The sequence below is a fragment of the Jaculus jaculus genome, chromosome 11 (assembly GCF_020740685.1).
Source record: "Jaculus jaculus isolate mJacJac1 chromosome 11, mJacJac1.mat.Y.cur, whole genome shotgun sequence".
Taxonomy (NCBI): domain Eukaryota; kingdom Metazoa; phylum Chordata; class Mammalia; order Rodentia; family Dipodidae; genus Jaculus; species Jaculus jaculus.
Genome location: NC_059112.1, coordinates 96,538,242 through 96,682,420, shown reverse-complemented (window position 1 = coordinate 96,682,420; position 144,179 = coordinate 96,538,242). Strand labels below are relative to the sequence as shown.

Genomic DNA, 144,179 nt, shown 5'->3' with positions numbered 1-144,179 from the left:
GATAAAAATTACTTCAATTTTTTTTTTTTTTGTGTTTTTTGTTTTTCGAGGCAGGGTCTCACTCTGGCTCAGGCTGACCTGGAATTCACTATGGAGTCTCAGGGTGGCCTCGAACTCATGGCGATTCTCCTACCTCTGCCTCCCGAGTGCTGGGATTAAAGGCGTGCGCCACCACACCTGGCTACTTTAATTTTTTTTTAAAGAAAACGATATCAAGGAATTATTTTCCTATAGGAAAAAATTTGAAAGACATGACAAATTTCTGGTAATCTTATGACAGGTTTAACCTTTGACTAGGGCCGGGATGTTGGCTTTTCAGATTGAGACCCTTGCTAGGTGATGAGAGTCAGCATAGCAAAGTAGATGACAACATGGATATTGAGTTCATACTTAGTGTTGCATGGCCCTGGGCAAATTTCTCAGCCTGTCTGGATTTCAGTTTGCTAATCTGAAAAGAGGGAGGGGGCCTTACTCACAGTTATGGACATAATGTTTGTTTCCCCTCAAATTCCCATTTTGAATTCCTAACTCCTAATGTAAGTATATTGGGACATGGGCCTTAAATAAGTAATTAAAGCAAATTGAGTCACTAAGAGTAAGGCCCCGATGCTATAGGATTATTGTACACATAAGAAGAGATGCCAGTGAGCTCGCCGAAACTCCCAGGAGCACAGAGGATGGGCCGGGTGAGCGCACAGCGAGAAGGTGGCCATCTGACATCCAAGAGGAAAGCCCGCCCCAGGCAGCAAACTCCCGGCTGCCTGGATTTTGGACTTTTGAGTCCAGGGCTGCGAGAAAACAAGCATCTGCTCTTTGAGCTATTGCTGGTGATTTGTCAGGGCAGCCCACGATTATGAAGAGACAGACCTACCCCTTGTGAACGGCTTAAGGATGAATGGAATCGATACTGTTATGGTTTGGGTCTTAAATGACCTCCACAAGCCTGCGTGCGTAAGGCCTGAGTGCCATCCTGCCGTGCTGTTGGGATGTGTTGGAACCTTAGAGATGAGTTCCAATGGAAGGAAGTTAGGGCATTAAGGGCATGACCTTGAAAGGAATATCGTGGCCTCAGCCCCTCCCTCCGTCCTGCCACTCTTCCGTCTCTCCTTCCCTTCCTTTCCTTTCTTCCTTTCTTTATTTCCTGGCTGCCATGATGCGCCACCACACACTGCTCACCATCATGTTCTTCCTCTCCACAACCAAAAGTAACGCAGCCACCAGCCATAGGCTGAAACCCCGGCACGTGGGAAGTTCTACAGGTTACCTGGTGTTGCTGACTTTGGATCGGTGGGCTTGTGATGTTGTGCATAGAGTGGCATACGCAATTGCACAAGGGGACACTGAATTTTGAAAAGCACATTAAAAAAATTAATTTTTAATTGATTTAGTTTTTTAAATTTATTTTTATTTTACTTTTTTGAGATAGGGTCTCACTCTAGCTCAGGCCGACCTGAAATTCACTCCTATCAGGGTGGCCTCGAACTCAAAGCGATCCTCCTACCTCTGCCTCCTGAGTGCTGGGATTAAAGGCATGCGCCACTACGCCTGGCTTAAAAAAACTAATTTTTAAAAATATTTTATTTTTATTTATTTATTTGAGAGAGGGAAAGAGGAGAGAGAGGGAGAGAGAATCGGCACACCAGGGCTCCAGCCACTGCAAATGAACTCCAAATGCATGTGCCACCTTGTGCATCTAGCTTATGTGGGTACTGAAGAAGTGAACCAAAGTCCTTTGGCTTTGCAGGCAAGTGTCTTAACTGCTAAGCCACCTCTCCAGTCCCTAAAAAAAAAAAAAAAAAAAAAAAAAAGAATTTTAAGTTAAATAAGTAGGGAGTTATTTTCATTCTAAAGTCAGTCAGACAAAAGCAACCATGCCATCTTGTTTAGGACTAACATCTCATGACTCCCTCCCTTTCTCCATCTCTCCCCAAATATTTGCATTTATGTTAAAGAAAAAGGCACTTCCCTCTTTTTTCTCCCTAATAAGGCCTCAAAGCGACAATAAGCACTTTGTAATGGGTCCTGAAGAAAAAAGCCGACAGAACAGGAAGCATCTGTACAGATAAAAGGAGCCTGTAAAACACTGGCAGCCGTTATATTTTAGGAATTCCCAACATACGTGGCATTAAGTTAAACTCTAATTTTAAAATGGCAGAAATCAAAGCTATTTTTTCTTCTTAATATATTCCATGTACACATATCTGGATCCTTTATTCTTCACTTAATTATTACAAAAAGTTAATTTAGGATGCGGGAATCCTTTTCCATAAAGGCCATAGAATAATGAAAACAGAAACAAATGCTTCTCACAAATATTGAAATATATATTGCCTTTACAGGAAAGGAGGAAGAGATTAGGGAGCTGGAGAGAAAGCAGAAGAAACACAAACAAATAGAGAAAAGGGAAAAAAGAAATAAGAAGAACAAAGGAAGAAAAGCAAGAAGTGGAAACAAGGGAATTAAAAAGTTGTAAAGAAAAAATTGGTTCTATCGGCTTTGAGGAGCTTTCGTCTGGCCATTAGTAAAATTCCTCTAGGAGGAGAGAGAGAAACAATATTCTCCATCGTCTTAAAATTTTAATGGGCTCATCATCGGTGTTTGACACTTCTGCCCAGAGCCTGGGCACATGGTCTCATTTTAGCAGTAAGATTTAGACTGGTAAATAATAGTTGTGTTACAAAAACCTTCCTCTAAGCATGGGTGAAAAAAGGCCATGGCAAAACTGGGTGACTCAGTCTGTGTACTTCTTGTCCTGCTGGTTGACATCAGAGTCTGCAGGGTCCCCCGTTTATTCATTCTCTTGGTGACCATTGTCCTCCAGTGGCTCCCATAGAGCTCTCCAGTACTATGAGGGCCAGCCAGGAGGAGCTAGTTTCCCTTGGGGTTCCAGATGATGTTATAAAGTCCTGTGACCACAGCCCGTGGTGTCATTTGAAATAGGGTCTTACCTTTTAGCTCTAGCACGTAATCTAGTGTTTTAGCAATAGCTTCTGTTATTTTGGGACCTCATGGGTCCCCCAGGCTAACAGCTCACTGTAGGGGATAACCCAATTCTGGGCCTGGGATTTACAGGCCAGAGTCCATAGTTTCAAAGTTAAGCTTTTCCCACTTTCTACCTGGACTGTCCACCCTTCCTTTATTGGTGGTTATATCTTGTGCAATGCTAGTCAGAATGAGGGTCTGAGTTTGTTAGTAGAGAAAACTTAAATTAATTCAATTAGTATGTATTAATTATGTACTTTGTGACTGGCATTGAGACACTGGGGAAGAGATAAGAGACTCTGCCTCCTCGAATATACAGTAAATATCCCTTGCCTTACCATATTTTATATGCCTCAGTCCTTTACCACATGTGATCATATTTTCCAATATATATATGAAAGATAACTGTTGCATTTTCTTACTTAAAAGTATTTTTTTTAATTAGCCAGGTATGGTGGTATATATCTGTAACCTCAACACTTGAGACATTGATATTGAAGGATCAGGAGTTCAAGGTCAACCTCAGCTATATAGTGAGTTTGGGGCCAACCTAGGCTATGTGATAAGAGACCTTGACTCAAAATTCTTTTTTATTAAGCAATAACTATTACTTCACTTTAATTCATCCCTTTTGTCATGTAAATCAAAATAAAACAAAAACTTGCTTGTCTTTAACCCTAGGACAGGATCATTTATAATGGAGAGAGCCCTGTTGCTTGTTGGGCTGGGTCTGTACTACATCTGGGTTTTAGCTAGAGTAGTCTTTCTGTCTTGTACCCCAAATGAGTCAGTTTTCAAGCTGGCCTCACAGACTGGACCATCATCCTCCAGTGTGTGATAAGGAACAGCCTATCAAATGTCTCCTTTCTAATTCAGGCTACTTTATGCCTATTCCTTTTTTTTTTTTTTTGTAACTTTTATTGTTGTTGTTTATTTTTATTTATTCATTTGAGAGTGACAGACAGACAGGGAGAGAGAAAGAGGCAGATAGATAGACAGAGAATGGGTGCACCAGGGCCTCCAACAACTATAAATGAACTCCAGATGCATGTGCCACTTTGTGCATCTGGCTTACGTGAGTCCTGGGGAATCAAGGTCCTTAGGTTTCACAGGCAAGTGTTTAACCACTAAGTCATCTCTCCAGATCCCCTTTTTAAATCACCCAAGTAAGCCTGAAACTTGCCCATGAATCCTAGGTTAATGGTCTGCCTAAGTATCCCCTGATTTTGTTCTTACCGGTAGAGCATTGAATTTCCCCTATCCTCTTCCATGTATAACCATCTTCCTAACCAGAGACTCCATTTAAGTTCAGTGGCAATCTCTGGCTATGGGGCCACTTAGGGAGATGCTTGTAACTTGACTTCGGTCAAATAAATAAATAAATAAATAAATAAATAAATAACTGTGTAAGAAGCATAGCAGAAAGATTAGGAAGAAGATAGACAGGCAAGTAGAGAGACTACAGTGGGTAGAAAGGGCCAAGTGAGGGTTGGGGAATGGGAGGGAGGAGAGGAGGAGAGAAAGGATAAACAAAACCAAAGATGCTAAGAATAAGTCACACAGAACCTACTTGTCAATTAATTTAAAAATATAACTAAAGAGAGAGAGAAAGACAAAAAGAGAGAGGTGGGGGAGGGGTTGGGCAGGAGTATCCCGCTGGGTTGGAGAAAGTTTTACCCCAAAGCCATAAGTCATTGCAGGCAAATTCAGAGCAAGGGATGGGCCACCCCTGGCAATGAACTGTTGGTCAGAGAGGTCCATGAGACCCCCAAATCCGTACAGTTCTGGTTACCTCCAAAACTAGATGATAAGATGCTATGGCTGAAGACCCCACCTGCTGCAGTCACAGGACACTGAAACATCAAGCTGAAGCTGAGCTGGAAGCCACCTCCCTGCTGGATAGCTGCTGTAATGCTGGAAATGGGAAAGTGCTACGCAAGCTCCTGGGGAGAAGGTACCCAGCTGCCCTAACAAGCGATCGATCCTGAAAGCCACACAATCAATCAGCAGACACAATGTGCCTACGGAGGCAAGGGCGGTATTTAAGTTACGGGGGTAACCGACGGCTCTGGGACTGAATTTGAGATCCATGTCATGGTTGAGAATTCATGCCTGGTACAGAAAACCAAGCAAAATGCTTAAAGCTTGGAAGGACATAGGCCTTCGAGGGAAGCTCCCACAGATCTTTGCCTAAATAGATATGTCGAGACCAGAAAATTGCCTCCTAATTGTATGTTTCTGTCCATTGATTAATGCTCTTCTCGCTTTTGGTTGGAGTGGCTTCTTTTTGCAGATAGCAATAAATACTGGGAGGACCCAGGATTCTTCAAGGGAATGAAGGAAGAGAAAGTGTAGTGCTTGGCACTAGATGAGTCACCTCTGTTACACTCATGAGGGCTCAGTGAACATTGAAGAGGAAGGCGCAGAAAATATATGAATGAGACTTTCACTGCCTGGAGCAGCTTCTCTATGGAAATGGTGATAGATACTGAGGAGACTCAAAATACATCAAAGGTGAAAAAAAAAAAAAAAACAAGAGGCTTTTGAGAGCTCAACAGTAAAGGAGACATCTCCATCATGCCCTCCCATGTTTAGGGAACATTGTGGATGAGGGAGCAGGGAGAATGTAAAAGCCATAGGATGGGAAGGAGTACTTTGGAGCACTGTTTTCTAACCATGAGTCTACGGTGCGTTCATGACTTCACAAGGGTTGTCATTGGCCCCACAAGACCTTCTTGGACACAGAAAGCAGAAGAGGACAAAAGTGACTGAGCTATCAATATAGAAGGACTACTTGCAAAGAGGAGGGTGCTCAGGGGAATGGGGTGGGGGAGGTGGGGGAGAGAACAAGGGGGCCAAACAAAGGTAACGGGATGGAAATAGGATCAAATTACAGTGCATTGATGTGTTAAAACTCTCAATATGAATTATTTTTTTCTTTTTTTTTTTTAAACTTTTTTATTTATTTATTTGAGAGTGACAGACACAGAGAGAAAGACAGGTAGAGGGAGAGAGAGAGAATGGGCGTGCCAGGGCTTCCAGCCACTGCAAACGAACTCCAGACGCGTGCGCCCCCTTGTGCATCTGGCTAACGTGGGACCTGGGGAACCGAGCCTCAAACCAGGGTCCTTAGGCTTCACAGGCAAGCGCTTAACCGCTAAGCCATCTCTCCAGCCCGAATTATTTTTTTCTTAACAGCAGAAAGACCTGCAAATATTTCTTTGCTCTCAAAATAAGACTTAGGAAGAGATTCTGTTTGCAGATCCATGTGGAACATAATACCATCGCCATAGCACCAAGCTGCCTTGGGAACAAAAGTGACGTGTTGAGCATGGCAAGGAAGAAAGTTGGGGAGCATATCTGTTCTCCATTATAAACGTTGAGCTGCTGAATCAACTGGCCTCGGGCTAGCATAGTCAAACCTTCTTTGTTGACTGTGTACCATATTTTCCTTTGCTAAGTCTGTTGAGAGAGCATCTTTGCTGTACCTGCAAGGCCTCCTGATAGACTGGCCTATGTTCACGCATAGGTTAAGCCCAAGAATCTCAGCTGGTGGTCCTGGATGGGTTCTTGCTTGTTGGTTACCCTGTAATTTCAGGAGGAAGAAAATGACAGGATAGAAAATTCATGCTATAGAGTTATTTATTTTTAGTCCGGCTTTTGTTTTCAGGTAATTGTGGTTTTACCTGTAGTTCTAAGAAACTAGAAGGGAGATTTTTGTGTGCCCTTCCCTTACCTTCCCCCAGTGGCAATATTTGGCAAAAATACAGGACATGGTGCTCAGCACCAATTGTACAATAAAGTTTGTGATTTTTGGGAGGAATTCCACAAAAATCTCATGGGCTTTATTGGGAAACTTTTACAAAGCCAAAGTAAGCAAGAAGAAAAAAAAAGAACACATGGCTTTGCTGGACCCTTGGTGTGTGAATACTCCAGGAAAAAGATTGTTTTTCCTTGCTGCTTTTCCTTTTTTTGTTTTTGGAGGGGGATTCTTTTTCAAGGTAGGGGCCTGCTCTAGCCCAGGCTGACCTGGAATTCACTATGTAGTCTCAAAACTCACAGCCATCCTCCTATCTCTGCCTCCTGCGTGCTGGGATTAAAGGCATGTGCCTGGTACTTTCCTAATTTAAAAAAAAAATATATTTTTAAAAAGTTTTTTCTTTTCAAGGTAGGGTCTCACTCTAGTCCAGGCTGACCTGGAATTCACCATGTAGTCTCAGGGTGGCTTCGAACTCATAAGAGATCCTTCTCCCTTTGCCTCCTGAGCGCTGGGATTAAAGGCGAGAGTCACCAGGCCTGGCTAGGAGCAAGTGCTTGTCACCACTGGACCATCCTTCTAGCTCCTGCTTTCCTTCTTATAGGGTGTCGATGAGAACTGCCTAGTGGGTCAGAGGTTAATCTGATTTTTTTGGATAGTATCCATTCTGGGGTTCAATGCCAGCTCTTTGTTGTAATTAATTGAGGAAGTTAGCACCTAAAGACATTTTGGGGTCTCTGGAAGTGACATGCTGGTGCTCTCCAGGAAGCCCGGATGAGCACCCTAGGTCAGTTGGTGACAAGCCTGGCTGTGGCACCTTCAGCCTCAGTCATCTTGGTAGTCGCAAAACTTGGCACATAATAAATATATGAACAGTGTTTGGTGACTTAATGAATGAATACCATTTCATGCCATGGGAAACACTTTTCTTGAATCCGTGGGAGTCCATGCACTCTGCCTCTGTGAAGGGCCCGCAGTGCTGTGCGGAGCTCCCGGCTCCAGGAGGAGCTCCTTACGAGCAATTCCAGTCATTTCCTCACAGCAGCTCTGGCGCTGCCCGGGAAAGGAACGCTCCCCAGCAGCAGCTCTGGAAGCGCCCAGTCATTGCTAGAATATTCTTTGTAAACCATCAGTACTTTGGATTAGATAAGGAGTATAAGGGGAAGCTAGCCACTGTTCGTAAGTTTTTATGAAAGCATTTTGAAAAATGACCTATCTTACACAGTTTTCTTAGGACAATGTTTCTAATTTCATCTCCACTGGACATGTTGAAGACCCTCTCCCTCACCCATAGAAGGATTTTGTTTGCACATATCTTGTTAAATAATAATGAATTTATCTTCTCAAAAGAAAACTAAAAAAAAATTGATGTATATATATATTTTTCTAATTAGATGGCATCCTTGAGCCTTGTACAATGGTTCACTCTTGTGATAACCTCACTTTGGAAGTAGAGCCAGGAGGGCGGGAGTTTAAAGCCTTCCTCCACTACTTATCATGTTCAAGGCCAGCCTGGGCAATATGAGATCCCCTCAGTCAATCAAACAAATAACTATACAAAACAAATGGCTGGGTTTTGAATACCCAATTGTTTTAAGTTTCCTGAGAAACTAAAGGAATGCTTGGGATGTGTCTGCTCCATTCCATCAGACCCTGGTCAGCATTACTCTTCCCAACGGCCAGGGCTCTGAGTGTTCTAGATTTGAACAGCAGGGATGGCTCCTCATGCCTGGAATTCCAGCTCTTGTGAATCTGAGGCAGGAGTATCGCCATGATTTTGAGAGCAGCCAGAGCTCCACAGTGAGTTCCAGGCTATACTGAGCTTCAGAGTGAGAACCTGTCTCAAAAACACACAAATAACCTAAAAATAAGTTTTAAAAATACAAAAATACTAAACCAGGCATGGGGACACACACCTTTAATCCCAGAACTTGGGAGGCAGAAGTAGGAGGATCACCATGAGTTTGAGGCCAGCCTGAGACTACACAGTGAATTCCAGGTCATCATGGTCTAGAGCAAAGCCTTACCTCAGAAAAAAGAACCCCCCCCCCAAAAAAAAAATACTTTAAAAAGTTAACTAAACTGGGGCTGGAGAGATGGCTTAGCGGTTAAGGCATTTTCCTACAAAGCTGAAGGACCCAGGTTCAATTCCCCAGGACCCACGTCAGCCAGATGCACAAAGGGGGACACACATCTGGAGTTCATTTGCACTGGTTAGAGGCCCTGGCGTTTCTGTTCTCTCTCTCTCTCTCAGATAAATAAATAAGAATAAAAATATTTTAAAAAGTTAAACTCACAGTCCTGGAGGCACCAGGTGGAGAATAGGTTTAGTGAAGAGCCTGTGATTTCTGCTACATCTGCCCTCATCTGCTTTCCTTAGTGGTAATGGGTGTTCAACTATAGTAACTACTCTGGCCTTAAACTCTCTTCTCTAAAGAGTCACGAGTCCCAGCTCTGTCAAGAAGACATGAAAAGATGAAACAAGCATGCCGCCATTGCCAAAACCTTCACCTTCAAGGTTGCTCCCTAGAGATGGGGATTAAATCCTGGGCCTCCTCTAGATCCCTTTCTTGCTTGATTTGTGGTATAGTTGTCACTTTAGGTTGGGAAAGATTCTCAAGCAAGATGATAACAAAGTAATAACTTTTAATATTAATGTTCTAAAACAAAAGGGGAATTTTTATTACCTTCACACACTGCACAGCCCTTTCCGGGGGAAGGTTTCAAATAAACAGGAGCCTGGAAATCTGACCTTGGCTGCTGTGAGAGAGGGGAGAATCTGGTACTTCTTAATTTCTCATTCAGGATCTCAGTGTTCCAGGAAATGGCTTGCTCAAGTTTCTTTTCTCCATTTAGTTCTCCTGAATGCCAGCTTCAGAGCCTGGGCATTGTTGCCAAGGATCCTGCTGGCGCATTCAGCTGCCATTCAGGGAAACCGCCCTCCACGCCACCTGGCACTCAGGAGCCTGTCTCACGACACCAAACAGGTGGAGGGGACATTCTGCCTGCAGAGCTCTTCTGGCTTTTCGTTCTGCTTGCGCTGCTCCGCGCTAAGAATGACAAAAATCCTTTGTGTATATTTTGGGGTGGGAAAAACAAGATATTACTGTGAGCAGCAGTTAACTTGGTGTCCAGACAAAATTCCCGGGGCAGCTGTTTTAACTCAGGCTGCACTAACTCTACCAGGGGGCTCTGTTGCTAAGATAGATTACTAAAACACTCGGGATGCATCATTGAAAATTAGGCTCTTATCATATGTTGACGGTGCTATAGGTCAACTTATAGATAAATGACTACTTGTTGCTCTCATACCAAAGAAGTACAAGACGCTAACCAATCAGGCTTGCGTTTGCATGCTCAACATCTGTTTTCAGTCAAGTCCATACATTTCCTGTTGGCAAAAAGATTTGAAATGACACAAGATTTGAAATCTCTAGCTACAGTCCAGACAGGCTTAACTTTTTATTGGCGGATACAATCTTATTTAAACGAGCAAACTTAACGATGGAATTATACATTCTAATTGTGAACTTGCCAGTTATTTGCTAGCTGTTTTAATGCTTTTGTCTTGACATCTACATGTGCACACACACATTTTAAAATTTTTGAGGGAAGCAAATATTGTGTTCACATTCAAACAGTAGTTGTTTACATGACAGTCATTTCATACTCTAGAAGATAAAACTGTAACTAGTTGAAATAAAAGATTCCTAGAAAGTGTGTATTCAACACAAAGTTATTTGAATCTCAACATTTCCAGCTAAATTCCCTCAAGACATCTTAGACCTTATTCATGTGTATTTGTTAAAAAAAAAATAGTTTGAGGGCTGGAGAGATGGCTTAGCAGAGAAGGTGCTTGCATGCAAAGCCAAAGGACCCAGGTTTGATTCCCCAGGACCCATGTAAGCCAGACACATAAGGTGGTACATGTATCTGGAGTTTGATTGCAGCAGCTGAAGGCTCTTGCAACTCATTTTCTCTCTCTCTCTAATTTTAAAATACAATTCAAAACAGCATTAAAAATAGTTGGATAGTTTTTGTCATAAACATGCCCAGATCAAAATTAAGAGAGAGTTATTCCTATTCCAGAATAAGCAAAGGTAATTTTTATGATGAAACTGATTTTGCAAGACAGGGTTTTGCTCTATCCCAAGCGGAGCTGAAATTCACTATGCAGTCCCAGGTTGGCCTGGAACTCACGGCTATCCTCCTGCTTTAGCCTCCTGAGTGCTTGGATTAAAGGCGTGCCCCACCATACCTGGCTTATAATGATTTTGTATCACAAGTAAAGCACAGAATTAAAAGGGTCTTTGGCTGTCCATGGGGGTGCACACCTGTAATCTTAGCACCGGAGAGACAGTAGCAAGAGGATCACTGTGAATCTGAGGCCATCCTGGTCTACATGGGAAATTCCAGGACAGCCAAGGCCACATAGTGACACCTTGTGTTAAAAACAAAACAAAACTTGACTATGGTTTATACAGACTTCTCTTTGAGGTGGTTTATTTGCTTGCTGCTGGGAAGTCGGACGCACCAACACAGCCATCTGGCTTGCCCTGTCTTTGATCTCCCTGGCATCTCCTACTTACTTATTGCCTCCGCCTTCCTGAGTCAAAGTCCAGCATGGACTCTCTGTTGTACTGGCTTATCTGGTCCATCCTGCCCAGCAACTGCCAGTCGCCTGCTAGCTTCCTCTGTCATTCATGGTGTCCAAAGAGGCAGTGTAGCCTCTGCCAGTTCTGCCACCTCCTATCTAATCAATTCCCCAATCCTGGTGATATCCTCTCCTGCCGTGACATTTTACTTCTGTCAGAGCTCCGATTTCTAATACTTGAGTTTTCTGAGTCTCTTGACAGCCATCTCCTCGCTCATTTGCTGGCACCAGCACATATTGCTAAAACCAAACCACAAGGTAACCTCTCGACCTCGTCACACTGATATTGCCCCTTTGTCCTTCTAGACCTGGCGCTGGTGCTTGATCTTCCTGGGGTTCTGATCTTGGCTTCCCCTTCTGGGAAAAATCCCAGTTCGAGTTTGAGGCCACCCTGAGACTACATAGTGAATTCCAGGTCAGCCTGGGCTAGAATGAGACCCTACCTTGAAAAACCAAAAATACAAAAAACAAAAAACAACAACAACAACAAAAAAATTAAGGTCAAAAGCTCTGAGAAATATGGAAATAGTCTTGACCTCACTGGCAGTTGAGTACCCAGAAGTTCACTTTTTATTAATGATTTTTGGTGTCCTTGGAACACTTCAGGATTAAAAAAAAATTGTAGAATAAAGTTGTTATTAGGAAGGAACTATTTTCTAGGCAAGCACTGACCATTGAACTTTACCTTAGATCTAAGATTTAGCCTCATTCAAGACTTACGATAACCCCATGCAAGTGATTTCCTATGGGCTCCAGCCACCATATAGAATCTGACTTAAAAAAAAAAATCATAAAACATGTCTGACCCAGAAGTCTTTGGAAATAATACAGTGATAGGTTAGGTGTGGCTGCTGAGATAATCTGGCAATATCCTTGCTTTCTGACAGGAGTTTAGCACTATTGACATATATGATAGTTAGAAAAGGAATGAAACTCACCTCCAGGCTATATGTGACTAAGTTGTAGGGTAATGTGTGTATTTATCCTCTTTTGGTAGAATGGTGGCTGAGACTTAGTCTCTTCATGTTCAGATTACCAAATTCCTTGATCCTTCTGCACCGATATCTGATTTAAATGTTATTAAATATCCCCAATCTTGGCATTCAAGATCCTATATTACTTTTTCCTCATCTATTTGAGTATATTTAAAATCACATTTTTTTCCACTCAAAACTACGTCTTTTCCTGAGAAGATGAACTTGATCTTTAAATTCCAGGTTCACACTTGGAATTCTGTCATCAACACCATATTGTGAGCTTAGGTATTTTTAGTTTGTAGAATGAAAACTATGTTCTGTCTCTAATTTCACTGCTGTTTGAATTCAAATTCCTTTCATCAGATTCTATTACTCACTGATTTTCCCAAGCAGACAAGTAAATCAGCTATATAGCCAATATCAAATCCTAGTGAGTTCTAGTGCAAGTATTCAACTGTACTCATATTTAGGAGCACTTTAAATGCTGGTGCATTTATGTCACATGTGGGATTCCTTTTTTTTCTAATGGAATGACTGAAAGATACAGTAGAACTATTTTATTTTTTATTTTCTTATATTTTTAATTTTTTAAATTTTTAATTTTTTTAAATTTTTAAAAATTTGTTTATTTATTTATTTGAGAGCAACAGACACAGAGAGAAAGAGAGATAGAGGGAGAGAGAGAGAATGGGCGCACTAGGGCTTCCAGCCTCTGCAAACGAACTCCAGACGTGTGTTCCCCCTTGTGCATCTGGCTAACATGGGTCCTGGGGAACTGAGCCTCGAACCGGGGTCCTTAGGCTTCACAGGCAAGCGCTTAACTGCTAAACCATCTCTCCAGCCCATATTTTTAATTTTTTATGTACTTGAGGGAAAGACAGAGGGCAGGGAGAGAGAGAGAAAGAGAGAAGGTGGGGGGAAGAATGGGCACAACAGGGTCTCCAGCTACTGTAAATGAACTCCAGATGCATGCACCACTTTGTGCATATGGCTTATGTATGTACTGGGGAATTGAACCTAGGTCCTTTGGCTTTGGAGGCAAGCACCTTAACTGCTGAGCCATCACTCCAGCCCACAACATAAAATTACTTTAAACAATGATTTTCATTCAAATATTGCTCAACTTAGCAAATGAAAAGTGACAGTAGAGAAAAGATAAAAATAGGAACGTGAGTCAGACATGGTAACATATACCGGTAGTCTCAGAACTTGGAAAGTAGAGGCGAGGACCAGAAGTTCACAGGGAGTTTGAGTCCAACCTGGGATACTGTGTGGTCCTGTCTCAAATAAAGGTGTGGGAAGGGAGAGGAAGGCAATGAAAGATTGCAAAAGAAACTAAGGCTACCAAGAAGAGAGAGTGTAGGTTTAGTGGAAATGTCAAAATGAAAGAAGGAAGGCTATAGAAAAATTTATCCTGGGCTGGAGAGATGGCTTGGCGTTTAAGCGCTTGCCTGTGAAGCCTAAGGACCCTGGTTCGAGGCTCGATTCCCCAGGACCCATGTTAGCCAGATGCACAAGGGGGCACACACGTCTGGAGTTTGTTTGCAGTGGCTGGAGGCCCTGGCGTGCACATTCTCTCTCTCTCTCTCTCTCTCTCTCGCTCTCTCTCTCTCTCTCTCTCTCTGCCTCCCTCTCTCTCTGTCACTCCCAAATAAATAAAAATGAACAAAAAAATTTAATAAAAAAAGAAAAATTTATCCTAACAAATGGCACTTAATGGCACCTGGAAATGTAACTAAGGCTGTTTCTAAATTGTAAGTCCCAAGGTTTAGGTCTGTGGTCCCAGGAAGAACTGCCTCTCAAGATTCCTTACCCAGAGCCCAGCTGTCCCTCTTTGTAGGTGACACTTTTTCTTCTATGCATGAGCTCTTCCCAGACATAATGATTATTTTTAAGTGACATTTACTGCTCGAGCCAATGCAATTTTCTACTTTTCCAAAAGAATATTCTGTATCCTGGTCTGATAGTAACTCTGAAAATAGTAGTCATTAAAATAAACGAGTCCTGACCCAGGTGTGGTGGTGCATGCCTTTAATCCCAGCACTTGGGAGGCAGAGGTAGGAGGATTGCCATGAGTTCGAGGCCACCCTGAGACTACATAGTGAATTTCAGGTCAGCCTGGGCTAGAGGGAGGCCCTACCTTGAAAAAACAAAAACAAGTAGGATGCAGACACCTGGCATTGCTCTCTGCCCTCCACATGTGCACTGTGCATGTGCTCACTCTCATGCAATGAATGAATGAATGAATGAATGAATGAATGAATGAATGAATGAATACAGACTTTGAAAACTGTAGATGAGACATTTGGGGATGGTAAGAATAGACTAAAATTTCATCCCCTTGGCAAATCAAATGATAAGTCATCAAAGGATACAAGAGAGTATCACACGCATGGGAAGAACTGTTTCTCAAATGTAAATGCTGCATTCATTGATTCCAAATGAAGCTTTCTGCAACTCTTGGCTCTCCATCTCGGGACGTGGTGAACCAGTGGGGACACCCAGCGGCCAGTGTGAACACAGCACATGGAAACAAGCATTTTGTTCTCTTTTTTTAAAAAAAAAAAAAAAAACTATTTTATTTATATATTTATTTGACTGAGGAAGAGGGAGAGAGAGAGGCGGGGGGGGGGGGGAAATGAGCACCATAGGGCCTCCAGCCACTGCAAACGAATTCCAGACGCGTGCGCTCCCTTGTGCTTGTAGCTAACGTGGGTCCTGAGAAATCGAACCTGGGTCCCTCCGCTTTTCAGGCAAACGCCTTAACCACTAAGCAATCCCTCCAGCCCTCTTTTTTTTTTTTTTAATATTATTTATTTATTTGGCGGCGGGGCGGGGAGATAGAAAGAGAGAATGGGTGCGCCATGGTCTCCGGCCACTGCAAACGAACTCCAGATGCATGTGCCCTCATATGCATCTGGCTTACATGGGTTCTGGAGAATCAAACGGGGATCCTTTGGCTTTGCAGGCAAATGCCTTAACCTCTAAGCCATCTCTCCAGCCTCTGTTTCCTGTTTTCTATTTGAATATTTCATCTTGAAAATACAACACTAAGTATAACTAAGTAGAAATTTAATGATTTAGTCACAAATACAAAACCCATGACTTGAATGCTACTCAAAGAGTACACCTTTATCTGCCAGATGAAAGAATTTGCAGATAGCATTTTAGGATAGACTAAAAGAAGAGTATTATTCAACCCTGTCTTGTTAATTTTAAAAATGTATAGTTTTCTTAAACATTACTTTTTCAATAATTAGTGTTTATTTAGGAAAGAATTCTTTATAGAGAATAATACTTAAAACTGGAAAACGTTCTAACTCTACTGAAAGTTTGAAATTTGTAGGAAAATGGGTGGAAATGGAAACCACCACACTGAGTGAGGAGAGCCCGTGCATACCGCATACTTGAAGAGCTCAGTCATCGCTCCTCTTCATCATGCAGACCTTACAGCGGGAGCCACACTTGCCGAATTAGAAGATTTATATACAATGGCCTTAACTGCATCCCAGAGTAACAAGGGCCAAGTGACAGCCCCGAATGGTCAACGACGAGGTGAGCATGCCTACTATAAAGGACAGCACAGGCAAAGCGACGGTCCTGAGAGCAGGACTAGTGGAGGTCTTTGGTACTGGCTGATCAATCGTGGTATTCCCAAAAGTGAAACAGATAGGGACTTGTTTAAGGTTTTGTTCCATCTACACAAGCAAAAGTTTCCTTTGGATCACAGGAATAGAGAATCATGGGTCCTTAACCAATATCCAAACTTGAGCTGGTTTATATACTCAGAATCCCTTGAATAAAGGGGAGGCCAAGTCCCCTTGAAGGACTTGCAGTCAGCTTTGTGGCACTGTCAGAAAACACCCGACCAAGAGCAGATTGTGGGGGGGGGGGAAGGGTTTTTTTCTTTGGTTTATAGACTTGAGGGGAAGCTCCATGATGGCAGGGGAAATGATGGCATGAGCAGAGGGTGGACATCACCTTGCCAACATCAGGTGGACAACAGCAGCAGGAGAGTGTGTCCAACACTGGCAAAGGGAAACTGGCTATAACACCCATAAGCCCCCCCACAACAACACCTCACCTCCAGGAAGGTCTAATTCCCAGACTGCCACCAACTGGGGAAGTAGCACTCAGAACACGTGAGTTTATAGGGGACACCTGAATCAAACTACCACAAAGACCCCACTACAGTTCCAAACTGTGTTGACATTAATCTTTCTCTCATCCATCCCCAAACAGACTTATGGCCTTTTACTAGGGTAACTGTGCATTGAAAACAACAACAACAAAAACAATATAATCAGATCTTTTAGTCTTTTAGGACCTACTAGACACCGGCTCTGAATTGACATTGATTCCAGCAGATACCAAACAGCATTATGGCTGTCTAGTTACAGCAGACGTTTATGGATGTCAGATGATCAATGGAGCTTTTTTGTTTGTTTTTTTTGTTTTTCGAGGTAGAGTCTTGCTCTAGCCCAGGCTGACCTGGAATTCACTATGTAGTCTCAGGGTGGCCTTAAACTCATAGTGATCTTCCTACCTCAGCCTCCTGAGTGCTGAGATTAAAGGCATACACCACCATGCCTGGCAATAGATGGAAAAAAAAAAAATATATATATATATATATATATTTTATATATATATATATTTTATTTTTTATATATATATTTTATTATATATATATATATATATTTTTTGTTTGTTTGTTTGTTTTTTCAAGGTAGAGTCTCACTTTAGCACAGACTGACCTGAAATTCACTTGGTAGTCTCAGGCTGGCCTTGAACTCATGGCAATCCTCCTACCTTTGCCTCCCAAGTGCTGGGACTAGAGGTATGCACCACCATACCCCACTCATAAATGGAGTGTTAACCAAAGTCCAACTCACTGTGGGTCCTGTGTGTCCCCAGATTATCTTGTGGTTATTTCCTTAGTCCCCAAATGCATAATTGGGAATAGATATACATAAAAATTGGAAGAATCCCCACATAGGTTTGCTGACCTGTGGAGTGAGTGAGAGCTATTATGGTTGGAAAGGCCAAATGGTAGCCATTAGAGTTGCCTCTACCAGGGGAAATAGTGACCAAAAATGGTATTACATTTCTGGGGGATTACAGAGGTTAGTGCCATCATCAAGGACTTGAATGATATGTGTATTGGGTGGGGGGGGATGACTCCAAGCCCATCTCACTTTAACTCTTTTTGGCCTGTTTAGAAGACAGATTGTGGGGAATGATAGTTGGTTATTGGAAACTTAATCAAGTAGTGATTCCACTTGAAGCTGCTGTTCCAGATGTGGTTTACTTACTAGAGCAAATTCACACACCTCCTGGTACCTGGTATGCAGCTATTGAACTTGCAAATGCTTTCTTCTCCATTCCTGTCCATTACGAACACTGGAGGCAACTTGCTTTCATCTGGCAAGGCCAAGAGTACACATTGACGTTTTTGTCTCAAGATTATATTAATTCTTGGGCTGGAGGGATGGCTTAGCTATTAAGGTATTTGCCTACAAAACCAAAGAACCAAGGTTCGATTCCACAGGATCCACATTAGCCAGATGCACAAGAAGGAGTATGCGTCTGGAGTTTGGTTGCAGTGGCTGGAGTCCCTGACATGCCCATTATTTTCTCTCTCTCTCTCTCTCTCCCTCTTTCTCTGTCAAATAAATAAATTAATAAATAATTTTTAAATGATCAAAAAGATTATATTAGTTCTTCAGCCCTGAGTCATATTAGTTCACAGGGATCCTTTTCTTTTCTTTTTTCTTTTTTTCCGGGATAGGGTCTCACTCTAGCCCAGGCTGACCTGGAATTCACTATGTAGTCTCAGCGTGGCCTTGAACTCATGGTGACCCTCCTACCTCTGCCTCCCAAATGCTGGGATTAAATGCGTGCGCCACCATGCCTGGTGAGTTCACAGGGATATTGATTGACTGTCTCTTCCACAAGTTATCACAGTGATTCATTATATTGGAGTTTATATATATATAATCTCCAAGTAAGCAGGTTGGAGGCATCAGCCAGGATGGAATACCTGGCACAGTATATGTGTACCAGGGCTTGTGAAACAAATCCAACCAAAATTCAATGGGCACAGGGTCAGGTGGTTACTGAACTCATGTGAGCAGTTCTTGCAGCATAGGCCAAAGGAGCTATGGGGTGTAGTCATAGGGTTGGTTGGCACCTAGACTCATGGAGTGAGTCAAAAAAATGTTTACAGGGCTGGAGAGATGGCTTAGCAGTTGAGCGCTTGCCTGTGAAGCCTAAGGACCCTGGTTCAAGGCTCGATTCCCCAGGACCCACGTTAGCCAGATGTACAAGGGGGCGCACGCGTCTGGAGTTCGTATGCAGTGGCTGGAAGCCCTGGCGTGCCCACTCTCCTCTCTCTCTCTCTGCCTCTTTCTCTTACTGTCTGTCACTCTCAAATAAATAAATAAAAAATAAAAAAAAAAGTTTTCATATCAAAGAAAATAATACCTGACACAAAATCTCATGAAATAACTGGGTGTGGTGGCACAAACCTTTAATCCCAGCATTTGGGAGCTGCATCGCCATTAGTTCAAGGCCAGCCTGAGACTGCATAGTGAATTCCAGGTTAGCCTGTGCTAGAGTGAGACTCTACCTTGAAAAACCAACCAACCAACCAAACAACAACAACAAAAACCCCATAAAATACCTCATGAAATAATTTAAAAATCACTTTTGCTGATAAATCAACAAAAGAACATGCCTCCAAAATGAATATTAAAAAAACGATTTTTGAAAATAACTTGAAAGATTAAATATATAAATTCTAAGCATTGAAGAATAGCACCTCATGTGAATCTGAGCTTTGGTGAGCTGATTTGCTAATATGGGTTCTTTGGCATTCTTACAAAAGCAGGTGGTTTATAAAATACATTTCTCAAAATTTCCACCTTCCTGAAGTATTATGTTGTGAGCTACAGTTTTGGTCAAAGAAAATAAAAGATGATGTGTGATCTAAAAAACAACATCCTTAGACACAAAAGCGCATAATGGGGCTGGAGAGATGGCTTAGCCATTAAGGTGTTTGCTGGCAAAGCCAAAGGATCCAGGTTTGATTCCCCAGGGCCCATGTAGCCAGATGGACAAGGTGGTGCTTGCATTGTGCTTGTTTGTAGTGGATAGAGGCCCTGGCACACCCCTTTCTTTTTATCTCTTTCAAATATATAAATAAAATATGTCTTTAAAAAAATCACATAACAATTATAGACACATATATAATAATGACAAAATTACAATACCAAGTTCGGCAGAGAAGGAGCAACAGAAAAATGGCTGATCGTTAAATGAGAATATATATGTGTGTGCATATATATGATATATATTATATATGTGTATGGAATAAGATATAGGTACAGTGCTGGATCTTGGACCTTTTTTAAATTTTGCTGGGTGGATATGTAACATGGTTGTTATTTAGCAATGTTACTTTCAGCTGCATGAGATTCAGCTGCACCCCCATGTCTGAAGAGTGCTGGGTCCACCCTGCTTCTGAACTTTGTTCTTGTGGCAGTTTTGTGGGTTTCCTGCTTAACTCTTTTGATAAGTCTCCTCAACATGGCACAGGTGTTCTTGTATGCTCTGTGGCTTGTTATCACATGCAAGATAGAGGACGTGAGATGGTTATGCAAAAACCTCTATATATGTGTGTGTGTGTATATATATATATATATATATATATATATATATATATATATATATATATATATATGTATGTATGTGTGTGTGTCTAGAAATGATGTAAACTATAAACAATTGAAACAATACTATAAAATTATAAGGCTCTTGTGTCAACAGCTGTATTAATTACTAACTGGGTGTCCTCAAGCAAAATAATTTCTCTACTGCTTATTTCCCTGTGAAATAAATACTGTAATTTAATTGATACTATTTATCTTTACTATGCAAAAAAGTATCATGTGAGCTCAATGGTAATATAAAAATTTGGCTAAAGTATAATATGTGACCAATTTCTTGTAAGGGACAGACATATGGAGAAGAAATTATCACATGATAAGTGCAATATTCTATTTTATATGGAATAACTGAGAACGCCTCTAAGGCTGGGGCACAGTAAGTCTGAAAATAGGCCTCAGGATTTATCTTGAATGGATTCAAAGAGGTCCTTATATAATAAAGGAAGGGCCAGCATACTTCACTTTTTTTTTTTTTTTTTTTTTGGTTTTTCGAGGTAGGGTCTCACTCTAGCCCAGGCTGACCTGGAATTCACTATGGAGTCTCAGGGTGGCCTTGAACTCATAGCAGTCCTCCTACCTCTGCCTCCTGAGTGCTGGGATTAAAGGCGTGCGCCACCATGCCCGGCTGCTTCACATTTCTAAGAGTCTCTGCTCGTGTTAAGTTGCCTAGTCTTCATCTTAGTTACAAAGTGTGAGATAAAAATCTTTTAAGGGAGATAAACTGCATTTATTTATTTGCAAGAGGAAAGATAGAGATAGATAGGTAGAGAGACAGAGAGAGAGAGAGAGAGAGAGAGTAAAGACAGACAGTGAGAATGGGCGCATTATGGCATCTAACCACTGCAAATGAACTCCAGATACCACCTTGTGCATCTGGCTTCACCTGGGCACTGGGGAATCAAATCTGGGTTGGCATGCTTTGTAGGCAAACACCTTAACTGCTAAGTAATCTCTCCAGCCCTAAACTGCATTTTAAAAAATTAATTAATTAATTAATTTGAAAGCGACAGACACAAAGAGAAAGACAGATAGAGGGAGAGAGAGAGAATGGGCGTGCCAGGGCTTCCAGCCTTGCAAACGAACTCCAGACATGTACGCCCCCTTGTGCATCTGGCTAACGTGGGACCTGGGGAACCGAGCCTCGAACTGGGGTCCTTAGGCTTCACAGGCAAGCACTTAACCGCTAAGCCATCTCTCCAGCCCCTAAACTGCATTTTTAAGAATGACTATCATAAAGGCTATGGTCAAAAGCTGTTCTAGTACCGTATGACATTTGGAATTTAGCAAGCTGTCTTAGAGCTAGCTTGCCTTTTCAAAGATTTATCTAGTTTATAAACCATAGGGAACCATGAAGAACAATACACAAAGAATGAAACTAAAACAGGGGAAAATGTGAATTCACCTAAGTTAATGAATTTTTCACTTTCCCTTGACTGGTTATGCAACTATTTAAGAATGATATTGGGAATTTTTTTTTAAATAAGATGAAAAAAAAATCCTCTGCATGTTTGAATTATTTTTATAAATATTTTAAATTTTTTATTGTTATTTATTTATTTAAGAGTGACAGACAGACAGAGAGAGAAAAAGGCAGATAGAGAGAGAGAGAGAGAATGGGCACGCCAGGGCCTCTAGCCACTGCAAACTAACTCCAGGCACATGCATCTGGCTTACGTGGGTCCTGAGGAATCAAGACTCAAACCATGGTCCTTAGGCTTCACAGGCAAGCGCTTAACTGCTAAGCCATCTCTCCAGCCCATGTTTGGATTATTAAATGCTTAGAGTAGGTTCCTCATATATAGCATTTGAAATTCTTAACTATCACCTCCCCTCATTACTCTTGTTAGTCTCAGTTACAATGGAAGGAAGCATCCTGGTCTTCCGTACTATGACTAAAGCTGGTCGTTGAACAGATAGGATCTTGTCATTTTCTTTGTAGAATTGCTCAAGAACACACATATAAGAATCTGTGCCATGTCATGCCACCGACCTTACAGCCATCGCATTGGCCATAAAGGTCAAGTGCAGCACTCGCTCAGGCAACCGCCTGCTTTAGCTGTCACACCATCACAATTAGAAGAAACTTTGAATGTAACACCCGTCAATGTCAACGGTTTCAGTATTTCATTTCTCACTGGGAAGAAGCTCGGGTCAAAGGGCATGACTAGACCGATTCTCCAGTGTGTCCATCTTCTGTGATCTAGGTCCAGTCCAAAGACAAATGAGGGGGCTGGGGGAATGGCTTCATGCTTAAGGCGCTTGCCTGTGAAGACTCAGGACCCAGGTTTAATTTTCCAGGTCCCATGTAAGCCAGGTACACATGGCGGCACATGCATCTGGAGTTTGTTTGCAGTGGCTAGAGGGCCTGGTGTGCCCATTCTCTCTCTCTCTCTCTCTCTAATAAATAAACAAATAAAAATAAAATCTTTAAAAAAAAAAGACAAATCAGTGGCTGGAGAGATGGCTCAGCAATTGAAGGCATTGGCTTGCAAAATCTGAGGGCCTGGGTTCAGTTTCCCAGTACACATATAAAGCCAGCTGCACAAAGTAGAGCATGCATGTGGAATTCATTTACAATGGGGAGAGACCCTAGTGTGACTGTTCGCCCCCGCTTCATTGTAAATAAATAAAAACATTTAAAATAGACAAATCACACTGTATTTTTGAACACAGAAGGTAAGTATAAATAATTATTACAGGAAATTTGAGTAACAGGGATAGCTAGAAAGGAACAAAGAAAATTCTAAGGAATATAGGAATAACAGGAGCAGGCATTGGCCACTGTCCTTAGAGTTAAGATAAACTGTCACCAATCAAGTCTACTAATAAGGCACATTGGATGTCAGAAGTTCTTTGAGGGAGAAAAGCCACCCAAACAGCATGAAGGGGTGCTCTTCAGAGAGGGCGTTGCATTCGTGGTATTTCACTGGTATAGGATCTGCTTGCAAATTTGCCTAAGAGAGTGTTTGGATATGCTGTTCATGAAAGGAGTGCCATATTACTGGCCACTGACCACTGGTGGAGCAGGGTACTGCAAACATGAAGAAGACTTCTCAAACTTAAGAGTTGCAGGAATGGAGGGATGGCTTAGCGGTTAAGGAGTTTACCTGCAAAGCCAAAGGACACAGGTTCAATTCCCCAGGACCCACGTTAGCTAGATGAACAAGGGGACGCACGTGTCTGGAGTTCCTTTGCAGTGGCTGGAGGCCCTGGCGCGCCCATTCTCTCACTCTGTTCCTCTTTCTCTGTCAAATAAATAAATAACAATTTTTTTTTTAAAGAGTTGCAGATGCCACATGCATTGTAAGAGCCTGTCTAAAGAAATACACTGCATATGCCGGGAATGGTGGCGCATGCCTTTAATCCCAGCACTCGGGAGGCAGAGGTAGGAGGATCACTGTGAGTTCGAGGCCACCCTGAGATTACATAGTGAATTCCACGTCAGCCTGGGCTAGAGTGAGACCCTACCTCGAAAAACCAAAAAAAAAACCCAAACCAAAAACAAACAAACAAACAAAAAGAAATACACTGCATAGGTACTGAAATCTGGGCCACTGTCCCTCCAGCGCCCTCTACTGACAGTTTAATTCCATTATGCAAGCAAACAAGTGTATATGGAGCTTAAATAATCATAATTAGTTGATTTCCCTTAATTGAAAAGAAAATCTCACAATGAGAACTGGATTTATTTTTTTCTCAATTTTATTAAACATTTTCCATGATTATAAAAAATATCCCATGGTAATACTCCCCTCCCCCCCTTTTCCCCTCTGAAATTCCCTTCTCCATCACATCCACTCCCCATCTCAGTAAGTCTCTTCTCTATTTGGATGCCATGATCCTTCCCTCCTCTTATGATGGTCTTATGTAGGTAGTGTCAGGCAGTTTGAGGCCATGTATATCAAGGCCAACTTTTTGTCTGGAGGGAGCACGTTGTAAGGAGTCCAACCCTTCCTTTGGCTCTTACATTCTTTCCACCACCTCTTCCGCATTAGACCCTGAGCCTTGGAAGGTGAGATCAAGATGTTACTCGGTACTCTAGTTACTTCTTTCCAGCACCATGATACCTTCTGAGTTGTCCCAAGGCCACTGCCATCTGAAAAGAGAAGATTCTCTATCCAAAGTGAGAGTAGCATTAATATAAAGGAATGAATATTAAGAGAAGTGCATACTGGGCAGTTTGATAAGTATAAGAACTGGATTTATTGAGCCTCTTGAAAGGCATTAAAATGATCCATTCACTCTCCCTCTAGACGAATACATGCACACAAGAACACCATCCTACACAGTTCAGGGTCATTTGCACCCTGTGTGTCTAGCTATGAAGGCAGATTAAGAGTCTTCCTCCAGCTAAATCGATGACCGTTCTTTAGGCTTCTTCAGAGTTAGTGACATATTCTTAACTTTATTTGAATGTAAGGTAACATATGCACTACCGCTAAACTCTATTAAGTTAAACTTGCTATGTAGCAACAAAGATAACAAGTATTTGAGAGATTTAGTCCATAATTCTCATTAAGGGGTAGGACCTAAAAACCTATCAGCCGAGGGCACGCAGTTGGGAGGCAGTTGGACATAGAAGGAAAAGACGATCTATTATGACCTGCTATGCTTTAGTGACATACTTAGTGGTAGAATGGCCTGGAAATGAAACCAGTAGTCCCTTCTTCCTGGTATTCATGTTCATCCTTACTCAGCTCCCACACTATCTCAGAACTGGTTAATGTGACCAATAAACCAAAACACAGGTGGCAGTATGGGATTTCCAAGATTAAATCACACACACACAAAACCCACAATAAAAAATATTGTGACTTCTGCATTGATTTCTTGGATATCCTATCCTGGGGAAAATCCGTCTGCCATGTTAAGGGACACTCAAGCAGGGCTGTAAAGAGTCCTGCAGTGGAGAACACAGGCATCACACCAATTTGCTGACTTTAGGAGGGCGGCACCTGGACAGCTGGTCCTTCAGTCCTCGCTGAGCCGACACATGACTGACCATCTGATCAGATCGTGACTGCAGAGTCATCAGAGACTCAAGCCAGAAACACAAGTCCCCCAAGCTTCTGGCTCACCGTGGTTTGAAGGTAATTGACTTTGAAACTAATAAACATACTTGTCAAAATTCTCAGAGGATGGAAGAAAAGGGATTTGCATACTCACACCCTGACTCCCCAACTTCTCTGCTCATCTAGAGAAGCATCAATGAGATAATATTTAGCTTTAAGAGTCTCCAAGTATTACATCCCAACACTGAATCATCAGAGAAATTAGAGACTTCTGTCTTGACGAAAAGGTCGCTCTGAGTACCGACTAGAAATATTGCTCCCCAAAAGCCAGAAATCCAAACACTAACCCAGACTATGCATGTTTCTGTTAATACAGATACTAAAAGAAATACCGATGTGCCCTTATGGGGACAAGTCTATGTAATCACAATATACACGTGAGCTTCTGTGCTCACTGTAATCACCAAAGTTCATGCCAGACGTTGTAAATGAGTGTGTTCAAAGTTGAGTCACTATTCTGAGAGCTCTGGAAATTGTTACTCTCCCACATGTATTTTCACAATGCATTTTAAGCCCATTTTCCCTAGTTAGCTTCCCTCTACCCCGCCCCCACCCGCCATGAGAATTCTTTATAATCCAGGCTGGAGAGATGGCTTAGTGGTTAAGCGCTTGCCAGTGAAGCCTAAGTACCTGGGTTCAAGGCTCGACTCCCCAGGACCCACGTTAGCCAGATGCACAAGGGGGCACACACATCTGGAGTTCGTTTGCAGTGGCTGGAGGCCCTGGCGCGCCCATTCTCTCTCTGCCTCTGTCTCTCTCTGTGTCTGTCACTTTCAAAAATAAATAAATAAAAATAAATATGATGGGGGGCTGGAGAGATGGCTTAGCGGTTAAGCGCTTGCCTGTGAAGCCTAAGGACCCCGGTTCAAGGCTCGGTTTCCCAGGTCCCACGTTAGCCAGATGCACAAGGGGGCGCACGCATCTGGAGTTCGTTTGCAGAGGCTGGAAGCCCTGGCGCGCCCATTCTCTCTCTCTCCGTCCCTCTGTCTTTCTCTCTGTGTCTGTCGCTCTCAAATAAATAAATAAAAAATTAAAAAAAAAATAAATATGATGGAGAATGGAATTTCAAAGGGGAAAGTGTCAGGGGGGAGGGAGGGAATTACCATGGGATATGTTTTTTATAATCATGGAAAATGTTAATAAAAATTTAAAAATTAGGGCTGGAGAGATGGCTTAGTGGTTAAGCGCTTGCCTGTGAAGCCTAAGGACCCGGGTTCCAGGCTCGGTTCCCAGGTCCCACGTTAGCCAGATGCACAAGGGGGCGCACACGTCTGGAGTTCGTTTGCAGAGGGTGGAGGCCCTGGCGCGCCCATTCTCTCTCTCTCCCTCTATCTGTCTTTCTCTCTGTGTCTGTCGCTCTCAAATAAATAAATAAAAATAAAAATAAATAAAAAAATTTAAAAATTAAAAAAAAACAATAAAAATTTAAAAAAATCAAGTGGTTGTTGCTACATGGATGGATATCTGGGTTCTCCATCCCATCCCATCCCATTGACTATGTGTCTGTTTTTTTTTAAATTTATTTTTTATTTAATTTAATTTATTTATTTAGAGCGACACAGAGAGAAAGACAGATAGAGGAAGAGAGAGAGAATCGGCGCGCCAGGGCTTCCAGCCTCTGCAAACGAACTCCAGAAGTTACAAACAACTCAACACTGAATCAGACTGCTAACAGACCTGCCATGGCTCAGGGAACACTGCTGAAGAGGAGGTGGAAAGATGGTAAGAGCCAAAGAGTGGGTAAGAATACCCTGAGGCATGGTCCCTCTCCCTCCCTCACAGGGACTGACTGAAGCCTTCATCCCCACAGTGAATACCATGATTGCACTAAGGATGGCCCCAGGGAAACAGGAGCAGGTAAGAAAAGAGTATAACTTGTTATAATACATACAAAATAAAAAATAAACTAAAAACTGTGTATTTCCACCTTGAGAAGCATGTGGCCTTCGAACAATGTTCTTATTTACCCTTTCTTAGCTTCAGTGTCCTCACTGCCTCTCGGGGTGGTTCTTAGAATTCATGCCTGACACATCACTGAAATACTTTGTATTTAATGTGTGTGGTTGTCTTCCTTTCTTGTTTTTTTTCATTTTTTTTTTGTTGTTTGTTTGTTTGAGTTAGGGTCTTCTTATGTTACCTAGATTGGTATTTGTCTCCTGAGCTCAAGTGATCCTCCTGTTTTAGCCTCTTGATTATCTGGGATTAAAAGCCTGTACCACAGTACCAGCTCTCCCTTCCATTTTATATATGATGATTTATAATAAAATATCTTAAAACAATCAAGAATTTAGGGCTGTACCTTTTTGTTGTTGTTTTTATTGACAACTTCCATAATTATAGACAATAACCCATGGTAATTCCCTCCCCCCCCCCACTTTCCCCTTTGTAACTCCATTCTCCATCATATCCCCTCCCCATCTCAATCAGTCTCTCTTTTATTTTGATGTCATGATCTTTCCCTCCTATTATGATGGTCTTGTGTAGGTAGTGTCAGGAACTGTGAGGTCATGGATATCCAGGCCATTATGTATCTGGAGGAGCACGTTGTAAGGAGTCCTACCCTTCCTTTGGCTCTTACATTCTTTTCCGCCACCTCTTCCACAATGGACCCTGAGCCTTGGAAGGTGTGATAGTGCACGCGTCTGGAGTTCGTTTGCAGAGGCTGGAGGCCCTGGCGCGCCCATTCTCTCTCTCTCCCTCTCTCTGTCTTTCTCTCTGTGTCTGTCGCTCTCAAATAAATAAATAAGTATTCCTTTCTAATTTGATTATTAAGAGGCTTGGAAGTAAGCATTCCACAAATGCTTTTACTTAAAAAAATTTTGTTCATTATTTATTTATTTATTTGAGAGCGACAGACACAGAGAGAAAGGGAGAGAGAGAGAGAGAGAGAGAGAGAGAGAGAGGGAGGGAGGGAGAGAATGGGCGCACCAGGGCCTCTAGCCACTGCAAACGAACTCCAGATGCATGTGCCCCCTTGTGCATCTGACTAACGTGGGTCCTGGGGAATTGAGCCTCAAACCGGGGTCCTTAAGCTTCACAGGCAAGCCCTTAACTGCTAAGCTATCTCTCCAGCCCTGCTTTTACTTTTTACATTTATTTACTTATGAGAGAGAGACACACACCGAGAGGAAAGAGAGGCAGATATATAGAGAGAATGGGCATGTAGGGTCTCCAGCCACTGCAAGCAAACTCCATACATATGCGCCACCTTGAGTTTATAGCTTATGTGAGTACTGGGAAATCAAACTTACGATCTTAGGCTTCAAAGGCAAGTGCCTTAAAGCTAAACCATCTTTCCAATCCCTAATTTTACTTTTTATTTTTTACAAATAATTTTATTTAAATTTCTCTTTTACTTTGTTCACAGAGTGTCACCTTGTGAGCAGAAATCACACAAAATTACTAATTTATGTGTACTGAGTTGTCATTTTTTTTTTTTTTCGAGGTAGGGTCTTACTCTAGCCCAGGCTGACTTGGAATTCACTATGGAGTCTCAGGGTAGCCTCGAACTCACAGTGATCCTCCTACCTCTGCCTCCTGAGTGCTGGGATTAAAGGTGTGTGCCACCATGCCCAGCTGAGTTTCTATTTTTGTCTCAACAATCATAAACATTGTGTTATCTGTTACCACTCTGCTCTTAAAAGTTCTTTAGAGAGAGTGTAGCAGACAGCTTCAGGTTTGCTGAGATGAACTTCCAGACCAGGCACAGTTATGGAGGATATTTATTTATTGAAGGGATATTTATTGAAGCTTACAGATCTAAGGGAAGTTCTTAATGGCAGAAGAAGCTGACCTGCTTTCTTCACAGGACCAATCACAGAGAGAAGCACAAGCATAAAAGCCAAAAGCCACAGCACACTTCAGGAACTCCAGCTAGGCACACTTTGCATATCTTTAGATTGAAATCTGAAACCCAGCACCACACCTTAAGATCCACCCAGTGACACTGCCTCCAGCCAGGTGGCTGCAGACGCAAACTACAAACAAAAGACTGAATATATTGGCGGCCATCTATTCTATTCAAACCACCAGACAGTGGAGGTGGAAGGAGAACAATAGCAAACAACAGCAACAAAGTTCCCAAAATAAACCAAAGCTGGACATGGTGGCACAAGCCTTGTAATGCCAGCATTTGGGAGGCAGAAATAGGAGAGCCACTGAGTTTGAGTCCAGCCTGGGGCTACAGAGTAAGACCTTACCTCAAAACAGACAGACAGACAGACAGACAAAAACCAAAAGAGTTTTCATTAGAATGGCTTCAGGAACACTTTATAACCGACATCTGCACCTGCCCTTCCACATTTAGGATTTTTATCTGCACATGTTCTGTGATTTAGACAGATATATCAATGCTCCTGACAGTCTTCCATGAACTGATATCATCTTGAATTCTCCCAATGGTGATTATTTTTCAATCTCCAAATCTAAGTTAAGCATCACCAATATTCTGTGGATCAACTTTTCATATACTATTCTATATACACATAGACATATTCTAATAAAAATGGGATATTTACATCATGTCGTTATTGTGGCCCAGTTCAACAGCATCAGAACTATTTTTAGGTACCTGTTTAATACAAGAGCCTACAAAGTTTAAACCATCTTTGATATTTACATTGCAGTGTAATACTTTACACTGAAACGTATATTCTATCTTATAATCACTGTCAAAGCACAAACACTTCACGGATAATATCCATTTTTCTAGTGCTCAGTGAGATGGCTACATCAAGTCTAAATGAGTCCTGGAAGCCTGAGCCACTGGCTTCCCTGACAGGAGCTGCAGGGCGGGGTACTGGGGATTGTGGAGGCTTCCTGGCCGAAACTGGAATTTGATATAAAACAAGTCTTATGGAAGACAGCTTACATTGGTGTCATTAATGACCCAGCCTCCTTCAAAAAAAATTTTTTTTTTCCATTCTGCCACCCTTTTGTTTGTTTTCCTGTTTGTTGCTTCATGTCTCTCATGAAGACATAGGGCAACCATGAGCTTTGGGAATGCTAGCCACAACTTCCAATTTCATGTCATTGGAACAGTGTCAGTCTTTAGCTTTCAAGGGAGTCTGAAGAAGTGTTTTTAGCTAGAATTAAAGTTCCACTAGGGTGCCTGAATAAGCAAACACGAATGCTGCAGAAAACTTAAGAGTCAGGCCGGAGAGGTGGCTCAGCAGTTAAGGTGCTTGCCAGCAAAGCCTAACGACCTGGGTTCAATTCCCCAGTACCCACATAAAGCCAGATGAACAAAGTGGCACATGCATCTGGAGTTTGTTTGCAGCAGCTGGAGGCCCTGTCATGCCCATTCTCTCTCTGTCTCTTTTCTATCTCCCTCTGCTTACAAGTAAATAAATAAAAATTTAAAAACTGAAAACCTGGAGTCACAGGGAGCTGTGGTCATGGTGACTGGAAATAAAGGGGAGTTTCACTCTTATTTCAGAGCAGCATTTGAGAGGGGCAGCTAAGATATGCAAGGTGTCCTACCGTAATAAGGTGATGATCAGCTGGAAGGTGTAGGAATCTTGTTGCGTTAGCTGTTGAGTACAGTTTCCCTTTGATCACTAATCCAGTGGTAGCTTTAAAGCCCTTTTAAATGTGAGAGGGAACGAGATCAGTTTGTATCCCTCCCTGTTTAGTGGAAGCCTGGAACTGTGAAAATGCACATCTAACATACATTAATGAATTATGTGCACGCTTTACTGTAAAAAAAAGTTGAGTAAGTCTGCGTGGGCCAGTGAACTCAAGCACTCAAACGGAACTGGTTATCACCTATGGCCATGCCCCACTCTACTGAACACACTGTTGGTAGTGAATAAGTATGCGCCAACCTTTTTGAAGAGTAAGAGGAACTAACTTACATTTGAGGGGTTGTCATACTCCAGAACTGGCTTTACATTGACAGCTTATTTACCATGCATTCAGATAGGCAGTATGGTTCCCTAAACTGGGGTCCGGAAAGGTTAAAAGACCCACAAAGACGAGGTAAATTTCAGGCTTAAATGAGTGTGTGCTCCTTGCTTGACATACCTAAGCCTTCCTCCAAACCAGAGGCCCTGACATTTTTATCTTTTATTTATTTATATATATTTTTTTATTTGCAAGAAGCGATAGAGAGGGACACAGAGAACACACGCGCTCCAGGGCCTGTAAGCCACTGCAAACCAACTGCAGACGCATGAACCAAACAAAATGTGCATCTGGCTTACATGTGTTGCAACTAGTGAACACTCAAGGAATTCTGGGCACAAGCTTGAGTACATGTCAGGAGGGACATTCCCTGTTTTGTTTTGTTTTTCTAATTTGCATCTTCAGGACGCAGGGATGCCAGGATCTGGGACCGCCGGCTATCCTGGGAGGGGGGGCGGGGCGGAGCTGGGGGGTCCCAAAGGGCTCCCACGACGGGCAACGACCAGCCTTCTGGCAGCGGCCACGCTCCTTCTCCGCGGCCGCCCCTAGGGCCACGCGAAAGGGGCGTGCCGAGCGTGACGCACTTCCGCCGCTCGCCTTCCGGCTTAAAGGGGACGCAGCCCCCCGAGGTCCGGCCCCGCTCGGCGTCGGGCCCCTCGCCCCTCGCCGCTCCGCCGCCGGCCCCCGTGCCTCGCCGCGCCCTGCCGGGGAGCTGCCCCGGGCCGGCCACCTGCGTCTCCCTGCGGTCGGGAGCCGCTCCTCGCGAGAGCGGGCGGAGCGGGAAGGGCGAGGGGCGCCCGGGGAGCCGGCCCGCGGCCTTCGCAGCCAGTCAGCCCCGACTGCACGCCGCGGCGCGGGGCAGGGCCTTGTTGCGTGTCAGCGTGGGTCGCCGCGGGGCGGGGCGGGGCGGCCGGGCGGGGCGGAGGTCGTGCCCGCGCCGCTCACCTTTCCCCATCCCTCCCTCCCCGGCCGTCTCCCCCCGAGCCTGCGGAGCCCCGACCTGGGCGGGCACGGGCTGCACCGCACGGGCCCGGCGTCAGATCCTGCCGCCGCCGCCGCCGCCGCCACCATCATCACCATCACCATCACCATCATCGCCGCCGCGTCCATCGTCGGTGGGGGCGATGGCCTTCGTCTTGCCTGATGCGCTTGGGACTGCTTTGGACACCGAATACTGATCGAGCAACTCCACCTCCGTGCCGAGGACCACCTCCCCTTCCTCCATCCACCCGCCTCCCCCCCCCCACCAAAGAAAAGTAGGGCTTAATCTGACTTGTCTTGACTTTTGAGAGAGAGCACCATGGACCAAAATGGGATGGAGATTCCCGTGACTCTCGTCATTAAAGCACCGAATCAGAAATACAGTGACCAGACTATTAACTGCTTCTTGAACTGGACCGTGGGGAAACTAAAATCGCATCTGTCTAACGTGTACCCTAGCAAACCAGTAAGTGTTTGGGCCTGCGGCTCTGGGCCCTGCCTTGCCTCCCTTTGCTTCCAGCTCACCTGCTCCTCTCAAGTTGGTTTAGACCGCCACGTACTTGCGGTTCTTGAGGTCGTGTCTCCTGAGCGTTCCTAATGAGGTGCAGTTAATTAGTATGCAGAAATACCAAGAGGCATGTGAATTTGCAGTTACGAGGAAAAGGACCATTTTCCTTGGAATTGAAAGCCAACATCCCAATATGAGAATATGGCAGATGCGTTCTTGTTTGTTGTTGTTTCTGAGTTAAAAGAAGCACGGGCTGTATTAGAGCTTTCATTGCCTTCTACGCCAGAATTCCACTTTCCTTTCAGTACCTAGCTCAGGAATTTGTTCGTTGTGAAGAGACTTTTTTTTAATAAGTATGTGACTTAGGAAAACTTACACTTTCATAATTACTGTGTTTGCTTTAAGGAGTAAAGAGTTGTACGTTCACTTTCTTTTCCTTCCTCCCCTCATTTTTCTCCTGAAGAGGTCACAAGAAGTTTTCACAAGACCAGTCCTTCCACGCGCAACCCCCAAATCATTTGTTGCATATATTTTTTTCTCCCTTTTGTTGTATCCTCTGTTTAGCCCACATCAGTGTGGCTTTGTTTTCCATTCTAAACAAGATCTTGACATTGCAAACATAAGTAGAATAATTCCATTTGTTCTCAAAGTCAGATTTGGAGGGACATAGAAAAAGAAGTATGTCATGTAGAGTATATTAAAGAGAGGCTTTCACATTCTCTACTGCATAATTTTCTAATTTGAACACTGCTCAGTTACTGGACATGTTTACTAACGAGGCTTCGACTTTAGGGTGGGAAATATTTTTGACATGAGGCAAATTTAAACTTGGGCCTGCTGGGAGGCAGCTATGCTTTTTAGGATCATTTTATGTACCTTAAATAAGGATGATACTTCATTTATATGAATTAGAACTGTGCCTGTTGCAGTGTTAAGTTTGATAGGTTTTCAGACTTCTAGAATAACCATAGAATTATAATGGTTGTTGCAAAAACAGGAAGTTTCGAAAAACAACCGACTTGGCACTCACTGTGTTTGCCAGTTCCTTGCATTACAAATATTTTTAGTGGGTGAGGAGAGGGAACCTCCATAGTCTTCTAAGTAGTTGGAACAAACTCGTTGGCACTGTTGATTTTTCAAAGCTTATGTTTGGAAGTCAAGGTGAGAATCACAGTTTACTGAAAATGCGTCTAACTTGCAAGTTTTGCTCTTGTATGTGATTTGTTCCACACAGCTTTGAAGTAGGAAGTAGCTTTTGAGGGGTAAGAGATGGCTCCAAGGATAAAGGTCTTGTGCTCAAGCTGGAGTACCCAGGTTCGATCTAGACTGCGTGGAAAACTCTGAGGAAGGCGTGGTACTTGAAATTGAAGTACTTCGGAGGGCCTCTGTAGTCCAGCATGCTGATGCTGCTGGCAGGTTGGGAGATGGAGACAGTGGAATTTCCCAGAAGCCTGAGGTGAGCGCAGCAAAGGGTGCAGAGGGAGAAACCCTGCCTCAAAGGAGGTGGACAGCTGAGGACCAACCTCAAAGCTGTCCTCTGACCTCCACATGTGCACATTGGCGCACACACCCTCACTCAACAAGCATGTGCATGCCTACACACACACTGTCTAAATAAAATTAAAAAGTAGCTCTTGAGGGGCTGGAGAGATGGCTTAGTGGTTAAGGCATTTGCCTGCAAAGCCAAAGGACCCTTGTTTGATTCCGCAGAACCCACATAAGCCAGATACGCAAGGTGGCACATGCTTTCTGGAGTTCACTGGCCCACCGATCTTCTCCCTTTCTCTCTCTCATTCACTTTTTCTATCTCAAATAAATAAATAATAAAATATTTTTCAAAAGCAGATTGTGAGAACAGTCATAACTGAAAGGCACAGATATCCATAATACTTACTTGATCATGTATAGCCGTAGAGATATCTGTAAGTACATTCATGAGCATACATACATACATACACACATGTAAGATATGCCCTTAAGTGTGGTGTGTATGCTATACTGTTAACCCGAAAGGGGCCATGTCTGTTGTATGATGGACGAGGAGTTAGTATTAAACCAGGTGTGGCTTAATCGCAGCACTTGGAAGGTGGAGGCAGCAGGGGTCATTTAAATCTGCATAGCCAGTTCCAGATGAGCCTGGGCTACTTGAAGTCTCAACTCAAAAACAAAACAAAACACATTTAGCCCTGTTCTAAAGCTTTTCCTTTTAGATAGTGTTAGAGAGAGGAATGTGGAGCCTATTTTCCTTACCTGCCCTGGGATAAGCCTGTTTGGGGCTGGCGTCTTGCCCTTGCACCATTGGTGACTATCAGTGCTCCTGTTTATCACCTGGCTGCTTGAAGAGATCAGTTGGAACACTATCTCCTTTCCAGCTTCCTGCCTCTTGTCTGGTGGCTATGCCATGTATTCTACATGTTACTAGTGACTTAGCCTTGTGGCAAAATTAGTAGTTTCTCTCCTCTGTGAGGTTTTCTCTAGGTGGGTTGTGTTGTGAAGTTCATTCTATACCACTATTGTTACAAAATTTTACTGAAAACTTTACATTTGATAGGTACTACTCTGATTTACTTATCACTTAACATTAGTTATGGTCCACATCAAAATAAAAAAGAGAGGCTAGGGCTGGAGAGATGACTTAGTAGTTAAGGTGTGTGTGCCTGTGAAGCCTATGCATGTTCGAATCTCTAGGTCCCATGTAAGCCAGACACACAGTGATGCAAGTGTGCAACAACTCCCATGGGCATAGGTGGACATACATGTCTGGAGTTTGCAGCAGCTGAAGGTCCTGGTACACCTATTCATTCTCTCTCCCGCTCTTTCTCTGTCCCCCCCCTCTCAAATATATAAAGAGATACTAATTGAGAGGGAAAGGGGATATGATAGAGAGTGGATTTGTGAAGAAGAAAGTGGGAGAGGGGAGGGAATTATGGTTTATTGTCTATAGTTATGGAAGTTGTTAATTAAAAAAAGCTAACAAAATAAATTACCGGCTGAAGAGTTGGCTCAGTGGTTAAGACACTTGCCTACAAAGACTTAACACCCCAGGTTCAATTCCCCAGTACCCATGTAAACCAAGCTGCACAAAGAGGCGCACGTGTCTGGAGTTCATTTGTAGTGGCTGGAGGCCATGGCATGCCCATTCTCTTTGTCTCTCTTCTTTCCATCTGCCTCTGCTTGCAAATAACTAACTAAATAAATAAATAATTTCAAGTGTAACAGTTGTTAGGCTTCTGTTCATCGGTGTCCCATGGCCATACTTCTCATCAACCTGGGGGTCAGAGTCATAAAAGTTTTTCTGTAAGGTTCTTTAGAATTTATAACATTTTGTAACTAAGCAACAGTATAAGAAAAGTTTAGGTTCTTGGGACTGTCTGCAGTGACTGTATATCAATGATGAATGTTTCAAGTGCTGCTTTTCCCTCCCTTCTTCCTCCCCCTCTTTTTCTTGACAAGGTTTTGCTGTGTTGCAACAGAAAGTTTCAAATTCCTGGGCTCAGGTGATTGCAGCCTTCCAAGTGTTGAGACTGTGATGCTCAGCTTCCTTTTTGTTTGTTTTTAAAAGAAGTATTATTTCAGGGCTAATGTTGTGCCAATGACTAATGCTTTGTATTTCTATGCCACTTACTAATACAGTTCTAAGTACAAAAGACTACAGGCATTTAATAGGCTGTGGAGGGGAAAGGTATTTTTGTTGTTGTTGTTAAGAACTTGGGCAGGTGCCATATTTGTGAGAAATGTTTATGAATTATTACGTGGAGTTGAATGCTTGGAATTCACTTAGCTTCCAGTGGTTTTGGTAATTGGTTTAGGAACTGGAAGCTGCATTAGTTCGTGCTGATAGTATGTATAGGTAGTTGTGAATCATGTTAGTAAAACATTTTTCATTACTTGACGGGCTTTAGTTTCTTGGGGTCTGAAATTGGCCTGAAGTGTGAAATAATTACTTTGAAATTTCAGTTGCTGGATGGTGAAGGTAATTGTTAAAAAGACCTTTTTGGGGGGTTGGAGAGATGCCTTTGCGATTAAGGCATTTGCCTGCAAAGCCAAAGGACCTAGATTCAATTCTCCAGGACACATGTAAGCCAGATGCACAAGGTGGCATATGTGTCTGGAGTTCCTTTGCAGTGGCTGGAGACCCTGTTGCACCCATTCTCTCTCTATCTGCCTCTCTCTCTCTCTCTCTCACACACACACACACACACAAACAAATAATTGGAAAAAAAAATTAGGGAAACAAAGACCTCTTTTACTTGAGCTTTGGACACTGATCTGAGTTTTAAAAGGCTTAGTTATTAGAGGTACACATACCAAAATGATTGAACTTAACATTATTCATTCAGTATAATAAAGTAAGAGAAACTTACAAAATACAAATCTCTAGGTCCAATTAGGCATCATTCTCTCTTCTTACTTTCTGTTCTTACACACAAACAGTTACTAAAGATTGACCTGACTTACCCTGAATGTGATTTTGAAGATAAACCTTTCTGGGGCTTGCTCCTTATATTCCACTTGTGGGGTAAAAATAAAATTGCCTCTGTCTCATGTCCCTTTGTTCTGGGTACATGTCCTAAAGCAGTCAGTCACCTTCCGTATTGAGGTCTCAACAGCTTAGATAGGTTTATCAAGTCTTACTTTTACTCTAAGATGCTATTAGAATTAAAGAAACAACAATAGTGCAGAGGAAGCCTTCCTTTCATCATCAGTGTAAATAGTGTAGGCTTTATTACGTGGCACTTGTATCTCTGTGATTTAATAATGCTCTCCTGCCTTACTTAGGCCGGCCATTTTTAAAACATGCCAGCTTAACCACTTTACAAATGTTGATTTAAAGGCACTAGAATCCATATACATGAATTAATTTTTCTTTCATAAGACATATACAATTTTAATAAGTTTAATCGAGCTTTATGTTACCTGGTAATATGGCTCAATTTTTTTTAAAGTCTTAGCGAACAAAAGGTATTATCAAAATGGATGTGAAGGTTGATGAAAATTAGACCAAGTTTGGAGTTTTTAATGATTGGTGATTAACATTTCTTCTGGTACTTTATGTCATTTGTAGCCTTATTCTTTTTTTAAATTTTTATTTATTTATATGAGAGAGACAGAGAGAAAGAGGCACAGAGAGATAGAATGGACGTGCCAAGGCCTCCAGCCTCTGCAAACGAACTCTAGATGTGTGTGCTCCCTTGTGCATCTAGCTGATGTGGCTCCTGAGGAATCCAGCCTTGAACCAGGGTCCTTAGGCTTCACAGGCAAGCATTCAACTGCTAAGCCATCTCTCCAGACCCCCTTTTTTTAAAAAATAAAAGTGCTACCTGGTAATTTAGTTTAATCATGTATTAATGCTTTTTAAAGTAAGGGTTTTCTAGAATCTTTAGTTTAAGTTTCTTTCCTTTTGTAGTACTGATTTGATTATCCCAGCATTGTACTAAGCACTTGTGCTTTGTCTTCGTTATTCGTGGCAGTCACCTTGTGCTGAGAGGTTTATTATTAGCTCATTTTATAGATGAGAAAACTGAGGCTTTATAACTTTTTACCCATGGTCATAGTCATAGAGCTTTAAATTGAGCTGACATTTGAATTCAAGTTGGTATGACTTGAAAGCCAACACTCTTAAACCATTCCTGTTCAACATTATTTATGACGGCTGTATATGATAAGAGGAAAAAAGGCATGTAGACTTGGCTATCTCAGGTACATACCCGTAAACTGAAGAGAATGAGCTGAGCTGTAAAAGATGCATAGGTGTGCACGGTCTGCTGCCTGAAGGCTGCGCGTGAGCAGTCGCTTAGTCTTGCTCTGATGCCAACTATGGTGGAAATATGGGACCATAACATCCTAAGAGTGCAAAGCATGTTGCTGTGGCCTGTCTTTGCAGAATGCGTCAGTTTCTATCCTTTGGTGTTCTCTTTCATACACACATTTGGAATAGCCTGTGAGTGGACACTGTAATGAGGGAATGTCTTTTTGGAGTTCCAGAGAATAGTATTTTTTATTTATTTATTTATTTTTGTATTCCGTATGTTGGTGGTTGCTGCAAGTAGATAGGGGTCACTTGGTCACTTGCTTCTACTTGTGGGCTTCTGGACTTCCTGAGTATTGAGATAGGTTGAATTTAGAGGGAGACAGGAGGGAGATGTGTTTCAGTTCAAATTAACAAAATTCACTTTTCACAGAATACATCTTTGACACTTGTGACTGAACTAACCATAAGTACTGAAATATTAACAGTTATTGCTTTCAATATTTTGTTTATTTTATTTTATTTTGAAAGAGATGTGAGGAGGCAGCCGTTAGAGAGAATGGGTGTGCTAGGGCCTTTAGCCATAACAAACAAACTCCAGATGCATGTGCCACCTTGTGCATCTGGCTTATGTGGGCACTGGGGAATCAAACCTGGGACCTTTGGCTTTATAGGCAAGTGCCTTAACTAAGCCATCTCTCTAGCCCTTAGTAGTTATTACTTTCTAGGGACTTGTATTATAGTCCTTTGAATTTTCTTGTTAAAGATTACTTTTTAAATATATATATTTTTAATTTTTTGTCCATTTTTTATTTATTTATTTGAGAGTGACAGACACAGAGTGAAAGACAGATAGAGGGAGAGAGAGAGAATGGGCGCGCCAGGGCTTCCAGCCTCTGCAAGCGAACTCCAGACGCGTGCGCCCCCTTGTGCATCTGGCTAACGTGGGACCTGGGGAACCGAGCCTCGAACCGGGGTCCTTAGGCTTCATAGGCAAGCGCTTAACAGCTAAGCCATCTATCCAGCCCTTAAAGATTACTTTTTAAAAATATTTATTTGCAAGCAGAGAGAGAGAGAGAGAAAAGCAGAGAGGGAGAGAGAGGATAAATATAGGTGCATGCCAGGTCTTCCAGCCACTGTAAATGAGCTCCAGATACATGTGTCACTTTGAGCATCTGGCCTTACGTGAGTTCTGGGGAACTGAACCCCAAGGTCGGTAGGCTTTGCGGGCAAGCACTTCAATCACTGAGCCATCTCTCCAGCCCAGAGATTACTTTTATTGAGTCATTAGCATGTTACGCACTTAAAATCAATGTTTTGTAATTATCATGTGGAGTTTAATTATGCTGAAGCTGATATATTCTGGACATAATTATGAGAAAGTCATTTAGTCTTTTTGTTTTGTTTTGTTTTTTGAAGCTGGTCTCACTCTAGCCCACGCTGGCCTTGAATTCATGGGGAGTCTCATACCTCAGCCTTTTAACTGCTGAATGCTAGAATTATAGACATGAACAACCAGACCTGCCTCATTATTCGTTGATGTAAAAAAAATTAATTCTTTACACTAAGTACATTTTTTGAAATATTTGTAAACTTACCAGATTCCTGTATTTTAAACGTATTAGGTGTGTCTTTTTTTTTTTTTTGAGTGATGGTGTCATGTAACCCAGGCTGGTCTGGGACTTGATATGTAACTGATCCACCTGCCTCCACCTTCCTAGTGCTGGGAGTATGAGTATTGCCAGCTGTCTGTTTTTGATATCTAGTTAAGTATTAAAGTTCCAAGGACTTTAGACGATGGTACATATGAAACATTTTCTTTTCTAAATCGTGCCTCATGTAGCTCAGGCTAGCATTTGTAGCCGAGGATGACCTTTACTGCTGATCCTGTGGTCTCTACCTCCTAAGTGTGCCACTGCACCTGTGTACACATCTTGGAAAGAAAAAGTCTTTATCAACAGTAGGATTTATTTTTGAATATTTTACCGGCAAGTGAGCTTCCTTGCCTCACTTATTTGTAATGTCTTATTAAATGGGTAGCAGAGCTTTTTTGGGGCTGCTTTTTAAGTAACAAGTTCTGCCTGTAGCTTTCTCAAAGTGCCATGAGGGTGTTTCCAGCAAGGGTTACTCAGCGCACTCTGCTTTGCATGCTTGACCAGGCTTTGTCCAGGGCAGATCGGGAAAGGGTTGTTAACGCTCACAGAAGTAGTTTTATTTACATCATGCAGCAGAGGCAGCATCCTAGCAGTAGAACCTTTTAATTGACAGTTTAATTAGTACTTTTTGATTTGCTAATCTTGAGTTCTCCGGATTCTTACATTTATTCTTACGTATTTCTTTGTGTGTTGGTGTGTGTTATGCATACGTGTGCCCTTGTGCATGCATATGGAGACCAAAGGAAGATGTTGGCTGTCTTCCTCAATGGCTCTTCCGCCTTACTTCCTGAGGTCACCGAATCTTGAGTGCCCTGGTTTTTTTTTTTTTTTTTTGGCTAGACTGGCTGACAGGTCCTGTCTCTGCCTCCCTTAGCACTTAGGTCACAGGCATGTGCAGTCAACCGTACCCGGCTTCTTACATGGGTGCTGGGGATAAAATGCAGGTCTTTGTGTCTGTGCAGCAAGCCCTCTTTACTTCTTGTGCCATTGTTACAGCCCCTGGCTTCTACATTTAAAGGGTAACTTGTAATTTTTTTTTTTAATCAAGAGAAAAATTGGTATGTGTGTGTGTGTTTTGCTACTGAGTTCTTAGAGTATGTTATAGACGCTATCATCACTTATCCTAACTAATAGAGAAATGAATTTTCACTCAGGGAAAAGGATAGGGTTACTAGGTTTGGAGAAACAAACTTATATCACATGTGCAAGTTAAATTTTGACTGAGAGCTCAAAATCTGTGCTTTTTCTAATGTAGCTTGTAATACCAAGTAGTCAGTCTAGCAATGCAGCTGGTTATTTTCATGCTCTGTCTAACACCTTGTTTTGTTTCGTAATTAAATTTGTTGATGTTTACATGGAACAGGCATTTTTTTTTTCTCCCAAGGTAGAGTCTTGCTCTATCTAGCCCATGCTAATAACCTGGAACTTTATAGTTCTAGACTGGCCTCAAACTCACAGCGATTCTCCTACCTTAGCCTCTTGTGGTTTGAATCAGATGCCCTCCATAAACTCGTGTGTTTTGAATACTTGAGCCCAGCAATTTGTGAGGTGGAGCCTTCCTGGAGGAGGTACGCTTCTGGGAGTAGCTTAGGGTTGTTTATTGCCGCCTTTCCTTGCCAGAACCTTGCTGACTATCCTGCTGCTGTTTTCCACCTGCTGTGGCAGAGGTGATGTTCAGTCTGCTCATGCCATACCATTCTTCCATCATGAAGCTTCCCCTAGAGACCGTAAGCCAGAATACAAACTTTCCTCCCATCAGCTGCTTTTGGTCAGGTGCTTTGTCCCAGCAACAAGAAGGTGACCACAAGACCTGAGTGCTGGGGTTAAAGACATGTGCCACCACACCCTGAGCAATTTTTTTTTTTTTTGGTAAGAAAAAAATTTCCAAATTTCATTTCTTACCAGGTCCAGTTGTGTGAAAAACTTACTTTGTTTTCAGTCACAGTAAAACCAAATAATTCTTTCTCCTTTTTAAAACTCTTAGGATTATCTGAATGGATTTGATTATATAGTGGAGAGCAACATTTTACTGTCCTAATTCTCATACGATAAAATTTGTCATTTAAAGTGTACAACTCTGACTTTTCATAGCTATGCAGCCGTTACCACTGTCTTAAGTTTAGTACATTTTCACTATATCCCAATATACCTCATCCATTCAGCAGTCACTGCTCATCTTTTGTTCCCCTAGCTGTTGGTAGCCACTAATCTACTCTGTTTCCATGTTTGCCTGTTCTGGGCATTTCGTATAAATGGGAACACTATATATAATCTTTTATCTGATGTCTTTTGTTTACAATACCGCTTTTAACATTCTGTGTTTTAATACGTAACATGTATCAGTACTTCATTTCTTTATATGACTGAATAACATTTCATTGTATGTATATACCATATTTTATGATTCCATTCAGTAGTTGATAGAAATTTAGATAGTTTCTACTTTTTGGCTGTTATCAATAATTTTTTTGTGTGAATTTTTTTTCCAGTTCTTTTTGACATACAATTAGGAATATAATTTGGTATATACTGTGTCTTAGTAAAGCTCCTTTCTCTTTTAAAAATATTTTTAAAAATTTTATTTATTTGAGAGAGAGAGAGAAAGATACAGATAGAGAATGTGTGCGTCAGCGCCTCTAGTCATTACAAAGGAACTCCAGATGCGTGTGCCACCTCCTGCATCTGGCTTTATGTGGGTACTGGGCAATCAATCCTGGGTCCTTTGTTTTCTCTGTCTTCTGTAAAACAAAACATTCTGCCAGAGTGAAAGCACCTTGGGTTAAAGGGGGTTTGTAAGTTATTTGAAAGACTTTGTGTGCAAGCCCATTCTTGTTCTCCAGAGGTCAGTGGGGGGCTTCTCTCTGAAGTCTATGAGTTTCCTGTGGTTTCCAGTACCAGCTATGAGATCTCGCCCACTGAGCAGGCCTCATGTCCAAGCACAGAACAGTTGGTTAGCCAAGAGGCTGTGTGCCACTGTTGTACAAGTGTGTCCTCCTTGTCTGGCTGGGTGAGTCTGCAGGGCCTCCTGCTTAGGTATGCTATTGGTGATCATTGTCTTCCAGCAGCCCCCGTAGGGTTTTCCAGTACCTTGAGGGCTAGCCAGGAGGGAGCTAGTTTCCCCTGTGGTTCCAGCATCGTATCCCAAAGTCCTGTGGTGGCTGAGGTCATTTTAAAGCCAAAGTCAAGATGATCAGGAGCCAGCCAAGCAGGAGCTGGATGAAAACACTGCAAATAGGATGTCTGTGTTGGGAAAGAACCTGGGAATCTAAGCGAATGCCAGTGTGGCGAGAGAGTGAGACTACCAGTGGAGTAAGGAATTAAACTTCAATCTCGCAGAGTGGGAATGCATCGCAGAGTGATAGGATTGATTTGTGTGTTTTACAAGATCGCTCTAGTTCCTGACTTCAGACTGGAAGCATGAAAACAAGCTAAGAAAATGTTCTGTTTGTACATGTACCAGTTTGGCATGATATGAACTATAAATCTTGTATATGTGTATTACGATGTGTAAATTAGAACCAAAAAATTAGAAAGCAAAAAGAGAAAAAACATCAGCTAGGAGGTTGTTACAGATGCAAAGGCCAGAGATGGTGACTTAGATGAGAGGGATGGGCAGTAAAGATGGGAGAAGGTAGGTGGATCTGAGGGCTTTCTGGAGATAACCCATAGGACTTGCTGCAAGAGGGGAGAAAGGAGTCAGTGATGGCCCAAGTGTTTGGCTTACACAGCCTGAGGCAGGTTGCTTTAGGATAAGGAAGAAATAGAAGACATGACCAGGTGAACTAGCAGTTGGGACTGCTTATAGGTGTTTTCACTTTGAGTTGCCCATTAAGACATCAGAAAGTCTTATAACCAGCAGTTGGTTATATGGGTTGTGGTCATAGGGAGACAGTAGACTTGGGTGAAGAGACAAAAGAAACCTGGAATTGGATGGGAAATTGAGCAAAAGGCAAGTGATATGAATGAAGTGTGTGATGGGCCTCCTAATCCTTTTTGTATACTTTGTATTATTAGAAAAGTTGAGGTCTTCTTTTTATTATTCCATTTCTTAGTTGACGAAGGATCAGAGGCTGGTGTATTCGGGTAGACTGCTTCCTGATCATCTGCAGCTGAAAGACATTCTCAGAAAAGTAAGTTTTTCTTCTTTCTTTCTTTTTTTGTTTTTTGAAATCAGATACATCAGATAAATCAGAATATAAGAGGAGCTCTGTTTCTGAAAATTTAAGCAGTTTAGTTTTTCTTTCAAATCAACTCCCGTGGGTAAAGATGAAAACAAATGAGATAGGAGACAGTGTGATTGAGTACAGAGACAAGAGCTGAACAGTCTGTGTGCCCGCCTGAAGCCAAGGCTGGAGCAGGACGACAGGTTTGTGGTCAGGCATCTGCCTTCTGTTAGAAGAAAACATTCTTGGTGTGTCTTGAGTGCAGGAGCAGACTGTTCATAGCGGTGAAACATTGGTAACATGATAGCAACCTTTCCTCTAAGCCCCCTTTCACCAAGCTGTGTGACATTTTAACTTGAAAAATTGTTTGAGCTGGGAGTTTAATTTCAAGGGAGGAAACAGAATTGGTGTATCTGTTGTCCGACTTTAAATGTGACACACAGAGCTAAAATATATCAAAGTATAGCTTTTTGACAGCTTGAATGCTAGCTATTTTAATGGAAGCTTTTGGTGCATTGTCCTTTGTGAAATTTATACTTTTAGAACTTTTAAGCATTCGAAATGTTGCTCTTTTGTTTGTTAAGTCTAGCAGGATTTGTATGTGGAGGTTGACCTTTGCCCTTCACTCTTGCTGCTATCCTAGATATTCCTGCTAGGAAATGCTTTAGCCTATGCTTGTGGTCCCCTGCAGGAAACTTACCTGTGTCCTTGTGTCCCATCTGCGTAGCCGATGCCAGCCCTTCCTTTTGCTTCAGTCACATGGTGTCAAATGGCTGACATGCTTTAATATCTGCCCTCTTCTAAATACTGCAGTTTTGCAGTAGATTCTTTCTTTCTCTCTCTCTCTCTCTCTCTCTTGACTTTATTTTTATTTTATTTATTTATTTTGGTTTTTCGAGGTAGTGTCTCACTCTAGCTCATGCTGACCCAGAATTCACTATATAGTCTCAGAGTGGCCTCGAACTCACAGCAATCCTCCTACCTCTGCTTCCTGAGTGCTTGGATTAAAAAGGCGTGTGCCACCATGCCCAGGTTGACTTTATTTATTTATTTTTTAAGACAGTTTTAGGTGGATAGCCAAACTGAATGGAGAATAGAAGGATTTCTCATCCATTCCTTTGGACCCCCATTATGAATAGCCCATCCCAGTATCCTTATGATCAAGGAATCCACACAAACAGACCATCACTCAAGTCTAAAGTGTATGTTAAGTGTCATTCTAGGTTTGCACATTCTGCAGGTTTTGAAAAGTGTGTATATATAATGACATGTCTCTAACCCATTATAGTTTCATAAAGAATAGTCCTGAAATCATCTGTTTACTCATTTATGTGCAGGGGCTGAACCAGAGATTTGCACATGCTAGGCAACAGCTCTACCATGGAGCTCATTGTTTTTAATGTTTAAAGGGTATCTTCTTCATGTAATACAGCTGCGTTTATTATTTTATTTATTTTCTCAAGGACAGCCTAGTCCTGCATCTGAATACTTGTTAAAAGGCATTTGCTGCTAGAAGTGGTTGCAGAAAAAATTACTTAAAACAACTATTTTAGTGAAAAGTACTGTTATTATTTTCCTTATGTCAAGCACCTTGTGTATTATGTTTGTGCTGTGAAAGCTGTTTGTGTTAGAGTCAGTGTACCTGTTTCCTTTGAGTTAAATGTTGCAATTGGCTTTGCTTATTTAGTTATAGAATGTCTTATAGACACATTTCTTCTACTTCCTTGCTCATAATTTCTCACTCTGAGAGAGCCTGTTCCTAAATATTACACTTTGACTTCTTTCTCTCTCTCTCTCCCTCTCTCTTTTTTCCAGGGTAGGGTCTTGCTTTACCCCAGGCTGACCTGGAACTCACTATGTAGTCTTCCTGGCTGGTCTAGAACTCACAGCGATCCTCCTACCTCTGTGTCTCAAGTGCTGGGATTAAAGGTGTGTGCCACCACACCCGGCTTCCCTAACTCTTAAAGCTCTTTTAGTTTGTTCTTGTTTATGTACAAGACTTTTCAGTATTTCTCTTAATTATGCTGTAATGCCCTGGTCTGCTTTATTGACAACACACTGAGCCTTTTTAAGGCTGACTTTGCCTTTCTTGGATTCATCTGAGAATTAAGCAAAAGTTTAGGTTCATGGTTGGCAATTGATACTTGAGCCTCAGTTTCTAGTTTTGCTTCCCTTTCTCACCCCACAGACACCCCCCACCCACTGCTCCCTTGTGGCTCTTCCTTTTGTTTTTAATGCTGTCTCATCTGCGTATAAATGTACACGTGATCTCACTAGGCCCAAAGGTCATTCTAATTACTATGTAGAATGTTTTCTTTCAGTCATAGTCATAGGGTTGTGTAAGTACATGGGTATTCACAGAATACAGCTGAGGTATATGCTCTATCTCTCTGATAAATGTTACTACCAACAAGGAGTTTTGACCTAACTAAGAAAGCAGCAAAAGACTGTGTGCAACACCTTGCTAAAATTAAGGCATTTAAGACTGAGGTGGTGTTTTTTTTTGTACTTTTAAAATATTTACTTATTTATTTGAGAGTGACAGACAGAGGCAGACAGAGTGAGAGGGAGGGAGGGAGAGAATGGGCACGCCAGAGCCTCCAGCCATCGCAAACGAACTCCAGACACGTGCATCCCCTTGTGCATCTGGCTAACATGGGTCCTGGGGAATTGAGCCTTGAACTGGGGTCCTTAGGCTTCACAGGCAAGTGCTTAACCGCTAAGCCATCTCTCCAGCCCAAGACTGAGTTTTCTTTATTAGTGCTCTCAAGTAATCAAAATTTTTCACTGTTCAAAGTCTCCACAGACGAACCACAAGGTCACTCTTACATTCTCTTGGTACAGTGCTAAATGTATTTATGTTGAAATAATAGATTGTGTTTGTACAATATTTTAGCACTGCTTGCTTAAGGATTGATTGACATGTAAGGTGGTCACTGTTAATATAATACTTACTGAGTATTTAAACCACTCTTAGAGCAGAGAAAGTGTTGAATACGAAAGACCCCAGAATATTAAAGTGGAAAACCTATCTCCAAATGTTGACAGCTTACTAATAAAGTGGCTAGGCCAAAAAAGAAAGGAATGTAAGTTTTGAGTTAAGTACTTAGCTTAGTGACTAACTTTAAAAACTGCACATTTACCCAGTACTACCCTTTAACTGTAATCTTCTTTAATTTTAGCAAGATGAATATCATATGGTTCATCTAGTATGTACTTCTCGGAGTCCTCCCAGTTCTCCAAATTCCAGCACCAATAGAGAAAGTCACGAAGCACTGGCATCCAGCAGCAATTCTGTGAGTTGTTTTGGGAGGAGTGAACCTTGCAGCTTTCTCCTTCTCCTTTCTTCCCTGTGAAAACTAAGTGGTGGGTGGGGTGTCGCACGCATGAGGCTCTTGCGTTAAATCCCCAGCAATTAGAAAACAAACAAACAAATGAAACCATGAAACCAAATCAAACCAAATGGAATACAGAACAATTTGAGTTTGTGGGGTTTGAGATAATAGATTTTTTTTATGATTTATCTGTTTATTTTTTATTGTTTTTGAGATAGCATCTCATCTAACACAGGTTTGTCCTGAACTCACTTTGTGATTGAGGATAGCCTTGAACTCCAGATCCTTCTGCCTCTGCTTCTCAGCTGCTGGGATCACAGGCGTATGCCAGCCACCATACCCAGTGAGGCATTTAAAGTTTGTTTCAGATACCTAATGCACACTATCATTTTGAAGCCTGTCCACTGTGAGTTATAATTTGCTGAATGGCAGGTCACTGATGGGTGACAGAGCCAATCTCCACAAATAGTTACTGAAATACTCAGAATGGAACCATGATGTGGTTATATAACATTCTCAGGCTAGTAAAGTTTTAGAATATTAAGGTATTTAATGCCTATTTTATTCAAGATACATTAAATTATTTAAATTCAAAATATCCTAAATTTTCCTGAAGTAGCTTACTTGGCTAAGACGTGTGTGTGTGTGTTTGTTTTATCACTGAATTCAGACATACATTTAGACAGATTCAACCTGCAAGAGGAAGAATTGAAGTAGTCACTTGTACTCACTTTCATAATTAAGTCTCCGTTTCTCTTTCCCTATTTTTCCATCTGCATATATGTTTTGGAATTTTTTTAAGTGTTAAACTTTTTTAACTTAGACATTCTATACACAATTTAAAGACATTGGCCCAAATCCTTTTATGTTAAATGATTTTTTTTGTTTGTTTGTTTTTTCAAGGTAGGGTCTCACTCTAACTCAGGCTGACCTAGAATTCACTATGTAGTCTCAGGGTGGCCTTGAACTCATAACAATCCTCCTACCTCTGCCTAAATGATTTTTATTTTACATTAAAGTCATATATTTGAGGGTGAGAGGATTGATATAATGGCCACATATTTTAAAATTCTTGAATAGGCAGAGGACTTTGATTCACTGATTATGCTTCCCTTCTTGTTAGGAATCTAACCCAACATTAAGAAGGACATGCAAGGCAGGGCTGATAACTAATTAAAAGATCTTTCAATAGATAACTGCTAAGTGCTTCTTTAAGAACTAGCTCCTGCACTTACCATATTTAATCAGTATCTCTTCCATAGAAAGTAGTTTCCAGCAGCAACCATGGAAATTAGCTTATATTCAGCTGGAATGCATTTTGTGAATGCTGAAGGATCTTTCTTTATTTCTGCCTTGGTATGAGAGGGGACAAATAATGGATTGACATGGAGGTTTGTGCATAGTGTTGGGCCACAGTGACATTGTTCCAGTTTTTGTTGACTGATCCAGTGATTCCTTGGCCATGAGTTTATGCCATCAGCATACATAATATTTTCTACAGTGTTTTTAAAATCTAAACAATTTCAAAGGAAAGATAAGTTGAATTCCACAGGCGGGGGGCACGTATGTCTGGAGTTCGTCTGTAATGGCTGGAAGCCCTGGAACTCCCATGCTTTCTTTAGATCTTCCTGGTCCCCTTCCTCCTCTCTCTCACATAAATTAAAAAAAAAAAGTTTTAAAAATTGGGGTGGTTGACGCATGGCTAGGCATTTCTTCTATTAATTATGATACTTTATCATAATGCTCTACTTAATGAGAAATTTTGACCCCGTCCAAAGTCTTTCTCAGTTATGCCCTTGTAGAACCAGATTCCTTAATGATGTTTAGTATCTATTTTTAAAAAATTTTTTCATTTTTATTTATTTTATTTGAGTGTGACAGAGAGAGAGAGAGAGAGGCAGATAGAGAGCAAGAGAGAGAATGATTGCGCCGGGGCTTCCGGCCACTGCAAACGAACTCCAGACGCGCGCGCCCCCTTGTGTGTCTGGCTAATGTGGGTCCTGGGGAACCGAGCCTCGAACCGGGGTCCTTAGGCTTCACAGGCACGCGCTTAACTGCTAAGCCATCTCTCCAGCCCTTGGTATCTATTTTTTGGTGAAGCAATAGCTTTGAGAAAAAAAAATTTTTTTTTTTTTTGAGGTAGTGTTTTGCTCTAGTTCAGGCTGATCTGGAATTTACTATTTTCTAACTTCTGTATATTGGGCAGGTCATCCAAGAGTCACATTAAGATTATTGAATCCAGTTACAGATAACATTTGAACATGAGCATTAAAAACCTGATTAAGTGTCTAGGTCACTTTGTTAAAAAATGTTGATGATATTATAAAACTAAAATATTTTAGAACTGAATTTTGAAAATCTAGTTCAATCTCTTTTTCTCTCAGAAAGTGCAGATTGAGAGGTTAAGTGAATCTTAAAGTTAGATTCTTTGTTAATGTCAGAGGTAACATGAAATTATAGAACTTTTATTTCTGTTATATTCCTCATTATGTTAAACCAGCATGTTGCTAGTGCATATTATACAGTGCCTGGCACATAGTGACTGTTTGATTCAGTAATTAATAACATTTGAAAACAGTACTTTTATGTGTGTTAGACGTTGTGAAAGGGACTTTGTATGCTGTGACTTAATCTGCACAATTTAGTATGTAATCTTTTATGTTGTTCAGTACTTCATCTCTGTCTAGTTGATAACTCTGATACTGCTTAATGAAGGAGTTTTGGTTTTCTGACCTTTTAGGTGTGTGTGTATGTATATACATATACATATACATATATACATACATATATATATACATATATATATATATATATATATATATATATATATATATATATGAAGTGAATTTGTAAATTTTATTTCACAGAGATATTTTGTGAACACATGCTAAACAAAAGATAACTGTATTTTTCTGTGTAGGATTCAGATTATTCAGAATCAACAACTCTGTCATCCAGTCAAGAATCCTTGCCTTTAGCCTCAGGTTCTTCGGAAGGACTGAGGCAACGTGTCCTTCCGCAAGCACAAGGTGACCCAGCGCAGAGTCATCAGTTTCCATATGTAATGCAAGGGTAAGTGAAGTTATGTTGCTTGCAAGTCACAATTGGGGCCCTATAAAATCATTAAAAGTCATTTACCTTTGATTTTCACAATAGTCTCCTTGCAGTAATTAAAGTACATTTGGAATTTATCTGTGACTCTGCCTTTATAGTTTGAGAACTACTAGAGGGTTAAACTTTTAGAAAGTTTGCCATACACCTGTATCAATTCTTAGACATCCATTTGGGACCTCAGTTTTCCTAATAGTCACCTAAAGATCTTGTTAAGATGTAGGTTTAGAGTTAGTAGGTCTTGATGTGGCCTGAGATTGGGCATCTTATTTACAAGGGTCCAGGGGTTGCTGACTCCAGGTACTTGGATTAGCGATCATTTAGGTAACTAAATTTTTATTTTTTCTTTTATTTTTCTTCTGTTTTTAAAATTTTATTCTCACATAAGCTACTTAATTTAGTCTTCTGAGGAGTGAGTAGGTGAGGAACAGTGTACTTTCAAGAGCATAGGGCTTAGTGATCTGATTTTCACAGGCTCACATATGGGTTTGAAAGCACCTGTCTTTATCCAAGGAACTGTTTCCCAGCCTATCCACTGGTGTTTTTGGTCAGCTAGACTCAGTAACAACTGAGATAGAATAAAATAGGTTGTGGTGCAGGATACGCCAAGCACTGTACATTACTGAAAACCTGTGGAAGCAATTTCTCAAGAAGCTTGCTGTGGTTACTCTTGTTTAACATAGTTTTCAGGCTTCTTGAGTTAGGCAGTTCCATAGGCAATGCAGCTGACAATTACAGCTAAAGCACATCTTTCAGGTATTTCGGAGAATGGGATCTCCAAGAATATGGTTTGTACATGAAAGCAGAATATATTGGTGTGTTATTTTTATTTTTCTTTAATTAAAAGATAAGGCTAAGAAATGATGATACTTTTTCTGCATTGCACAACCAGCCGTGTGGCCTAGGCCAAATCTGTGATTTGTTCTGGAAATGAAAAAGTGGCTAGGATCCCAAGATGGTAATGTAGGTGATATAACCATTGATTTCTTTACTAACTAGGATTGAAGAAAGATTCAAGTACTTTTTACTTAGAGCTTTTTTAATCATAATTCATTTTTTAAACTTTAATTCACAACTTCTATACATAGCCACAATATATGATGGTCGTAATCCCTACTCATCCTCTCTTCTGCAATGGTCCCTGAGCCCGGGAGGGTGTTAGACATGTCTCATATAGTGCTGAACACTCCACTGTCACTTCTTCTCAGCACTTTGATGAGGTGTTTCTTTTTTTTTTTTGTAATATTTTTATGAGAGAGAGAGAGAGAGAGAGACAGAGAATATCAGTTGGCCAGGGCCTCCAACCACTGCAGTAGAACTCCAGAAGTGTGTGCCACATTGCCTTCATGTGCAACCTTCTGTGCTTGTGTGTTTGGCTTACATGGGGCCTGGAGAGTTGAACATAGGTCCTTAGGCTTTGTAGGCCAAGTGCCTTAGCTGCTAAGTCATCTCTTCAGCCCTTTGCTGAGTTTTGAGTCTTTCCAGTGGTTATCACCATCTGAAACAAAAAGCTTCTGTGAACCAAAATTCAGAGTAGTATTAATGTATAGGCATAAAATAAAGTGCTTAGAGGGCAGCCTGATGGGTATAATATATTCATTTAGCCAAACAACTATAGTAGTTTCCCCCCCTAGGGCTTTTTACCTCCCCAGCCATTATGATTAGGTTTTCAGTACTAGGCAGGAATTTTCTACCATGGGAAGGGCCCCAATCCAATCAGAGAGCAGTGATTTTCCCCATAGCAGGCATGTCATCATTGTACCAGTTGGCCTGGCTAGCCAGCCATGTAGCTTGCAGAGTCCTCTGCTGGTGGACATTGATGACTTTTCTCCCCCAGTAGACTTCATAGATCTTCCTAGCATATGGCAGCTAGTCAGCAGGGAGGAAGCTTCCAGCAGCTAGCTGCAGCTTGACTTCTCATTGTCCTGTAGCACTTGCATGTGGAGTCTTCAGCATCAGGGTCTTACCATCTAGTTCTGGTGGGCAGTGAAGAGCAGAGAGTAGTGAATGCTGGTGCTCAGTCAGCCCTCTCCTTTTTATACCCAGGACCCTTACGGGCATGCTCAGAGGCTAGTTTCCTAAGCGATTCTAGGTCTTATCAAGTTGACATTATTCACCATTACAAGCATCCAAGGAATCATCAAAACTTGTTTTAAGTAAATGATTACTTTATGTAAATGATTAAATGATTACTATAAATCAAAAGATTTATTTGTAAAAAAGGAACATTCTTAAATGATCAAGTTACGGTATGCTGTCCTTTTTTTGTCCCTTCTGCCCTCCCACCAATTCACTGAAGACCCTCCTCTTTCTAGGTTGTCTTTCTTCTGTTTTGTTGTTTCATTCCTTCTGTACCCTTCTACCCTCTATATCCGATGTTGATGGGCTCCGTGTACCACCAGAGTCAGAGCTCTGCTCTCCTTTTCAGACGTCAGTTCAGCTTAAGTTTAATTAAGGCTGCATGTGTTTTCCGTCATGTAGGCAGTCTTCATCTCCACTGAGCTTGCTAAAATGCTGATTGCTGTTCCTTACTCCTTGAGGATTTGAATGGCCGCTTTTGGGATGTTTCTATGGAATCTGCCAACCTAACCATTCCATGGGAACTTCGCTTGGAGAAATACTAATATTGGCATTCCCTGCTTTGGGGGGAAACATGAGAAGGATACAGAAGGAAATATGCTCATCAAAATGGCAGTTCACTTACAAAGTCACATTTATGATTCCTGACTGACCACTTTTAGAATTATCCTATTTGTAATGTCATTTATTTAACTCTCCAAATTGCTGACTGATTTATAATAACCCAGTTTTATACATACAGTTTTTTTCTGTCTGAATTAGTAGCATCTTTATTTTACATTCAAACTGAAAACCTATTTATGTTCTATATTAATTTTTAAAAGTAAAATTTGCTTATAACCCACCACTTAGAAATAACCCTTGTTGAAGTTATAATTATTCTTCCATACTTTTCTACATATACTGTTAAAATAGAAATACTATACTTTTATCCTGCCTTAGAAACCTCTTTGTAAAACAGATTGGACATGGGCTTAGATCAAATATAAACCCATAATATTTAAAGTCTAGATCTTCATTTTTGGTTGTACTAATTTGATTACTCTATAGAATTTATCCTTTGGTTTTGCTGCATATTCACAATGTCAGTGATATTCACTAAGGCACTTTATTTTTCATACCTACAGGTCTGTCTTTCTGTCTACTTCAGGCTGTATATTGAGTTTAAGTGTTGTATCAATGGTCACAATCCTTGTGTAAACCAGTTCCAAAAGATTGTTAGAACCACATCGTTAGGTTTATCACAGTAATGGCTCCATTCCTAGGTACTAGTTTTTTGTATCATTTACTTTCTCAGCTGTGAACAGATGCCCAACCAGAAGCAACTTATAGAAAGCAAGTGTTTGATTTGGCTTACAGTCTTGGGAAGTGTCATCATGGTGGGGAAGTCATGATAAGACTGCATGCACGCTGGAGTGAGAAGCTGGTGTCACATCGGAAGGCAGGAAGCCAAGGATGGACAGGATGTGGGAGCCTGTCCCCAGTGACCCACGTCCTCCAACAATGCTCCACCTCCTAAAAGTTCCCTAACTTTCCCAAATGCCATCACCAGTTGGGGACCAGGTGTTCAAAACTATGATCCTGTGGGGTCATTTTGACATTTCAAATCAAAATAGGTGTATTTCATGTTTCTTATATGTGAGTCAGTGATTCCTTAGCATGTAAGAGGCCAAGCTGAGCCCTAAACATACTTAAAAGTCTTATACATGTCACACTTGCATTGATTGGCCAAAATAAAATACAAAAACCCTCAGCAGCATTGAGTTGGTAACTATTGCAAAATTATAACCAGTGCTATGCTGAAAAATGCTTAACAGTTGACTGTTCAGGGTAGAAACAAAAGAGTCCTGAATTTGCTGATTCCAGTGGTATGAATACCAAGTGTTAGGTCACAAAATTCCTGAACTTTAGCAGCCATCTCTTGTGAAACCAGTATGTGCCAGTTCTTGCCATCTTTGCCACTGAGTAGCAGAGTATGTACGCATAATGTCGCTGAAGATGAATGAACAACATTTGGGTTGACAGCTTTTCCTACTTTCAGTATATAGTGGTACAGAGTAAAGATTTATATTCCAAAAGGGAGGGATGGGGATGTATCATGGAAATACAAGCACAGTGAAACCAAGACCTTGCAGGGGAAGCACCGGGCCCTGCAGTTACACAGGCAGAATGTAGCCAGATCCATTATCGGAACATGACACAAACGGCCTCCAGCTCAGTTCCCAATAGAATTCTTACTTTTCTCTGAGTCTTCTCTGTCTGCACATTTCTTTTGCCAGTATCGTCTTCTGAACTCACTAGAATGATCTCTGCTTATAGCATTTTTCTCTAGCTGCATGCAGTTCCAAAATCCCACATTCCTCCTACAGAGTAGTTCCAAAGGTCTGCAAACCACATGATGAGGTTTATGACAGAAATGGCCTCCTTCTAGGTATCAATTTATGCAATGTATTACATTTATCAATTTCCATTTATTGAACCATCACAGCATCCATGGGATGGCAACTAATTGATCAAGATAGAATATACCTTTGATAGTTTTTAAAATTCAATTTTCAAGAATTTTATTGAGAATTTTTGCATACAAGTTCATCAAGGATATTGGTCTGTAGTGTTCTTCTTGTGTTTCTGTCTGATTGTGGTATTAGTGTAATTCTGGCTTCATATAAGGACTCAGAGAGCATTACCTACTATACAGTTTCGTGAAATAACTTGAAGTGATTTTAGTTTCTCTATAAGGCTTGGTAGAACTTAGCAGAGAAACCATCTGGGTCTGGACATTTATGGTTAGGAGGTTTTTTTATTATTCCTTCAATCTCATGAGATGTTATAGTTCTGTTCAGGTGATTAATCTCTTCTGCTTTTAGTTTTGGTAGGTCATATGACTCAAGAAATCCATTTCTTTCAGATTTTCTAATTTTGTGGAATGTGAGTTTTTAAAATATGTCCTAATTATTCTCCTAATTTGATTGCTATCTGCTATATCATCTCCTTTTTAATATTTTAATTTTGATATTTCTTTCCATCTGGTATTTTTGGATTTGAATAGCTCTTTTTTTCCCCCAAAGCCTTCAGAGGGTTCATTGTTTATTTGGGATCTCTCTATTTTGTAATGTTGTCATTTAGAGCTATCAACTTCCCTCTTAAGGCTGTCATCATTGTGTGTCGTAAGTTTTGGTATGTTAATGGTTTTATCATCATTTAGTGCTAAGAGTTTTGTGATTTTCTTTCTGATTTTATTTATTTGCAAGGGGGTGGGGAGAGAGAGGGAGAGAGAGAGAGGGAGGGAGAGAATGAATGGGCATGCCACGGCCTCTAGCCACTGCAAATGAACTCCAGATGCATGTGCCCCTTACGTGGGTCCTGGGGAATCGAACCTGGATCCTTTGGCTTCACAGGCAAACACCTTAACTGCTAAACCATTTCTCCAGCCCCACCTTTCTGATTTTTTTAGTGACCCATTCATTGCTCAATCTCTAGTAGTTGGTGTGTTTTCTATTGTTTCTCTTGTTGATTTCTAGCTTTATAGCAGTGTGGTGCATGCATCTGGAGTTTGTTCGCAGTGGCTGGTGGTCCTGGTGCGCCCATTCTCTCTTTCTCTCTCTGCCTCTTTCTCTTTGTCTATTGCTCTCAAATAAATAAAAAATTAAATAATACAAATTTTATTTATTTATTTGTGTGTGTGTGTGTGTGAGAGAGAGAGAGGGAGAGGGAGAGGGAGGGCAGGCACGCCAGGGTCTGTAGCCACTGCAAACACATTCCAGACACATTCACCACCATGTACATCTGGTTTATGTAGGTTCTAGGGAACCGAATCTGGGTCCTTAGGCTTTGTAGGCAAGTGCCTTAACCACTAAGCCATCTCTCCAGTGCAGACTTCATCTAGTGTCTCACTTTGTTATTAATACAAGATTTAGGGAGTTTCCAGATCTGTGCAAAGATATGTCAGCTTCCTGGGATAAATGCTAAGATGTTGATATGCATGCATTTCTACAAACCTTACACTATATATTTTGGGATCACATTGTAATTTAGGGACCAGGCGGATAAAAATAAAACCAGGCCAGCCTGGGCTAGTAAGACCTGAGTTTAAAAACAAAGAAACCAAGCCAAACCAAACAATAACAAAAGTAGGTAACTGTGTTAATTACTTTTATTTTTCTATGATGAATACTTTGTAGGAAGCAACTTAAAGGAGGAAGGGTTCATTTTGGCCTACATTGAAGGGCACATCATACTGGGGGGAGGCAAGGAAGCAAGAAGTCTGTGGCCGCTGGTTACACTAGGTATGTAGTCAGCAAGCTGAGGGAGGGCAGGAAGTGTGGCTGTGCTATCAAACTTCAGGATCTTCCCCTGTAACCTACTTTCTCAAGCAATACTCTACTTCTTTTTTCTTCCCTAAGTTTTATTTTTATTTATTTATTTATTAGAGACGGGGGGGGGGGGGGAGAGAGAGAGAGAGAGAGAAAGAAAGAGAATGGGTGCACCAGGGCATCTAGTCACTACAAATGAACTCCTGACACATGCGCCATCATGTGCATCTGTCTTACATGAGACCTGGAGAATCAAACCTGGGTCCTTAGGCTTTGCAGGCAAGTCCCTTAACCTCTAAGCCATCTTTCCAGCCCAAGACTCTACTTCTTAAAGGTTCTACAATTTTTCCAAAACAGCACTCCCAGCTGGCAGCCAAACTGAGTTAACAGAATTTCAACTGACTTTAAAATGTATGCATAAGCATGTTCTGCCACTTTTGGTCCTTTAGAAAATAGCTTACATTTTAAACATTCATTTTTGTATTTTAAATTGTTTAGCTGATATATATATTTTTTCCCAGTATGGTCTTTCTGTAGCCAGGCTGACCTGGAATTCACTATGAAGTCACAGGCTGGCCTTTTACTCCCGACAGCCCTCCTACCTTTGCCTCCTGAGTGCCGGGACTAAAGGTCACCATGCCTGGCTAGCTGCTACATTTTATTTTATTATTTTAACCTTTTTTATTGACAGCTTCTTTAATTACACACAATAAACCATGATAATTCCTTCTTCTTCCCTCCTCACAAATGCACCCACCATTATATCCCTTCCTCCTGTCAATCAGACTGTCTTTAATTTTAATGTCATGATCTTTTCCTCCTATTACGATGGTCTTGTGGAGGTAGTGTCAGGCACTGTGAGGTCATGGATATCCTGGCCATTTTGTGTCTGGAAGAGCGCGTTGTAAGGAGTCCTACCCTTCCTTTGGCTCTTACGCTCGTTCCACCACCTCTTCAGCAATGGACCCTGAGCCTTAGAAGGTGTGATGGAGATGCTCAGTGCTGAAATCTCCACTGTCATTTCTTCTCAGCATTATGGTGCCTTTTGAGTCATCCCAGTGGTTACTGCCATCTGAGAAGCTTCTCTAATAAAAAATGAGAGTAGTATTGATAAATGGGTATAAACATTAAGAGAAGTTCTTACAGGGCAGATACTGAGCATCATATATGCATTTAGCCAGATACCAGCAGGCGTTACACCCCTAGGGCTCATGACCTCCTCATCATAGGCTTTTGACTAGGTTTTCAGTACCAGGCATGTACTCCCTCCTGTGGAGCGGGCCTCCAGTCCAGTAAGAGAGCAGTTGGTTTCCTCCATGACAGACATGACACTGGTGCACCAGTTGTCACATTTGGCCGGGTTGGCCAGTCTTAAGGCTTGCAATGTGCCCTGCTGATTTGTCACCGATGATGATTTCTGTCTCCCATAGGGCTGCAAACAGTGTAGCTTTTTGTAGTTTTCTGTCAGCTGGTGTACAGGGAGGAGGTTTTCAGTTAAGCTTGATTTCCTCAGTGACCTGTAGTCCCGGCATGTGGAGTCCTCATCAATAGGGTGTTACCATCTCCTGGTGAGAAACCAAGAGCCTTGGTAATGGCCTGTAATGCTTGAGGGGCATCATCAGGGACCTCCCTGGCCATCAACTCACTGAAAGGTGTCCTATCCCTGGCACTGAAATTTTCCTGGTAACAATCTATGGCTTCTGGGTGCACCATTATCCAAAGAGGTAGGTTTCCATATGGCTTATTCATAACATCTTAAATTTTGATGGACCCTCTCCACCCTTCCTTCCTTTACTCAATTCTTTCCCATGACCCCATTCAGTCCAAACAGTCCCAGTCATCTGTTCATCTACTTGCATGTATACCATACCCTCCCCTTAAGTCCTTTCCCTTCCTCCCTCCCTAACAGCCCCTTTCTAGCTTACTGGCTTCTGCTACCAACTTTTACTCCAACTGACATAAAAATCTGCACATTTGTAGCTAGAATGTACTATTTTAAATTATACTTTATTACTAATGCATTAGTTGGCTAGTTCCCCTATTCCTCAAAATATTTTGTCATTAAAATTATTTCAGGCTTTTGGCTCTTCTTTTTGAGTACTGCTTTTGGGTGTGTGTGCATGTACTGTGTGTGCGTGTTTATGTATGTGTGTGAAGGGTGGGGGCTGCATGTGCCACGGAATGCATGTGGACGCTAGAGAACTTCAGGGTTTGTCCCTCCTCTTGTGTCTCGTTTGAAGCAGGGTCTCTTGTTGGCCACTGTGTTCTCCGAGCTAGTGGGCTCCAAAGCCTCGGCATGATTCTCCTGCCCCTGCCTCTGTTCTTGTCACAGGTGTGACATGAATAGAGAAGCTGGTGCTGCCATGTCTGGCTTTAGGGGCTGTAGGGATGTGGACTTGGGTCCTCACGCTTGCACAGCAAGGGCTTCGTCTACTGAGCCATTCCCCAGGCCTAGGCTTTGGTGCGTAAGGAGAATGTACTTAAAATGAAAGTGTTTTTGGTTGTCTGTGCTGAAGTGAGAAGATAACAAATGTTCAGTCTTGCTACAAATTTTATGGATAACTTGTTTGGTCTGAATACTTGGGCTCAGAGCCAACTTAAGTAAGACATTGTTTTATTTGAAGAATATTGAAAATAAGCATATTTCTTTCTGCTAGAATGTTTTCTTTTAGCTGTCATACAGATATTTAGGTATCACTGATTTTGGCATTCATTTTTATCTTTTTCAATGTATAATTATTTAAATATATTTTACTTATTTATTTATTTGATACAGAGAAAGAGGGAGAGAATGGACATGCCAGGGCCTTCAGCCAGTGTAAGCACTCCAGATGTGTGTGCCCCCTTGTGCGTCTGGCTTACATGGGTCCTGGAGCATCGAACCGGGATCCTTTGGTTTTTCAGGCGAAAGCCTCAACTGCAAAGCCATCTTGTCAGCCCTTGGCATTTTAAAAAAGTTTGTTTTAGTTCATTTTCATCCCTCTCCCAGTCACCCTCTTTCCCCCCTTCCTTTTCTTCCTCCTGTTTACATGTCATGTGTTTCCTTTTGCCCTCCACTCACCTCTTTTCCTACTCAACTCTTTATACTCACTCTTGGTTACCATTCTGTCATTATAGGTTTCACCCACATTGGCTCCCTATAAATACATACTTCTCGATATTATATAAGCTAGGACCCACATATCAGAGAACATGTGGTTTTGGTCTTTTTAACCTTGGGCCGTTTTACTTAAATTCTTTTCAGGTCTATCCATTTTCCTGCTAATTTTATTTCCATACTGCTGAATAAATTCCATTGTGTATCTACACCATGTTCTCATTATCTGCCTGTCATTGGGCATCTAGGCTGATTCCAATTCATAGCTATTGTAAATAGAGCCCCAGTGAACCGTGATATGTAAGCATCTCTTCAGTAGAGGGTTTCTCCACTAAGGTGTAAAATCATTTTAAATGAAGTGGTTGACATAGTTCACAAGACAAATTAAAGACATGTTTAACTTCTGATGCATTACATGACACTTTGCTATTTTTTTTTTTTTAATTGCAGAAATGGAGACAACCAGTTTCCTGGGCAAGCTGTTCCGCCTGTGCTCCCCATGTACCCCGTGTTCAGTCCACTGCAGATGCTGTGGTGGCAGCAGCTGTATGCTCATCAGTATTATATGCAGTAGTGAGTTCATTTGAATTGGTTGCTTTGTTGCTTTATTTTCTGGTTTATCTTAAGTTTATTTGGGATTTCATTTGAGTATGTAATATTGGTTATTTAAGATTGTTATCAGTAGGAATTCATAAACTTTACAACAGACCCTTTGTTTTAAATTATTGGGCTAAAAGAAAGAGTGTTTCACATCAGCTAAATCGTCTCTTGGCTCCTTTTCTCCCCTAATTGTATTTATCAATATTCATATATTTACTTTAATATTATCTCTGTAGATTATATTATCTATAGATTTAGGAAAACATATTGGAATGGTTCATCGGATGGTAGCTGTTATAGTTAACTTAATGTGGCTGGGACACAACATCTGACTCAAGGCAGCTGCTGAGAAGAGAGAATTTATCTTGGCTTACAGTCTCAAGGGGAAGCTTCATGATGGCATGATGGTAAAGCGTGGCATGAGCAGGGGCTGGGCATCACCTTTGCCACAGTAGGTGGAAAACAACAGCAAGAAAATTAGTTGAGCTTTGGCAAGGGGGAGCTGGCTGTAATACCCCAAATCCCACCCCCAGAAACATCTCCTCTTCCAACAAGGTGCCACCTTCCCTAATTGTCACCATAGAGACCAGCCATTCAAAATACATGAGTTTATGCAGGTACATCTGATTCAAATCACCACATGAGCAAATATGCATGAAGAGATGAAGAGTCAAATGAAAAACGGAATGAAAAGAACTCCATCAAGGATATGCAGGCCTCAGCTATAGGAATAGGCTTATTGGACTCAGTTTGGCTTTGGCCAGTATAGAAGAACGTTAGTACTGAGTAGTTTCTCAGCCTTGATCTATACACTTCTTAACAATGACCAGCTTCTGTTTAATGCCCCTTTCTAGTTTCTGTGATTCTTTTCTCTCCTCATCCTTTTATCTTTATGGTCACTTTTTGGGTATGGTCTTTTGGTCATTTGTTTTTCTTCTAAAGAGTAAATTTACTGCTGAATGTAACAGATCCTGATGTGCCTGTGCTGTGTCTCATGATACTCATTATTGGCAGAGAAGATCACCTGAGGTTGGGGGTGATCTTAGATTTCTTTCTTCTGTGGTCATAGTTGTTAGATCTCATGGGTACTCTTCTTTTTTAACATTTTATTATTTATCTATTTATTTGACAGAGGAAGAGTGGGCGGGGGGGTGGAGAGAGAATTGGCATGCCAGGGCTTCCAGCCACTGCAGAGGAACTTCAGACGTGTGCGTCCCCTTGTGCATCTGGCTAACGTGGTCCTGGGGGATAGAACCTGGGTCCTTTGGCTTTGCAGGCAAACGCCTTAATTGCTGAGCCATCCTTCCAGCCCTTGTGGGTGCTCTTGATTCTTCATCTTGTTCTTCTGCTTAGTTACTGAAGATTTCCGTAAGGAAATGAGCCTTTAGTTCCGTACATCTACAATCTGGCAGCTTCATTTTTTTTTTTTTTTTTCCTGGGTTTTCGAGGTAGGGTTTCACTCTGGCCCAGGCTGACCTGGAATTCACTATGGAGCGTATGGAGTCTCAGGGTGGCCTCAAATTCACGGCGATCCTCCTACCTTTGCCTCCCGAGGGCCAGGATTAAAGGCGTGCGCCACCACGCCCGGCTTAGCAGCTTCATTGTTTAAGTGCTTCTCTCCTGACTTCCTTGTCAGTGACCTGGTGCTGTCAGTTGTCATGAAAGTTCTTGGCTCTAACACTTTGGACTGTAGCTTCTGTTACCCCTGAATCCTGTACCTTACAAACAGGCCACATGAGCATTGCTCTTTCTCTGAATCTGGCTTGCAAAATTCTTCCTGGACTTTTCTTCTTTTAAATCTATTTCATTTCACCAAGGCCTTTCTCCTTTTAAGCTGTTTACTTCCACATACTGTGACCTTAGACTTCTTCTGGGTTAGCTTTTGTTACATGTGACAGAGGCAGTCCTTGTGCTTCCTGTCCCAGCATCTGTTGGTCTCTAGTCTCCACCTGAAGGCTGCACCCTACCCTTTCTTCGGACTTTCTCCGTAAAGCTTCCCTGTTCTAGGAACCTGGCGTGCTAATGCTTTTTTTTTTTTTTTTAAAGCACTTGGCTTCAGGGAGACTGTTTACGCCCTTTATGTTGCCAGGGTGATAGTGATACTTAGACTACGTTGTACTCATTATTCTGCTGGATGTTTTACATACTTTGTCTTCTTTATAAACTTCATGAGAATCAAAAAGCGAGACTTACTTTAGTTTGCTATTAAGTCACACTACCTTATGTAAATCATTTAACTTTCAAGTCTCAGGTCCTTACCTTTATAACGAAGCAGATCACCCATGTATGAGAACAGACATAAGATAGGAAATGTTGGGAAACTGAAAAGCCTTATACAGAAAATTAACCAGATAATTTTTCTTTATTTAATAAATATTTCTTCATTTTCTTTTACTATCTCAACCAACTTTATTGTAGAATATATACACACATATATTATTATAGAATATATGTATATGTATATTCTATAATAAAGTATAATAGTAAAACAAACCCTTGTTTTCCTGCCTCCCAGTTTCAATGTCTATACAAATCATGCCAATCTTACAGTACAGCTTTCTTCTCCGGGGTAACTGAAGGGCAAACCCTGCTCCATTACCACCTCACTAGGCACTGTAGCAGGAAAGTTACTCTCACTTTTAAGCAATCACATTACCAGCATCCTCTAGGACCACAGTTCTTCCAAGTTGTTAAGAGCAAGTCATTCCCATGGGGTTCCTAAAAAGCAGGATTGGAGGTGAGGGGTGGTCATTTGAGACATAGCCAATATTTTAAAATACTAGCATAAACTCATCTTTAGACCAGTCTTTGACAGCATGGGTCTGAGGAGGAGAGATGTCGACTTGAAGGTCTTCGTCCCATATAGAATAACGAGCAGGGTTATTTGTGAAAAGATGTGGACCTGCTGGTTACTCGCCTACAAGCATTTGGAGGAAGAATGATCAACTGTTCTTTTTTTTTTTGCCACCTAGTGGGCATGTGTGACCTTGCTGTTGTCTCACCTGTGTGTGTCTGGCTTAGGTGGGATCTGGAGAATCAAATATGGGTCCTTAAGTTTGCAGGCAAGCTACTTAACCGTTAAACCATTTCTCCAGTCCCCTCCCCCCCTTATTTTTTGTTTTGTTTTTCGAGGTAGGGATTCACTCTAGCACAGGCTGACCTAAAATTCACTATGTAGTCTCAGGGTGGCTTTGAACTCATGACAGTCCTCCTACCTCTGCTTTTCTAGTGCTGGGTCTAAAGGTGTGTGCCACTGTGTCTGGCCCCACAAATATTTTTGAGTCAGGGTATTGCTCTGTAGTCTGACTTTTTTTTTTTTTTTAAACTTAGTTTTTCGAAGTAGGGTCTTTCTATAGCCCAGGCTGACCTGGAATTCACTATGTAGTCTTAGGGTGGCCTGGAACTCATGATGATCCACCTACCTCTATCTCCTGAGTGCTGGGGTCAAAAGCATGTGCCACCATGTTCAGCTAGTCTATTTGTAAACATATGCTCTCTCTTTTCCTTCTCTCCCTGCCGGGGGTGATGAACTGTTCTTATTTCTTCCTCCTCTCTCTTACTGTCTTAGACTGCCAGCCCGAGAACATTCTCTTCTGTGTTATTCATCTTGTCAGGCTTGGTTCCGTTAGAAATTGTGCCTGCATAAGAAATACCGAGTAGAAATTGTGATATTTGATATTAGGTTTATAAGTCCTTGTATATTCTAAAATGCTTAATGTGGTAAAGTTGTTTTAAATATTTTGGTGAATATTTCAGTCATGCTGCAGTTTCAGCCCAGGCTACATCAAATGCCAGCCCAACTCAACCAACTGTGTCGCAGCCTTTACATCTGGCTCATGTTCCTGGAGAAGAACCACCCCCAGCTCCCAACCTTGTGGCCCAAGAGAATCGGCCCGTGAATGCAAATGTTCAGATGAATGCGCAGGGCGGTCCTGTGCTAAACGAGGACGACTTCAACCGTGACTGGCTCGACTGGATGTACACGTTCTCACGAGTCGCAATTCTCCTCAGCATTGTCTACTTCTATTCGTCATTCAGTCGGTTTATCATGGTGATGGGAGCCATGCTGCTGGTTTACTTGTGAGTGCCATTTATTACTACTTGTGGTTTCTTTTAATTACTTTCTGAGACAGTTCAACACAGAATCTGGCATAAGGTAATCAATCTGTTGTGAATATTGAGTGAAGGATTATGAATACTGGACTTTATATATCTAGAATATTGCTGCTTACCAAAAGCAGGGTTAAGATATATTGAATAAGAATATTTAGCCAGGCATGGTAGCGCACACCTTTAATCCCAGCATTCGGGAGGCAGAGATAGGAGGATTGCTGTGAGTTCAAGGCCACCCTGAGACTCCATAGTGAATTCCAGGTTAGCTTGAGCTAGAGTGAGGCCCTACCTCAAAAAACCAAAAAAAAAAAAAAAAAAAAAAAAAAAAAATTTGTGGGCTAGATAGAAGAAAGTGCGGAAGAAGCAATGTCATGAACACTGCTCTTACTGCCAGCCTGACAAGCAGCTCCAGGGTGATGGAGACAGACACTTAACATAATCAAAACCAGCTGGGTGTGGTGGCACACACCTTTAATCCTAGTACTCGGGACTCGGGAGGTAGAGGTAGGAGGATCGCTGTGAGTTTGAGGCCATCCTGAGACTACATAGTAAATTCCAGGCCAGCCTGGGCTAGAATGAAAACCTACCTTGAAAAAGAAAAAAAATCAAAATCTGTGAAAGCAGAAATCTAGAGAATACAAATAACACTAAATCAGATTGCCAATAAGCCTGCCATGGCTCAGGGAATATTGTAGAAGAGCGGGTGGAAAGATTGTAAGAGCCACAGAGTAGGTAGGAATACCTGGAGGCTTGTAAGGATTGACTGAGGCCTTCATGACCCTCAGTGATTACCATTAACCCCACCAAGGAGGACCTCCAGGGTAATGGGAGTTGGGGTGAGGGGATAATAGTGTATAACTTGTTATATATAAAATAAAAAAAATTTAAAAAGTACTTCTGATCTGGGGAGATGTCTTAGTGTTTAAGAGCTCTTGTTTCCTAAGCAGGAGAGTGTCTCAGGCTAGAATCTTTCAACTCCCAAGAACCTATGTAAAAAGCTGGAGGTGGCCACACCCATAGTCCATGGTAGGTGGAGAGTGGAGACTCTTCAGGACTCGTTGAAGAACTGCAGCTCTAGGTTGAGGGAGAGACCCCGTCTCAAGGAAATAGCAGATGAGTGCTGAGAGACCCCCAGTATTCTCTGACCTCTGCATGCATGCACATGGTCATGTGCACTGAACCTGCACACATGTGCATATACCACACACACACCACACATGTACTGTACACACACACACACACACACACACACACACACAAACATGCCAAGAAAATAACAATGTGTAAAGGCAGAAATTTTGTTTACTGTGTTTTTCAAAATTATTATTCAGTGGGATGTAGTCTTTTAATTATTTGGGAATTGAAGAAGTATGTGATGAACTATTGCATAAAGATGTCCTTCCAAATTGATTGATACTAAGTCCTGTAGACACAGTCATACTTTTGTCATAAGTAGACTTATTTTTCCCTTGTCCTTTCTTCTTTCTAAGGGGCAAAAAAGTACCTAATTGTATTTTATAGTAGTCTTTTTTTTTTTTTTCTCTTGTGGGAAAATTGTGTGGGCAAACAGTTTGGTAATGTTACAAATAAACGCAATTGCGGTTTATTTTCTTTTCTCTTTATTTTACTGAACAGACACCAAGCTGGATGGTTTCCTTTTAGGCAAGAAGGTGGTCAGCAACAGGCTCCCAACAATGCTGAAGTTAACAATGATGGCCAAAATGCAAACAATCTCGAAATTGAAGAAATGGTAGGCATTGAAGTTTGTATAGACATTATAGACACAACCTCAGCCCTGTGAGGGACCAAAATGATGAAAGCGATGTCATATAGGTATTTGTGGAATAGCACACAAAGAAAAGTGAACGTAGATGTTGTAGATGCCTCCATCTGTGAGAATTTAGGGTATACCACTAAGTCAGTCATGTTTTAACATTAAGAAGGATTAACATTCTTCCTAAAAGTAGTCTAGAAAGAAAATGGTGCATATAAGAATTTATTGTATTTCAGTGGGAGCTGTCCCCATTAAATTTCCTCACCATAGAATTTATTAATTTTAGACTTCATAAAGATTTCTAGTGGACACATATCTACCATTTCCTATTCTCATATTCTTTCTTGCTGCCAAAAGAAGTTAGCTCTCCCCTTTTGTATTGTAGGTTGATGCTAGCAGTTTAGATTGCTCAGTGGTGTGCTTCTTGTTTTATTTGAAAGGAGCGCCTTATGGACGACGGACTTGAAGACGAGAGTGGAGAAGATGCGGGTGAGGATATCAGTGCAATTCAAAGGCCTGGATTAATGGCTTCAGCTTGGTCTTTTATCACCACCTTTTTCACTTCATTAATACCAGAGGGGCCTCCCCAAGTTGCCAATTAGACCTGAAAAACTGTGCCAGCTGCAAAGGAGGGTCTGACTTTAGAAAAGTGATTTAAATAACAGTGCAATTTCAAAACTGTATAATGCTCTTTTGATGATAATGTACAGAGGTCTTCTTTCCTTTAAGTTTCTCATGCATATGAATATTTTAAGCACAAATGGACTACTAAGCGTGTTTTTAAGAAAGATCCTAACAGAACATAGCATAACAATACTGATCTTCCGGGTGTTATTCATTTCAGTTACGTGTAGTATCCCGAGAGCCAAGTGTCTGTCTGTCATTTCTTTCAAGAGCTGCTTCACATTTAAATGTCTATAGCTAGTTGGTCAGCCCTTCAATATGTAATTTGAATAAATATATCTATTTTCTGTGAATTATCCTGAAAGTTTTAAACAGAATGACCTCATAGTTTTTAATAAAGAAGATTATTTACCTAAAATGTGCCAGTAGCATCTTGCCCAGCCATAAAGCAATAAACTTCTCAATAATCTTAATTTTGACATTTGAATAAATGGTGGAAACTTTCTATTTTAAGGGCATGTATCCCATCAGTTGGAATTAGCTTAAAAGAAAAAAACAAAAAACGAGGCAGCTCTTCAATAGAATTAAGTGATACAAAATGTTTGATACAGGCAGTACTTTTATAAAATATGCTGGAAATTGCTCCCTGTAATTTTTTAAATAAAAAGTCAATTATGAGTTATGATAAAACAGCTTTATGGGATATTTATTCAAACTCTAGTATTGTACAATTTACATGTGAAAGTTTTATGTTCAAGTTCAGTAGTTGCTTAGAAGGGTTGCTGGAGGTTTTGAGGTTATTTTGACCTATGTTCCAGAAGGACATCTCTTAGTTTTCCGGTTACTTGACACTGGCAGAAATGCTTCATGGGCCACATCCTGAGATGCTGGCCAGGAAGGGAGAGCAGAATGCAGAGATGAGGGAACCGTTGTCCAGTATGTTCTTCTGTTGGGAGCTGAAGAGCTGAGCTGTGGCATTCATAGATGAGGCAGTGTTGTAGGGACACACCGGGGAATTTTGGAAGTAACGCTCCTCTGGAGTTGAAGGAGGAAGATGTTAGTTATAGACTTGCCCTGTGAAGAGATATAGCTATGGGTTCTAGGAAGATTGGGATGTTTTGTTTTTAATCATTTTCTCCATGGTTTTAATTCCCTCATGTTAGCTTCACTTTCAGTAAGTTTTTGTCAAAAACTGTAGTCTTGTATTTTGGAGGGATTATCCATACTGGTGCCTTAGGATGCCACAGTGGCTGTTTCTGCTTAAAGATGACTTTCAGATAGCAAAAGAGCAACACAGAAGCCCAGACTCTGGTCTTAAGGCACCAAGATATGTTTCTGGAATGCTTCCAAGGACATGTTACACTTTTACACTTCACAGAAAGAACTAGGTCTTCCACAGCAAATGGCCATGTTAGGTAGCTAGAAGGAAAGAGTGATCCCTAGGGCCGGAGAGTGGAAGGCGACCCGTCACTGCTGACTAGCTTTCTCTGGCTCTTTCCACCATTACTATTGAAATTGGACTTTTCAGATTAGTGGGAGAAATACCATGTTTGGAGCCACAGTTGTGCAGTCCAACGGCAGTTTTTCTTCACAGTTACAAGAGACCAGTGTGTGGATTTCTGCATCGGCTTTTAGTATCTGTGGTAAGTCACACCCGAGGTCTGTTGTATCTGGAATGTATTCTGGAGCTGCAGAACAGCTTGGCTCTGGCAAATGGGTTTTCAACCACCAAGTTGTCTGGGGGGCCAGTGTGGCCAGCTGGCTCCTCTCTGCAGGCGGCAGCGCAGCTTCGCACCTGGACCCTGCTGTGTGTAGACACAGAGCACGTGGACTGTAGCTTATATGTCTCACGCATCAGTGATACTTTGCATGTTCCAGTTTTCAAACATTTAAAATCATTTAAACCAAACACTGAAAGAAAATAGAAGTCCATGATGGGTCTTGAAACACCAGAGTCTGGTAGAAAGGTTTTCCTCCTCAAGGAACACAGAGCAGTTACTGAGATTTTTTTCCCCCAGCGCCCTGGGGCTCCTTCCCTGGCCAGCACTCTTAGGAAGGGGGGAGGCTTCGTCCAGGCATGGCATGGCCTCGCCTCAGTCTTGAAGAATACCCCTTCCCTTCCCTGAGCAACCCCCAGTAACTGCAGCTGTTCTCCCTTTACACTTGGGGGCATATGCTGGAGGCCCCAGTCTTGGGGAACATTTTCCTAAGTTATCTTATGAAAGCTTATTTCTCAACTTTATTACTGAATTCTGACGTTTCCCCCATGTGATCTGCTTCCTCAAATGTGCACACCAGTGCCTGCACACACTGCTCGTGAGATGCATGCAACAACTGAACCGCTGAACACTGCATCTAAGTGTTCTAGAGCTGTGAGGGGCACAGATGGGAAAACTGGGCCACACAGGATCGCTTCCTATCACCATCCTCATGGAGGGAGCATAGAGGTGGCTATTGCTAGATTGTATCCACACACATAATGGTAAAAATGATTCAGTAGAGTGCTTCAAGACTGTTGTTGATACTTGAACATTGCCATATCCCTAAGTGCTAAGGGCATGTCTGTGCTAAAGTCTTTAAAGGTACTCAAGATCCACTGTCGCTTCCAGTTTTCAGATGAGGACAGCAAGACTAAATTAAAAGCTTATCCAAGCCAGTCAGCTAGTCCACTACAGAAGTCTATTCTGTTCAGACCTTACACTGTCAAATCAGATAATTATGCAAATAAAGAGCCATGTAGGTTTTTGTCTTGAATTAATTTTTCTGCTGTAAAAACTGTTCAACAAGGCATCTGAGGGCTGTCAATAAAGGAAGGGCAAGTATTCCAGAGAACTAAAACCAAATCAGCATTTGCTAATTTAAGGGTAGGGACTGAGAAACAGCAGAATTTTTGGAAGTTTTTTTGGGGAACAAAAATAAGGACTTTCTTAGTAGAATTGACTTGAGAATAGTGAAGATGCTAACATATTAGAAATTAATGACACATGCATATTTCAGAAGAATGTACAGCTAGTAAGGTCATAAATAGCAAGGAAGTATGGTAGAAATAAGAGAAGGCAAGAAAGAAGCACAGGGAGAACGGAACACATAATTGCAAATCAGGAACCAAACAGTACAAGTTAATTTAAATCCACAGTATGAGTCTCTGCATCAGGTATCTAGGAACCAAACATTCCAATTTAAAGACTTTATGTTGTCAGTCTGGATAAAGGGCAAGTCTGTGTGATGCTAATTTAATATTTAAAGTTTAAGGATGCAGAAAAATCAAAAGTAAATGGATCAGCAAAGACCTAGGTTGCAAGTAGGAACCAAACAGAAGCCAGCATGCTCAGCACACAAAGCTGACTTGCAAGTAAGACGCACTTGCTAGGGCAGGAGGGTTATCTGAGGGTGGTGAAGCTCCACCTTCGTAGGGATATTCCGGGTGCTTAGGTAACTGAGCTGCTTTTGAAGCACAGAAAGGAGGCTGTGTCCTGCCTTAATCAGGAGCTGGTGAGAGGAGCCCGACACCAAAGGATGTGGAAAAGGCAGAGGGTGAGAAAAGGGCGCTGGCGTTTGAAGCAAGGGCAGGTTCCTTTTCCTGGGGTGGTCTCCAGATCTTATAGATTGGGTGACCATTGTACCTATCATGAATTATCCCTTCAATTTTATAGCTTCATGTTGTCAAGGAAGTTTTCACTTTACAAGAGGAGGATGCTCTCTGGAGTCTAGTGTAAACCCAGCATTCATTTGTGTGTGTGTGTGTGTGTGTGTGTGTGTGTGTGTGTGTATGTGTATGTATGTATGTGTGTGTCCATCAAAGCTTGGTTAATAAGAGGAGGGTTATGCGGCTCTAACTCTTTTCTCAGTAAACCTGGACCATCACACAGGGAAAGGTAGAGTGAACATTAAATCTTGGTGTCTTGCTCAATCATTTATTGTACTCCCAGTGGCAGGAGATATGGCTGCAGTTCCTGACTGTCAGCGCTAGGTGGTGATGTAGTATCACATTATCTTATGCAGTAGGCCTTCAGACCCTGGCAAGGAGGATGCTACTGTGCATCTACATGGAAGAGCACAGAATAGAGGAGACTTTTGACCAGACCAGCTGCTTCTCGCTAAACTGTGGGAAGACCGGAGACCGTGGCTACTAGTCAGATCCAGCATGTGCAGGACTGGAAGCCTGGATTTTGGCTGTGGGTCAAACCCCTGGCATCCTCCAGTCCTGATGAATCCATGTGGGTATTAATCTACCTCAGAGGGTCCTTTGAAGTCAGAGCATGGGGGTGTGGAGAAGGCTTGCCTTTAATCCCGGAGGATGAAGGCTTGCCTTTGCCAGACACCTTCCCGTGCTCCCCTGTCCTGCTCACGCTATATCTGCGCTTCCCTGACATCCTGGTAACTGCTGGGCTGCTTTTAATAAAGCTGTTCTGGAGAGGTTATCCCAATCTCAGTGGTTTCCATGATTTTACTTTGACTGTTCTAGAGTGTCAAGGTCATGACAGGCAACGACTGAGGAACTGCCCTGTCAGGGTGGGTTTTAGGAGAGAAGTAGACATGGCTTCTAAACACAGATGAAGAGAATGGGGACCAGTTGAATACAGTCAGTAGCCTAGCTAATAGCATTGTTTCTATGTTCAATTCTTGTTTTTTTTTTTTTTCTTTTCTTTTTTTTCTTTTTCTTTTTTCAAGGTAGGGTCTCATTCTAGCTCATGCTGACCTGCAATTCACAATGTAGTCTCAGGGTGGCCTCGAACTCGTGGAGATCCCCCTACCTCTACCTCCCGAGGGCTGGGATTAAAGGCGTGTGCCACCACGCCCAGCTTCTTGTTTTTGATCCTCGTACTATAGCTATAGCAAGTACCACGTTTGAGCGAGTTGGGTATCAGGTATATAAGGGACTTGGGGTTTTTTTTTGTTTGCACTGGTTTATAAACTTTTGGGTCAATTTTGAAATTACTTCAAACTTGAAAGTTAAATAAGAAAAGTTTTGGCTGAAGAGGTTGCGTATGCTCATTGGGTAAGAGCACTTGCTGCACACATCTGAGGCCCTGAGCTTGATCCCCAGCACCCATGTGCAAAGCTGGGAGTGGCCATGTGTGGCTGTAACCGCTGCACTGAGGGGGTAGCAGAGACAGGAGGACTGTGGGACTCACTGGTCAGCCAGTCTAGCCAAAAATGGTGTGAGCTCCAAGTTCAGCAAGAGATGCCATCTCATTAGCGGTTAAGCGCTCGCCTGTGAAGCCTAAGGACCCCGGTTCGAGGCTCGGTTCCCCAGGTCCCACGTTAGCCAGATGCACAAGGGGGCGCACGCGTCTGGAGTTCGTTTGCAGAGGCTGGAAGCCCTGGCGCGCCCATTCTCTCTCTCTCCCTCTATCTGTCTCTCTCTGTGTCTGTCGCTCTCAAATAAATAAATAAAAATTTTAAAAAAAAAGAGATGCCATCTCAAAAAAATGCAGTGGAAGAGCGACAGAGGAGGACAACTGATGTTTTCCTCTGGCCTGCTCATACAAGCTCATGTGGTTCATACATAAACATACACACCAAAAATGCAGGATGTTACCTTTCGTGATTATAGCATATCTTAAACATACAAGGGAGGACCCTTGTAAAGGTGACTCAGGGGTGTTGGCTAGCGGTGGGGCACATGAGGGACGTGAAGCACCTTCTGCTTGACTTCACCTCTCAGCACAGCTCTCTGAAGATCTCTTTCTGCTGCGGTTAAATTGGACTGTTGTTGTTCAGGCAAGGGTCACTTAAATTGTTGACAGCCTCTGTATTAGGACAAGTCCATTTGTGAGGCTATTTGCTTAAGGATTTAACATCTTAGGCTCTGCTTAGCAATACTCTAGGGAGATCTTTTCTAATTTTTAATATAGAGATTTAAGCATTATTGCCTCAAACATACAGATCAAGATGACCTTGGCTACGGAATGTTTCTTTTGAAATTATTTAAGTTGTTTAACTTTTAAAACAGTGAGATTTTAGTTTTAGAACAGTTTTAGGAAAATGACAGTGACATTATAGTAGTCCAGAGAGTTCTCTGTACCCTGCTCCTTCTCATAAACACAGTCAGAAACATATTAACAGCCCTGGAGACTACATTTCTTTGCTGGGGGAGGCATGGAATGTGTGTGGCCTTTGTGGTATCTTGTGGGCTCACCTATGTGGGGGGGGGTGCTCTCCTGTGGTGGCCTGAGTAGAGCGTAGGATGTCCTGATACATTACTCCTTTCCCCATTTTAAATTCAGCCGTAGTCTCTCACTGATCCTGGAACTTGCATTTTTCCTTAGCTCTAGTGATTCTCAGGTCTGCCGAAGGACTGGTGTGACAGATGCACTTACAAGGGTCCTGAGCATCAAACTTGAGTGGTCACTAAGCCATCTCTCCAGCCCTGGGTGTTACTTTTTATTTGGGCTCATAAGGGAGCTAAAACAGGACATCTTGGAATCTTTTTTTTTTTCTTTTTTTAAAAGAGAGAGAGAGAGAGAGAGAGAGAGAGAGAGAGAGAGAGAGAGAGAGAGAGAGGGAGAGGGAGAGAGGGGGGGGGAGGGAGGGAGTGAGAAGGAGAGAGAGAATTGGCACGCCAGGGTCTCAGCCATTGCAATGGAACTGCAGACCCTTGTACCACCTAGTGGGCATGTGCAACCTTGTGCTTGCCTCACCTTGTGCATCTGGCTAACATGGGAGAGAGTTGAACATGAAACCTTACGCTTCACAGGCAAGCACCTTAACTGCTAAGCAGTCTCTCTAGCCCGGAATCTGTTTTGCAATATTCTTTGATAAGCATATTAATTGTTCACAGGAAGTTTCAAGCAGTGATAAGGTATTGTCACAGTCGTAGGAATCTAGGAATAGCGGAGCCTAAAGGACTGCTGTACCCTGGAGCAGGTGTCATCCCATCCTGAGGACCAACTTGAGGTTTTGACCATCTTGTGACACCAGAACTGAGACAATGATATACCAGATATAATCTTGACTAAGACTATTGAATTACATCAGTAAAAGTAAAACGGAACCTGGTCATTGATAAACTAGTTGATTTACAAATGACCCCCCCCCACACACACACATACTTTTTTTTAGTTTAAATTTAACAAGATTCAAACTTTGATAATTCTTTCTTGAAATAGTAGAACATAGCTAATCAAGCAATGTTCTTTGCATTTTAATGTCACAACTGTTAATTAAAATTTCTCCTAAAAATTAAGATATTGGCTCACAATTTAAATGTAGACATTCTTCCTTATGTATAGAATAATCTGACCCAGATTCTGAATGTTCTTGTTTCTTGGGATTATAACTTCTGTAATTTTTTTTATTTTATGAAAAGGAAATTTAACACAAACATTTTTGTCAAGCATATATACTAAAAGATTACAATTGGCACTTGCATGTTAATGATATTCTTCTTTTTTAAAACTTTATTCACTCATTTATTTATTGGAGATAGACAAAGAGGCAGATAGAGTGAGAATGGGTGTGCCAGGATCTTTAGCCGCTGCAAACAAACTCCAGACACATGTACCACATTGTGCATGTGGCTTATGTGGGTCCTCAGGAATTGAACCTATGTCCTTAGGTTTCACAGGCAAGCCCCTAACTGTCAAGCCATCTCTTCAGCTCCTTAACTTTTCTTTAAAACTTTATTTCCTTATTTGAGAGAAAGAAGCAGAGAGAGAAAATAATAATACTGTTAAAATAAGAAATATGTCTAATAAAAGGATGTTTACTTAGAGATACTTTGTTTAACATAAAGCAATTTTATATCTTTGTTTTTGTTCCCAATGGCAATTTTAAAAATAACGTAAGGGCTGGAGAGATGGCTTAGTGGGTAAGGCACTTGCCTATGAAGCCTAAGGACCTAGATTTGACTCCCCACAACACACATAAGCCAGATGTACATGGTGGTACATGCTTCTGAAGTTTGTATGCAGTGGCTAGAGGCCCTGGTATGCCCATTCTCTCTCTCTCTAATAAATAAATAAATAAAAATGGTTGTAAAATTAAGTATTTCAACTTATTTGAGAAGGAAATAATTATTCAAAAATCTGTGTATCTAGTATTAAGTTTTATAGCTTAATGCAACTATTGTCTTAAGATCTCAATGAATCCTGTTTTTACAAAAAAAAATTTTGAACATTTTATGAAATGTTTCATAGACCCAGAGATATTTTAATAGGTTTAGGAAGTTAATTTTATATAAGTTTATAATTTTTTAGTATGTACTTATCAGGCCTTTTACTATATCCCCAATGCTTGTATTCATACCCATTCACATATTTGAAGCTGTCATACCAAGAAATCTATAATAAATTAGTATTAAAAAATAGTGATGATAGCATATAAAAGAAATGAGTGGAAAAACTGATGTGGTCCCAAATTTTGTTTCTCAGTTATTTTGGGAACTCTAGGGGGAGGTAGACTGAGTTTTGTCTTATGTTGTTTTAATATAAAGTGCCATACAGTCACATGAAGACACTCACAAACACATGGCACAGTTACATTGACATGGTTGTTAACTTTGCTTTGGAATGCACAAGGTTAACTCTTGGGAGATCTGCTAGGCTTTCTTTTGTTTTTAATTCATCCATAAGTCTATCTGTTGGGTATCATTAGTCCTGTCATGGGATTGGTCATTTCTCAGTACCCAACTGTTAAGTCTGGGAGGTTTGACATTCCTGCAATACTGAGAAATACTAGCATACTTATTATGAGTTAACAAGTTTTAGGAATAGTTTTTGGACAGTAAAAAGAAAAATAGTAGGACTGGCATAAGAGAAATTTTTATTGATCTTTCTCTCTCTCTCTCAGAGTAAAGATACAGTTTTTATTGTGGCCTGCCTTTGGAACCAGAAGATCAGTGCCTTCTTGTTTTTAAATTGTGGGCTTAAACTTGCTTTTACTCCAAGGGGTATAAGCTACTGATGGGTCTGTTGTTGTGTAAGGGAAGAGAGAGAGAACAGAGAAGAGATATACTCGTTATCTCTTTTGGTAATCCTAATGATGCTCATGACGTCTCACAGGCATGTCCAGCCACAGAGGCTGCAGTTCTGGAGATCACCTCACAATTACTCATCTGGAGGGAAGCAAAAGGCATTTGGCAGGGATATTTGAGCTTACCTACATGAAACGCTCTGTACTACCATATGAGGCCCCAGATGAAGGAGAAGAGGCCCTAGATGGACAATTGACTCAACCTTACCTGTACTTCGGACATCGTGGTATATCAGAGTGATAGGGTTTGAGTTACCTGTGTTCAACCTAAAATTCTCTTCATCTTTCTTTATACCTTCCCTAAAAGAAGCTGAGCTCAAACCATTTGGGTCTTAGTGTCATCCATCCCATCAGTTTGTTTCCAGAGAATCTGCTGGTGCTCTGCGTTCTCTTTCCCTTTTCCGAATTGGCGCCCATGTCACGTTGACCTCTCATTTCAGGGTCCTCCACCATCATATATTTGTCCACTCACCACTTATCACTTCTTACTCTTAAAATTTTACTTTCATTTTTTTTATGCCATCAGGAGGCTCCTTTAAAGAAATGTCAAATAGAGGGGAAGATTGAACCTCCCCCCCCCAAAAAAAAAGCACATCCATTTCTTGGTGACATCAACTGTTGGCTTCTGAACAATATGTCCATGTGAAATCCACAGCACTTACCAGAAACATGTCTCCAAAACAAAAGTCAGGAAAGCAAATTAACAACAAATTCCATACACAAATGGACATACAAACGCAGGGCACTCAGAAATGGAGCTGGAAGAGGAGAGTTAAGAAGATGCCCCGTTGTTTATTTTTCTCCCCAGCCTCAGGTGGTGCAGAGCACAGGCTTGCAAACAGCCCTGCAGCCCTGCGGCCCCGGGCAAGATGCCTGTGGTGTGCAGCCAGACAGTTGCACTGTGGGAGAAGCCAGCATGCTGGGGGGGGGGGGTGGCCTGACTAGTGGGGTCTGCAGACCAAAGACTCAAACAGCAGCGCCTGCTCCCCTCAAATGGCCCTTTCTTTGTCTTCTCATAACCCCCTGTGTCAGGGAGCCTTGCACAATTTGCTTTTTCATGGCAGAGTTGCTGGGGGGCGGGGAGGGCAGTCCCCGGAAAGAAACAACTTTTACTATATTATAGTTGCCTTTTTCTCTGGGTCTCTTATAGGCAGTTTGAACTACTAATGTTCCCAAGAAGCAGCTGCACATACTTCAAACATCCTACAAGGCTGATTGACTGGCTGAGCTTCTGTGATTGTGAAGAGATGGAATATTGCAGATTCAGAGCCCAATTTTCTGGAGCTATCTTTAGCACCCCCTCCCCCTTTAGTAGCCATTTATTGCACCTCTGTGTCTAACCTGATATCCTTGTGGCTATCAAGTCATCAGGTCAAACACTGTTGGAGTGTACTAACAGACCGCCAGCTTCCCACCAGCCCCAAGGATGACAGTGTCATCAGAAGCATATAGACTATAGCAGAGATTTCCCTGTTTTGCTGCAGCCTGCCTACCGGTAACTTCCACCAATGTACTTTGGCTTGTGACCTTTTGTTCTGTAATTATACAAACGTCATGAACATGTTTGAAGTATGCAACTTGGTGTGGCTTAACTCTGTGTTCGCAGGTCATGTTCACTGATACTTGGCTCCAGAATAAACTCTCTTTTCCCCTTGGAGGTGAGAGCTGTGTGTTTTGTGTCGACAGTAGATGACAAGCACCCCGAAGTCAGGGGCTGTGTCCTATTGTGATCTCAGTACTGCCCCCACAGCTAGTATTCTAGAAATATTTATTGTAAGGAAGAATGAAACAGTTGGCACTGCATTTTTGAATCTGACAGCTATGATTATTGAGCTACAACAGAGAATACTGAATGTCAAGTGACAGCTCCTGAATAAAGATTGGTTTCTTTGTATCCTTACCCTTTGATCGGAAGACACTAGACGGCGTGTCTCCCCACTATTGCTGCACATTTTTCCATTCTTCTCATACCAGAAGCAAGCACCCAAATTCACACCTGGGCTGCTGGGCCCTCAGGACCTTCTGAGCCCTGCCAGACTGAACTGGGATGCTCTTTGGTCCTTCCAACAACATTTTAGCCATCTTCACATATTTTGTTATGAGAAAGCTCCAGTGAACATGAGTTTTTACTTCCTAATAGCAGCTAGATTTGCATAAAAGTATCTTGAGCAGGGCTGGAGAGATGGCTAAGCATTTAAGGTACTTGCCTGTGAGGTCTGAGGACCCAGGTTTGATTCCCCAATACCCATGTAAGTCAGATGCACAAGGTGGCACATGTGTTTGGAGTTAGCTTGTAGTGGCTAGAAACCCTGATTTGCCCATTCTCTCTCTTTCAAATACACATACACACACACACACACACTTTATTTTGTTGTTGTTGTTTTGAGGTAGTGCCTCACTCTAGCCCAGGCTGACCTGGACTTCACTCTGTACTCTCAGGGTGGCCTCGAACTCACAGCGATCCTCCTACCTCTGCTTCTCAAGTGCTGGGATTAAAGGCATGTGCCACCACTCCTGGCCCAAATAAATATTTTTAAAATTTTGAGCAAAATGGTCATCAGGAGAAAAAATATAAGAAGCCTTATTTTAGTTTGTGTGTATGTGTCTGTGTGTGTGTGTGTGTGTGCGCGCGCGCGTGCGTGCGCATGCACGCACGCATGCTTATATATGAGTGCACACATTCTCAGTATACTGCTTATTTCTGACTCCTTTCTGTAGTGGCCACCAGTGTACCTGGTCTATGGTTGGACATCCAGATGAAGGAAGATTCTCATTGCAGCATTAGTAGTAGTGGTAAAAATTGGGAGATAATGCATATGTGTGGTAAAGGGTATGGCTTGGTAAAACACTTTATCTATTTGATGGAATGCCATGAATGCTGTTATGGTTGTAAAAACTTAGGCAAACTCAGAAATTCTTAAGCACTTTGTCAAAAGTTACTTCTCATGTGACCTTTTGGGATTTTGTAGGTTTTTTTGTATGGTGTGTGTATGTGTGCAGTGTACGTATATTTATGCATAGATAGGTGCCCCATGTGTATGCATGAGGAGGCCACAGGAGTCTGGTGTCTTCCTCTATCACTCATCCATATATTTTCTTGAGACTGACCCTCTAGAACTGCCTTTGTGTGGGGGGAGGAGGATGCAGTGCCTTGGTCCTCTCTCCCCAAAGGACTGAGGTTACCATCATGCCAGGACATGACCAGCTATTTATGTGGGTGCTGTGGAGTTGAACTCAGGGTGAATCAGGCCCTGTCAGGCTCTCATGCTTGTACAGCAAACACTCTTATCCACTGGGCCATCTCCCCAGCTTCTCATGTGTCCTCTAAAGAAGTGGGCAGGGGTTGTATTTTCAGGAGAAAGAAAGCAGAACAGACCTGCAGAACTCCAGAAACGATTTCAGAGTTACTAACTTTAAAATAAGTACTCTTACTACTTTGATGAGTAACAGACAAGCCAGAGTAAACTGAAAGGCTGGGCAGATGGCTCAGTGGCTAAAGGCACTTGCATGCAAAGCCTGCTGACCTGGGTTCAGTTCACCACTCTTCACAAAAAGCCAGATGCACAAAGTGATACATGTGTCTGGAGTTCATTTGCAATGGCAAGAGGCTGTGTACCTATTCTCTCTGTCTCTCTTTCTCTCTAACAAACAAGTAAATTAATAAAATTATTTTTCAGAAGCATAAACTGAAAAGTGACTAAGTCATGGGACACTAGAATCAGATTTACACAGGAGAAAGTTGAAGAGATTCCTCAGAGTAATGGCAAAGACCTCAGGATGGCTGCCAGCAGCAGACACAGGTGCCCACTCGTTCTAAGAACTGCCCACTCCAAGGTCTCTGCTGCATCAGTACCATCCTTGTGCCCTGAGGAGGAAATACTGGGTGATGCTGGCCCACATTCTTTTCATCACATGATTCATTTTGATTATGTGCTGTTAAAACTTTTGTGCTCCACTTGGCGTTTGGTTTACTTTTGAATGATTGCTCTGAGGGTTAACAGAAGATTCTGTGGATTTAAAGGAAGCAGAAACTACAGAGCAGTCCCCTCCCTTTGATGGACGTCAGTATATTGCACAAATTATACTTTTGTCAGGTAGTCTCTGATTGCCAAGGCTAACTCATGGCCTTGCTCAGTGACGTTCCTGAAAGGGTTCTTGTTAATTTCCAAAGAAATTGAAAGCAGACTTGGTCAACTTGTCATCATTTTTTTAAAAATTATTTTATTTTATTTATTTCTTTGAGTGAGAGGGAAGGAGGGAGGGAGGGAGAGAAAAAGAGAGAGAATGAGTGAGCACGCTAGGGCCTCCAGCCACTGCAAACGAGCTCCAGACACATGCGCCACCTTGTGCATCTGGCTTATGTGGGTTCTGGGGAATCGAACCTTGGTCCTTTGGCTTCACAGGCAAGCACCTTAGCCACTAAGCCATTCCCTCCAGCACCCCCTTTTTAATTCTGTTTTTGTTTTTATTTTTCGAGATAGGGTCTCACTCTAGCCCAGGCTGACGTGAAATTCACTGTGTAGTCTCAGGGTGGCCTCGAGCTCACAGTGATCCTCCTACTTCTACCTCCCAAGTGCTGGGATTAAAGGCATACACCACCACGCCCGGCTTCCCCTTTTTATTCTTGAGGTAGGGTTTCACTCTGGCTCAGGCTGACCTGGAATTCACTATGTAGTCTCAGGCTGGCCTCCAACTCATGGCAATCCTCCTATCTCTGCCTCCTGAGTGCCAGGATTAAAGGCGTGCGCCACCACACCTGGCCAACTCATGTTTTGAGGGGAGTGTTTGTGTAGTAGTGTCAATATAATCCTCTTCTTATGGGCATATGTGGTTCTTAAAACCAAGGAGTAATTAATGTAAGAGGCAGGAGGAAGGGGTTATCTCTGAAGAGAAGGCCATTGAGACAGAGACTGCACAACAAGGGCTTATCAGTGTTACCCAATTAAGTCACGCTTGCCAGAAGCCTCCTTTAGGGTCAAGTTGAAGGTGCAATGCAATTCCCGGGAAAGAAAGCACAGGTGGGTTACTTCGTGAAAAAGTCAATGAAAAGCCGAAGTATGTTTTCCATGCCTTTCTCATCTGTCCTCAACTAGAAGCAAAAACTCCTGGGTGGTGGAATTATAAGACAGAAGTGAAAAAAATTGAGTATTAAATTCCTCCTGGGGGTGTGGCAGAGGGTTCCTCACCCTGCATGGTCTGTGATGCAATGGAGCTGTTTTAAGTATTTTCACTTTGTATGGTTTTACTTCACCGTGGACTGAAAATATTCAGTGGGAAAATTGCTAAATAATTTATAAGTTTTAAATTGTGTGCTGCCTTGGGTAGGATGATGAAATTCCATCACCCTTGGCACTGGTATTGCACAGTGCTTATGAAACCTTTATAGAGTAGCCTAACGCCGCCTCACCGTTCCTACTGTATTCGCCTCCCTTTCTCTCATCATGTAGACACTGTGTCATCTCACATCGTATCGTAAGAAGGGCAAGTACATCACATGACATATCACAACATATTACAATTGCTTGGTTTTATTATTATTGTAAGAGTGCAACTTGGCATAACTACAGCCTTCTTGACCATGGCTGTCATTATTGTCCTTGTGTGGCCTGAGCTGGTTCTTCCTGTGTAGTCTCCCAGCAAATCACAAGTCCATCAAACTGTTGGTGTCCTATTGTGGGGCTTTGCAGTTAGTCCCTGGTTCCTGAGGGACTCCTCTCTTTTCAGTACTATTTTATGATAAACCAGGTCTCTTTTGTCCTAATCCATAAATGTATCTCTGTGACTCAAATTAAGGGATTACAAGTGGTCTTGTTGCCACTCAGGACCACACTTCTGCCATCCTGTAGTAAGTTGTATTCTGTGTCACCCTAGATCTGTCTGCCTCTTTTCAGTCTCACACTTGGGGCCATACACCAGTACCGACTTGTCTGTCCAGCTGCTCTAAACTTATACATTAAACTTTATCATATGGATGCTTAGAAAAAGACATTGTGTGTATATGTATATAAACATTATGTTAAATACACACACACACACACACACACACACATGTATATATAGAGGGAGAGAAAGAAAGAAAGAGAGAGAGAGAGAGAGAGAGGGAGAGGGAGGGAGATTGGTACTATCTGTAGTTTTAAGTGTCCATTGGGGTTTTTGGAATGTGTCCCCTACAGATAGGGAGGCCTATTGTACGTGTTTGTACATGGTTTAAAATTTTTTTATTCACATATATTAATTTTACAAAATAGTTGGCTTTATTATGACATTTTTGTATTGTGCTTGAGTTTGAAGCCAAGAAAATTTTGCAAGCTGTCTGTGACTGTTAGCAATATACTAATCCAGTTCCAGGCTCTTAAGGTAGCTCTAATATTCTTTTTAAGTTGGGTGCTGTGCATGTGAATGTTAATTTTATTATTTATTAATTTTCCTATGTTTTGTGTACTTTCTGTATTTATTGTGCACTTCACAATAAATAACTTCAGCCACTTGCTTTCGTTCATGGACACTCCTTTAAGAACCTCAGATCTCCCCTCTCTCACCCAGCCTTGCGCTAACCATAACTAAGCCAGTCTGAGAAACTATGTTATGGTAATTGAGACTTCAAAGAGAGTTGACTTCCCCCTTCCCTGTGTGCTCTGGTATGTTCTGAGATGTTAGAATCCCTATCTTCTGTTACGGTAATTTGGCTTTTTGCACCTGAGTTGAGGAAAACAACTTCCTCCAAGTTGTTGACTCAGTGGAGGGAGGAGGAGAATCTCACTTTCCCTAGAGTTAGCTGGTCTGGATGCTACCAGCTCCTTCCCTGTGCCCCATGATGTCCAGTCACCCCATTCCTTCTCCCAAAGGGCTTAAGAAACGCTGCTCCCTTTATCACGTTCGCTCTCCCTCTCTCCTCTTGCTCTAAGGTGTAGCATACTCCCTTTCTTTTCTCTTGTGCACACCCCTTTTTTCTCTCTTCTGTTCCACCCCACCCCTCGCCCTGTGCCCCTCAGTTTGGAGTTTCCTTCTCCTGGTCCTCTTTCCTTTTTGGTTCAGAGTTTCCTTCTACTCCCAATCCTCCAACTTCAAACCTGGCCACTCCCTTTGCTGGTGTTAAATAAAACCTCAACCTCAAGCCCAAGCAAACCATCTTAGGTTTCTTGATTCTTAACCTGACAATTCCCTAATGGTGACAGTTAATTGATTGTTTCATCTTGGTCCAGCCAACAAAACATGTGGAACACTTCTGTTTTGGTATGAGGGTTACTATTTTATGATATATTCAAGAAGTTTCTTTTGGAATTGGAGCCACACCAGACTGATCCACAGCTCTCCCTGCGCACAGCCCTGAGCTCTCTGGCACAGAGGAAACTGCCAGGTGTAAATCTGAAGCTGAAATGTCCCTCAGAGAGCATAGGCAAGCTTTAGAGGAGGGGGTTGGAAATTTGAAATTAAGACAGTTGGAATGGACATTGGACTCAGCACATACTTTCATAGTTCAGAAGAGAAAGGGACCTGCTACTTTCTGAAGCTACAGGCTCCCAACTCAAAAGGCTCAAACTACAACAAGAGAATTCTCCAGCAGGGAGTACCAGGGAACAACTCACACCCACAGACTATTCCAGATGAAGGGAACTTTGCAGCCCTGAGCAATGGCCTGAACTTAGGACCAAAACTCTGAAGGAATGGAACTGCCTGTTTCAGGGAAGAGAGACATTCCCATTCCAGGAGCCGAGGAAGCCCAAAAAAAATATCAGGCCAGTCCGTTTTCAAATCCTATAGTCTACCCAGAGCTTCCCTTACACCGACCCTGTTTTCAGCACATTGTTTTAGCAGGGCAACTTGGTCCCTAGCCTGTCCTTACTCTGTATTGCTTCTGTGTGTGTGTGTGTGTGTTTTAAGTGTGTGTGTGTGTGGGGGGGGGGGGTGTTTGTCCTTTGTTTTTGTCTTTTTTTAAAAAAACAACCCTGAAGGTTTAAGAGCAACAACTTTATTAGGAAAATAAAGATGACTACTGTATCTTAGTTGAAGGATCTCAAAATTCCTATTTTCATTTTCTAGAAGATCTGACTCCTTTCTTTTCATCTTGGTTACTTATCAAATACTAAGTTTAACATACAGAACCATCTATATGCATCTTGCTCTTGCCTCAGATCTGGAGAAAAGAGCCATCTCTGTTTCCACATGTGTTAATTTTCTTTTCCATGTACAAAAATCTTGATAATCCTTCAGACAGTTCCTTCTGGAACAAATTTTCCTGTTCTCCCCCAGCCAGCCCCAGGGGATTAACATTTGTTTAAAAATACTTTTTTAATTTATTTATTTCTGTGTGTGTGTGTGTGTGTGTGTGTGTGTGTGTGTGAGAGAGAGAGAGAGAGAGAGAGAGAGAGAGAGGGAGGGAGAGAATAAGCGCACCAGGGCTTTTAGCCACTGCAATGGAACTCCAGATGCATGTGCCACCTTGTACATGTGGCTGATGTGCGATCTGGGAATTGAACCTGGGTCCTTAGGCTTTGCAGGCAAGCACCTTCACCACTAAGGTATCTCTCCAGTCCTGAGTTCACCTTTTGTCTTCTTTATGTGCGGCTTTCTTCTTTCCCTCTACATCCCCCTCTCCCAAAGAGCACACTCTGTTCTGGTTTGCAGGAACTCCAAGCCTCAGCCTCCTGAGAGACGGAACTATTCCCCATTAGCTCTTGGCATGCCTTCGCCTCTAGTTCTTCAGTCTACCTTTAGACAAATTTCTGTGATTCTCCCCCCAATTTTTTTCTCTTTTCCTTCTATAGCTCTACCTACTCAGGTCTTCCTTCTTGACGTTCTCTAGATCAACCCAATATTAGTTACTTGATTTGTGGAGTCTTTTTATTTTTTTTCTCCCCTCACAAATCCACAATACTAACATACTAGTGCATACAATATTATTAATGTTCCCTTCCTAAAATAATTCACATTGATTTACAATAGACTACCACTATTTTTATAGTGGGTCTATGTTAAAATAGTGACTACTGTTACAAGCAGAATTCTACTTGAAGAGGAGGACTGGGGAGGGAGCCTGGTGCCCTGAATACCAGACTAAAAGAAGATGGCAACTCACCCCCACTACATGCCAGTCCCTCCTTCATATAGCAAATACCATTATCGAAGATAGGAAGGTCACGTCAATAAGAAAAAAAATGGACCAATGATATAACCTCTGATGTCAATAATGCAAATGCATATGTGTGTACACACATACACACACAAACACACACAGAGTAATATTAAAAGTCAAGTCAACATGTCCACTCTGAGACCTCCCAATCCCAAACTGATGGCCACTGGTGACAGAGACTTAGGTGAAATTACAGACAAAGAATTTAAAAGAATGAGGGCTGGAGAGATGGCTTAGCAGTTAAGGCACTTGCCTGTGAAACCAGAGGACCCAGGTTCAATTCCCCAGGACCCACGTAAGCCAGATGCACATGTAGCACATGCAGAATGGTAACACAAAAGGTTCCTATTCAGCTGATCAAAATTAAACCCACCATCACATTTGTGGGACTCAACACTAGGCCGACCTCCTTAAAATTTCATAGAAATTTACTTCTGAGTGAAACTAGCAGAACTACACAAGACAAAAGAAGCAATGAAATAGAGCAGAAGGAAAAAAGGGGGGGAACAAATATGCCAAAAGAAACTGAAAGAGTAACAAGCCACTGCCCCATACCCTCAAACTGTCAACTCCCCTCCAATGGGAACAGAAAACAATAGCTGAAATGCCAGAGAAAGAAGTTAGAGTTCTATTCCTAAAAACCAATAACAACTATGTAGACTCTTCCAACAGGCAAATGAATTATCAAATAAAACATATTCAAGATTGTAACATGACAGTATCCAAAGTGAATGAATCAGTGAGTAAATTGGAGGAAAAGTCACGAACATGGAGAGAAAATTGTATATATGTAAGTAGAAGAATAGATTAACGGGGGTGAAAAGGCCCAAAGTGAGGTCAGGGGAAGAGAGTGAGTAAAGGAAAGGTGGAGGGAGGGCTAATCAAAATCTAAGAGGATGCAAATAAATCATATAGAATCCTCCGGTTTTGGACAATGGCACACTCAGGAGCCATAGATTGTTGTTAGAAAATTTTCAGTGTCAGGGATGGGATACCTCCAGTGAGTTTTGGCCAGGGAGGTCCCTGGTGCCCCCAAAACATTATAGGCCATTGTCTAGGCCCTTGATTTCCCACCAGGAATAGATGGTAAGACCCTATTGCTGAAGACTCCACATACTTGGGCTGCAAGGCCACTGAGAAATCCTGCTGGAACTGAGCTGATAACATCCTCCATATAGACCAGCTGACAGAAAGCTGGAAGAAGCCATTCTACATGTAGTTCAATGGGAGAAAGAGATACCACCAGTGAAGATACTCAACAGTGGACACTGCAAGCCTTATATTTGGCCAGCCAGGCCAAATGAGCCAATGGGTGCAATAGTGGCATGTCTGTCATGGTGGAAAGCAACTACCCTCTAATTGGACTGGAGGCCCACTCCATGGGGGAGAACACATCCCTGATACTGAAAACTTAAAACAGGGCTAGTCATGAGCCCTAGGGGTATAACATCTGCTGATGTCTGGAAAAATGTATATACTATGCTTATCAAACTGTCCAGTAATCACTTCTCTTAATATTTATACCCTTATAATAATGCTACTCTCACTTTGGGTATAGAATCTTCTCTCTTCAGATGGCAGTGACCTTGGGATGACTCAGAAGGTATCATAGTGCTGGAAAGAAATGACTGGAGTACTGGGTAACATCTCAATCACACCTTCCAAGGCTCAGGGTCTAATGTGGAAGAGGTGGTGGAAAGAATGTAAGAGCCAAAGGAAGGGTAGGACTCCTTACAAAATGCTCCCTCCAGACATAAAATGGCCTGGATATCCATGACCTCATAGTGCCTGACACTACCTACACAAGACCATCACAAGAGGAGGAAAAGATCATGACATCAAAATAAAACAGAGACTGATTGAGATGGGGAAGGGATATGATGGAGAATGGAATTTCAAACAGGAAAGTAGGGGGGTGGTGAGGGAGGGTATTACCATGGGATATTTCTTATAATCATGGAAAATGTTAATAAAAATTGGGAAAAAAAGAACATCCAAAAAGAAAAAAGAAAAAGAAAGAAATGCTGGGAAAACATTAAACAGAAATAATGGAAATGAAAGCCATGATCAATCAAATAAAAACCATATCAGAATGCCACACTAACAGACATGATCATTCAGAAAACCAAATATCAGGGATGGAGGACAAAGTTGAGACAATAACAAACACAGACTCATATAAGGAAAAAAAGAAACATGATCAGTATTTCCAAGAATTCTGAGATGAATTCAAGAGACCAAACATTAGGATACATGGGGTAGAAGTAGCTGAGATAAATACAAAAGAAATTGACTGTTCAAGAAAGTTGTAAGAGAAATTTCCCCAAATCTAGCGATAGAAATAAAGATCCAAACAGAGGCTTATAGAACTCTAAATAGACTGGCCCCAAGAATGACCTCTGCATGGCACATCATAGCAGCAATATCAAAAATCCTCAAAACAAACAGATAGTACTAAAAGTTGTAAGGGAAAAAAGCCAATTCAATTACAAAGGTAAGAATATCACAATAACCTCAGACCTTTCATCAGCAACCCTAAAAGTCAGAATAAGATTGGGACAACATATTCTGAGCTCTGAAAGTAAATAATTTCTAACCTAGAATTCTGTATCCAGCATCATTATCTTTCAAAATTGATAGAGAATTAAACATATTTCAAAACAAACACAAACTAACACAATTTTATGATAACTAAGTCAGCACTACAGAAAATTTTTAAAGAATTTGGAGAGATTGCTCAGTGGTTAAGGCACTTGCCTGTAAAGCCTAACAATCTAGGTTTGATTTCCCAGTACCCACATAAAGCCAGATGCACAAAGTGATGCATGCATCTGGAGTTTGTTTGCAGTGGCTAGAGGCCCTGGCATGCCAATTCTCTCTTATCAGTCTCTCCTCTCTCTCTCTGCTTGCAAATAAGTAAAAATATTTTTTTAAAAGAAAAATTTGAAGTGAACACTTTAGAGGGAAGAAGAAAAACAGCTCCATTTATGAGAACAAGACATAGAGTTCACTTCAAGAAAGCAACAGATAAACAAAGAAGAAACAGGAAAGATTCAAGTAACACACACACACACACACACACACACACACACACACACACAATCAGCAAGCTCAGTGGAAAAGGAAATGGACAGTCATCAATCCAACCAACCAGAACATCACCCAACAAAAAACTAGGGAAGAATAAGCATGTCACTATAATAACCCTAAATGTAAATATCCTCAGCTCTCTAATAAAGAAGACACCGACTGAATTACTAGATTAAAGAACAAGAGCCTGCTATTTCCCACCTTCAAGAAACCCATCTATCCGGGGGAAAAATATCCATAAACTGAACATCAAAGCCTGGAATTCGAATGACAAGACAGGTTAGAGCTGTAAACAAGCAGGAGTGACCATCCTAATGTCAGATGAGATGGACTTCAAAACTAATCAGATAAGACAGAAAGAGTGTTTCACCTTAATAAAGGGAACAGTTCATCAAGAAGACATAGTGATAAGCATTTATGCATAACATATTGAGGCTCATAATTTCCTAAAACAAACACTAGGAAGACATAAAAGAACATATAAGTCCAGACAATAATAGTAGCAAATTTCAATACCCAACTCTCTTACTTAAGTAGGTCATCTAGACTAAAGAAACTTCAGAGCTGAACCACACTCTTGTAGTCAGCTTTGTATTGGTGTCAGAAAACACCCAACAAACAGCAGCTTGTGGGAGGAAAGGGTTTATTTTCACTTACAGACTTGAGGGGAAGCTCCAAGATGGCAAGGAAAAATGATGGCATGAGCGGAGGGTAGACATCAACCCCTGATCAACATCAGGTGGACAAGAGCAGCAGGAGAGTGTGTCAAACAGTGGCAAGGGGAAGCTGGCTATAACAACCAACAACACATTGTCTCCAAGAGGCTCCAATTCCCAAATTGCCACTAGCTGAGGACCTAGCATTCAGAACACATAAGTTCACAGGGGACCCCTGAATCAAACCACCACATTCTGTCCCTGACCCCCATAAACTGATAACCATATACGATGTAAAATGCAATGCATTCAATCAAAAGTCCCCATAGTTTTTAATCAATCCTAATGATGTTCAAACATCCCCACAGTTTAAGATCTTTTAATTGAGCCATAATACAAACACACAACAACAAGAAACAAACCTCACAAAAACCATAATGGCACAGAGTAAACATTCACACTGCAAAAGATGGCACTGGACATGGCAAAGAAATATTCAACCAGTACAAGATTTAAAACAAACAGGGCAAATATCAAACTTTGTAGTTCCAAGTCCCACAACTCTAGTCAGTGACAAGTCTTCATCTCCAATAATTCTAGCCAGTGATGAGTCTCTGGAGTTCCAATGATGCCCTTCAGCTAGGCTACTCTCAGTTCCGGGAAACATCTGGTGCTGGCAGCTCTCCTTGGAAGCCATCCATAGTCCAGGTATCACCATTGGGTCTCCACTGCAATGAACTGTCCATCCTCATGACTCCATTGGGCTTCCACACAGGTAATCCAACAAGCCTGCTTCACACTGCCCATGGCCATTTGCAAAACACAAAACCATGCTGCAAATACAATGACCCTATCTTTCCTGCTTTTCTTATAATCCATAATACCATGTAGACTACCCACTTGTTAATCCAGGAGGGAATAAAGCAGATTTTGAAGAATAGGACACTATTTTAGCATTTGGGCCCCTTCAAAAGAGTCTGCAATCTTCCTGTTTTCACAGTGCAGATCATTTGGCCCAATCTCAATGATTGTAATCTCTCAAACAATTGCAGGTGAACTGGCAGCAGTTTCAATGCAATCATTTTTTTCTGTGCTTTATCCCTCTGCTCACACTAGTCCATTTCTATGCAATACAACCCTGCACAAGTTCTCAGGACTTGGGCCTAACAGCAAGCCTCTCACACAAACTGCCTTTATCCCAGTCCAGGCAAAGGTCTTTCTTCCCCTGATAAGCCAAATTTCACATTTCATAGTTCTTAGTGCATTCAGGTCTTTCAATTCTGACCAGAAAATATCCAACCAAAAACAACTTGTGGGAGGAAAGCATTTACTTTGGCTTACAGACACGAGGGGAAGCTCCATGATGGCAGGGGAAATAAATAGCATGAGCAGAGGGTGGACATGACCTTCTGGCCAACACGAGGTGGGCAACAGTAGCAGGAGAGTGTGGCAAACACTGGCAAAGGGTAGCTGGCTATCACATACTGTTGCAGTCAGTTTGCATTGCTGGTAGAAATCACCCAACCAAGAGCAGATTCTCGGAAAAAGAGGTTTATTTTGGTTTATAGGCTTGAGGAGAATCTCCACGATGGCAGGGGAAAATGATGGCATGAGCAGAGAGTGGACATCATTCCTTAGCCCATGTAAAGTGGACAACAGGAACAGGAGAGTATGCCAAACACTGGCATGGGGAAGCTGGTTATAATACCATAAACCTGCCTCCAACAATACACCATCCCCCAGGAAGCTTTAATTTCCAACTGCCATCAGCTTGGGAACTGTATTAGTCAGGGTTCTCTAGAGGAACAGAACTGCTAGAATGAATTATTTAAAAGGGGAATTTATTGGATAAGCTTACAGTAGTCCAATAGCAGTTGCAGGCCCAAGAATCACCGAACCTGGTAGCTGTTCAGTCTTCGTGTCCAGAAGCGTCAGCAGTCCCGACCCGGCACTGCAGATGGTGCGGGGAAGCCTGGCAGCTTCCTGAGGAGCCGCTGGGTTTCGATCCACGTGGGTCTTCAGTTGATGCTGGTCTTCAGTCCGCACTGGTCTTCAATCCATGCTAGAAGGTAGCCAGCAGCTCTGGCAGCCAAGTGGAAGAGAGGAAGGAAGGAAGGAACTCTTTTTACCCAAAGCTTCCTTATATCAAGTACCCCTCTGAACAGGGCTGCCCACTCTGGAGGAAGGGCTCACCCTGGGGGAAAGACTTCTTCCTTTAGTTGAGCCTTCCTAGAAGCAACCTGTGGATTACTAAACAGATCAAGTTGACAACACCTTAACTATCACAGGAACCTAGCATTCAGAACACCTAAGTTTCTGGGGAAAGATAGCCCCTTATTTACTGTTGGTGGGAATGCAAGCTGGTGTAGGCACTGTAGAAATTAGAGTGGAGGTTTCTCAGCTAAAAATAGAACTAACTTATGACCTAGCTAAACCACTCCTGGGAATACACCCTAAAGGTTTTACAATCTACTTTTGAGATACTTGTTCAGTCATATATATTGCTGCTCTATTCACAATAGCTAAGAAATCAGTTTAGATGTCTATCAACTGGTGAACTGATTATGAAGTTCTGGGACACACACACACACACGCATGCACACACACACACAGAAGAGTTTTATTCAGCTACAAATTAAAATGAAATTTTTTTTTTTTTTTTTTTTGGTTTTTCAAGGTAGGGTCTCACTCTAGTTCAGGCTGACCTGGAATTCACTATGCAATCTCAGGGTGGCTTTGAACTCATGGTGATCCTCCTACCTCTGCCTCCTGAGTGCTGGGATTAAATGCATGCGACCCCACACTCAGCCTTGAAATTTTTAATAAATGGATGGAAATATAAAAGGTCGGTACGAGTAATCTGTTCTCAAAAAAACATATACTGCATGTTCTTTGTCGCATGTGGACCCTATTTTTAAATTTCTATATAGTGGCTATAAGTTGGAGTGTCTGTACAGACCAAGAATCTATAAAGGGGCCATGCAGGTAAGTTTTGTGGGGGCATCATATCACCATCATATCACACATGGGGCATGAAAGTGAGAGGGATGGGGTGAGAGGAATGAAGGAGAGAACAGAGTGGTGGGAAGATGAATCAAGACTAAAGATATGTGAATAACTTTTATGAAAACTTACTACTTGGAAGCCAAGTAAAATATACATTTTTAAGAAGACTGTTTTAATGAAGGCCCCTTATATGATGGCTAAAACTGCTCCCAGAAACTATAGGTTATTAATCATAAACTCTAGTCCCAGGGATAAGATACTGCTCAATGTGTTGTTGGTCAGGAAAGCAACAAAGACCCCTGAAGCAATATAGGCTATTACTCTTGGTTGCCCACCAAAGCCAGATGGCAAGTCCCTATTGCTGAAGACACCACACATTTTGGCTTCAGAACAGAGAAATTAAGCTGGAACTGAGCTGGAAGCTTGCTCCCTCCTACCAGTTCACTTCCTTTATATCAGAAGGTGCTACAAAAGCTGCCGGAGGAGAAAGTCCATCAGTAGTTCTATCAAGTGTGGGCCCTGTGTATTCCACAACCAGCTTGCCAGGCAAGGTATGTCCAGTGGTGTAACAGTGGCATGAATGCTATGGGAGTAACCCGTTACTCTCTGATGGGATTTGAAGCCCAGTGAACAGGAGAGATTTCATGCATGGTACTATAACCTGGCCAAAAGCTTGTGGCTAGGGACACGGGACCTAGGGGGGAACCTATCCATGTGGTTGTGCTAAACAGACAGCATGTTGGACTGCCCTCTCAATATCTATGTTTGTTCCCATAGATCAGTAGTATTTGAAGCCTTGATCACAGAAATTTCTTACTACAATGAGCAGTGGCTAATGCCAAGAATAAATGAGACTGTGTGCCCAGCTTCAAACACAACATCTACACCACCCCCTCCAAGGCTCAGGGAACCTTCTGGAAGAGGGAGTGGTAAGAATATTAAAGCCGGAGAGTGGGTAGGAGTACTGCAAAATGCTGTCATCTGGATACGACATGGTTGTTAAACTCACAAACTCATCTCAGTTTGAGCTTGTCAATAATTCACCATTGGGGGCTGGAGAGATGGCTTAGCGGTTAAGCGCTTGCCTGTGAAGCCTAAGGACCCCGGTTCGAGGCTCGGTTCCCCAGGTCCCACGTTAGCCAGATGCACAAGGGGGCGCACGCGTCTGGAGTTCGTTTGCAGAGGCTGGAAGCCCTGGTGTGCCCATTCTCTCTCTCTCCCTCTATCTGTCTTTCTCTCTGTGTCTGTCGCTCTCAAATAAATAAAAAAATTAAAAAAAAAATTCACCATTGGTGGGGCAAGGATACATGGGAGTCCAGACCTCCCAGACTAGCTAGTAGCAGCTAAGTGTTGCTGGGAGAGGGGAGTCAGGTTCACCAGTAGTATAGCCACTATAAGCTGCCCATTCCACAAATATATCACCTTCCATCTATGATCATGCAAGGAACTCTAATTTAAATCAATGGCATGAAAAAAAAGGCATGAATGTAAGATGGAGGTTAATGACCTTGGAGAATAATATTGACGGGAGTTGGAGAAGGATGGAAGAGGGTAACTTGGGGGAACAAGATAAAATACATTATATACATGTATGGAAGTGTCAAAAATGTAAGAAATAAATAAAAACTACAGGAAAGGAAATATTACCGTTTGACCCAGTAATTTCATTTCTGATAGTTGATCCTAAAGACATAATCACAAATATTGGGGAAAAATGTTTATGCAGAATGAGGTTTATTTGCAACATTCGCAGTAATAGTGAAAAGTGGACAGAGAGAAAGCATGTTGTATTAGTGCATCCGCTCAGCATAATGTCAGGAAGCTTTTAAAATAATGGTTGTGGAGACCATGATGTAACCTAAAAACTATCTGATTGATAGTCTAAATGAAAAAGAACAGGATACAAGATTGTGTGTGTAGGATGATCACAGCTATGTAAAAAACAAAAAATAGTTAAGGGCTGAAGGGATGACTTAGTGGTTAAGGCATTTGCCTGCAAAGCCAAAGGACCCAGGTTTGATTCCCCAGAACCCATGTTAGTCAGATGCACAAGGGGGCGCATGCATCAGACTTTGTTTGCAGTGGCTGGAGGCCCTGGCTCACCCATTTTCTCTCTCTCTCTCTCTTTCTCTGTCAAATACAGAAATAATAAAAATAGGATTTTTTAAAAAAGAAAAAAAGTTAAGCAAAAATATTTGTGTTTGACATCTGTGGCATCCATCTCATGCCTAATTGCTCTCTAGATCATTATTTTGAAAAACAACAGCAATTTAGTTATAATGTGACGAATACACATTATTATTGCTCAGCTATTTCTTCTGAACTCAAGCATTCCCTCCTGGAAAGAGGAGGGAGACTCCTAAGAGTCAGCAGACTGAGGCAGTCACAACATTCACAAGGCTGCTGGCTAAAGTTAAATGTGCAGTGAACAATTGTTGGGGAGAGAAGTCTCTTCAGTGCAGCTGCCTGCAAGTTGGGCAGGCAACTCAGGGAGGCAGCTTTTGTTAACTGTCAGCCCTGTTGGGGTAGGGGGACAAGCTTTTCAGTGCTGCAGCTACCTGAGAGTCACCCAAGTTACTGTCAGTAACTCCAATTAACTCACTGGTTCGCCAAGCTAGACTGGGGTGGAGAAATTTCTTTGATCTGTTGTCACTGCCCTATCGTGGGGTGAATATGTGTTTGTTCATGTCTCCTCATGAAAAGTTATGCATGAAATGCCTATGTTTAGGAAGAAAAATGTAGCCCATGTATGAAGTTATATGGTATGAGATCTCTTCTTCTAGGTCAAAAATTTTCAAAAATTCAAACAATGATTTCATGAGATTCAGTTCTGCAGTATTTGAACTCTCAAACACATTTGTATAAGAATGGAGATGGAATGAGAAGGAAAGGCTGTAAGGGGGGAAAGGACCAGGTCCGTGGGCATCCAGTGGCTAGAACTATCACAGGTATCAGTCCAGTTTCCAGTTCTCAGTCCCATGAGTGAAAAACGACCTCTACAGTTTCTCTCATTGTGTTTGCGACCTTGCCTTACATCGTCTAAAACTCACAAGAAGCTCTGCTGCTACAATGTTTGCTTCTTCCTAGGATTTTCTGTTTATCAAGAGGATAGAAGACATGGAGGCAGAGGTTTGATGGGTGAAGAAATCAGTTTGTAAGAAGGTAGTTAGACATATTTTGCCTAGAGTCTCTCCATTCCCTCTTGAAAGACCTTCCTTACAATGATAAATTCACACTTCACTGTCCATTGTTCACTTTTCAGCGAGGCCTCCATGGTTTTTTGATTTTATTTTTGTGGTAGGGTCTCAGTCTAGCCCAGGATGACCTGGAACTCACTATGTAGCCTTGGAGTGGCCTCGAACTCATAGAGCTCCGTCGACTTTGGCCTCCCCGGTGCTGGGATTAAAGTCATGCACACCATGCCCAAGGCCTCTGTGTTTTAAAGCAGGAAAGCATTTTACCACTTCTCTGACTTTTTTTTTTTTAATGGCCTTACAAGTATTTCTGTTTGTAAACTGTTGGGGGGGGGTGCAGGGTAGAATCATAGATCATAGACATAGACAAGAAAGCAAAGAAGGAAAGACATAAGAAAGATGTAAAAATGCCCATAATGAACTCATATATCTTGAAGAAACATCTAATCGAATGAGAATGGATTTTGTTGAGAAGATTGTACCCAAACAATTAATTATTCATGGCAGAGATATCATTAAGATTTCATTTTGTTTAAAGACCTCTAAGTGACGTAGAAAATTGGGTTAAGCCGTAGAAGAATTTTAAGATAGAGGCAAGGGAAAGCTTTGCATAGTATTGAATTTTTCTAATATTTTCAAGACAGATTTTATGTGTTGCACATAAACTGCGCTCCAACTGTAAGCCTCCAGTGATTTGCCTGGGCATCGGTCTCTGTGTGGGTGGATGGTGGAGCAGCATGTCAGATGGAAACAGATTGACAGAGATTTTTGAAAGGCATAAGACATTTATAATTCTGTAATAATTAAAGTTGATGTTGGGGGAGTCTCCTAGAAATGACAAGAGGATTTGTGCAACCTGTGGCATTTTGTGCTCAATGATCTCCCTTTCCAGTGATCTGCAAGAGATGATCACCAACTCTGCTCACAGTAAGAATAAATAAGGAAGGGCACTACTTAGGTTTCATAAACCATAGCTTCTTAGGCTCCACTACCTGCCTATCTTTAAAGAAAAATACCAGAGACTGATACCACTTTGAGATTTTAGTATGAGCTTGACTTGAAACAGAGTTGGAGATCAGGGGAAATTTTGTAAAAAGGCCTTGCAGACAGGATCATTTTCTATGAGAACTTAAGAAGTGTCCTTTGGATTAATTCAAGGCTTTGGTCTATGTGCATATCCTGGGTACTTAGGGCAGTGCAGGGCATATAGTAGGCACTAAGAAGTGTCTCTTTTTGAGAAAGTCAATCTGGGCAAGTCTGTGAAGTGATTGTCATACCTATGAGGAATCACTGTGAGAAAGCTGTGGCAGAGGGAAACCTTTTTCCCTACCGTGAATTAATCCTGTTACACCTTTAAGATAATAAAGAAAAAAATTAGCAGGGTTCTTACCATAGGCCTATGGAAGTTAAAATGAGAGAAGAAGGAGGTCCAGATGAGGAATCAAGATGACATGAGGTTGAAGTTTTTTAGCTGTGTCTTTGGCCAATGACCATGGAGAAGGCAGTAGCATCTACCTATCATCAGGGCCTTTGTCTCAGCTATATGCCCTAGGAGGGAAGGCCCTGATAAACAGTACGTGTAACTAAAAGTGGATTATCGCCATAGGTAGGGATCATTGATATAAAACTGAGGGTGAGCCCCATATGAATTTATTGTAAGAAATTTGCTGTAGCCATTTGGAAAAAAAGAAAACAAAAACACAAGTCATGGGAAAACAAGGTAGTTTCTTATCTTCATCAATTTCCAGGGACAACATTTTATAGCTATTGCTTTACTGAAGGTAACATCAAGTCAAGATGTTTCTCATGGAGTAGAAGCTGTAATTTTCAATAGCAAGGAGACGCTATTGAAAGTGAGCTCCCCCATTCTCATTCTACAGCTCCCAGGCTTCTGAGCTACCCAGAGAGGCAACAGGGCTGCTTGCCTAACACAACATGCAGCAGCCGAATTCCATGACATGGCACACACATTTTACAGTGAAGGGTTGTAGGCCTGAAGGACTGGCCTTCCTCTCTTGAAATCAGATACTAGGCTTTCAACACTGCTTGCTTCATGAGGGCTGAGGTGTGGGAGCATCACCCCAAGTTAGCTCCAAAGCCCCGTGGCCCTGTATACAACACAAGGCAGAGAAGCAAGGCAGGATTCCTTTCTTCTGTGAGCTTAACTTGGGCCCCCTGGAGGGCATTTACTTTCCTTCCAGACAGACCTTTTCATAGTTGAAGGAAGGGAGACTTGTGTTTGTGATGACCTTGGGATTTTTCTACCCTGGTCTGGTTTCTTTCAGCTGATGAGTAAAGTCATGGCTTCTTGCCTTTTAAGTCTCAAGAATGTGAGGGTTTTGCCACCCAGTCATGGTTTAAGATAAAGATTTAGACTTTTTTTTTAAACATCCCTTTAAAAATATTTTTTTATTTATTTGAGAGAGAGAGAGAGAGAGAGAGAAAGAGGGAGATAGAAAGAGGGGAGAGAGAAAGAGAGAGAATGGGCATGCCAGAGCCTCTAGCTACTGAAAATGAACTGTATATGCATGTGCCACGATGTGCATCTGGCTTAGGTGCATACTGAGGAATCAAAGCTGGGTCCTTACATTTTACAGGCAAGTGTCTTAACTGCTAAGCCATCTCTCCTGCCCAGATTTAGAATTTTAGAGCTGAGGATGTAACTCGGTGATAGAAATACTTGCCTGGCGTGCATGAAACCTTACATACCATCCCCCAGGACTGCATAAATGGGGCTCCTGCCTCTGGATCAAGACCTACCTGGTCACTTTGAGGCCCCTCCCCCCTCATTTCTCCACTTCTCTTTGCCCCCCCCAACTAATTAGCATGTGAAATATTTTCCTCACTGATGCTTACTTTTTAATCTATGACTCTTCTTGCTATAAACAGGCAGGTTTGTTTTTTATTTTTTGGTCTGTTTTATTCATCAGGGGATCTCTCTAGTCTTAGGACAGTGCTTACAGGAAGCAGGTGCTCAGGTCTCTGTTTTCTGAAGAGTGTGAATGAAGCTACTGTCATTCTACCATCAGTTTGATCTAGGATCTTCAGAGCTCAGGAAAATGCCAGGGAGAGGTCCGGGATCATTGGGCTTCTGGGGGCACCATCTCCATTGCCACCACTTGGAGTGGACCACAGAGTGGATTTATTTCTGTGGCCTGTGGCCTGAGTAAGCTCTCCTCTTCTCTCCTTCTCCCTCCTTTAGCTTGAACCTAAGGCATAATGCTTCCTAACCTAATACTCTACCGCTGAGCTACCTCTCCTACAGACTGGATGTAGGATTTACCTTACTCTGGCAGGATTTATCTCAGCTTACTTGATGACATTTCCTCTTCTCTCTTCTCTATCCTATTTTCAGGAAAGTCAAGTTTTAGCACATGTCTAGCTGAGAGGTAAGCTTGGCTTTGGAACTCTTAATGCTAAGATTTGTATTTTAAAACCATAAAGCCTAAGCAAGACAATTGGCTCATTGTGATTGTTTTTGTTTTAATGTACTTGTATTTAATGTTCCTTTATTAAGTTTACTGGGGATTAATGAAGTTGGAAGATCAGGTTGGGAATTTTAAGTTGGTGAAGAATTGTCCATATTGCAAATACACAAGACTATTTATTCGTTTTTCTGTGCACTTTCAGATCGATTGATTGAGTTTTGTGGTTCTAAGGACAGAACCCAGGGCATTGTCCATGCTAGATAAGCCTTCTGCCACTGAACTACATGCATGTCCTAAAGACACTTCTTTTCATTCCCTACATGATTTATATACAGGTTAGTGTAGTTCTTGTGGGAGTTTTACCATGTTCACAACTGACTCATAAAATGTTCCCCTTTATAATGAAAATTAAGGTTTCTAAGAGTTGGAGTTAATCCATTTCTATAGAACTTATTAAGCAATTTTCTTTGGGCCTCCACTGGTTTTTAGTTATGAGAGAAGAAAAATTCAACCTATATTCCATCAATATTTTGCTACTATAGTTTGCTACTATAAAAAGAGAGATCCTAGTTAGGATTGAACCTATGGCCTCATGCTGGCTTGGCTAATAGCCTACCCCTGCACTAATGCATCTTCTATATGCTGGATTTAAGCTTTACTTTACTCTAGTAGGGTTTCCCTCATCTTACTTAGTATAATTTGCTCTCCTCTCTGACCCTGTTTTTAGGTGAGTCAAGTCGAAGCTCATCTGCAGCTGAGACCACAATCTAACCTCGCATTTCTCATTCTTCCCTTCCCTTCTTTTGAAAACACAACCTACCCAAATGCTCAAATCAATTTTCACCTCATTGACTGGCACATATTGAAGAAGTATATATTTATTTATTCTTTTTGTGGTAGGAGGTTTGCAACTACTTTTAAAACATATTTAAATGAGTCAGAAAGAAAAGAGGTGACCAAATTTCCAAGAGAATAATTTCTAATCAGCTCATTATTGACAGTTAGCACACAAAAAATTTGTAGCCGAAATTCTGAACTCCATATATGGATACCTCTTCTTGGACTATTGTCTTCAACCATGCTTCTTTTCACAAGACAAAAACACTTTCCTCAAGAAAACATTTTTTTTTCCTCTATGGTATCAGTGAATAGGAATCACCAGCATAGCAATTTGCTGAGGATTCTTAAACATTAATTAATCATCTTCAATCTTCCTAGATAGACAGATATTTTAGTGGTTGATCACAAAATGTAATAAACTGAATAATTTTGTACTTTCATATCTGACACAATTCTGTTGCAGCTCAATTACTATTTTGACCTTTTTTAAAAGCATAGATCTTTTCCTAAACACACCCATCATCTGCAATTCTGAATGTTTTTTCCTCCTGTGTTATTCCCAGGAAATTAATAGGTCAGAAAGACTTAATATCTTGCTATGTCTTCTACTTGTAATATATGCTGTCCCAAGAAAGGCATAATGTATGTCTACTAGACATAAGAAGTATTTGCTGAGAGCAGTTTGTACAAAGCTCCCATTTTTTCATTTCCTTGAATTTCAGGACCTTAATGACATCTCTTATTTATTTCACTTTAATAAACACAACAAAGGGGCTGGAGAGATGGCTTAGTGGTTAAGCGCTTGCCTGTGAAGCCTAAGGACCCCGGTTCGAGGCTCGGTTCCCCAGGTCCCACGTTAGCCAGATGCACCAGGGGGCGCACGCGTCTGGAGTTCGTTTGCAGAGGCTGGAAGCCCTGGCACGCCCATTCTCTCTCTCTCCCTCTATCTGTCTTTCTCTCTGTGTCTGTCGCTCTCAAATAAATAAATAAAAAATTAAAAAAATGTTAAAAAAAATAAACTCAACAAGGGTGAATTCTATTGCTGTTTACATGAATTGAAAACAGTGAGAGGGTAGTTGAATTGAATGTGGGGTTTATGCTAGAAAGAACTCCTGGTGAAAGTAGTTTAGGATGTAGATGAAGGTAAATGAAGGCGCCAGTTATGCATGTATGCAAATTGTCCGGTGTGATAGTCTGTGGGAGGACAATTAGCACAGGATCTAGTCATCAATTACTGTCAGGAAGTTTTGCCGGATGATTAAGATATTAGTAAACTAATGTGTTCACCTAAAATTAAATAATTAAATCATTCATTGAATACCTAATATGTATCAAACTGTCTTTTGAAGGCTTGGTTACTAAAGTTGAAAAATAGGAGAAAGAATTAAGGGATTCCAGGTATGGGGGGAGAGTCAGGGAAAGGGGTGAGCACTGTTGGGAGGGAGTTAGAGGGGTTCTAACTAAAAAAGGTGAAGGGAAGTCTTTCAACGTAGATACTGAAAGGCCCAAGAATTCAGAAGCTCAGAAATACTATCACGCTCCAAGGGGAGCTTAAGCGGGCTCCCTGCATACCTCAAACTCCAGGCTTTACTCTCTGTTGGAAGCAAGTAAAGAATCCCTCTTCTCATTATATCAGAGCCCGCTCCTAATATAAAACTAGGTAAAAAGGGCATGAGATAGCCCTCAAGGATGGGAAATGAGTAATGAAGTGAACCACTTATTTGGTTTCTGTAAATAGCCTGCACTATAAGCCTTACACTATAAGCCTTAATAGCCCACACTGTTAGCCTTAGTAGCTCGCACCATAAGCTGTAGCAGCCTGCCTCAGACCACCAAGGTCATAGGAGGCTGATACCATACTCTGCTACCCCCACCTAAGGAATTGCACAAGTGCTGACCTCCAAGGTCATAGGAGACTGGAACCACACTCTGCTACTCCCACCCAAGGACCTGCACAAATGCTGACCACCAAGGTCATAAACTAATTGGCTTAGAAACTATGGGGTGGCACCAACTGACTGGCTAACACCCTGCGGGGCTCCTAATATTAGAAAATGATTGGTCTAAGGCACAGGCTTTGTTAGAAACCCTATAAAAACTGTCCTGTTCCTGCATTCGGGGCTCTGCAGTCCTCTACCCCTGTGAGGTGTACGACTGTGGGCCCCAGCACGCTTGGAATAAAATCCTCTTGCAGTTTGCATCAAGACCGCTTCTCGTGAGTGATTTGGGGTGTCGCCTTATCCGGGCAGAGCGTGGGGGCCCCCTGCGGGGGTTTTTTCCTACAATACCAAGTCTAAGGAGAAAACCTGATTGTTGGGAGCCGCGCTGGCTTCGTCAGGCTTTGCTGCGTCAGCTTGTTTACTGCTTTTGTATCCTAATCGTTTGCACATGAGCATATGACGTTATCCTAACATGGCTGCTCACCTATCCCAATTGGGTGATGCAAAGTCGTCTGATGAGACTTAAGCCAATCAGACAACGCTTCACATCCACATGACCACAAGTATATAAGCTTGGCGCTCCGTAGGGTCGGGGTCCTTCTCTCTATAAGCTTGGAGCTCCCAATAAAGTATGCTTGAGAAGAATCCTGTTGTTGTCGTTCTTCCTGCTGGCGGGAGGGGCGCAACACCTGATTCTATAGGGTAATAAACTATGCTCTAAAATCATTAGTATTTAAAAAAAATCATTGTGTTTGAGATTTATTAGAGTTGCATTCATTTGTAGCATCTACAACATCCTGTGAAAGTGCTTCCAACAAATAAGGATTCACTTGTTTTGGACAAGAGAAGTGAGATTTTGGGTCGTCTAGGTTGGGAGGATGGCCAAGTGATGTATTTGGAAATCCGGCTCTGTTCATCTGTTCCCTCCGCCTACGGCAGAGTGTATGTGCACCTCACGGGCAAGGACTGTGGCTCTGGCATAGCAGATGCTCTGACCTTTGATTTTAGTTTGTATTGATCTTGAAATATGTATAAGTTACATAATTACAAAATTATTGGAATTACATACTTATAAAATTATTGGAAGTATCTATAATTGCTTTAATCAGAATAGGAAAACAATAGGTATAAACTCTGAGAGAAATGAAAAAGTTAGGACTTGTGACCAAGTAGTTGTCTGTCAGTATGAGAGAATTGGCTCTAGAATCCCCTCCCCAAGGGTACCAGAAGTCTTGGATGCTCAAGCTCCTTCTATAAAATGATGTAGTGTTTGCATATAATCTACAAAAATCCCCTCATATCCTTTAAGTTATGTCTAGATTGTTTTCAATGCCTAACACAGTGTCAGTTGTATGTAACTAGCAGTTTTACTATATTGTTTAGGGAATAATGACAAGGCAATGTTTGTTCCTGTTCAGTAGCCATCATGGATGATGGGAGAGGTTAAAAGAAAAGCATAAAAGATAGAGGAGGGACTAGTTGGGAGAAGGGGATTCAGTGGTAGAGGACTGGGGATGGAGGACAAAAGAAGGTGATGGGAGGGATTATGATCAAAACATTTTATTTACATGTTATGCAAATTGCCAATAAAAAGTTAAATTAAAGATGAGAAGCAGAGATAGGAGAGTCCCCCTAAGGCTCACAGACCAGCCGGCCTGGCCAATTGCAGCAGTGAACAGTGAGAAACTGTGTCTCAAATGAGATTGAAGGTGAGGGCTGACACCCGTGGTCATCCTCTGACCATTATGTCTTTGCCATGGCACATATGTGTGTGCACTCACTGTGGTGGTCACAATTAGGTGTCCCCCGCATGTACTCATGTGCTCTGAATGCTTGATCCCCAGCTGATGGCAACTTAGGAATTGGATCCTTACTGGAGATGTGTTGTTGACGGAGGGCTTATGGGTGTTTTAGCAAAGGGTTTATCACAAGACATGCAGGAGATTTCAGGGTGCAGTGAACTTGGAGCTGTGTTAAGGGAACAGAAGCCATCCTTCTATCCCTGGAATTCTTCAGGGTCTGAAGGTTAAGGTCTAACCTTGCCATGGCCAAGGTGGCAAGGTAAAAATGTTTTGGCTGAAAACATCAGGTTGGCCTTCAGAATAACTTTCAGTTACCATTTGTTGGCAGGGCTTTGGGTGAAGGCTCAAAGGTTTTATAGAAAAGGAATAATGCTTTCCATCTCTGGTAACCTCATGAATTGCTTTGGTTGTGTGTCATGTGACCTTCCTGGTAGAAGTGCAACTGATAAAGTCTGTTTTCCTTAGAATATGTCATTTGGGGCTAGAGAGATGGCTTAATGGTGAAGGAACTTGCCTACAAAGCCTAAAGACCCAGGTTTGACTCCCCAGAACCCACATAAGCCAGACACACAAGATGATGCATACACAAAAGGTCACACAAGGTGGTGTACATGTTTGGAGTTCAACTGTGGTGCCTGGAGGCTCTGGAGTACCCATTCTCCCTCTCTCTTGCACTCTCGTTCTCTCTCTCATAAAATAAAAAAAATTAAAAAAGATGCCAGGCATGGTGGTGCATGCCTTTAATCCCAGCACTTGGAATGCAGAGGTAGGAGGATAACCATGAGTTTGAGGCGACCCTGAGACTACATAGTGAATTCCAGGTCAGCCTGGACTAGAGTGAAACCTTACCTCAAAAAAAGAAAAAAAAAAAAAAAAAAAGAAAGAAAGAAAAAGAAAATGTCATCCAATACATTTCCTAGGCTTGCCCATTCCCTGGATTGAGTAGCTTGCTCCTCTAGGAAGGAGCAGTTCTGGAAGGGAAACTGACCATATCATTGAAGATTGCCAGATGATTGATATTTCATTGTCCACCTGTTTTTATTTTTATTTTTATTTTTTGTCATTCAACCCCATAATGGCATTGTTGCACTCAGGTTCACATTGCTGGTAGAAATCACCCAACCAAGAACAGCTTCTGGGAAAAAGAGGTTTATTTTGGCTTAGGGCTCAAGGGGAAGCTCCACAATGGCAGGGAAAATGGTGGCATGAGCAGAGGGTGGACATCACCCCCAGGAAAACATAAGGTGGACAATAACTACAGGAGAGTGTGCCAAACACTGGCAACGGGAAACTGGCTATAACACCCATAAGCCCGCCCCCAACAATGCACTCCCTCCAGGACGCATTAATTCCCAAATCTCCATCAGCTGGGAACCTAGCATTCAGAACACCTAAGTTTATGGAGGACACCTGAATCAAACCACCACAGGCATTCATGGAAGTAACTTTAGATTCTCTTCAGTAGGGGAAGGTTGAAAAGTATGAGGCAGAGACACTTTGATGGTGAGGGTCTGTCTTTATGTTTGTATTCCAAACAAGTGTTGACACGTGTGTGCATCAAGAGATGAAGCAGGCTGTCCACAGCAGCACAGTGTGTAGCAGCTCAGGAATGGAGCTGTCCAGAGGAAACTGTACAGGACCACAGGTCAGCAAAGGATGGAACAGCCGTGTGCGCACGGAACAGTGTGTTGATGGGAACGGGAATACTCTAAAACTCCATTTAACAGTGTGCACAAATCTCACCAAAGAGATAGACTAGCAAGCCACATGCAAAGGAGTGCTTGTCTTGTGTTTTCACATACAAAAAAAAAAAAATCCATAAATGGACAAACTTTGTCGCAGTGCTAGAAGTCAGTCAGAAGGAAAGGCTACTTTGTGGAGTAACTGAAAGAAGGTCGTGGTGGGATTCTAGAATGCTCCTGCTGCTGTCACTTCCTGAGTCTAGGTGCTGGCCGGAGGGTACACTCATTGGGAATTCACTAAGGCTTTGTACTTTGAATTTGGCTTTGCTATACTTTAACAGTGCAAAAAAAAAAACCACATTAATATATATGAAGTGATCTGAACTTCTCTACAGCTTCAGATATGTGTCCTGAATTGATACTGAATATTGAGGTTGAAAATTTATATTGAATGTGCACTGAATTGGTTTCTGAAAAGAAATTGATCCTTAATCAATGTATCAAAGTTCCCAATAGTATGAGACAACTCCAGTATTTGCCACAGTGAATGATCATTTCAGGCCCAAGCAAACAATCCCCTTACTTGTTCTAACAGAATTCTTCTTGGCCCAAATCAGCTACCTGGTCTGTTAGAAGTTGTCCTTGGGCAAGTTCCTCACACATCTGAGCTACATCTGTCTCCTCATCTGTCAGGTGGAAATAGTCAGGCTTAGTCTGTAGTTTTTTCTGAATGCATGTGAGAATTGTGATATGTCTAAAACATCCCTAATATTGTGCAGAGTATGCATGCGCACAACAAATCAAGGATTTTATTTCCTCCTCTCCCCTTCTTATTCCCCATTTCATGCCTCTGTTGTTCTTCTAACACATCGGAGGGGAGACAGCATGGGTAGAAAAGAGAACCTGATTCCAGATGCTGCGGGTGATGATAGATGGAAGATCAGCATCCACCACATGGCAAGTGCTTACTGGAATGAGAAAAGATTATGTCGCAAAGATCCTTGAATTTTCTGCAACAAAACCCCAAGCATGCAAATATAAGGAGTTGTCTGTTTCACCTGCATCCTCTTTTTCTAAGCAACATGATGATCCATTCTCTCCTCCCTCTGCTATTTTCCTTTTCAAAAATCTCTTTAACACTGTTTAACTTTCCCCCTAGACCTTTTTCAACTTCCCCCTTTCATTTCAAGTCTACACTGAACCTATCACCACTAGTGCTTGGTTACAAGTTCCAGCAAAGAAAACCAGAGTGGGAGATTCCTTGGAGGAAGATCTGCTGCTTCTCGGGCCATAGGAACAAGACTACTGAACACGTGGTTGCTAATGAGGGGTCTGCCCTTCTCCAGGGTGGCTTCAGTTGGACTCCCGGGCTAGACGCGGAATCAGGCGCACGTCCTCTGGTAAGTAGCTGACCTACTCTGACATGCCCGGCTTCCATCTTTCAGCAGAATCATATGTATAAATAAGCCAGCGATCGAGGACAAAATGCAATCAGGACAGTGGGGGAAACTGTCCACCTCTCATGCTCATTACTGTGATCGGGGAGGTGGGAAAATCAGCACCACTCTATGACTTTTCTAATCTGCTGTGGGAGCCCTGGCTGTTTTTGCACAACTGAAGAGAGAAAATATGAAATACTGATACTTGACAGTCTCTCTGTTGTTTTGCCACCTGGCTGGTTGTTCAGCTGGGCAAAACACCCTGAAATCACACAAGCTGACAGTGTTCAATGCTACTTTGGACACTACTTGTGTGTGGTGGGTTGATTCAGGTGTCCCCCATAAACTTAGGTGTTCTCAATGTTGGGTCCCCAGCTGATGGAGATTTGGGAATTAATGCCTTCTGGAGGCGGTGTATTGTTGGGGGCGGGCTTATGGGTGTTATAGCCAGTTTCCCCTTGCCAGTGTTTGGCACACTCTCCTGTTCCTATTGTCCACCTTATGTTGGCCAAGGGGTGATGCCCACCCTCTACTCATGCCTTTGTTTTCCCTGCCATCATGGAGCTTCCCCTCAAGCCTGTAAGCCAAATTAAACCTCTTTCTCTCACAAGCTGCTCTTGGTTGGTTGATTTCTACCAGCAAGGCAATCCTGACTGCAACATTGTGTTAGTTGCCACCTAGGTAATACGGCAAGCCTTTTCAAGTTTCCCTTTCTCATCTGCAATAAGAACAGTGAAAAGTTGCTCCTTTCTCAGCTCCTGGAAGAAAAAGGAAAGGGAAGGTGATATGGGAACTTGTGATGTCTTTGAGAGAGCCGGGGACTTTCAAGGCTCTTGGTTGGGCTGTGGTCCAGGAGTTAGGGTGCTGGACCATCATGGTCACCAAAACTTCCATTTGGTCAGTGAACTTCATATTATTTTCTCATTAATTCAAAGAATTGAAATCTATAGACCAGAGGGTAATGTTTAGAGAAATTTTGTTAGATTATGTGTAGGTAGGAAGGCAAAGCTGCCATCCATCAGAGGGAGGGGGGTCTGGTAATGGAAACGCCCACCTAGAGACCCAGACTGGAGTTTTTCTCCAGGTTGTGAATGCGGGAAGAACTGACCAACTCAAGACAAGGTTTCTACATAGGGGATCAGGTTTGCTCTTTCCAGGAATATTAATCCTTTCAGAAAGGGAACTGTTCTAAGAAAGGGCAAGTCCTTTCTAGGCAGGCACTCAAATTGAGCTGAAGGTAAGACAGATCTAGGTTGGAAGGGGGACTTCTTTAGTCTGAAAGAGATAAATAAGGAGAAGCCAGATCCTTCTAACATTTCTGATGTCTAGGAAAGTGGAGATTGAAAGGACAGGCTCAAGGACATTCCTCATTTTTGTTTTCAGTGGTACCCCTAAATTGCCTCAAAGGGCACATACCTTTCTCTGTTTCTGGTACCCTCCTGGGATCACATAAGAGCTCCTATTTTCTAGCCCAAGACTGAATTCAAGTTTTTTTTTTTTTTTTTTTTTTTGTTCAGACCCTCTATTAGCATTTATTTTGAAAACAAAATCGCTCACTGACTTTATAAAAATATCTCCTTTTTCTAGACTCAGGCAGGCAGCCAGCCAAGAGAGAGTTTGCTAAGTGGGGGATTAAGCCAGCAATCCTGTGTGCTGCTCTCCCCTGATTAATGCTAATGGAATAAAAATACAGCAGCCCCACACCAGTCCACGAAGGCCAGTGGAAAGGCCTGGCTATTTCTGGAATGACAAATGTGGGAAGCAGAATGGGTTCTGTTGGCAGGCCAGGATTCTCTGCACCTCAAAACTTAGACTTGCACTGGGCAGTGTTGTCAGCTAATGCCTGCCTTGACATCACCAAGTGGGTTCATAGAATGCCACTGGTCTCTCTCTAGAATACAATGGGAGGCAGTGGCAGGGCGAGAAACGATTTTTCAAAATCCACAAATGATTGTGGTAGCATTAATACTCTTCTATTTTTGCATTATTCTTAATTTCCAGAACATATCTATCTCTACCATTTTGGATATAGGAGAGAACTGGCTCTGTTTTACAGACAAGGAAACAAAATCAGAGCAGCAGGAAATCTGGAAGGTTCTGCAATAGGATATTCCCCTGCACCCTTTGTAAGTCCCCAATCTAGGCACCACCAGGAGAGAAGGACCAGGTATCCTACATCTCACAAGAACCACAAAGTTATGCTCCAGCCTAGCTCCCACACTGGAGGGCTGTGTGTCCTTGGGTGGTTAATTTAGCTGAACCTCAGGTTCCTGGCCAGGGGGTAACGACAGCCTCTGTTCTATGGACCTGCCATGCTCACAGCATCGGCCACTTTTTCATAGCTGGGATAAAATACACAAGAAGCAGCTTGGGGAAGAAAAATGTTTATTTTAGCTTATCGTTCCAGAGGGTAGAGTCCAGCATGGTGGGGAAAGCATGACAGGAGCAGAAAGCCAGTGTCATATTGTCGCCTCAGCAGAGAGGAAGTAGAAAGAGAACAGCAAGCAGCTATGGGTTTTAACACCTAAAGTTCCCCTCCTCGCTCAGTCACACACTTCCTCCACTTAAAGGTTCCACAACCAAAAGATTCTACAACCTTCCCACATAGCACCACTTTGCTGTGGACCAAGTGCTGAAACACATGAGTCTATGGGCAGGAGTTTCATTCAAACCACCATTACAACTCAATGACATGATTCACATCCCTCCACACATGCCTGCAACATACTGAATTTTAGGAAAAGGTTTTACTATGGTTATTAGGGATCCTTTGTCTCTTTCTTCTGTTCCTTCTCCTTGTTCTTCTCCTCCTCCTCTTCCTTCTTCTTCTTTAAGCCTGAAACTCTGTGACTAGGAGGAGGAATTATTGGTTCCCCCATCTCTTAGAAGCCAGTGTGAATGTTCCTTAGAGCTTCCTTGCCAAAAGACTTATCCTTGGCAATTCAGGATCATGTTCGGGTCTGTGGGAAATGCCTGGGTTCACATACTGCCTGCTTCTCCCACCACATACTCTTCTTATAGATATGTGGATGCTGGGAGGCTAGAGACCTGTGAGAACAATAAGAGGTGGACAGCTGCGCAGAGAGCCAGGGAAGGAGCCCTGGAGAGCCAGTTACAAGGCTGTATGGTGTGTTGACGACTTGTTTTCAGACCTCCATCACCAATGGGTGAGGCTCAGAGCAAAGGGTCATTTCAGGGAGACACTTATTGGGGCTGGTATGTCATGGAGCACGGCTGGGAGGCTGAGGGAAGCAGGAATGCCTCACATCCCATCAGGTTTGGGCTAGACTTAGGTTCTGTTCAGAAACAGAATGCTTTCTGTTGACTCTTTCTGTATCCTTCCACATGGAAGAGCCTCCATTAACTCCCCTGGCTATTACCTAATTCCTGATTCTGATAGGAAAAATAACACAGCCCAGGCAAACCTCTTTTCTCACTCCTTTCTTTTAAGAGTGAACAGGAAGCATGTCTTCCATTCAGTTCAAAACCTTGTGAGACTTTGCCCCTGAAGCAGGTACCTGGCAGCCCAGTTCTGCCAAGGACTGGGTGGATGTATATTCAGAACACACCGTGACTGCAGGCCCCATTTCCCACTATCAGCTTTATGGGAAATAAAGGAATACAGCGCCTTTCCAGGAAGCGTTTTTGTTTTATTTCTTAATTGGTCCATAACTTATGAAGGGTGATGCGTGCCCTTCCCCCACATAGAGTCAAGACCAGCAGATCTGAAGGGATGATGAACCTAACCAGCGGAGACACCAAAGACCCAGCTTTATAACTCAGTGTGGGTGAGATAGAAGTCTACTCCTGAGGGACATTCACATAGCAGGCATATTCACCAGCTTGGGTCACTTCTGCTGTTATTCTGGGAGTAATATAGATGCCACATCTGATGGATTGAGCTCCTACCACGTGATATAACTTCTGATTTAAAAATAAAGCCAATAAACAGAAAACCCAAGCAATGAAATAACCTAACGTGCAAAATTCCTAACACAGTAATGTAAGAAATACAAGAAGATCAAAGTGACATAACTCCTCCAAAAATTATTAATCCAACACTAATGACCTCTAATGAGACTGAATCACAAGAGATGCCAGAGAATACAAAAGAATGGCTATAAGTATGTTAAAAGATATCAAAAAGAGCCAGGCACCTAAATCTCAGCACTTGGGAGGCAGAGGTAGGAGGCTCACCATGAGATCGAGGCCACCCTGAGACTACATAGTGAATTCCAGGTCAACCTGTGCTAGAATGAGACCCTACTTCCAAAAAAAAAAAAAATAAAATAAAAAAATAAAAAAATAAAAAAAAAGATATTGGACAAGAAAATAAATTTCTAAAGGAGAACACAGGAAAAAAGTTAATGAAATAAGGAGGTCAATATAAGATATGAGAAAATAAATAGAAATTCTGAAGAAAAGACAATCTAAAATACCTAGAAATGTAAAACAGACTAAGTCAAATTAAAAAATCTGTAGAAAATCTCAACAGTAGAATGTGTTGCTGGCACAAAATACCTGATCAAAAGCAACTGATGGGAGGAACATATTTATTTTGGCTTATACTCTCGAGGGGCCGCTCCATGATGGCAGAGGAAAGATGGTAGAGCCTAGGTTGCAGATTACCTCCTTGCCCCAACAGGTGGAAAACAATAGCAGGAGAGTGAGCTAACTAACACTAGTTAAGGGCTAATAAACTTCAAGCTCCACCTCCCAGCAACACACCTCCTCCAGCGAGACTCCACTTCCTGAACTACCACCAGCTGGGGAACGGGCATTCAGGACACTGACGTTCATGGTGGACACCTGATTCAAACCACCACAGAATGGACCAAGAGGAGGATAGAACATTTGAGCTTGAAAACAAATTGGAGGACATTCCAGCAGGAGAAAAAAATTAATAAGAAGGTATGAGAGGTGCTTGGGACACTATGAAGGGATCAAATCTAAGGATTCTCTAAATAGAAGGAGAAGAATTTCAATCTAAGGATATAGCAATATTTTCAACAAAACCATAGAGGAAAATTTCCCCAAATTAGAGAAACAAATGCCCATACCGATATAGGGGATATTTAGAATATCAAACTGACACCTAGTCACCTATAAAGGCAAGCCCATCAGAATAACAACAAATTTCTCAACAGAAATTTGAAAAGCCAGACAAACATGGGATGATGTATTCCAAGTTCTGAAAGACAACAAATGCCAACTAGACAACTAAAGCTAGCCAGACTATCTGTCATAACTGAAGGAGAAAGACCTTACCATGATAACAGCAGGTTAAAGGAATTCCTGACCACCAAGCTGGCTTTACAGAAAATACTTGAAGGTATCATGTGGATTTAAGGAAATGTACATACACAAGGCCACAGGAATGATAAACCATGCTTGAATAATAGTTAATGCAAAAGAGGAATAGAAAAACAGCAAGTGCTACAAAAGCAGCAAGAATGATAGGAATGAATACATACTTGACAACAATAACTATCACTGGGCTCAATGCCCCAGTTAAAAGACACAGATAAGCTGAATGGACTAAAAGGCAGGATACTTCTGTTTGTTGCATCAAATAAACTTATCTCTTCATAAAAGATAGACACAATCTTTGGGTGAAAGGATAAATCTGAAAATGGTATTTTGAGCAAATGGACCTAGAAAATAAGCAGGAGTTGCTATTCTAATATCTTATAGGATAGACTTCAAAGTAAAATTAGTCAGAAAAGATATAAATAAGGTCACTTTATACTGACTAATGGAACAATCCAACAAGAGGACATTACAATTGTAAACATATGCACCAAACATGGGTGTGCTCAGTGTCATTAAGTGAACACTATTTGGTATAAAGTCATAGATTAACCCAAGCACGATAGTAGAGGGAGACTTCAACACCCCACTGTCACCATTTGACAGGACATTCTGGCAAAAAATTTAACATGGAAACATATAGATTAAATAACATTATTGAACAAATGGACCTAACAGACATCTACAGAATATTCTATCCAAATGCTGCAAAATATTCTTCTCAGCAGTACATGGAACATTCTCTAAAATAGCTCTTCTATTAGGACACAAAGTAAATCTTTTTTTTTTTTTTTTTTCGAGGTAGGGTCTCACTCTGGTCCAGGCTGACCTGGAATTAACTCTGTCATCTCAGGGTGGCCTTGAACTCATGGCAATCCTCCTACCTCTGCCTCCCGAGTGCTGGGATTAAAGGCGTGTGCCACCACACCCAGCTAGTAAATCTTCACAAATACAGCAAAATTAAAATAATTCCTTCTACTCTATAAGATCAAAAATGATGGAAAGCTATAAATTAACAGCAAGAAAGACTACAGAACATAGACAAACATGGAAATTAAACAATATACTATTGAATGATGAATGGATCATTGAAGAACTCGAGAGGAAATCAGAAATTTCTAGAATCAAATGATAATGAAAACACAGCATATCAAAATCTATGGAATATAATGAAGAGAGTACTAAGGGAGAAATTTATAATTTTAAGGACTTATATTAAGAAATTAGAGAGGGCTAGACAGAGATGGCTTAGCAGTTAGGCGCTTGCCTGTGAAGCTTAAGGACCCCAGTTCGAGGCTTGATTCCTCAGGACCCACATTAGCCAGATGCACAAAGTGGTGCATGCTTCTGGTGTTCATTTGCAGTGGCTGGAGGCCCTGATGTACCCATTCTCTCTCTCTTTCTGCCTCTTTCTCTCTCTCTCTGTTGCTCTCAAATAAATAAAAATAAACAAAAAATTAAAAAAGAAATCAGAGAGATCACAAATAAATAACTTAATGATTCACTTCTTGGCTTTGGAAAAAGACAAACCAAATATCAGTCGATGGAAAGTAATAGTGAAGATCAGGACAGGAATTAATGAAATAGACCTCCCCCTGCCAAAAGAAAACCCAAAACCCAAAAAACAAAAAAACAACGATACAAAGAATCAGAGAAACAAAGAGTTGTTTCTTTGAAAGGATAAACAAGATTAATAAACCCTTAGATAAACTGAGAGGGAGAAGGGGGGGGGAGAGAAAGAGTGTGTGTGTGTGTGTGTGTATGTGTGTGTGTGTGTGAGAGAGAAAGAGAGAGAGAGAGAGAGAGAGAGAGAGAGAGAGAGAGAGAGAGAGAGAACACCAAAAGTAATAAAATTAGTGGTGAAAAGGGTACCATTGCACTGTGGTGATTTCAATCTAACTAAAGCCTCCCTTCCCTTTTCTGTGCTGAGCATTGTTCTGCAAACACCTCAGATTCTAAGCTGAAAATAATGTAAACAACCTTGTTCTATTCTTATCAGAACCCAGCACAGCTGTGACACTGAGTCCCATCCTAGGTCAATCAGATATGATATAAGGCCAAACCATGCAGAAAATCACCCCTAAACAGACAGCTTTCTGTTCTACATTTGTACTTCCTTTTCACTAAGGAATTTTCTGTTTATGTACCAAAATAATGTAACCTTAAAAACTTGTTACCTACCAATAATGTAAAGAATTCAAGGTGATGTCAGACGGCCTATCATACCGTCTATAAAACCTCTGAGCTGGGTCTAATGCTGAAGAAGTGGTGGAAAGAATGTAAGAGCCAAAGGAAGGACAGGACTCCTTACAACGTGCTCCTCCAGACACAAAATGGCCTGGATATCCATGACCTCACAGTACCTGACACTACCTACACAAGACCATCATAATAGAAGGAAAAGATCATGACATCAAAATAAAAGAGAGACTGATTGAGATGAGGAGGGGATAATATGGAGAATGGAATTTCAAAGGGGAAAGTGGGGGCAGGGGGAAAGAGGGGATTACCATGGGATATATTTTATAATCATGGAAGATGTTAATAAAAATTGAGAAAAAACAAACAAACAAACTCTGAGCTACCAGAGCTCGGTACTTGGGCTTTGGAAGTTATTCCCCTGATCCCATGTCTACATGAATACATTTTCTGATTCTCCACTCTATCTCTGGTGCCATCTCTGTGTGACTTTGTTTTCCATAATAGCAACAGATACCAGTGAAATTCAGAAAATAATTTTTAAAAAAACAATACAAATATATACTCCACTAAATTGGAAAATCTTAAAGAAATGCATTTCTAAACATATTCTGATACCTACACTGTTCTAAGCCCATAAACATTTTGACATAGAAGTCAACAAAAGAATGAAATGACTAAAGAGAGGGACTCCCTTGGAAGAGGAGGGTCCTCAGTTGAATGAGGTTGGGGAGAGAGGTTAACAAAGGAAAACATGATGGTAACATGACAAAATTACAGTATGCTCATGCATTAAATTTGCCAGTAAAAATAAGTTAGTTGATTTTAAAAAGTACAGGCTGGCACACACCTGACCTAGGTAAGCTCTCCCCCGAGCCAAAACCAACCCCCCTCCCCCATGTGGCCAGCTCGGCTGTGCAGAGACCACCTGCCCACTTCACCCCTGAGCAAGGTGGTCTCTGCTCACTCCTGCAACCTGTTCAAACAGTGTGTAGAACATCCCTGTTTACCCATCTGGAGGACAGCAGACTAGGCTACTCAACACAGGCCCCAGTGACCAGTTATTTAATCAGTCATGCCTACGTAATTAACTATGCAATTAAACTTTCATAAAAACCCTGCACCATGGAGTTTGGAGAGTTTCAAGTTGGCAAGTTTGGAGGGTGGCATCCTCCAAGTCCATGAGGACAGACTCTTCTGTATTTGGAACTCTTGCTTTTTAAATATTTTATTTGTATTTATTTATTTATTTGAGGGAGAGAGATGCATGGGTCGCTTTGTGCATCTGGCTTATGTGGGTCCTGGGGAATTGAACTATGGCCCTTTGGCTCTGCAGGCAAGTGACTTAACCACTAAACCATTTCTCCAGCCCTGGAACTCTTTTTAAAACATGATTTTAAAGCTGGGGAGATGGCTCAGCAGTTAAGGCACTTGCCTGCAAAACCTAATGTCATCAGTTTGAGTTCTTTGTACCCATATAAAGCCAGATGCACAAGGTGGTGCATGCGTGTGGAGTTTGTTTTCAGCAACTGGAGGCCCTGGTGATCCTATTCTCTCCTCTCTCACTGCTGGGCGTAGTGGTGCATACCTTTAATCCCAGCACTCAGGCGTCAGAGGCAGGAGAATCGTCGTGAATCTGAGGCCAGCCTGAGACTACATAGCGAATTCTAGGTCAGCCCGGGCTCAAACAAACAAACAAAAGCCATCACCACCACCAACAACAACAACAAAAAAAATTTTAATTTTATTTTTGACAACTTGGTATATGTATATAATGGATTTTGATTATAGTCACCAAACATTACCCATTCTTACCCCTTCCCACTCTGACTAGACCCCTACTTCTTCCCAGATAACCCCCTTCTTACTTGTATGTTTCCTTTTGTGGCCCCCTGCATTAAGTGAGGGTTGGTTACCTGAGCATGCGCATAGTATAGGGCTATTTGCTGGAGCATGGGAAACTGTGGAAGGGTCACGGTGGGAAAGGATTTTGTGGTGGTTTGAATAGATGGCCCCCAGTATATTCAGGTTTTTTAAAAAAATTATTTATTTATTTATTTGAGAGTGATAGAAAGAGAAAGAGACAGAGAGAGAGAGAGATTGAGAACGGGCACACCAGGGCTTCCAGACACTGCAAACGCACTCCAGACGCGTGCGCCCCCTTGTGCATCTGGCTAACGTGGGTCCTGGGGAACCGAGCCTCAAACCGGGGTCCTTAGGCTTCACAGGCAAGCGCTCAACCGCTAAGCCATCTCTCCAGCCCTATTCAGTTTTTTATGTGTTTGTTGTTTGCAGCTGCAGCCACCTGGCTGGAGGCAGTGTCACTGGGTGGATCTTAAGGTGTGGTGGTGGGTTTCAGATTTCAATCTAAAGACATGCAAAGTGTGCCTAGCAGGAGTTCCTAAAGTGTACTGTGCTGTGTGGCTCTTTGGCTTGTGCTTCTCTCTGTGATTGGTCCTGTGAAGAAAGCAGGTCAGCTTCTTCTGCCAATATGAACTTCCCTTGGATCTGTAGGCTTCAGTAAATATTCCTTCCTCCATAACTGTGCCTGGTCTGGAAGTTCATCTCAGTGAACCTGAAGCTGTCTGCTACAGTTTGGAAAGGAAGGCCAAGACAAATGTTGCAGAACTAAGAATTTAAGACGAGACAGAGAAACAAGTCAAAGCAGGACTCGGCCTGGAGGTCGGAGCCAGGTGGGTATTCATTCCACATGTGGCCATGGTGTTATCTTCTGAGCGCTTGCTCTGTGTCTGGTGATTTTCCATAGCATTAATCCTCTATCCTCTGGACAGAAGCTTCTTCCAGCTCCCAGTACCAATGCCACAAACACATAAACCAGCCGGAGGAAAGCAGCAAGAGAAAGCAGGGGGTTGGGGTAGGCTCAGTCTTTTGTTTAGGGGTGCTGGCAAAAATACTTCAGAGCATGTGTTCAATTTTTGTTGCTGTAACAAAATACTAAAGAAAAACAAGACAAAAAGTATTTATTTTAGGGGAGTGCGGAGAAGGCAAAGGACAAAATATAGCCTTCAAAGTCATACCCTAGTAATGTCCTTCTTCCAACAAGACCTCACCATTGACTACTGCACTCAGCTACGAATTTATCACTAGGCTGATCCACCAATGAAGTTAGCACACTCATGACCTTTTAACAGAGCCACCAGCTAGAGACCCAGCCTCCAACACATGAGCTTCCTGTGGAAACACTACATTACGTCTGTGGTACTATGTGGTTGAAGCCATTTTGTAGCTGCTCACCTGGCCCTGTCCCTAGAAACTTTGTGAGCTGCCTCATTTCCTTTCTAAATTACTACAGCTGGATTCAGTTGTCTACCTAATCATAACTGGCCGTTTTCTAGTGACAAGGACCAGGGAAGACTTCCAGAAGCACAATGTTGCTGCACTTTTATCTTATTAATAAATGGCTATGCAATTAATGTGTGTGAGTAGGTAGACACACACACACACACACACACACACACACACACACATGCATATATTTCTTTGTACAGTGTATATTTAAGGTTGTCCAATTGAGTTAGAACTACTTAAGAGCAGATACCTGAACTGGTAGATAAATTATAGGTCAGGCCTTCCATTCCAAGACTCAGTTTGGCATTCGACACACACACACACACACACACACACACACACGCATATATTTCATTGCACAGTGTATATTTAAGGTTGTCCAATTGAGTTAGAACTACTTAAGAGCAGATACCTGAACTGGTAGATAAATTATAGGTCAGGCCTTCCATTCCAAGACTCAGTTTGGCATTCAGTATAATAACTTATTTTTTTTTATAAAGGCATATATTTGTTTATTTGAGGGGGGTGTACTGGCATGGCAGGGCTTCTAGCCATTGCAAATGAACTCCAGACACATGCACCAACTTGTGCATCTGGCTTATGTGGGTACTGGGGAATCGAACCAGGGTCCTTTGGCTGTGCCAGCAAGTATCCAACCACTAAGAAATCTCTCCAGCCCCCTGAGAATTTATATTTTGGAGACTTCTCATGTAATAACCACATCTACTTGACTCATCATTATAAAATGATACCCAAGCAAGTGGACTTTCAGTGTCCAGTAGTTCCTGGAGCATATTTCTTTTCTTTTTCTTCTTTTTATTTTTATTTATTTATTTAAATTTTTTTTTTGGTGTTTTGAGGTAGGGTCTCACTCTAGCTCAGACTGATCTGGAATTCACTATGTAGTCTCAGGGTGGCCTTGAACTCTTGCAATCCTCCTACCTCTGCCTCCTGTGTACTGGGATTAAAGGCGTGCGCCACCATGCCTTGCTCCGAGCATATTTCTTACAGCAATGTGTCCATGTTGATTCTCATCAGGAACATTGTGATTTCTAAATTTTAAATGGGTAGAAAAGGCCTGCAGGTAAAAATCTCCCTTTTAAGTGTGAGCACTCAGTTAGCTCACACTGCTTCTTTAGAAAACCCAGTTATAGCTAATAAACATATCGGGCTCTGCTTCAGGGTTACATACTTATCCTTTGATTTCTTCTACATGGCAAGATAAAAGGTCTTTTAGCATGGGAGATTTATTGGCTTGCTTGGGTTGTCCCTCCCTTATCACCCACTCTACTGAATCGGAGCCGTCTGCAGCAGCTTCCTGAGGAAAGTTTGACCCTTGCAGCTCTGCTCCTGCATCTTGCCACGTTCATGCTTGAATTACAATGGAACCTTTTCCAGAAACCACCACTATTTTGGGGGATCGTTATCTCCTGACGGCAGGAATACATTTCCATATTTCTGTTGTGTCACCTTTGTTTTCCAAAGATGGGTGCTCTTGGGGAAGCCAGCAGAACATCGATCTAAGTGTCTGTTTTACAATCTACTTAATACTACATTTTCCACATGTTTTGGTGGTTTCTCTGCTTAAAATGATCTTTGTGTGTGGTACTGACATGCTGTCTGGCGTGCATGACCGCAGAAAGGCTGGGATGTGCTTTATGGAAGCAATGTGTGTTGGATGAGCTTCATTCACATGCGAATTGCAGTTTTGTTCAGATATGAATTACAGTGCAGTTTGTGTACATGTGTGTAGGCATTCAATTATTTGGGGGTGTGAATTGGGAATTACAGAATTATTTCTGATATGAAAAAGGATTTTTTTTTTTCGAGGTAGGGTTTCGTCATAGCCCAGGCTGACCTGGAACTCACTATGTAGTCTCAGGGTGGCCTCAAACTCAAGGCAATCCTCCTAACCTCTGCCTCCCAAGTGCTGGAATTAAGGGTGTGCACCACCATGCCCATGTATTGATACCTCTTTCCTTCTTTCTCCCCTCTCTCCCTTCCTTCCTTCCTTCCTCCCTCCCTTCCTACCTTTGCCACATCCAGGTGAAAGAAGTCTTTCCCATAGCTGGCTTTCATGTTGTTGGAGAGCCTACACCTCTCCAATCATTGGCTGACCCTATCCTTCTTGCTCCTCAGTATAAGGGCTGTCTGAGTGAGAGGAGGTTCATCTGCAAGTCTGCACCCTCTTAACGCTTTCCCTTCAGTCTTTTAGTCCAATGGTTCATACATGAACTCTATTAAATCTTTTCTTTGCCCAAGTAACCTTTATTCATGATGTTTGCTTTTCTCTGTGCGCCTGTTAAATGTTACTTCAGACTGACTCATTCTTTGGAGCCATTCAAGGACCTCGACATTGAGTTTTGTGAATAACTTTCATCCACTTCCAAAATCCTCTTCAGATTTTCTCTCTTTAGCCTTTTGTATTATTTCCTGTGGGAAATAACCATAACAAATCACTATAAACAGGGACACTTAAATGACAGGGTATGCATTCTATCACAGTTCTGGAAGCCAGAAACACTAGACCAAGTTTCTGCAGCACTTCCTCTGGCTGTACTGAGGGAGAAACTGTGCCATTCCTCCCTCCTAGCTCCTAGAGGTCCAGGTGCTCCTTGGCTTGAGATGTATGACCCAGGCTCTGCCCTGCTTTTTCCATCACCTTCTCTACTTGTGTCTGCGTTTAGTTATTATTGCATTCATCCAGGATGGTCCCTTCTCAAGACTCCTAAGTACATCTGCAAAACTCTTTTATTTAAATAATGTCACACTTTAAAAAAAAAGGTTAACATATGGCATCTTTTAATAATCACAGGTAACTTACAAGTGCTTAACATCTGTGCCCAGGGAGGGGAGGCCCCCTCATCTGTTTATCTCAGTAGGGCTGGAGCTGGGTTGTGTAAAGGACCCTGGACTGAGCCGCTGTGTTCCTTCTCCTATGGTCAGTGAGCACCCCAGCACCAGTCTGACCTCATGAATGTCACACTTTTGAATTCTGGGTAGGCATATATTTTGGGGATTAATATTTAATCCATTATATCATATTTGCATCTAGAGGGAATAAAGATTGAAGGATATTTCATTTCTGTAGCTATATTTTATGATAATGGGATAATGTATTAGAATTCATTTGCATATACATTTGCAGAGTCCAAAAGACTTTGCCAAGCAATTGGATACTAGATCTCTCACTGGATCTCCAAACAACCCTGCAAGCACCAGCACATATGAGTAGAGGAACTTGGCAGCCCTAGAGCAGTCTTCCTAACTCCCCAACCCTGCCACCTACTTCTTTTCATTTTTGTTTTTCCATAAGGCAATCTACCTAGTTCGTGTTTAAAAAAAAAAAAAAAAAGTCACACTCTCCTACTTTCCATTGCTTCTTGGGGCAGAAATTGCTCTGATGGATTTCTGTGGTAATGGCTGCTGGCGTGTGCGGACTGTTTAAAGTATAGCAATTTCCATGGACCAGACAAAAGCAAATGAACCCTGAAAGTCCTATAATACTCATTGTTAACAGAAACAGTTGATTATAAAATAAACATTAAACCTGAGAAATGTTCTGAAATAGAAAGAAATACTTATTTTTTAAAATTATTTATTTATTTGAGAGCGACAGACTCAGAGAGAAAGACAGATAGAGGGAGAGAGAGAGAATGGGCACGCCAGGGTTTCCAGCCTCTGCAAACGAACTCCAGACGCGTGCGCCCCCTTGTGCATCTGGCTAACGTGGGACCTGGGGAACCAAGCCTCGAACCGGGGTCCTTAGGCTTCACAGGCAAGCGCTTAACCACTAAGCCATCTCTCCAGCCCGAAATACTTATTTTTTTTTAAAGTTTGTTTATTTGCAAGCAGAGAGGTCAAGAGAGAAGAGAGGCAGAGAGAGAATGGGCATTCCAGGGACTCCAGACATGACAAATGAATTCCAGATGCATGTTCCACTTTGTTCATCTGGCTTTTTTGTGGATACTGGGGAATTGAACTGGTTTGTTAGGTTTTTACAGGCAAATACTTTAACCACTAATCAATCTCTCCAACCCCAAATACTTCTTTACTTGCATACTTTTCTTCTTGTTCCTCTGCAAATATTTTATCCTCTTATTTATTTATTTTTTTTTTGTACAACATGATGTTTTAATTGTAAGAACTAGCTGGGCGTGGTGACACACGCCTTTAATCTCAGCACTTGGGAGGCAGAGGTAGGAGGATTGCCATGAGTTCAAGGCCACCCTGAGATGACAGAGTTAATTCCAGGTCAGCCTGGACCAGAGTGAGACCCTACCTCGAAAAACCAAAAAAAAAAAAAAAAAAAAAAAAAAAAAAAAATAGTAAGAACTGATTAAATCAAAAAGTTAACAGATCCATTGCCAGACCTAACTCTATGCATTGACATAGCAATTTCAACTTTGCAATGCACTGTTAATGATGGCCACTGTTCTGTTGATACTGGTTTTGAAAGAGACAGAACCTCTCTTAGCTCTGGACAGGAGTAGATTGGATGTTACAGCAATAGTCACTCAACCATCACTATACTCTCCAAGCAAGTAGCTCTCAACTTTCTTGTCTTCCAACTTCCAAAGAACTGACAGGAACAGACATGGCAAACAAAGAAAAGAAACTGAGGGCTGGGGAGATGGCTTAGCAGTTAAGGCACTTGCCTGTGAAGTTTAAGGACCCATGTTCGACTCTCCAGATGGCACATAAGCAAGACAGACAAAGGTCATGTAAGTGCAAAGTTGGACATGTGCACTAGGTGGCGCAAGCATCTGGACTTCAATTGTGGTGGCTGAGGCCCTGGTGCGCCAATACTCTCTCTCTCTCTCTAAAATTAAAAGAAGAAAAAGAAAAGAAAGTAAGGCACTAAGTGAAAGTGAGGCAGAATAGGTACCTTGTAGGAGCTCTAGAATCTGTAGTCACCTGATGGAGGGGTAGGTGGGTGTAAATTACTCTAAAGCCCAGTAATTTGGATTGTTGACTCTGAATGTATGTGGAGGGAGGGGTTCCTAATAGGTTGATGAGTACACAAAGAATTTGTTACTTTGTATGTGTTGGCCAGTTGACCTCTTGGTGGGTCAGCATAAATCAGGGCTGGTTTTTTGTTTGTTTCATTTTTATTTAATTTTATTTATTTGTGTGCATGAGAGACATGCAGAGATCAGGAGAGAGAGAAAAAAGAGAGGGAAAGAGAGAGAGAGAAAGGGAGAGACAGGCACAGAGAGAATGGGTATGCCAGGGCCTCAAGCCACTGCAAATAGATCCCAGATGCATCTGTCACCTTGTGTATCTGGCTTTACATGGGTACTGGGAAATTGAACCTGGCTCCTTAGACTTTGCAGACAAGTGCCTTTACCACTGAGCCATCTCTCCAGCCCCATGTCATTTTCTAATTGAGAACTTTAGTACATTGAAGTATTGCAAATGGGTCATATTTCCATTGGGGTGGACTCTTATGTCCCCTCTCCCCGCCCCATTCCACTGGGGGCCCTACTCAGTGGGGCCATTGGAATTCACTGTGGGGTCATGAATGTACCAATCAGTCTCTCTGCATATGGGGTGAGGACACTGGCTCAGAATACACCTTCCCATCCTGTGGCTCTTATATTTTTTCACTTTCTCTTCCTCAATATCCCCTGAGCTTTGGAGGGCATGTTAGAACTCTCCTAATCACCCTCTGAATTTCTGCTTTGTTGAGTTTTGAATCTCCTCAGTGTCTACTGCCATCTCCCTGGAGAATGTTCTCAGGATAGCAGTGTGGCCAGTTTTCCCTGTAATGCCTCCTGGGACTTGGTGGGTGTGCTAGAGGTGAGTTGTCTTGTGCTAGGATGAGAGTTTTCTTTTCTTGTCATACTGGTCACTGTATTGGATCTCTGTGGTATTCATTGCCATCAGTAAACAGATGAATCTCTACCTAAGACTGAGAGCAGCATGGCTCAAAGGAGAAACATAGACATTTAAAAGACTTTTTGTTAGGCATAACATCTCCTTTTAGCCAAAAAGCAAAACAAAAACAAACCAAAACAGTGGAAGCTTCCCTGTAGGGTCTATGACCTTCCAAGCAAGAGGCTTCTAACTTGGTTCTCAATAGCAATTGTGGTGGTTTGATTCAGGTGTCCCCCATAAACTTACATGTCCTGAATGCTAGGTTCCCAGCTGATGATTTGGGAACTAATGCCTCCTGAAGGCAGTATATTGTTGGCGGCGGCCTTATGGGTACTATACCAGCTTCCTCTTGCTGGTGTTTGGTACACTCTCCTGTTGCTGTTGTCCACCTTATGTTGTCCAAAGGGTGATATCCATGCTCTTCTCATGCCATAATTTTCTCTGCCATCATGGAGCTTCCCCCTGGAGCCTAGAAGCCAAAATAAACCTCTTTTTTTTTTTCCCACAAGCTGCTCTTGGTTGGGTGATTTCTACCAGCAATGTGAACCTGACTACAACCGTAATGTTGATACTGAGGAGGGGTGTCATTTGCTGCTAGACACCCTGACTGTGTAGCTTTGGCCTTTTGAAGCTGATTTTCAAGAGGAATGTGGATGGATTTGAAACCTTGGACTAAGATATACCTTACAGTGCTGTAAGTACAGATGGATGGACTATTCTGGTCAGAGTTGAAAGACCTGAACACAGTAAAAATTATGGACTGTGAAGTTTGACTTCTGTGGGTGACAAAGGAACATTGTCTGGACTGGGCTAGAAGTAGTTTGTGTGAGAGGCTTGCTGTTATGGCCATGTCCTGAGAAGCTGTGCAGGATTGCAGTATGTAGAAATGGACTGGTGTTAGTAGAGGGATATGGCACAGAAAAAAAATGAAATCTTTGGGCCTAAACTGCACTGCTGCCCATTCACCTGCAATTGTTTGAGAGATTACAACCATTGAGACTGGGCCAGTTAATGTGCACTGGGATAACAGGAAGAATATAGACTCTTTTGAAGGTGCCTGAGTGCTCAAGGAGTGTCCTATTTTTCAATGTCTGCTTTATTCCCTCCTGGATTAACAAATTGGCACCATACCTGGTATTGTGGAGTATAAGAAATGCAGGAAAGAGAGGGTCATTGAGTTTGCAACACTGTCTTGTGTTTTGGAAATGACCATGGGCAGTATGAAGCAGGTTTGCTGGATGCCTGCATGGAGACCCCATGGAGTTGTGAGGATGAACCGTAGGTTTCAGTGGAGACCCAGTGAAGATGCCGAGACCATGAGATGGCTGCTAAGGATTGCTGTTGGCTCTGGGTGAAGTTTTCCAGAACTATGAGTAGCCTAGCTGGAGGGGTGGAATTGGAACTCCAGAGACTTGTTGCTGATTAGAATTATTGGGCTTGGAGATTTGTCACTGACTAGAGTTGTTGGACTTGGAGCTACAGAGTTCGATGTTTGTCCTGTTTAAATCTTCTATTGGTTGAATATTTCTTTGTCATGCCCAATGCCATCTTTGGTAGTGTGAATGTTTATTCTGTGCCATTGTGAGTTTTTTGGGGGATTTTTTTTTTTTTTTTTTGGTATTATGGCTCAGTTAAAAATCCTTGGATTATGGGGGATGTTTGAATATTATTAGGATTGATAAAAATTGTGAGGGCTCTTAAAGTCATACTGAATGCATTATATTTCATATCATGTATGAATATCAATTTATGGGTACCAGGGGCAGAATGTGGTGGTTTGATTGAGGTGTCCCCCATAAACTTAGGTGTTCTGAATGCAAGGTTCCCAGCTGATGGAGATTTGGGGATTATTGCCTCCTGGAGGCAATGTATTGCTAGGGGTGGGATTATGGATGTTATAGCCAGATTTTCTTTGTCAGTGTTGGCACACCCTCCTGTTGCTATTGTCTACCTTATGTTTTCCTGGGGGTGATGTTCACCCTATGTTCATGCCATCATTTTCCCTGCCCTCATGGAGCTTCCTCCTTGAGCATGTAAGCCGAAATAAACCTCTTTCCCCCGCCCTCCACAGGATGCTCTTGGTCAGGTGATTTCTACCAGCAATGTGAACCTGACTGCAACAGCAGGTATGAAGTCACTTCCACTAAGTGAACCTCATCTCTAGTAAGAGAGCAGTTAGTGTACCCTAGAGACTGTGTGCCACTCTCTTGTCTGGCTGGTTGATTTTGTAGCACTCAGGATCCACTGGTTCTTCATGCTGTTAGTGATCTTTATCCCCAGCACTGTGACAGCCAGCCAGCAGGGAGATAGTTTCCATTTCATGTCCAGCATGATCTGTCAGGGTCCTGCCATCATAGCCTGTGGAGTCTTCAGAAGCAGTGTCTTAGTTCACTTTCAGTGCTTTGACAATGGCCTGCATTGTTTTGGGGGACTCATGGCCTCCCTGACCAACAGCTCATTGTGGAGGGTGATTTCTGCAAGCAACGCAAAGCTGACTGCAACAGTAATGTTGACACTGAGAGTGGTGTGGTTGCTGGACAACTGACTGTGTGGCTTGGGACGTTTGGAATAGATTTTTAAGGGGATTATTAAAGGATTTGAAACCTTGGCCTAATAGACACCTAGCAATGTTGTAAGTACAGCTTGATGAACTATTCTGGTGAGAGTTGAAAGACCTGAATGCATTAAGAGTTATGGACTATGAGGTTTGGCTTATGAAGGTGAAAAAGAGCTTTGTCTGGGCTGGGCTAGAAGCAGTTGTGTTAGAGGCTTGCTGTTTTACCTGTGTCCTGAGAACTTGTGCAGGGTTGCAGTATGTAGAAATGGATTGGTGTGTTCAGAGGGATATGACATAGAAGAAATGAATCTTTGGACCAAAACTGCTGCCTGTCCAGCTGTAATTGTATGAGAGATTATAATCTTTGAGATTGGGGTAATAGGAAGAATGTAAATTCTTTTAAAGGGGCCTGATGCTCAAGGAATGTTCTGTTCTTCAAAGTCTGCTTTATTCCCTCCTGGATTAACAAATTGACACTCTACCTGGCATTGTGGAGTATAAGAAATGCAGGAAAGACAAGGCCACTGAGAAATCCTGCCGGAACTGAGCTGATAACCACCTCCATGTACACCAGCAGACAGAAAGCTGGAAGAAGCCATTCTGTATGCAGTTCAATGGAAGAGAGAGAACTCACCAGGGAAGATACTCAACAGTGGGCACTACAAGTCTTAAATTTTGCCAGCCAGGCCAAATGAGCCAATCAATGGGTGCAACAGTGGCATGTCTGTCATGGTGGAAACCAACTGCCCTCTAACTGGACTGGAGGCATGGGAGGGAATACATCCCTGATACTGAAAACCTACAACAGGGATAGTCATGAGCCCTAGGGGTGTAATGTCTGCTGCTGCCTGGCTAAATGTATATACTATGCTTATCAAACTGCCCAACAAGCACTTCTCTTAATGTTTATACCCATATATTAATGATACTCACACTTTTGGTAGAGAACCTTCTCTTTTCAGATGGCAGTGACCTTGGGATGACTCAGAAGGCATCATGGTGCTGTAAAGAAGTGAGAAGAATGTTCAGCACTGCAATATCTCTATCATGCCTTCCAAGTCTCAGAGTCTATTGTGGAAGAGGTGGTGGAAAGAATGTAAGAGCCAAAGAAAGGGTAGGACTCCTTACAATGTGTTCCCCCCAGACACAATTGGCCTAGATATCACAGTGCCTAACACTACCTACACAAGACCATCAAATAGGAGGAAAAGATCATGACATCAAAATAAAAGAGAGACTGATTGAAAGGAGAGAATATGATGGAGAATGGAGTTTCCAAGGGGAAAGTGGGGGGAGGGAGGGCAATACCATGAGATATTCTTTACAATCATGGAAGTTGTTAATTAAAACAATAGATATTCAGGAAAGAGAGGGTCACTGAGTCATGGAGACCCCATGGAGCTGTGGGGATGAACTGTGGGTTACAGTAGAGACCCAGTGGAGATGTTGGGACCATGAGACGGCTGCCAAGGAGAGCTGCCAGCCCCAGATAAAGTTTTTCAGGACTGTGAGTAGCCTAGCTAGAGGGGTTACTGGTTATAATTATCAGAGCTGTTGGACTTGGAACTGCAGAGTTTGATGTTTGCTCTGTTTTAAATCTTGTATTGGTTGAATATTTCTTTGCTATGTCCAGTGCCCTCTTTTGCAGTATAAATGTGTATTCTGTGCCATTATGGGCTTTGGGGGGACTTTTTGGTATTGTGGCTCAAATAAAAACCTTGGTTTTGGGCTGGAGAGATGGCTTAGCAGTTAAGCGCTTGCCTGTGAAGCCTAAGGACCCTGGTTCGAGGCTCGGTTCCCCAGGTCCCACGTTAGCCAGATGCACAAGGGGGCACACGCGTCTGGAGTTCGTTTGCAGAGGCTGGAAGCCCTGGCGCGCCCATTCTCTCTCTCTCCCTCTATCTGTCTTTCTCTCTGTCTGTCGCTCTCAAATAAATAAATAAATAAATAAAAATTTAAAAAAAAATAAAAAGAAAAAAAGAAAAAAAGAAAAAACCTTGGTTTATGGGGATATTTGAACATCATTAAGATTGATAAAAAAAAATGGGGGCCTTTCAAAGTTGGACTGAATGCAATACATTTTACATCATGGATGGTTATCAGTTTATGGGGGATAGGGGCAGAATGTGGTGTTTGATTCAGGTGTCCCCCATAAACTTAAGTGTTCTGAATGCTAGGTTCCCAGCTGATGGAGATTTGGGAATTAATGCCTTCTGGGGGCAGTGTGTTGTTGGGGGTGGGCTTATGGGTGTTATAGCCAGCGTCTTCTTGCCAGTGTTTGGCACACTCTCCTGTTGCTGTTGTCCACTTGATGTTGGCCAGGGGATGATATCCACCCTCTGCTTATACCATCATTTTCCCCTGCCATCATGGAGCTTAGCTCTCAAGCCTGTAAGCCAAAATAAACCTCTTTGTTTTCCACAGGCTTCTCTTGGTTGGGTAATTTCTGCCAGCAATGCAAATGTTCTCTGAGCCTCTGTTTTCTCCCCACTATGATCATTATCCATCAATAATAATTTATTATTTTTTTATTATTGAGAGGCACAGAGTTCCTATTATGAAAGCCTTATTACATACTTGTGAATTATTTCAGCCATCTTTTAGCCTATAAGTTATTCAGTTTGTCAACCTGTTAAATGGATGTAATAATGATAAATCAGAAATTCACCATACTGTCAGCTGCATTTGCTACCTTGTCACACCAACAGAACATATTGCCAAAGTGTTCTTTCTTTGATATACATTTTGTTGTTCTCATTAAAAATAGTGTCTGATAGCATACACAACAATACACACAGGATTGTCCAGCTAATTTTAGCTCCACCATCTACCATGTAATGCCTTCTTCATGTCCGTTGAACTTGTCCTGAGTGGCTGCTCTATGGCAGGATCCGTGTCACATATTCTGTGTGCATAGTGTATAATGTCCTCTGCAAAGTGGAGTGTGTGTGGATACTATTCCCCACTGAGAGAGTGGAGAACAATGACTTCCACAAAACAGAGCGCTTTACAGAATGTTCTCAGGGACCATCCTTGTCTTCATAGAGCTCATTGCTTTCTCTGAAAATGACACAACAAAATTCTCGTTTGGACACAAAGTGGTGGCATCTGGGGCAGCTGATGGCACTGCGCCCCATGTGTAGACACTTCAGAGTCTGAGCCTTGGGGCATGAGCTATCCCTGGTTCCCAAAGTTAAAAGCTTGCTTTATGTCTCCGGAGCAGTCTTTTGGGGCCAGATAAGCACTGCGAGACCAGTAATGAAGTTAGCTTCCTCACAGCAGTCTTCTTGGCCAAAATAAGTGAGTTAGTTTCCTGCTCCCGGACCTGGATCCACTTAGTGGAGATAATGACTCCACACAGCAGAGCGGAGTTTACTCAGAGCTGCCCAAATACCCCCAAATCAGGCTGTGGCCAATTCCCAACCAGACACTGGCTTGCGAGGCTTTGAGAAATGGAATCTTTCTAGAGCTTGGCACTCCTCCTGTTGATATGGTCTTATTTTTTTAATAGTCTGGCTATGGGATAGAGCTCATACTTAGTTCATGAGTGTAGAAATTATCTGGAGCTCAAAGTCATCTATAGCCGAACTCCTCCCCCCAAAAGCTGCCCATATGTAAATGCTGCTGAAGAACAGATGCTCCTGAGACAAGCCCGGTTGTAGGCCCCCAGACACTTTTGATAAGTTAGGGTCACCACTTAGCAACTGTTCTTGAGGTGCGGCCCTTATTCCTGTGATTTCCACTTGTCACTTTCTCAAATTGAAGCAGGGAGGAGGCTGGGTGTGGGCAAGTTTGTATAGTAGTATCCTGTACTTAATTTCTTTTAATGCTTTTGACAACTTTATCAACCAGTCCCATGTCTCAGATGGGAAAACTGAGGCTTTGTCATAAGGCATCATCTTGCTCCTTGTTCCTCAGCTGCTAAGCGATGAGTGGCAGAACTGGGATGTGAAGCATGCTTGCCTTCTGCAAAGCCCGTGTCCCTGCCACTAAATGGGTGAGCAAAAAAGCTTTGGCTTTGAGAAATTCTACCTCAGACACAGCAGTAAATCCATCTTCCCATGGAGTCCAGGACGTTTCTGAGTTCCAAGTAAAAAGCCAAACATTTCTGTTATGACACAGGGCTGAAAATACAAACAGAGAAATGTGTATGGAAAGCAAATATCTTGTCACCTGGCCATGCGACTCAGTGGGAAGTCCAGGACTTTGGACTCAGGGCTGAGGTGTTCCAATGCCAGCTCGGACTCTTCAGCCCTGTGGTCACAGGCATGTTGCTTAACCCCACAGATCCTGGCTGCTGGTTGTCAGATGGACTTATTGTGAAGATGAGGTGTCAGTGTGTTAATGAAACTCAAGGTTCATCATAGAAAGGGTCAGGGACATGGCTCATTTTCTCTTTCTGTCTTTCACTTTCTCCCTCTCTTCCCACCCCCTCTGTCTCCCTTCCTTCTTCCTCTCTCATTTCCCTTCCCTTCTGTTCGGTGTTTTGATTGTCACTCAGTATGTACAGTGTGTGGGTGGGCGCTGTTTGTTTTATTGTGAATATCTTCTGGGTCAAGTCTGGGCACATCTGTTTGTTTGCCAGTGGAAGCTAGGCTTTGGGTCATATCAAGTCCCACATTGTAGGTTTGCTTTAGGTAAATTAAAGCTCATACATTCCCTTTACATAAATTATCACTTGGCACTTCCCACTTCTGTACAATTTTCTGGAAGACTCCAAGAAGAGAAGCAACGTTTCTGTTGGTAGAGAACTCTTGTCAGTCACCGGAGACACAAGGCCAGCTTCAGACAGAGATTTGCTTCTAGACTCAAGAGTTCTCTCTCCTCCCTGGAGAGGATGCATTCATGAGACTCAATTGGCCAAGTGTCTCTACAAGCAGATATGGTGCCTGAAATATGGAGTCCAGCAGCAGTGTTTGCTATCCTTCGCTTGCCATGCTATAATGCAACTTCCTTTCCTTTCCTTTCTTCTAGCCACATGGTCTGTACCAGTCCTGAGTATGAGAGAGAATTAGTGATGGCTCCAGGAAGGCCAATAACTCAAAGGGAAAATTTCTGGTTAAAATGTCTTCCCTAGCTAAAAACCATAGAGCAATTGGGGAAATGAACAAGAGTGCTGCTTTCTTGATGATCCTGATATCAGCACAAGAATGAAGGAGATAGACACAGAGAACACTCAACTCCTACCAAACCAGAGATCCAGAGGCTCCTAAGAGCCCATCACTGAAGAAGACCTAAAAGGAGTCCAACATGGCTCAGGCAATTTTGCAGAAAAAGGGAGAGAAAGATTGTTAGAGCCATCAGTTGGGACATTACGCACAGAGATATTGCCTCTTCCCTATAACTGATGGCTACCCCTATAATGCACAACCCACAACCAGTATCCCCAAAGACAGGGTCACTTTGGAGGGAGGGAGCAGGGATGATGGTAAGGATGGTATCAACATGTGCTGTTTATATACTGAGTATGTCCATAACTAAAAAAAAAAATGAATAAATAAGAATTCTTCAGTGAATCAAAAAAAAAAAAAATCTGCCAGGAGTGGTGGCGCACGCCTTTAATCCCAGCACTTGGGAGGCAGAGGTAGGAGGATTGCCAAGAGTTCAAGGCCACCCTGAGACTACATAGTGAATTCCAGGTCAGCCTGAGCCAGAGTGAGACCCTACCTTGAAAAACAACAACAACAACAAAATCTTCCCCCATCCCTAAAATATTTGGCTCTGGCTGATAAATCCTAGTATCAGAATAGGTTACAACCCATGTTGAGCTGTTGATTAGAGAGACCTATGAGTCCCCAAAACAAGACAGACTTCTGTCAGAGCAATTGATTACCACCTGAGGGGAAAGGCAAGACCATATTGCTGAAGATAACACATGCTGCCAATGCAGAGCATTGAGAGATCTGGCTGAATCTGGAAGGAAGTCAGCTCCCAGATGGTTAACCCGTATTGTACTGATAACTGTAACATGAGACGCTTGGTGAAAACAACCAACAATGCTGCGAGCAAGCAGGGGAACCTTTGATATGCAATCAATTGTCCTGACAAGCTGTGCACACCTGTGCAGTAGTGACACCCAGCCTAGGTAGGTTACCAATGGTTTTCTGATTGGCTAAGAGATCCGCTCAGTGGAAAGGAAAACATGGCTGGAACTGGGAACCAAGTCAGAATCCTGCGGAGACCAAGATTTTGGATGCCAATGAGAAGCTCCCACCAGTCTTTGGCAAAAAGAGAGACTACCCCCATCAAAATCTCTCTAAATTAACAGTACTTCTGCTCTCAATCTATCCTGATCTCACTCTCCACTGGAGAATCTGTTTTTCTTTTTCAGAAAGGAGCAAGAACCAAGGACAATCCAAGTCTATCAACAGGACAAGGATTGCTGACTCCATGTCAACAGGTGAACCACTCCTAGCACAGCAGCCAGGGTCCAGGTAACAGCACAAAGGACCTGGCAAGAGGAGCAGGAGAGCTGCTTTTCCATGGCGAGCCTGACAACCTGAGCCAGGGTAATGGAGACAAACAGCGAGGGTACTCAGAACCCACCAAAGTTGAGATCTGGAAGCTGCCGAGAGTTCGACGTTAAAGTAGACTTAAAGCACACCCACCAAGGCTCAGAGAGTTTTGCAGAAGAGGGGGCAGAAAGAATGTAAGAGCCACAGGGTGGGAGGGAATAGCCAGAGGTACCCCAACCTCCCCGCCACCAACAATGACTGACTGCTGCTCCCACAATTCATAACCCAATCTCCATGGTGAATACCAGCAATCCCACTAAGGAAGGCCCTCAGTGGAGTGGGAACAGGGAGGAGGAAAATAATGGTACCAACACATGATGTGTCCGTGCAAAGTTTAAACTTAAAAAAGAAAAGCGTCTTTTCACTCTTGCGCTGACCTAAGTCCGGTCCTATCTGCATCTTGCCTGAAATTGTCTTTTGTCTTCAGACCCACCACAAGAGATGCCTGAAATTTCTTCATCTTATAAGGAATATTCACATTTTTCAATTTCCTCAGCGAACATGCAGGACTTGTGTGATTTCATCCCCTCTGTTCTTTCTCTGCTGAATCTACATAGAGGAATACGCAGAGTCAAGACACTCAGCGAGTGATGGATCCTCAATGCTAACAAGCAGCAGGCCTCTCACGGCCAAGGTGAGGTGAAGGTCACCATGGCTGGCAGTTATCATTTCTCGTGATGTTGATGTGCCATTGTTGTAGACTGGTTATTAAGTGGAGAGGAGAGAGAGGCAGAGAGAATATGAGAGACAGAAAGAGAGAGAGAGAAAGAGAGAGAGAGAGGTTAAAGTGGGGGTGGACCATGATAATCTTGATTCAAGAAGAGTTTTCTTTATTTTGGTTTTATGAGGTAGGGTCTCACTCTAGCCCAGGCTGACTTGGAATTCACTATGTAGTCTCAGGGTGGCCTTGAACTCAAGGCAATCCTACTACCTCTGCCACTCAAGTGCTGGGATTAAAAGCGTGTGCCACTGTGCCCAGAAAGTTTTCTTGTTTTAAATTTTGTTCATAATATCTGGGAGCTTTAGGATCACAAGTTCAAGGCCAGTGGCTGTCTTTAAAAAAAAAAAAAGGCACCAGACAGGGTAGTGGATGCTTTTAAACTTTTTTTATTCATTTTTATTTATTTATTTGAGAGTGACAGAGAAAGAAAGAGGCAGAGAGAGAGAGAGAGAGAGAGAGAGAGAGAGAAGATGGGCACGCCAGTGCTTCCAGCCACTGCCAATGAACTCCAGATGTATGTGCCCCCTTGTGCATCTGGCTAGCGTGGGTCCTGGGGAATGGAGCCTTGAACCGGAGTCCTTAGGCTTCACAGGGAAGCGCTTAACTGCTAAGCCATCTCTCCAGCCTGGTAGTGGATGCTTTTTTTTAAAAAAATTTTTATTAGCATTTTCCATGATTATAAAAAAAATCCCATGTTAATTCCCCCCCCCCCCAGTGGATGCTTTTAATCCTAGTGCTCAGGAGGTAGAGGTGGGAAGATCACTATGAGATCAAAGCCAGTCTGAGACTACAAAGTGAATGAGTTCTGGGTCAGCCTGGGCTACAGCAAGGCCCTTCCTCAAAAAAAGCCAACCACAACATGCTGACCTCATTTCTTCTCAACATATATGTGTTCACTTTTCCTATCTTCTTGAAGCACTGGTTTTGAACTCTCTGAATGTGCCTTTATAGCATGTTACTTTCCCTTTCTTGGTGGTCTAGATTGATAGTAGGCATCAATAAAATTTCCTGTGATTTGGTGAGCTACTCTAACTTTGTTCCTGTTTTAAATTCCTAAAAAGAAAAAAAAAAAAATCCCACGAGGCCATGGCTACTCAAAAGCACCGACGTTGCCTCCGTGCCCGTTCACTGTGTTCTCGTGATCAACGTGGGGCTCCACGTGCCTTTGTGAGTCCAGGCCTGTTCCGCTGCCGGAACACCGCGCTGCAGGAATCCCTTTACTCGAGCTGCTCCGTGCCTCTGGAGTTGGGTTCCTTTCTGTGTTTCTGACTCCGTTTCTTGGTTTCTTTCACCTCTGCTTTTTCTGCCCATGTCTTAATACATTCCTTTCTCTTCCTCTGAAGGTACAAGGACTTTCTTTCAGAATTTTAGAGATTTCAATTTGAGAGACATACCTCTAGGTAGCTCAGAATCAGTGTCCCAAGGAAGGGGGCAGTGGAAGGAGCTTATGTGTTGCGAAGAAACAGGGGCTTTAGCATCACCTCACTATGTAGCCTCAGCTAGTCCTGACCTTGTGATCCGCTTACCTATGTCTTCTGCCCCAGTGCTGGCATCATAGGCATGTGCCAACACATATGGTGGCACTTTTGCTTTACAGTAGCTAATGACAATCATGTTCTCCTTCCATTCACTTTCTCCCTGGACCACGAAGCTCACTCACTGTCATGATTTGAACTGTTGTGACATGCTATAATGACGACTTACAAGTCCAGGTCTCTAGGTTGAACTTCTGTGTAGCTACAAACTGTGTCCATTAACTTCTTTCCTTGATGGTATCCCTATATCCACATCAATCAATATATTCCAATGGCTTTGCCCCTAACAGTCTCTTGTATGTGCCTCTTTCCAGTTGACTATTTGGTAACAGCCCTAGCTTACACCATTGCCATACATTGGCCATTGTTTCCCAGTCTCTGTCAAATAAAAACCTTAACCCGGACACTTGGGCATTGTAATACAACCTAACTGCTACTCACTCACAGTCTGCACAGCATGCCCTGGCTCCTTTTCCCTCTTTTCCCTGTGTTTGCCCATGCCACTCCTTTTGCTGGAAATTATGTCTACTGGCATCTATCTATCTGGTGAACTTACTTGTTGCTCAGAATTCAGACACAAAGTTATTTGAGTGAAGCCTTTCCTGAACTCTCCCTGAAAAGGCAACATCATGTCACATCTGTTGTGTGCTTTTACCTAAGCACCCATTTGCATTGTTCTATCTGTATATATGGTTCCTTGTCTCCTGAGCCTGTCACATACTTGTTGATTTTCATCTTAATGATCCCTGTCACCATCAGAGTGCCTGCTATCAGGGGGCTTTTTGTACAATAAAAATTTTGTTGAAGTCAACAAATTAATGTGCATGTCTTATTAATCTTTCCCTGGGGGACCTTTCACATAGTTGAATGGTACAATTTACTTCACATGTTGGGTCACATGGGGTTGAATTATCAGTGATATAACTGCTATGCCGAGGGGTCTCCAGTGTGAGAACTGGATTAAGTCCTGCAGGCAAGCACAGAGCCTGTAACTTTGGTTTGGCACATTCCAGACTCTTTGTAGTCCTTGTTGAAGGAATGAACCTTTCTGGTTGTCCGAACAAGAGGGATAAGACCAAATTGGATCTGAGCCTTCTTAGTGCTGTCACATGTTAAGATTCTGATTTAATTATAGCTACAGATCAACTTGGAAGGGATGGGGCCACTGCCTGTCATCAGAAAGATGTTTCTATTCATGGATGGACAGTCTCCAGTGGTGTCTCTATCTTAACGTGTATTATTATGTTTCCTTATAAAAGTAACACATTGTCATTAGATAACCTTAGTAGCTGGTATATAACCTATTATATGTTTTCCTGTGCATATCAATACAGAATTAGTCTCTGATTTTTGTCATATATACACATATACAATCATATGTAAATAATACTGCATGGACATTTTTCAAGACTAGGAAAAGGCAGAGGTATCCTGTGGTGGTTATTATTGTCAGTGGCTTCACTTACAAGTAGACACAGTGTAGCTTTCTTTTCGCTACAGCTTTGGACAGAAAGCAGAACTGGTACCAGGGTGGGTGGGGAGATCACTCGGAATTTTGTTTAAAATGGACATTCCCATCTCATCCATGACATTCCTTTCAGTGCCCTGGAGGCTCTTTTCCTTTTGGGACCCGAGAATGACTTCATTGGCATCTTTCAGCCCTTGAACAAATGAACTAAGCTCTGGCTCCCACAAGAAATAGCACATGGGTGCCTAAGAGCCCACAGCTCTAAACCCATGCAGTCCCCCACCCCCAGCAGGAGGAGCGTCTGGGCTCCTCCTCAGGAGGTTGCAGCTCTTCCAGGCTGGCTCAGCTAGAAGCCTGAAGCCCCTCCCCTTGGCCCCCACAGTCTCACTTCAGAGCTCTTTGATATGCAACCGGCATCCTCTCCATATAATGTGCCTTACCTGCCAATGTGCTTTGAGGGATATTGTTAGCATTAAATTTGCCATTTACATTTTCATGTTTGACATAATTGAGGGATGAATGCTCTTATGAAAATTAAACTTGTGGTTCTCCTGGGCTGCTGTAACCCTGTTAAAATGTAATGTGATTTTTGATGCTTCTTCTTGAGGTTTTATTAAATAGAATATCAAGATGACTAATTCCTCAGGCCTAAATGCAGGCTGGGAAGTAGCATTATTGATAGGGCTGCGTCCAAATGGTCCTCCGTGCTCAGCCTCTAATGGCCTAATAATGCATTATACTTGAAACAGAGATACTTTGGGTTGTAGTGCTTATTGCTATTAGTGAAAACACCTGGATGTTCCATTCATCAAGGTTACATCCAATGGGGCCCATCTGTTTATTAGGTTGTCAGTAAATGTCTTTATTTGGTCCTGGGTTCAGACACATTTGGCCACATTGGAAAAGGCTAGAATCCAGCTGTGAATTTTTTTTTTTTCTTTGTGGTTTCTTGTGATTAGTTTTCTCATTAAGAAAAAAAAAAAAGCCAAGCTAATGAAAAGTTGGGGGCAGCTTTATGAAGGACACATTTTGCCTCCTGTAATCCATGGAGATTGTAACAGTGGTCAGAGAGGCAGCTCCTTCTTGCAGCCACTGGCCATGGTGGTTAGCTTGTCCTTCTTGTAGCCAGGGGAACACAGGCCAGTTCAGATTCCCTGGGGTTCCTCCTGTGTTGTTTTGGACAAGAAGCACAGCCACACCCCTACCCCACGTGCACATCTCATAGTGGAGCTGAATACTTGTTCTAAAAGATATTTTATTTATTTATTTGCAAAAGAGAAGGAAAGGGAGATGGAGAGGAAGAGAGAGAGAATGGGCAAGCCAGGGCCTCTTGCCACTGCAAATGAATTCCAGATGCATTCACCACATTGGGCATCTGGCTATACATGGGTATTAGGGAATTGAACCAGGCTGTTAGGCTTTGCAAGCAAGAAACCTTAACTGCTGATCCATCTCTCCAGCTTATGAATTCCTTTTTTGTGTACACATAGAACTTCACATTTTCCAACAGACCTTCAAAAGGCCTTAGTAGCAGACATGTTATCAAACCAGAAATGCTTCCAGATGCCTCTTTTATTGTTCAAAAAGCAAGCTGTATTTTTTTGACAAAGAATTATAAAATAAAACAAACAACTACATGGAGGAGCAAGACTTCAGGGAGGGAAGTGCCACATTGGATATATGCATCCAATTCCCATCTTGTACTCCGTAAAAGAGTATAATTACTGTCACAAAAAACTCACTATTTTTGTAATGTACAAGAATGGCTGTGTAATCCCACTCAGCCAAGATAAAAACGCATCAGTAAGTACCTCAGGGGTTGACAGATACAAAATATATCCCCCATGAAGGCAGTAAGAATAGCTTATTTGGAGCCAGGGTCCACGAGCCCGGGTGCAACTCTGACATGGCTCAGTGTGGAAGCAGTTTCATTAAAAGAAATCCACACACCAAGAAATTTGCTAAGTATGCTGATGGGTTATAACTAAGTGGGAAACCTTCTGCTTACATGCTTAGTTTTACTTATTTGGTGTGTAGTATGTGCGGTGTGTGCGTGCGTGTGCATATGTGCATACCCTGTGTGCACAAGTGTGCAGGCCAGAGGATGATGTTTAATGTCTTCCTCTATCACTCGTTCACTCTATTTCCATGAGACAAGGGTTTCTCATTGAAACTGGAGCACATTTTTTCTTTTTTAATATTTATTATTTTTTTGAGATGTATAATGCATTATTTTTGTCTTTCTTTTTTATTACTAGGTATGGACATATTTTGTATGTAAACATCACATGTTCGTACCATCCTTTCCCTCCTCCCTGCCCCTTTTCTGAAGAGGCCTTTCTCATTGGGGATTCAGGTCAACCCCATGGGGATTGTGGGTCATAAATTGTGGAGGCAGCAGTCAGTTGTGGGGGAGAGGCAATGTCTCTGTGCAAAATGTCCCAACTTGTGGCTCTAACAATCTTTCTGCCCCCTCTTCTGCAAAATTCCCCGAGCCATGTTGGGTGCATTTTAAGTCTACTTGCATGATGGGCTTTTAGGATCTCTGGCTTGGTAGGTGTTGAGTGCCCTCAGTATCTTTCTCCATCACCCATGTGCTGCTATCAGCTTAAATAAGAAGGCAGCACTCTTGCTCATTTCCCCAATTCCTCGTGGTTTCAGCTGGGGCCAGGGTGGAGTGTACTGGATCGTTTATCTCCTCAAGTCCAGTTCCCATCTGACAAAGAGAAGCAGATTCTCCAGTGGAGAGTGAAGTGAGCACCAGTTAAATGCGATAACCATTATTAATGTAGAGAGAATTAAAAGGGTTTAGATACTTTTGTAGTGTGAGAGTGGTAGCTTGACAATGGAAGGCAGAATCATTATCTGGATATGATTCTGATTTGTTTCCCAGTTCCAGATATGGTTTCCTTTCCACTGAGTGGATCTGTGAGCCAATCCAAGAGCAGTTGGTTACCCACCATGGCTGTGGCCACTGTTGCACTTGTGTGAGCATCACGTCAGGTTGTTTGCTTCTGAGTCACTTAGACTTTGAGTTGCTTGGACAGATGCTGGCCAATTTCCCCCAGTAGCTCATGTAGCTCCTTCCCCAACACTAGATGGGCTAATTGTCTGGGGACTGGCTCTCCTCTGGGTTCCAACCAGGTCTGGAGCACATGTTTTACTGTTAGACTCTCTGACCAGTGAGTTCCAGAGATCCTCCTGTTCCTTCTCACCTCAGTGCTGGGACTACAGGCATGCGTGCCCAGCCATGCCCAGCTTTTTTTTAAAACTGGGTGCTGGTGATTGAACTTAAGTCCTCATACATGTACAGAAAGTGCTTTTACCCACTGAACCATCTCCGCAGCCCCTGAAATATGTTTTAGATGTTATCTGATGACAATCTTAATTTTAGATTACTTGAAACTAGCGGTCTGTTACATTAATACATTCAAAAGGCTTTACCTGATAGTTTAAAGGATGTTGGGTCAAATATAGAGGTGGGTAATGAATGGCTATTCAAGGGGCCAAAGAGAGCCTCAGATAGCTAACTTGGCTTGGAATCAGCATCATTCCAACGCTCCATGATCACGAAGCTCCAATCAGGCAATCAGCCTTGTAGAATCTTGACCATAGAGGTAGCTTTTTGGAGGGGGAGAGGGGTGCGGGGTGTAATTGCGCTCCTCAGAAGTCTCCCTCCAGGCCTTCTACCCCCTCTCTTCTGGCGCAGTAGCCACCACTCTGACAGCCCTACGCTAGCTTCCAGGAATCTGCTGTGACCCTTGCGTCTGCAGACCACCCAGTCCTTACTCACAGAGATTTCACTCATCTTTCTTTGCAATGATTCCTGTGAACAGACACTTAACCTTTGCTTTCCAGGCCTAATTGGAATGCAGCAGGGACGAGGGAGGGAGGGGGCATGCCAAACAAACAGCCCAGTGAGGGAATCCAGAATCTATCCTTGGGAAAAGGAGAACTTCTTCCTATTTGTGTGTTTGCCTTCCCAGGGGGCTGGTTTTCGGCATCCATCCAAACACCACACTCCTCAAACTACATTATGTGCCTTTTTTGTGTGTGTGTCTTATGTTTTGATACAGGGAATGCTGAACTTGCATAAGTGAAAAATTACTCCAGGGGTATCCCAAAATTGTCCACATAAATACAGAGTGAATTCCAGGTCACCCTGGGCTAGAAGGAGACATTACCTTGAAACAAACAAACAAACAAACAAAGCCAAAACATTTTCTGGAACCACACTGCCTTAACAGTAATAGTGGTTATAAAGCAAGGAATTCTGGGCTATGTCTACAAATCAGAACATCTGGGATGTTCTTCAAGGTGGTCTGGTTAGTAGTTCAAGCCAGGTGGGTGCCCTTGTACCCTCCTTCTCACTTGCTTAAGAGTTTGAAAATTCTCAATAAATGAGTGTGGACTATGCTTTCAGCCACGAGCATGCACAGGACACTGTGCCTCTCCCATCTCCCCAGGCAGGACGTCCCTGCTCAGCTTTTCCACCTGCCCTGTCCTGTCCTGTCCTGTCCTGTCCTGTCCTGCCCTGTCCTCTTGCATTGGATCCTTCCTTAGCCCAACCCCAGACTGTGTCTCTGGGAGAACCCAGAATTTCCCCACACATATCCTTTATAGTCCCTTCCGGGCTTCTGTACCAGGTTCTGCTAAAGACACTGAGTCCTGCCTGAGCCTCCCCAGGCTTCCGTGGAATCAAAGCTACTTGATTCCAGGCTGTTGTGTTTCAGCCTCACTGATTCCTAGCAGGAGCGCGCATGCTGCCTTCTGCTGGTCTCGCTCTGGAGACCCTGAGAAGTCCTTACCTCCATACCTCTGGCATATCAGTGCCCAGAGGGATAGATAAGCTTCACTTCCTGCCCACTCAGCATGCCCACTGCAATTTCTCTCCACAGAGAAAGGCCAATTTTGCAGAGGCAGAGAGAGAGAGATGCTTCTGGATTCCCACAGCTGAGGCTGTCAATTAGCAGGTATACCTAGTGAGAGCATTTTCCTGGATTCTAGGATTTGGTCAAGCAGCCTATACTGGGGTGGGGAGGAGAAAGGGAAGAATTAGAAGGTGCATTAGTCAGGGTTTGCTACAAGAACAGAAATGATATCAAGGGGGATTTATTTTTTTTAAGTTTTTTGCTTATTTTTATTTATTTATTTGACAGTGACAGAGAGAGGAAGAGACAGAGAGAGAGAGAGAGAGAGAGGATGTGCACACCAGGGCTTCCAGCCACTGCAAACGTACTCCAGATGCGTGCGCCCCCTTGTGCATCTGGCTAACGTGGGTCCTGGGGAATCGAGCCTTGAACCGGGGTCCTTAGGCTTCACAGGCAAGCGCTTAACCACTAAGCCATCTCTCCAGCCCACAAGGGGGATTTATTAAATTGGCTTACATAATGAAGGCTGAGCAGTCCAACAATGTCTATCTAGTCCAACAATAGCTACCTGCATGCTGCGGAGGCAGAGAACTCAGTTAGCTGCTCCATTCTAAGAGACTGGATGCCTCAGCAGCTCCAATCTGGCATTGAAGGCCTGGAGGATTCCTGGAGAGCTGCTGGTCTTCGGTCCAAACTGGAAGGCTGACAAAGCTGGGTTCCGATGTCAGTGAAGGGCGGGAGCCGCAGGGTAGATCCACATTCACACAGCAAGGAGTGATGACAGATGGGCGAAGGGAACATGGCTTTCCCCCCTCAGACCTCTTCATATTTGGGCCGCCCACCCTGGGGAAGGTCTTCCTCCCTCAGTTACTTTTGGGAAACAGCCTCACAGACCTGCCTAGAGGAGTGTGTCTTACTTGATTCCTGATCCAATCAAAGCTGACAATGAACCATCACAGAACGCAAATAAAAATCTTGGATTCTTTGGGGATTCTGGGGAAGGGCTCAGAAAACATGAGAACATGGGACTCAAGGGCCCAAGGAGATCTGTATACTCTTCTCAAGGGAAGGGGGCTGGAAGCATCAAAGATCTTCCACGTCAAGCATATGCCATGGGGCAGAAGGGTATGTATGACAATGTTCCTGGGCAGAAGGATCTAAGTGGCTGCAGTTTCCTTCCTTCAGTGCAGCCTGGACCTGGACACAAGGTTATTCCTACCATGGAGAACCATGTAGACATAGCAGACTCAGACATCAGCCCCTGTCACTTTCAGGGTTGCCACACAGCGGAGGAGATGACTGTGGTATGCCCAAAGACTACTCTGGAGGCCAGATGCCCCTTCCCTGGCTCCTTGGTGCTATGTCATAGAATTCCACTGTGTTACACTCACCTGGGGAAGAGACTGAGGTGGGAGCCATGTTGATGGGATTTGTTTACAGCTATCGATAGAAAGACCAATGACAGGGCTGGAGAGATGGCTTAGTGGTTAAGATGCTCGCCTGCGAAGTCTCAAGACCCAGGTTCGATTCCTTAGTACCCACATAAGCCAGATGTGCAAAGTGGTGCATGTGTCTGGAGTTAATTGGCGGTGGCTAGACACCCTGGCATGTACATTCTCTCCTTCTCTCTATCTGTCCCCCTATCTCAAATAAATAAATAAAATATTTTTATAAGAAAGAAAGGGCAATGACAGAAGCTGAAAAACACAGAGAACTGAGTTTGTGGACACCAGCCCCAGCAGTATTTATGGACTGAGATTCATTCGGACTTTAATAGCCTTTGACAAGAAGCCTACAGAGAAGCCAAGTATGGCTGGTAAGATGGGGGACAGAGTAAGTCAGATCAGCTTTACTGGAAGTGTGGGGCAGACGGGGAAGAGGCATTCTCATAGCGTGCTCTTCAGTGCAGAAGGACCAGCTTATTTCCAGACAAGCAATAGCTAAACACCAGTGCTCAGTTACTGGCTTCTTGTATGTGGAGGAGGCCCTGGGGTAGTTCTGAAGCAGAATTTGTTCATGCCAGGGTTTTATTCATTCCAGACACGCTGCCAAAGCAGAGTCCCAGAGAGCAATGACTGGGTTCCAGAAAGCATGGCATCATGTAATACGTCCTCCACCACGTGCCGTGCTAGAGGTCTCATGGAACTGAGATTGCCTTGTGTGTGGTGGGAAGGAGATGGGTTTATCGCAGGGCTTAGGAACAGTGAAGGCGTGGGGAAGAACCACACTAACAAACTGTGGGAATTAACTACGGGGATGAAATATAGTAATGATCTGTGGGAAAGAACGGTGGGAATGTCTGTTTCTTAACTGCTGAGCCATTTCTCCAGCCCAAGTAGGAATACTTCGTATGGACCTTTCTGAGATTGTTGCTCTGAGATGCTAAATTCTTTACCTGCAATGTGCTCTAAAGTTAATCTTATAACTATGTAACCCACCTGCTTAAAGCAATGTGACTAGTTTTCCTCTGGCTTGGTGTGCCTTTGGCATGCAGAGCCCAGGTGACCAATATTGACAAGCAATGTATAGAGATGCTAATTTACCTTAAGCTATGCTCTTTGCCCAATTTCCACAGTAATCTGATTGGACTCTCAGAATAAGCCTGCGTGTATAAGAAGTATTGATCATGGAGTTGGAAGCAATGAAGTCAGTCAATACGGGTCCACAGATCTGTTGAAGACAACAGGTGGACCTCATGTAATTGCATTTGTGATCAGAGTATGTGTGTGTTCTGCACCAGCAGAGTCCAGCACATCACACTCCTAATCCCCTCTGTGATGGTTTGAATGGGAATATTTGTCCCCTGGAGCCTGAGGTATTTTTGGTTAAGTTTGCAACTTAAGCTCTCCGTAGCTTGCTGGAAGATGAGTCACTGGGGGCAGATGTCAAGCCCAGTCCAGATACATTAAGAGGCATTTGAAGCACTGACTATGCATTGTTTCCTGGCTGTTTAGTAGTGTCTCTCTGTATGCATTGATGGAAGCAAGTCTGCTTCATCAGTTGAGATTAAGGACCCAGGTTCGATTCCCCAGGACCCATGTAAGCCAGATGCATAAGGTGGCACCTGTTTCTAGATTTTGTTTGCAGTGGCTGGAGGCCCTGGTTTGCCATTCTCTCCCTCTGTATCTGCCTCCTTTTCTCTCTGTATAAGTAAGTAACTAAAAATATATATATAAAAAAAAAACTTGAATGATTTGGCTGCAAGGAGTTTGGTGTGTTAGCTTAGGTGCAGATGAGAGACCCCCGCACCCCTGCAGCATCTCCCCCCCCCCCTCGAGTGTTGACGAACCACCGGCTTGGAGTCGCTAGCCCTCCTCTGCAAGGTGCGATCCCGTGGGACAGAGCTTCTACCCCACACTGAAGCTGTGGGAGAAAAGCTGAAACTTGAACTGATTCACTGAGTCACTCATCGTTGTCAGCAGGTGGAAAAATCCCAAAGAGGGAACTGTCCAG

General features: G+C 42.3%; 1 protein-coding gene and 1 pseudogene across 5 annotated transcripts; one reads left to right on the top strand and one right to left on the bottom strand.

Annotated features, from left to right (window-relative positions):
* Positions 1–32,077: 32,077 nt before the first annotated feature.
* On the top strand, positions 32,078–77,806 carry Herpud2 (HERPUD family member 2). 5 transcript variants are annotated; one of them, XM_045130121.1, is made up of 10 exons: positions 32,078–32,520; positions 44,019–44,096; positions 47,312–47,425; positions 50,385–50,536; positions 60,515–60,637; positions 64,421–64,744; positions 66,413–66,527; positions 66,992–67,040; positions 76,181–76,378; positions 77,302–77,806. In XM_045130121.1, the coding sequence occupies exons 1-10, from the start codon at positions 32,374–32,376 to the stop codon at positions 77,316–77,318; spliced, it is 1,317 nt and encodes a 438-aa protein (XP_044986056.1). In that variant the 5' UTR covers positions 32,078–32,373; the 3' UTR covers positions 77,319–77,806. The 5 variants fall into 5 exon arrangements, with proteins under 5 accessions (XP_044986056.1, XP_044986057.1, XP_044986058.1 ...); XM_045130122.1 differs by lacking the exon at positions 76,181–76,378 and adding an exon at positions 68,770–68,818 and having other exon boundaries at positions 32,082–32,520; XM_045130123.1 differs by lacking the exon at positions 76,181–76,378 and having other exon boundaries at positions 32,083–32,520.
* A 6,552-nt stretch (positions 77,807–84,358) lies between these two features.
* On the bottom strand, positions 84,359–84,424 carry LOC123453442 (annotated as a pseudogene).
* Between the last annotated feature and the right edge of the window lie 59,755 nt (positions 84,425–144,179).

Coding starts and splice junctions, on each gene's coding strand:
- Herpud2 (XM_045130121.1), top strand. CDS start 32,374: ATGGACCAAAATGGGATGGAGATTCCCGTGACTCTCGTCATTAAAGCA. Junction 44,097..47,311: donor TGAAAGACATTCTCAGAAAA/GTAAGTTTTTCT, acceptor CTTTAATTTTAG/CAAGATGAATATCATATGGT. Junction 66,528..66,991: donor ATCTCGAAATTGAAGAAATG/GTAGGCATTGAA, acceptor TTTATTTGAAAG/GAGCGCCTTATGGACGACGG.